This window comes from Castor canadensis, chromosome 1 (assembly GCF_047511655.1).
Source record: "Castor canadensis chromosome 1, mCasCan1.hap1v2, whole genome shotgun sequence".
Taxonomy (NCBI): domain Eukaryota; kingdom Metazoa; phylum Chordata; class Mammalia; order Rodentia; family Castoridae; genus Castor; species Castor canadensis.
In genome coordinates this window covers 147,856,580-147,969,380 of record NC_133386.1, presented here as the reverse complement: position 1 = coordinate 147,969,380, position 112,801 = coordinate 147,856,580, and the positions used below count along the sequence as shown (strand labels likewise).

Below are 112,801 nucleotides of genomic sequence, written 5' to 3'. Positions count from 1 at the left end.
AGTTCACAGAGGAGACTGAGGCATAGAGGGGAAAAGACCTGGCAAGGGTTACAAAGATTGTTACTTGATTGAAACAGGATGGCCATTTCTTGAGAGGATTAGGGAGATCAGGTGTGGAAACATAGAACACAGGTTACCCTTTCTACCATCAGCAGGAAAAAGCCCTTTCTTGAGAGAAAGGTTTACTTTTCAGGGGTGCAGGTAGGAGAGACTTATGAGATTCTAGGAACCAGCTCTCTTCATTTTTATTTTTCACCCAAGCTCTTTGACAGGAAGCTCTAGAAATACAGCATAACCAAGTACAGCCTTTCAAACCATCAGTGTTCTCTGTTATGCTTTGCAGGTTTCTCTCTGCCTGGAATGCCTTCCCCTCTCCCACTTTCTGTTTGTCACTCAAGGTTTACTTTTAGAATCATCCTGTATGAAGGCTTACTGAAGTCCCTGGGCAGTTAGTCATTTCTCATAGTCCTGGTGGTTTCTTAAATACTGACACTAATCTGGGTTACCATTGCCTGCTTCATGTTGGGTCCACTCCCTTGGCTGTGAGTTCCCACAGGACAAAGAGGAGCTCTTGTCCATCTCCATCCCATGCCTGGCAGGTGAGTGCCCAATGAAGACTTTTGGAAGAGATCAGGAAAGTATCCTGGAGAGCTGCAGTGCAGCATCCTGACAGAAGGGGGCACGTGCAGGCTGCAGTATAGTGGGGTTACCAAAGGCCACAGAGTCCCCAGTTCTTTTGGAGGTAAAGGGGGGAAGTAGGGAGTAGGGAAGAGAATGGCTCTGGAGCAGGGAGGATTTGTGGCCAAGCAAGAGGGCAGCATGGGAATCAGCTGTATGTGTGTATATTGTGGGCTTGGGCCTTAGCTTACCTTATGCCAGGAGATCTACAAACATATCTCTTCCTTTTCCTCATAACTGTGTAAGGCAAGTGTAAATTATCCTAGTTCTGGGAAGAAATAGAGGCTCACAAAAGTTTAGTTACTTGCCCAAGACCACACAACTTACATGTACTTTACAATTACCAGAAAAGTCTTACTCCAAACTTACAGCTTTTCCATTGAAAACTACTCCCTTATTTGATTCAGGTCTCTGCTCAGATGTCCTCAGAGAGACCTACCTTAACCCTTAAAAAGACCAACTGATCCCATCAGTCACTTTTGAAAAATTTAGTATGTATTAATTGTATAATTGGGTTTCACTGTGATATTTCAGTACATGCATGGAATGTACTTTGATCATACTCCTTCTGTTCTATCAGTCACTTTTTTTCCCCTTATTCTACTCTGTTTTACTTACAGAGTATTACTTAGAAGCATTACTCTTATTATTTGTTAATTCTAAATGTAAGTTTTATGAAGGTGAGACTTGGTCCACTTTGTTCACTAAATAGTTTGTGGCATGTGGTAGCTACCCAGTAAGTGTATGGGACAGTAAATGAATTCATTGGTAGTGGTTAAGATTACAGATTACAGGGCCAAGTGCCTTAAGTTGAATCCTTGTTTTGATACTGTGATCTAGGGCAGGTAACATTACTTTCCCAAACCCAGTGTACTCATCCATACAATGTACCTATCAGGAGTAGTGTCTACATCGGTAATAGTGACTACATCCTGGGGGTGTTGTGAGGATTAAATTATCTAGAACATGTCAGGTTGTGCAAGTGTTCTATAAGCATCAGTTATTGTTGTTAACCTGATGTGTCAAGCCCTGTCCTGGATCCTGGTATAGAAATGGCAGAGACCAAGACCCCTGTCCTCAAGGAGTACAGAGTATGTTACCAGAGAAGTATTAACCTTTACAAGATCTACTCAGGGTGGAGGATTGTCAGGGGAGTGGACCTTGCATGAGCAAAGGCCTGGCGGTGTGAACATGCCCACAGGTTGTGAAGCTTGGGGAAGTACAAAGTCCCATCTCAGTTGGGGAGGGATGCAGGTTTGTGGGCCCCCTATCCAAGGTGAAAGGTGAACAACAAAGAAAGGTTTCTCAGGAGATGTGGACTGACTAGATTAATAAACACATGCTGCAGGCACAAAACCCAGAGGCATATCACCAGTATGTGCCATTCCTAGTACACTTACACTCTGTGAGTGTTACTGTTGCTGTTGGTCCTCCTTGTCTGATTGATGTGAGAAATGGAGACTTACAACCTGAGCACAACTGCTAGGTAGGTAGTATGAAGGTAATAAGTGTATATCTCACATGTAGTGTGTTTCAGATCTGTGACCTTTGCTTATAACCAAAGAGTCTGGTTGACCACATTGAGCAGATCCCGCCCCACCAATAAGGGGCCATATGACTCAGGAGGAAATTTGTTTGGGGGTAAATCCTCTTTATTTATTTATTTTTTTAATTATTCATATGTGCATACAAGGCTTGGGTCATTTCTCCCCCTGCCCCCACTGCCTCCCTTACCACCCATTCTCTTTATTTTCTTTCAGCTTTTAGGAGCTGATTACCCGAGCCAGTGCTCAAGCTAATCAGTTAAATGATCCTTCCCATATATTGTGATGGGTCTAACTTGTACAACTGACAGTGGGTTACAGTTCTGTGTGGTGAATGTACAGCATTCAGCACTCAGTTTGTGCTTCACTGAGGGCCTTGGTGGCCTGGGTCAGCCAAGCAGCAGATGTTGCTGAGAAGGTAGGTGTGAACATCTTTTATAAATTAGGGCTTGCTGAGACCATGTATTTCTCTGCTCCTTCTAACAGCTGGTTCTGCTGTGAATGTCTCACTTTCTACTGTGTTTTGTTTTATAATCTGTGGCAAATCCTCTCTGGAATGATGTGTGACATAAGAGAACAGATACTTTCAGTAATTTAGCATTTCAAGAACACGAGTCAACTGTATCCTTCTGTGTGGGGCCCAGCCAAGACTCTCTAGCAGCTCCTGATAAGTCAAGTAAGTCACTCAGCAAGCAGCCCTGTCTGCCTTGGCTTCTGCACCTGCTCTAATTCTGTGCTTCCCATACTCTGAGATTTCAGGAACTGGTAAGTAAACAAGCAAAGCAGATGAAGTCAGTGAATTATTATAGAGTGAGCACCCTTACAGTCACCACCCGGGTCAAGAATAGAACCTTACCAGACCAACCCCACTATCCTCCATGTCCCCTCCCCATGCCAGTCCAACTTCTGGACTTTTATAGTGATTATTTCCTAGAGTCTCTTTATTGTTTGATCACCCAAGTGTGTGTCCCTATGCACAATAGTCTTAATGTCCTTAAAATTTTTTTTTTATAATATTTTAAGACTCAAAAATCTCAAGGGTCCCTTTCACCCTTTTCTTTTCCTTACAATCTGTTGGAGAATCTGGACTGTTTGATCTATAGTTTTCCTACAGCCTGCATTTTGCTAATTTCATGCTGCTGGTACAGCAGTGTGCTTCCTTTCCCTCTGCATTTCCTGTAGATCAGCAGCTAGACCCGGAGACATAATTGTCCTCAACTTTCATTCTCTTGATGAGACTTTGAGTGGCAGTGTTCTCGTTTATCAGGAGGCACATGTCTGGTCTTCACTTTTCTTGCTATTGACAGCCATTGGTGTTCAGTGCCTACATCCAACAAGTAATTGGCTGAAGGTTGACACACGGGGTATTCTAATCTATTACCTTATTTGCATGCATTAGATGGAATGTACTGTTTGATTTCCCAGGAGAGTTTATGTAGGGAAATCAGGTAAGTGCTTAATTCTTTCCTTTTATTTACCCAACTTTTAAGACAGTGAATTGGTTTCATCATCCTAGAAAGTGACTATTTAAACAAGGTTATTATGAACTCATGGACTTAAGTGTATTTGATGCACTCCGTTGCAATTACTATCTTTACTGCCCCATCTTTGGCCATTGGGACCCTTATCAAGTTGGCCTTTTAGTTGTTTTGACATGACCCTGATGGTCTTTGATATCTTCTCTACTTTCCAGTGTTTCCAGATTTTCTAGGCTCATCTTACACATTTTCTCTCCTAGACTTGGAATTAGCCATTTTTTCAAAAACTCCTGCTTTCCTTAAATAGGAAATGGCATCACAAGACCATAATTGAGCACTAGAGTTGTTCGTTGCTATTGGTAGTTCATTGTGTCTGGGTCTACTCAGTACACACCTTCTGTTTCATTTAAATAATATTTGTGTATGTTTTATATAAATAATTAGAAATAGAAATATAATAAATATTTTTAAAGATACATAGTAATCTAGGAATTTGTAAGCTAAATACATATATGTGTATATGTATGTGTGTTTGTGTGTGTATACTCATACACATGTACTCCATGATTTTATAGTGATATTTCTGATTCAAATTCAAGATTATAGGATTTTTACTTTTTTTTTTTTTTGGTGGTCTGGAGTTTTTTGAACTCAAGGCTTTACTCTTGCACAACAGGCATGAGCAAAGCAGGCATTCTACTGATTGAACCACATCTCCAGTTCGTTTTGCTCTGGATATTTATTTATTTACTTGGTTGTACTGGGCCTTGAACTCAGGGCCTCATGCTTGCTAGTCAGGTGCTAGTTGAACCACTCTGCAGCCCTTTTTTTTTGTGTGTGTGTTTGCGGAGTATTTTCAAGATAGGGTCTTGTGAACTGTTTGGCTGGTTTCGAACAGCAGTCCTCCTGGCTGTGCCTCCTAAGTAGCTAGGATTACAGGCATGAACCACTGGTACCTGGTTGCTCTGGTTATTTTGGAGATGGGTCTTGTAAACTCTTTAGCTGGGCTGGCCTTGAACCACAATCCTCCCAGTCTTAGCCTCTCAAGTAGCTAAAGTTACAGGAATGAGCCACTGGTGCCCAACCTCTTAACTTTTTACATATGGCATCTTTATTGCTCTTTTCCATAAATGAGAACATAGTTTTCTTGGGCAGAGGGATTGGTAGAATTAGAATATCCTTAACCAAGCATTTTAGCCCGGGTCTGTAATCCCAGCTAGGCTAGCACTCTGAGTTCAAAACCCCAATACCACAAAAACAAGAATATCCTTTAATCAGATGCTTTATCCCAAATTACAAATATAGTAGTTTCAGAGTAATGGTATTAATACTTCCACAACTAATTAGGATCATGGGAAATAATTAAGATTTTTTTGGTGTGTTACCCCTATTCCCCCACCAAGACTTCAATTTTAATGAATGTTCTTTGTCTTTGACAGATGATATTCTATTTTTGTGAACTTGAGTTTTTTGAGAAGCGGCTGTCAAGGCAGAGGAAACACCTGTGAGGGCTAACAGACAAGGGAACAAGAGTCTGCAGGGAGAGGCTTCAGATCGTGAGGCAAGTCTGAACCCTGTGAGAAGATGGGAGGAAAGATTGGATAGGAGGAGACTGAGACCACAGGTCAGCTCTGGGAAGAATCTAAGTCTCAGGGAGAGTCCCTGAACAAAAGCTGCCATGAGAGGAGTGCCTTTTGGGCAGGACTGGGCCCACCAGTAACCCGACTGTGCTCAGTCATTGTCTAGGAGCAGCCTAGAAGGAGTGTGGCTTCTGCATTCCAAAGAAGCCACTGGAGATTGCCATTAATTATGATGTTCCTCAAACCTACAACTCCAGCAGTTTCTCATGAAAAGGATTTGAGTGGTATAGCTGCACAGCCAGTACACTCCACCCTTGTACTGCACAGATCTACTTTCCGTGCATGTTTGGGGAGTGACGCTTACATGTTTCCACAGTTTTCTGAGGAGGAAACCAGTTATGGCCCCAAGATGACTTCATCAACAGTAATTGTAATTTGTTCCCCCAAAGCTCCCTCTTTAGCTGTTCCTTAAATCGCCCATTCCAGTAAATTGAATGACCAGTAGATTGGATTGTCCTGAACCCACTCCTTCACCTCCTCCACTGTGAAGAGGCCCCTGCTTATGCATGGATGCTATGTATATCCATGAGTAGATACCCCATGAGCTTCTGGACATTGGTGCTGGCTGAGGTTCCGCAGGCAGAAAAGGCAAATCTATTCTCAGAATAGGTCTCTATTCCTGTGAGAGTGAATTGCTAGCCCTCCCAGGACAGAAGAGTCAAAGTCATTGACTTGCCACCTGTGGCTGACTGGTCTCCTTCAAGAGTTGTGTCTGGGTGTCAGTGTTGGTCTCTGTTGCTGGCAGATTGGACATGCAGAGAGGTAGCAGTAGCTAGACCAGTTTTGGTATGTGGGAGTTATTGCTGTTAGACCCAAACATAGCCAACATGGGTCCATGTTGCCACTGTAACCAATTCTGTGCATGTCCCTACTGTGCCAGTTCCAAGATGGCCAATGATGAATTGACTGAGTCATTTGATCTACTCATTTGTTCAGTTCTTTGTGGTGGATGCTTTCTGGTGGGTGTTACTGTGTGAAACAAAAATCTTTGCATTTTGGGCCTAAACCTAAGTGTCCACCTGCATGACTGTACCCCAGATCTTCTCGTCCCCAGTCTTCCAGACCTTTTCCTTCCAGGCCCATGACTAACCAGAGATCATTGGCCACTGCTCAGGAATGCATATATAGTCTGTGTGTAGTTCCCTTTCCATAAGCAGGTATGCCACTAGCAGCCCTGCTCATTGGGAAGATTTTCCCTTGTCTGTCTTTCAGTGCAGCCCACGAAAGTCCCTGTCATATAGCCGCTGTCCATTTTTTGGCTTCCACTCATTTACGAAGCTGACTCATCAGGAAATCAGGCTGAATTACCATTTCCCTCATAGCAGGTCTGACAGAACCCAGTTCATAGTGGGCAGTTGTGTATATATTGTCACTTGATGGTCAGCATTTCATCTCATGTGCCAGGAGCTGTTTCTCAAAAGGCACATAATTCTCTGCTGCAGATGGCATGGCTTTGCCCCAGAATCCCAGGGGCCTGCTTTGTGATTCTTTCACTGGGGCTTACAGAGGGAGTCCATCTTTACCACCACTGATACTCCAGCACCGAGAGTCTGCTGGATCATATGACCCCAATGCCAGGCTATTTGCCTAGCTGCCTGGACCTCCTGTAGTGTCTTTTTCTGCTCAAAGCTTCACTTGAAGATGGCAACTTTCTTTGTCACCAGAGAAGTCCTAAGAGTGGAATATGTAACCTAAATCCAAAGAGGCCTACTAGATGTGCTTCCTTTGTGATAGAGAATGCAAGAAGCATTAATTTGTCTTTTACTTTTTTTTCTTCTTCCTCCCTTCCCCTGCCTTCCTTCCTCCCTCTCTCCCTTTCTTTTCCTTTCCTTCCCCTTTTTCTTTTCCTTTTCTCTTTCCCTTTCCATTCCTCTTCCCCTTCCCCTTTCTATTCTCCTTCCCTTTCCCCTTCTCCATCTCCTTTCCTTTTCCTTTTCCTTTTTGGGCTAGAGATTGAACCCAGGGCCTGGCACATTCTAACTGCACATTCTACTACCGACATACCCCCAGCCCTACCTTTTACTTTGAAGAGGATATTCTGGTACACTATGACTACTGGATGCCTAAAAACTTCATAGATGTCCTTTTCTATTCCAGTGGAACAAGAGGATCAGAAACATTTGGCATTCATGTGGAACAAATAATATTCATTTATAGTTTTCCCCAGAGTTGTGTTAACTCTCTTGCCTGCAATCATTGTCCAGAGAGACCTGGACCATCTGGGCAGCCCATAGAACATCACACAGATCCATCACATTTACATCATTCTGGTTGGGTGGGAAAAGCAAGAAGGGTCTAGTTTCTCAGAGTCCTGGCAAGACACATGTGCTCCAAGCAGTGGATAATAAACCCCGTAAAGACTCAGGTTCTGCTCTTTCTATGAAGCTTAGAGGTTCTGTGACTAGAACTCAACTGCACAGGACTATGAAGACTACCTGAGGGAGTTTTGTCTTTACTTTAGAGCTCCAAGAAACCCTGGAAGGGTTTTCTGGAGATGAGTGACATGTTCAGATTTAAATTTTGAGGAAGGAGGTGAACATTCCAGTTTGAGGTTGCTGGAAAAATGACTACAAGTGGCAGTGGAATGTGAGGGAAGGAAATGGATTCTGGAATTGCTTCAGAAGTGATGGACTGGATTCCAGGAGAGGAAAGAGAGCATGTCTCCTAGGTCTAGAGGTATACAGTCTACAGTGTAGTTCATCACACAGACTCATACTTTTAGTAAAGCTAAATTGCATGGGGTGGTCTGTGTGTATGTGCTCACAGGCTCACACTCATCAGTGGGTACACCCTCGAGCTGCTTTGAACTTCCTTTTCTCATACTAATATGGGGAAGGTGGGCTGGCACACTTACCAGAAACTCTGGAACTTGAGGTTGTTTCTTGTCTTTCACTGATGCTGAAAATAAAGCAGTTTCCTTCCGGGAGAAGCAGGCCCTGAAACTTCTCCCGTGGCCCTCAGATTGGGGTCACAGGACTCTCAACTTCCAAAAGGTTTATTATATGGTCTGACCTTTAGCTCAAATTGCACAGGCTGACAGTTACAGCAGCCTTGGAACTGCAGTATGAGTTCCCTGGAGCCTGGTTTCTATTGCTTCTCCTGACCCCACAGCTGGGCCAAGGCATCCCTTGACCAAACCATCGGGATTGGTTACTTTCCATCTCAGTTCAGGCTCTTGGTTCCTGATCTACTGCTCCATCCTTAGTAAGCAGGCCATACCTTCCCTACCCCTACAGATAGTCATGGCCAGGCAGCTCTTTGAATTCTTATGTTTCATTTTTCCAAAATGCTGCTGCTCTCACCTATGTTACCACTGAGAACCCAAACTGCAGAACACATTAAGGACAGGCCTCCCAGTAATCCCTTGTAAAACTAAAAATGACTCTTCTCAGTCTTTGTGTTTGTGCCTCTTAATTTCAGCTATGGGGTTTGGAGGTACCTCTGGTGAGAGCTGAACTTGAGTGAGCTCAGCAAACCACTGAGGCTCACCTGGTTGTGCATTCATTAATCTCTGGCATCTTGAGACTACATGAATTTGCACAATTTTTCTACTAAAAGCAATCCAAAGGTTGAATTAAAAGTGGTGCTTGGTTTTATTTGTAAAATTTCACTGTACTGAATTTGCAATGGTAAGTGATACTCTTTTAGAGAATTTTTCATTTACCGATGTTGGCGTTAATTTGGAACACTGAGACAGCTAAGTTTTTGTCTTAGCCTGCTGTGGGACCCACACACCCAGGTAGTATGCCTTCCTGCCTCTCCATTTCCTTTTCTATATAAAGTAAAATAAATATATTAGCCATGTGCTATTGGTGTGTGCTGAAAACAAAATAATCTGGCAAATAAAGGATTTTGAGAAATAACTCAAAGCAAATTAGTAAAGAAAATAAAGGCATGTAGATTGGAAAAGGAGTGAAGCTATCTCTTTGCATATGATATGATCTTGTATATAGAAGATCACAAGCAATCTACTAAAAACTACAAGAACTAATGAGCTCAGCAAGGCTTCAGGATACAGAATCAATACAGAAAAATAAATTGTATTTTTTATGTAGTAGTAATAAACTGAAAGTTAAGAAAATTCCATTTGCTAAAATATTTAGCAAAAAAATTGAAGAATGTATACTCTGAAAACCACAAAACATCTCTGAAATATGTAGAAGATGATCCTGGTAAACAGGTACCCCATGTTCATGCGTCAGAAAACTTAATATTGGTAAGATGGCAGTATTTCCCAAACTGATATATAGATTCAATGCAATCTCTGTCAAAATCCCATCTGGGGCTGGGGGTGTGGCTCAAGTGGTAGAGTGTCTGATATTAGCAAGTGTAAGCCTCTGAGTTCAAACTCCAGTACCACCACCAAAAAAAAAAAAAAGAAAAAGAAAAAAATCCCTTCTGACTTCTGTGCAGAAATCAATAAGCTGATTCTAAAATTCATATGAAAATCCAAGAGACCCAGACTAGACAAAGCAAGCTTGAAGAAGAACAAAGTTGGAGTAGGGATGTAACTCAGTGGTAGGGTGCCTGCCTCGCATGCACAAGGCCCTAGGTTCAATCCTAGCACAGCAGACAAAAAAAGTTGGGAGAGTTGTAGTTCCCTATCTCAAAACTTACAGAAGTAGTCAGGGTTGTACATTGTTGGCATAAGGATAGACATGCAGATCAACAGAATAGAATTGAGTCCAGAAATACTCACATTTATGGTCAATTGATTTTTGGCAAGGGTGTCAAAACAATTCAGTGGGGGAAATAAAAGTCTTTTCAACAAAGGATAGGGGAACAATTGAATATCCACATGCAAAAAAGTGAAATTAAGGGGCTGTTTATGTAGCCTAGTGTGGTAGGCTACACTAGCAAAAGAGTAGAGTTGGTCCCTCGCTCACATCATATATAAAAATTAACTCAAATTGAAGACCTAGATGTAACAACTAATGCTATAAAACTCTTAGAAGAAAACATAAGCATAAATCTTTGTGACCTAAGATTAGGCAATAGTTTCTCAGCTGTGACATCTGAAGCACAAAGAATTTAGACTTCAAATTTAAACCTTTATGCTTCAAAGGATACTTGCTCAATAAAGTGAAAAGACAACCCACAGAATAAAACAAAGTATTTGTAACTCATATATTTGACAAGGAACCAGTATCCAGAATATATAAAGAACTCCCACAACTCAGTAATAAAAAGACAACTCAGTTTAAAAACAGGCAAGGAATCTGAGTAGACATATCTTGACAGAATCTGAACATATGGTTGGGCAATAAGCTCAAGCAAAATTGCTCAACATTACTATTCATAAGAAAATGGAAATCAAAACTATAATAAGATGCAGGTTAAATATACTTTATTCAAAATTCTTGGGACCAGAAGAGTTTCAGGTTTCAGAGTTTTCAGAATTTGGGAATATTTACATAGGATTTACTGGTTGAGAATCCCTCATCCAAAAATCAAAAATATGGAATGCAAAAACAAATAATCCGAAATACAAAAATCCAAGAAGTGCAAGGTCCTGAGTTCAAACCTCAATACTGCCAAAAAAAAAAATCTGAAATGCTCCAATATCCTAGACTTTTGAGTGTAATGGGCATTTAAGAAGTTTTGGATTTTGGATCAGTGATGCTCAAGCTGTACCACTTTAGACATGAGAATGGCTATAATCTGAATGGCAATGGTCAGACATGGGGCCCCATATCTGTGGTCCCAGTTATTGGAAAGACAGAGGCAAGAGGAGCCCTTGACAACAGTGGTGCTGGAGAGAGAGAAGAGAGGAAAGGAGAGGAAAGGCGCGGGGAGAGGAGGAGAGGAGAAGAGAAGAGAAAAGAGGAGGAGAAGAGAGAAAATTCTTAGAGCTGGGGTGTAACTCAGTGTAGAATGTGCGAGGCTGTGGGTTTGATCCCCAGCATTGAAAAAGAAAAATGGGAAGGAAGGGAGGGAGGGAGGGAGGAAGGGAGGGAGGAAGGTGTAAGTGCTGGCAAGGATGTGGAGAAATGGGAAGCCTCATACATTGCTGGTAGAAATACATACAATTCAGACAATTTTGCCAAGTAGTCTGGCGACTTCTCAAAAGGCTAAATATAAGAATTAGTAAATGATCCAGCAATTCTACTTCTAGGTATCTATCCAAGAGAAATGAACATATATGCTAACACAAAAGGCTGTATGTGAAAGTTCACAGCAACATTCTTTATAATAATCAGAAGGTGGGAACCTCCTTCTGAGGAATGGTTAAGCTTATTGGCCAGTCATATGTTCAGATTCTATATCCATGCAATGGACTGCTATATAAAGAGTTAGGGTGCAGATACATTCTGCCACATAGAGGACCTTGAAAAGACCATGTATGATATGAGTCCATTTGTATCAAATGCCCAGAATAGGCAAGTCTATAGGGCAGAAAGTAGATTAGGAGTTACGTAGGGCTGGAAGGAATGAGGAATAATGATAGTGGACGTGGGGTTTCTTTTTGGGGTGGTTAAAATGTTCTAAAGTCAGTTGTGAAAGTTTACATACAACTCTGTGAATATACTAAGGCTATTGAACTGCACACTTTAAATTGGTGAATTCTGTGGTATGTGAATTATATCCCAATAAAGACATTATCTCAAAAGTTAGAGGCTAGAAATGGAACTCAGTGATAGAGCATGTGCTTAGCATGTGTGAGGCTCTGGCTTTAGTCCCCAGCACTGCAAAAAAAAAAAAAAAAAAGCAATTGGCAAATCCAAATTGTTACACTTCTAAATTTCTTGGGTCTAGTTCAAACCCCTTTAACTAGGATATCCCTCTGAGACTAAGAGGTCCCCCAGGATGTAGGACAGTCTGTGCCAAGATCGAGAGAGTCCTAAACAAATCAGAATGAGTTGCCATCCTACCTCTAGGGGACATTCCTTAGGGATGGGATCTAGGGTCTGCCTGACCTTAGCGAAGGAAATTGCAGGGATTGTCCTGTTCTCAGCCCTGTTCTTGAGGAGGTTCAGGGTAGTGGAAAGAAACATTCTCCTTCAGGCAATAAACATGTCTTATGATTAAAGGGACAAAAACAAAACAAAACTTGAAAGAAAACCTTTGAGTGAATCATTGAAGCAGCCGTTCAGTTTTCTCCTCAGTTACGTTGTCACGGAACAGTGACTACATTCTTTCATGGCACAGGCACCATGCTCACTGAATGAGCATACATTCACCACACTCTTGCAGTTAGGCTAGGCTGTGAGACAGTCCTGGTCAGGCAGAAACAGGTGCAATTTCTGGTGGTCCTTGAAGGTCCAGGTGATCCCCTCTCTTCCCTACTTCAGCCCAGCGTTCTTTCCAGCTGCTGGGCCTGTTGAGCTACAGGCTCCAGGGTGCCCACCACGTAAGAGACTGCTTCACCAGCGCTGAGATCATGGTACTCTAACCCTTATACCAAAGCCCCTTTGCTAAACTGCTCACTGTGGTTCTGCTGCCCTCTCAGCCTCTAACTGATGCAGAGAGCCAGGGGCTGGCCAACTTGTCCTGGTGCCTGGGATGATGGTGTCTCTTGCCGGTACCCAGGAGACATGGACTGAGAACTGCCATTTTACCAGCCCTCCAGCTTTGACTCAGGGTGCCCAGAGGGAGGGGATCCCCAAGCTGAAGTCAGAGGACTGTTGTCAGTGCCAGGACTGGAAACCACTTACTGTCCTGGGCAAACACCTGGGTGCCTGTGCACTATAGCTGTTCCCAGGTAGGAAACACGGGTCTGAGTGTTTTCCTCTAATTTAAACACAAAACTCAAAAGTCCTGGGGAGAGAGATGGGTATCTGGTTCCAAGGCTGCCAAACTGGGTAGTTTAAACAACAAGCCTTTATTTACTACAGTTTGGGAGACTGAGAAGTTCAGGATGAAAGTGCCAGCTGATTTGGTATCTGGTAAGGGCTTCCTGTTCAAAGATAGGAATCTTCTTGCCATGTCCGCACAAAGAAGAGAGGAAGCAAGCTCTCTTGGGACTTGTATGAGGACACTAATCACATTAATGAAGGCTCCACCCTCATGACCCCCTCCCCCCCACCTCATCCATCACATTAGGGGATAGGGTTTCAACAAATGAATGAGGGGGAACATGACACAGTATTCAGCTCATAAGAGACCCTCTGGTGGGGGGGTCCCTCCCTTGCTTCTGCAATGACCCAGGTCAGGTGGGGTTCCTTTACCTAGCTGTGAAGAAAGCACCCAAAGAATAGAGAGACTCCAAAGTGCTAACCCCTGGAGAGGAGGAGTCCAGCCTCAGGGGACCACTTAGAAGGGAATAGACTTCATTTAAATATATAGTTCTGGCCTCTTTTTTTTTTTTGAGCCACACCCCCAGCTCGTTTATTTATTTTCTTCTTCTTTTCTTTTTAAATAGCAATTCCTTTTGTAACATGGAGTGCTTTGGGTCCAGAAATTTCTACTTTCATTTGTTTTCTTACATTTGTCTGAGGGGTAGGTCATTTGAAAAGCTAGTTAGAAAAGATGATCAAAGCTAGGGAAATAAAACAATTTTCTAAGAAGGGGCTGTTCCTCTGTTCTTTGGGCAGTGTCTGAACTTGGAGTGCTGCTCCAGCCTCAGGGGAAAGGAGATTGAACAGGAAAAGGAAAGTACAGTGGAAAGAGACTTGTGAAAAGATAGAAGTTACTAGAAGCAGCATACTCCAGGGGACAAAAGTGAGACAGGGAGTTTGGAGAAAGCCCGACTGCCTAAGCGTGACAGTATACCTCCAGGAGTGAGGCAGGACGTTCAGGCACAAACCAACTAAATCAAAGTTGTCATGGGGTTTTATCATCCAGTAGGATGGGGTTGCTAGGTGGCTGGAAATTGAAGCCCAGATGGTTTGACGACTGTGCAGAGGCTGCCTGGGTATGGGAAGTCATAATACCTATGTTTTTGAGAAGGTGAGGACCAGTGCCTGAATATTTGATCATTTTTGTCCTTCCTGGTTTAGCACCAACAGTTGAAGGTCATACAGTGATCATTACACCTCCAAAGCACATATGTGACCTTGATATGGGGCGCATGCTCCACAAGGAGGATACAGAGCTGTTATCTTACTCATCAGTACAGGGCGTGGACCATATGGAGTTTTGTGGAGTCTTATAACTAGAGCTTTGCCTCACTCCTGCTCTTTCTGCCTACACTAAGAGGATGTCATGGAACTGACTAGGGAGTCAGGATAAGCATGCTTCTATGGTTCCATCCTTTGTGCCTTCCTCTCTCCCTCCCTCCCTTTCTTCCTTCTCCATGCCCCTGGCCCTTAATTTTGCTTGTTATTTTTTTGGTTGGTTCTTCCATTTTTTTCCTGGGGCAGGCATTGGACATCAATCCTCCTACCTACACCTGCCAGTAGTTGGGATTAAATATGTATATCACCACACCTAGCTTGATTGTGGACATGATTTCTCACTAACATTTTTCCTCCCAGGCTGTTCTCAAACCAAAATCGTTCTGATCTCTGCTTCCTGAGTAGCTGGGATTACAGGCATGAACCACTGCACGCACCCCTACTCCTGTGGTTTCATAGCAGGCCTGTTTCTTCTCTCCAAAGTTTTAATTAGTCAAGTAGGTATTGAGCACAGGTTCCAAGCTGACACTTAGGCTGGTGGAAATGAAAACAGAAATAGGTGATGCAAGGTCCCCTCCTAGGCAGCCTCCCACACAAGGCCATGTGATATGTTGGTCAAGGGAGAGTCCACGTACACAGTGACAATGGTAATGATGATAATGGTGATCCCTAACAGCATGGAGTTCTGAGCCAAGTGCCTTTCCAACACTTCACACAAATTACTGATTTGATTCTTACAAATCTTAATATCTCCACTCATAGGTGGGAAAACTGAGTTGGTTAGCCATAGTGAACTGGCTTGCCACACAGCTGATAAACAGTAGAGCTGGTGAGGAAGGGGCCTCTCAGGGAAGGCTTCGAGAGAAAGCAGCTACACCTGCACCATGCCTGGGCAGGTGACACCAATAGGGAGGAAAAGGGAGGCGTCATGGTCAACTGAGGCATGATCCTTTCTTGTTTGCACTGGCCACATGTCTCTTTGGAGTCTTTTCCTGACATAGGTTCAGCAGCCAGTGGAATTCTGGGCCTGGCCTGACCTGCACACCCACACTGTCCCAGTGAGTGTTCTCTCAGGCCGGCCCAGCAGGAAGCAGGAGCTTGTGGGGTCATGGAACTTGACATTTATACCTGTTCACCAGCTAATGCTCTTGAAACAATCAATTCCTACTTTCCTCTCTCTCTCTCTCTCTCTTTCTCTCTCTCTGTGCGTGTGTGTGTGTGTGTGTGTGTGTGTGTGTGTAGATGGAACCCAGGGCCTTGTGCACACTACGCAAGTGCTCTACCACTGTGTTCCAGTCTCAGCCCACTGATTACAAAAGCAATGCACAGTCATTAGAGAAAATGCACCATTGTTACATATGCAATGGTTGGAGGAGATGACTTTTAAAATGTTTCTTAATAATCTTTAGATATAACAGGTCAAGATTTTCCTGCCAGACAAAGCAGGTTCCATGAAGGAGGCCTCATACTATGCAGAAGAAAATGAAGAATGTGAAAAATGTGTTGGTTTGGTGGCAGGCAGGTGAGGTCTCAGAGCAGGTCCTGGGAGCAGAAGTGAGGACATCCATCTCTCCTGGTGAGAAGAGGGTTGAGAGAAGATTATCCAGTGAGAATCTTCCAGAAGCAGGGAGTGCCAGGACACGTGGGAACAGGGATATGCCCTGTGGAACTGAGAACCTCTCAGCAGCACCTCAGGTAAGATAGTCTTTGGGAAAAATCAAGGCAAAGGGACAGGGATCCATGTTTGGGTTAGCTGGGGACAGAGAGAAGGGAACAGCTGCAGAGAACAGGATGCCAAGGAAAGCGAGAGCATCAGAAAGAGGAAATAGGACTGAACATGAGAACTGGCCAGGAAATTGGTAGCAATGTGGGGAGAGGGATGTGTACATTACAGAGGAAGAAGACATCAGCCATTTTTATTAACTGTCAGAGAAAGGATGATTCTAGAAGAGTAGGGGATTCAAGGCTGGCCAATAAGAGCTATGAACGTACACAAATGGGGGCAACAAAAATCCTTCCATGAAGTTTCTCCATCATGAAGACAGAGCAACTCCAAACACTGCGCCACTTATCTTTCAGACTTTTTTCTGTGCATACGTGTACTTCTGTATCTAATTTTAGAGTGGGATTTAGTATGCACATCATTTTGCAGTCTGCTTTTCCCATTTTAAGTGATATTACAAGCATCCTTCCTGGTTTTTTTGTTTGTTTTTTGTGGTACTGGGGTGTAAACTCAGAGCCTACACCTTAAGCCACTCCACTATCCCTTTTTTGTGATGGGTTTTTGAAATAGGGTATCACAAACTATTTGCCCAGGCTGGCTTCAAGCTGTAATCCTCCGGATCACAGTAGCTAGGATTCCAGGTGTGAGCCATGGCACTCCGTACATCCTTCCATTTTAATAAATATTCATCTTTGCCATCATCTCGAGGTTCTGTGCAGCATTCTGTGTGGATATACCATAATTAATGAGAGAGCAAGATGCAAAATAAATAAATAAATAAATAAAATTAAAGAAAGGACAAAACCTCCTTTTCTGCTTCCTGAATGGGGAGGAGAAGCAGAGGTATGGTTTCTCACAGATTTGTAAAGTGGGACTCTCCCACCAAGCAGGGAGAAAGGTATTCCCTATTGTCTCCGGGTCAAGAGGAGCTAAAAAGTCCAATTTGATTTCACATTTGTGAAGCAGGCAGTGTGAACTTAGGAGGAAGGTGCTTTCTCCATTCATCCCTGACCTGTCATTGTTATCTATATCTCAGCAAAGGGCGTCTCCTGACTTTAGCTTAGACTGTAGCCTAAGAAAATGATCTGGATAATTTCAATTCTTTGTATCCTTCAATTATTCTACTTCCTGCTTCTGTGAGCCTGGAAATTTTATTCCTTTATTCTTATAGTGGTTATTCATGAAATTCTAGTATGATTGACTTGTGAATACCTAATATAAATTATTATTCTAACCTCTTTCCAGACAGTGTAAAGGATCCCTAGAATAATGACTTCATTTATATGAGTTTACAAGCTGTTATTGTCTTATATTTTAATTTTCTCTCTAAATATACATATATACACATATATATGTATTGTGTACAATGAATCTATGTAATTAGATATTAAGCATCAAATTTGTATAATTAAACCCCACTAGATATCATTATTAGTGTTGGTATCATTATTCCTTTATAATACAGAGTCATCTACCTTTCTCTTTTGAATAACATTTTCCCCCCTCTGAAACTCATGTTGAAATTTAATCCCATTACGAGCTATTAAAACGTGGGATCTTGGCCAGGCGCCAGTGGCTCACGCTGTAATCGTAGCTACTCAGGAGGCAGAGATCAGGAAGACTGTGGTTCAAAGCCAGCCCAGGCAAATAGTTCATAAGATCCTATCTTGAAAAAACCCATCACAAAAAAGGGCTGGTGGAGTGCCCTGAGTTCAAACCCCAGTACCACAAAAAAAAAAAAAAAAGTGGGACCTTTAAGAGATGATTAGGGCTTGTCCTCATGAATGGATTAATCCACTCATGCAACTAATGGATGGGTTAATGAGTTATCTTGAGAGTAAATAGAGTCACTTTGGCGAGGTCTCTAATATGCTCCCTGTCTCTCACTGTGCTTCAGGATTCTCCCCCACTGTTTTAGGATTCTAAGAGCCAGAAGGCCATAATCAAGTGTACCTTAGACCAGAATGTGAGCCAGAAATAAGCTTTTCCTTTTTATAACTTAGTCTGTGGATTTGTAGCAACAGAAAAGGGACTGACTCTAGGATCATTTTCCTTCTTCTTGAAGAATACTCTTTCGAATTTCCCATTAACATACATTTGCTGGAGTTTAAACTATTTCATCTTTCTGTAAGGATATACTGAGTATAGGGCTCTGGGTTATACTTACTTTCTTTCAGAACTTTGAGGTATTCCTTTGTCTCTGATTTCCCTTTCAGCTCAATTATCCAGCTGCCTTATTATTGTCCCATTCAAGGCCATCTGGTTTTATTCTTTATCACATTTAAGATTGTTTCCATGTCATTGTATTTCACCAGTTTACTATGCTTTTTTCCAAATGTGGTGTTTGTTATACTTAGGCTTGAATCTGGGGCTTCCATTATCTCTTCAGACACTGCTTTTTCACATTTTTTTCTCCTTTCTTTCCAGGATTCCACTTACACATCTATTAGACCTTCTAATTGTTTCTTGTATGTCTTTTATGTTTATTTCTGTGTTTTCAATTCTTTATCTATGTGTCTGGATATTCATTGTGAATATTTTTTCCTGACCTGTTTTCTAATGTACTTCAGCTACAGCTACTGTTAAACCCATTCATGGATTTCTTTCCATCGTGTTTTTCAAATGTACCCTAGAATCAGGTATGCTTTGATCATGGTCTGATTCTGTCTCTCTGAGATACTCCAAGCTCCCCACTCCTCTATGTATGGCCTTTATCCTCAGGTTGGCTTCACTCATGGCAACAAGATGGAATCAGGGACAGCTTGTTCCCGGGATCACATAAAGCAGGAGTGAGAGTGCTTCACATCAGCGTTGAAGTAAGATTCCTGAGATTCATCATGAGACTTCTGGCTTTGTTAACATGCCTGCCCCCCCCCGACCAATGTCTGTGGTGGGGAAGATCGACTGTGCTAATTTATCTAATTAAGGTCCACTCCCAGAGCTGGAATTGGGGTCAGGTTTTCATGGCACATGTGTTGTTTAGAGAAGTGAATGAAATGAGTAAGTGAAAATCTATGCATTGATAGGATGAGAGGAGTAATGTATACTTGCAAGGTAGCCAAAAACCGTCTGCTACATCTTCCAGTGGGCTGGAAGCTTTGAGCCGTTACTGGTCTTGGAGTTTGTCATGAGCTAGCTATGTCAAAGACATAGATGGACAGGCTTGTGTCATTGCACAATATCAGAATTTACTGAATATCAATAAATCCACAAGCTATATCAACTTCATTGGCTTTGTTTGTCAGATACTACTGAGTTCTCTTGTTAGCCATTGGCAACAGAGGCTCTTTTATTCCAATGTTAGTTATTAATAACTTTCAGACTACACAAGGCACTTCACACAATAACAATGTGTAGGTCACAGAACGGCTGAGAAAGGGCTAAAGAGTTTGTAGAATCCAGAGAGGGTATATGGAAGGCACAGACAGAGAGCTGATACAAATGCCAGGGAAAAGTCCCTGTTGGGGACCAGATAAGAAGTTCTATGAACCTAACCAAGCAGATCCGTTCAGGTGGAGAGTTGTCAAATACAGATTCAGGTGGCAGGCCATTTCTACTGTCAGTTTGAAGTAGGCTGTGTGTCACTGGCAGGAGAAACTGTGCTCGACCTGGAGCCTTGGGACAGAGGCAGAGGTCATTTGCTATGGCGATTTTCCTGGATGAGGCTCGTGATGGATGACTGGGTGATGTGTCAGTGTGCTTGCCACGTCTCTTTAATAGTCCCAAGTGAGGGGGCTACATCAGATGTGATTGATAAGGTCACTTGCATGGTGTTTCTGATGTGATTTGATGTATGTATCAAATGATATTATGTATTATATATACAGTTTATATATGGTATATCTAATAGGTTATTGGCAGTTTTTGCCTCATGGTATGCTGACAGACTGTGGTTGTTTACTTGAATAAAGATGTAGAACCATTATATCTTGGCACGTATACTCCAAATGGAGTAGCTTAGGTCAAAGCTGTTGCTTTACACAGCCTTAAAGCTGCTGTCCTATACCACATGGAATAACCCGGGCAGGCCCAGCCTGGTCTCCTCAGAGCCCTTACAGCACAAACAGGCACTGGCCGAGGTTGTCAATGGTGTTCAGTGATGGCTTAGTTTGGTTGGCACTTACCACTAACCTCCACGTCCTTTCGATATGCCTTTCTGCACTGCAGAGCCTGACGAGCTCACACACAGCCTTTCTAGTCTCCTTGAAAAGTAAGAGCAAGGCATAGGCTATGCCACCGCTTCTGGCTTTGTTTTTGCTAGTTTATAAGAAAGGTTGTGGTGACGATTCTATTAACTGGCTAACAGGTGTAGAGAAGCAGTTGCTGTGGTGACAACTTCCATTTCTTGATGCCCAAGAGGTTGTTACATGACCAGATTACATAGATAACAAGTGAGAGTTCAAGTCCAGTGTCTGAATTCACAAATTCACAGCTACTCAATGAGTTCTTGAGGTCCTGGCTGCTGCCAAAGAAGTGGTTTCCCTGGTGGGTCCAGTTTGGTATCTTCTGGGAATCCTTTCTGAAGGTGCAGCCTAGCGCTCACCCCACCAGCTCCTCCAGTCACTATTCCGGCCCTCAGTTCTATTGTATGCCTGTCGGTTTCCTCACTGAGACCTTCTCACAAACCTAATACAGCAGACGCCTTTCTGGATCTGGACACAGCTAGTTTATTGGCAAAAGTTCCAGGTCTCCTAATTACAATTGAGCCATGGTTATGGATTAATAAACAGGCTCCTCCCAACAAGCAGACGCAAGTGTCCATTCTTTGGCACAGTCATAGAACAGCTGGATGGAGAAACTGAGGACAGAGCTGAGGCTGGGCTGGGCTTGCATGGTCTCCGCCTCCTCTGGGTGGGTGCATGGGGGTGGAAATTCCTTTTACCGTGTGCTTACCCTGTGCCAGAGTCTGAACTCAGCCACTCACAAACATCTTCTCAGTCACAGCTCACTGCCACACTGCAAAGCAGGTATGATTAGCCTGTGTACAAATGGGGAAACTGAGACTCAGAGAGGTTAAGGCCACCTGCTCAAGATGCCCCAGAAAGTACATGGCAGAATGAGAATTAACATCCAGTTCTGTCTGCATGCTCAGTCTCTATTTGTTCACATTTTAAAATCACTTCTCTTTTCCTAATTATCAAGGTAATGCATATTCATTGCAGAAACTTTGCCAGCCACTGGTGGTTTATACCTGTAATCCTAGCTACTTGGGAGGCTGAGATTGGGAGGATTGTGTTTGAGGCCAGCCAGGGCAAATAGTTCAGGTGACCCCCATTTCCAAAATAACCAGAGTAAAATAGACTGGAGGTGTGACTCAAGCAGTAAGGTGCCTACTTTGCAAACTCAAAGCCCTGAGTAAATCCTAGTCTCACCAAAACAAAAAACAAACAAGCAAACAAAAAACCCCAAAACTCTGATGTCCCTCTTTGATGTAACAGGGACCTCTTTTTCTACAAATGTTTTATGTAATTGTAAAGTCCCTGCTTCAGATATGCTGCCCAGGTTTTGATAAAAGATGTATGAACTCTATTTTTTTTCCTTTGAACACTGGCATGAAGTATTTAAGGGAGAAATAATTGACAGACTGGCTCTGTCTTGACCTATTAATAAATGAAAGGGTATCGCCAAGTTACTTGTAATAAAATGGGAATCAGGTCACATCTTACCTTGTTATCTTATTAATTGGCTCTCTGAGCCAATTTGAAAGGATTACAGCATTTCTATTTATCAGTAATCTTAAATAATGATTTTTATCACACAAAATCACACTGGCCAAAGTGTGTGTGTGTGTGTGTGTGTGTGTGTGTGTGTGTGTGTGTGTGTGTATTTTGATTGCTTGGATTTCTTATTATCTTCCCACAGGCTGCAGGCAATAGCTACCAATGTTTTCACAAGAATTTCAAAGATGTTATCTGTTGCCTGTTTGGCCCAAGTTGGTCCAGGATGCTAATTCATCATGATTGTGTCATCAAGTCTAAGGCAGCAGGAGAAAGTCAATGTTGCGCTCTGTGGTTGGTAATGAACTACAAGCAAATCTGACATTGAAAAGTCCCATGTGATGAGCGCACGATTCTCAAAACTGGCTGGGTGGGGTCTGGACTTCGTTCAATTTAAATTACTTGGTGGTCATAACAATGTAAACTATCCCCACTCCTTTCCTCCTCCTCCTCCTCCTCCTAGTTCTTTTATGACAGCAGAGTGACATTGTCAACAACTAGAAAGTTTAGAGAGAAAACCATCCCTGACCTTAATTTGCCCAGTTCTCATTCTTGCCACTGGTAGCCACTTTTTCATTTCTTATGTGTCTTTCTAGACAGTCTTTACCTATATACAAGCAAACACAAATATAGATTCTTGTTTTTCTTCCTTCTTTACACAAAAGGTAGCAAAATGTACACATTTTTCTGTATTTTTGCATTTAAAGGTGTATCCTGAAGATCTTTCCATATTTGAACACATACAGCTGCAGAATGTTCTAGTTTATGGGTGTAATGTAATTTTCATTTCTTATCAATGGCTATGTGAGCTGCTTCTAATCCTTTGCTATTGCAAACAGTGCTGGGATGGATAGATTTGTACACATCATTTTGTATGTGAAAGTCTATCTGAAGAATAAACTGTCAGTTTTTGGAAAGATGGAATTGTGGGTGAAATGCTACATACATTTTATAATTTAATTAGATCCTGCAAAGATCTCTCTTTGTAGCACTGATATCAATATACTCCCACCACCAATGTTTTATAATGTCTCTTTTCCCAGTTTTGCCATGACAATGGAATCTCAAACTTTGGGTTTTTGCTGATATATTAAACATTTCTAGCTCAGTGTTTTAGTTTGCATTTTTCATTATAAATTCAGTATAAAATATTTTCATATGTTTAAACTTATTATAGTGCTTATCTATTCATGTCACTTGCATACTTTCTGTTATGTTACTTGTCTATTGACTTCTAGAGGTTCTTTTTATATGAGGAAGATTGCTCCTTTGAGTGTGGTCAGATACAAAAATATTTTCTCCAGTTTGCTATTTATTCTTTTCCTTTATGTATGGTGTTTTTTAAACACACAGTATTTTCTCATTTTTGTATAGTTGAATTTATTGGTTTTTAATGGCTTTTGGATTTTTAGGTGATAGGAAATATTCTCACTACAAAATGAAAGGTATTCCCTCTTTTATTTATTCTTAGTATTTTGAGGATTTTTTTCAAGTTAAGTCTTTGATCTATTTGCAGTTAACAAAGTGAAGCATGAGGAATGGATTCAAGTTCATTTTGTCTTGGTGACTCCATGTTTCCTCCAGGGATTTGAGACACCAGTCTTATTATATTGTATCCATGTATGATTCTGAATATTTCTGGGATGATGTTCTACTCCATTAGTGGATCTGTCTGTCATATGCCAGCAGCACACTGATCTGATTACCAAGGCTTCACATCATCTTTCAATACTTAGGAGTGCTGATCCATCCATCCATCTCCCCCAACATTGATCTTCTGTTTTGCATTTTTATTGTTATTGTTCTTTTTTTTGGCGTGGGGTGCTTGGGCTTGAACTCAGAGCCTTCACCTATGTTGAACCACTCCAATAGCCCTTTTTTGTGATGGCTTTTTGAGATAGGGTCTCTCGAACTATTTGTCTGGACTGGCTGACCTATGATCCTCCTGATCTCTGCCTTCTGAGTAGCTAGGATTACAGGTGTGAGCCACTGGCACTTGGCTTCTTTCTTTTTTTATGTGAGCTTTAGAGTCAATATTTCTAGTAAGCAAAAAATCTTGGTTGTATGTTTATCTGGTCACACTAATGTTTTTGGTGGTGCTGGCATTTGAACTCAGGGCTTCACACTTGCTAGGCAGGTGCTCTACCACTTGAGCCACTCCCCAAACCCAACATCTTTCCAATTGTTGACTATTCCCATCCAAGAGCATGCTGTGTTTTCACTGTTCCAGTTTTCTTTCAGGGTTGTGTTTATTAGTATTTCAGAAAATTTCTTCACATAGATTTTGAATATTACTTGATAAGTTTAGTGCCGTGCATTTAAGATTTTGTTGCTATTATAAATAGTCCTTTCTTTAAAAAAAAAAACAAAAAACCTTGATTTTTGTATACTGATTTTGCTTTCTACTACTTTATTGTGTTTTCTTCTTGCTTGTAGTTTTTTAGTAGATTTTTATTGAGTTTTCAAAAAACTCGTCTACGATATTTCCTCTCTTCCAATTTTATACCTCTAATTTATTTTTATCTAGTTGACTTTACTAATACACCCATTAAAGTGTTAAATAATATTGAAGTGATAATCTTTGTCTTGTTTCAGAGTTTAATGCAAATGCTTTTGGTGTTTTCCCATTATGTTTAGTGTTAGGTAGAGATAGATTTTTTCCCTATGTTGTTGAATTTTTTTAAAAAATGTTATTTTAAATGTTTGTTAGTATCTGTGGAGATGATCCTATGATTTTTCATCCTCAAGTCTCTTTATGGTGATTATGTTGTAGATTACATTATATTCAACCATCCTATACCCTGAAATCTATTCCACTTAATCATAATGCTGAATTCTAATTGCTAATTTTTATTGAGGGTTTTTAACTGATAGTCAAAATGGATACTGATACACCTTCCTTTTTTGTGTTGAGTATTACCAAGTTTTGTTTTTAATGGTATACTTGCTTCACAGAAAGAATTTAAAGGTTTTGTTCCCATGTTCTGGAATAATTAAAAAACACTGAAATTATTCTCTTCCTCTCCCTCCCTTTTCCCTCCCCACCTGCCCCCTCTCTTTCTGTGGTATTGGGGTTTGAACTCAGGGCCTTGCACTTAGCAAGGTCTGTACCACTTCAGCTACACCCACAGCCCTTTTTGCTTTTGTTTACTTTTCAGATAGGATCTGGTAATTTTTGCCCAGTGCTGACCTTAGAGATTCTCCTAGCTCTTATTTCTGGCTCCTGTATAACTGGAACTACAGGCCTGAGCCACCACACCTGGCTTGATTTTGACCCTTCAGCTAACTTTTCCAGGCTGGCCTCAAATCTCTATGTTCCCATCTTTGCCTCTTGTGTAACTGGATTATAGGTGTGTCTCACCACATTCTGCCCTATTTCTCTTCTAAAACCAGTTTTGTGTGCATGGTTCTTCTGCTATTTAGAAATCTTGGATTTTTCTTTTTGAGGTTTCCTTTATAATTAAAACCGCCTATGATTTCCTTCACTCTACATTTCATTAGATAGTATCTATGAGTTCCCTATTATGAGAATAATAAAACTAACTCATACCCTACTACTTTATTCTTATTTTTTTAATTTATTTATTTGGTGGGACTGGGGTTTAAATCTAGGGCTTTGTATTTGCAAAGCATGTGCTGTACTCTTTGAGCCATGCCTCCAGTCCATTTTGCTCTGGTTATTTTGAAGACAGGGTCTTGCAAACTATTTGCCTGGGCTGCCCTCAACCCACGATCCTTCTGATCTCAACCTCCTAAGTAGCTAGGATTACAGGCATGAGCCACCAGCACCCAGTTTACTTTATTCTTGAGAACCTTTTCATAAACCTTTGCTGAATGTTCACTATGTTCCTCACCTGGCTGAGTTGGGGCTGCAGAGACGAATCAGACACCACCAGCCCTTATGGAGCTCAAAGTCAACTGGGAACATGGCCTTGGACTCTTACAGATATAACTGTAAGATCTATCTGTATATTAGATATACAGATATAACTTATATAACCTACAGTTGTATCTTATGTAAGTTATATCTTATCTTACTCTAAGTTATATGTTATCTGTAAGATAGGTTAAGATTGGTGCATAGGTGGTGGGGATGCAGAAGAGAAGTACCTAAGTCAGCCTGGGAGGGGGTTCATTAAGAAGGATTCTGGGACGATGATACTGGAGCAGGCCTCAGCGATGAGCTATAGCCAACCAGAGCGTTCAAGGTGGAGGTCAAAGGCGTTGGTATGGTGGTGCATTCAGAGACTGAGCAGTTTGAGAAGACTGGTACTAGGTGTTAATAGGTGTACCTGTAAGAGAAATGGGGCATCATGAGGCTCAAATAAAAGAGAAGTCAGATTATAAAGGCCCTTGACCACACTCACGTGTATGAGTAGATTTAAAGGCATGCATGCTGTAGAGTGAGACAGGTAAGGTCCCGTTCTTAAGAGAGGCCCATGTTTGGTGTTATGTCCTCTTGTTGCCATCTTGATAATTCTGTGTTCAAACTTGTGGGGGTATTTTGTTTTGGTATTTTTGAGACAGAATCATACTATGTAGCCCAGGCTGGCCTTGAACTCATGGTCCTCCTGCCTCGGCTTGCAGAGTGCTGGAATGATAGGTCTGTGCCACCACTACTGGTCCAAGCTGTGTTTTGTAAGTGAAGTCTGGTGGGACAATAGTGCACGTAAGTTGAGGATATACCGGGTGACAGTGCAGTCCCACGTGGGCTCAGGCCTGGCTGTCTGGGCATACGTGCAGACCTTGGGATGAAGGCCTAGCACCGCAGGGCCCCAGGAAGCTGTGCTGGGCCATGCCCTGTATGTCAGCTGAGACTGTGGCAGCTGCAGTAGCCACAGAGGAAAGGGAGTCTGCATGGGGATGGTGAGGAGACAGTGGGGCACTGGCTTGTCTGCCCTGCCCGTGATGTCTGCACAAATGTGACTTCTCTGGCCTGAGCACTGAGACAGGAGCTGCTGGCACTCAGGCAGCAAACTTGGTCAGTAAATTATTACATAATAAAGCAAACGCATAGACGTCGCCTTGAAGCAAAGCTTGAAGTATTAGAATTCCTTGAAGATTTCAGAATCTCTGGTGCTTAAAATTGCCATAACAATGCCAAGCAAATAGCTGCAGACTTAGAAATAGAAACCAAGAATAAAAATTGTTGCTTTAGATGGGAAAAACTACTATTTTCCTATGAGGCCTCAAATTAACCAATATTAACAAAGAAGTTATGGTGATGCACTCAGGAGCTGAGGCAGAAGGATGAGGAGTTTACAGTCCAGCCTGGTCTATGGGACCATGTCTCAAAACAGACCAGCCTGAACTACATGAGACCCTGTCTCAAAATAAAATAAAGTAAAATAAAATACATAAACAGGCATTTTGAGTTATATACAAATCATGAAACCACTTTCAGATCCTTATTTGAGCTTCACAGATTACAGGAAATACCAAAGAGAACACTGAAATAATATTGTATTTAAATGACATCCATTTAAAATAAATTCAGATTTACACAAAATTGATTTTTATGAAGAGTTAAATCTTTCTAGAAAAATTTGTTCTGCAATAATTATCAGTTGCTGGGCACTGGAGGCTCATGCCTGTCATCCTAGCCACAGGGGGCAGAGATCAGGAGGATCATGGTTTCAGGCCACCCCAGTGAAATAGTTCAAGAGACTCTATCTTGAAAAAAGACTTTACAAAAAGACTGGTGGAGTGGCTCAAGTGGGAGAGTGCCAGACTAGAAAGGGTGAGGCTGTCCTGAGTTCAAACCCCAGTACTGCTGAAAAAAGAATCATCAGCTCTAGATGTACAAAAATTTGTATTTCAATATGTTATCAATAATTTATCCCAGTGTGATACTACCTATAAAATACTCCTAACAGATTCCATACCAGTTGCACTAGTAGAAAAGTCCTGAAAATTAAAAATTATCTGTGACGTTTCATATGCCAAGAATGACTGATATCCCTTTGATTAAAAATAAAGATCCTAAAACTATAAATTTTGATGACCTAAAAATGAATTTATGGAAAATGATAAATCTTATGATTAAAGATATGTTACTACAGTATTCTTTTTTTTTTTTTTTGCTGTACTGGAGCTTGAACTCAGGGCCTTCACCTTGAGCCACTCCACCAGCCCTATTTTTGTGAAGCGTTTTTCGAGACAGAGTCTCTAGAACTATTTGTCTGGGCTGGCTTCGAATGCAATCCTCCTGATCTCTTCCTCCAGAGTAGCTAGGATTACAGGCATGAGCCACTGGAACCTGGCAAATCTTTTTTTGTTTTTGGCTTCACTGGGGTTTGAACTCTGGGCCTCACATTTGTTAGGCAGGTGCTCTTACCACTTGAGCCACTCCTCCAGCCAGTATTCTTACTTATTGTATTATATAAAATTATGACACCAAAATATTATCTTTTCCAGTTTTTAAGTTTATGTTTTTACTGTTACTTTATCAGGTTTTACAAGTAATAAAATATTTTTAAAGGAAAGATACCTATTTTCCATACCTTCAACAGCACTTTCCCTGTTTTTTGATGAAGGGGCCTTGCATTTTAGTTTTGCCCTGGGTCCTGTAAATCGGGAAGCTTGTCTTACTCATGAGGTTGATTTGTGGTACAGAGATAAAGCAGGGAGCCCCACAGGTTTTAAACAGGAATTGTCATATTCAGACTTTTGAAGAGGTGCTGAGCATGAAAACCCTTTTGTGCTGGAATGTAAACTCAAGGCCAGGGCTGGCCTCTCATTCATCTTTGTGTCTCCCATAGTGCCTGGTACAATGGCTGGCACACATGTCAGCTCTACAGAGCAGTGGTTAAGGGGAATCTGAAGCCAGACATCTGGCATCAAGTCCTGGTCTGCCACCTCCCAGCAAAGCCAGTTACCCTCTCTTCATTTCAGTGTCTACGTCTGTAAAGTTTTTATGAGGATTGCATGAGCTGATGCATGTGAAGTGCTTAGAATAAATAGTGCATGACATTTAATATTCACTCCATCCATGGAGGGAAATTAGGGGGCACAGAAGAGCAGATGGTTTTCCTGTCTGCATTAATTCTCAGGACCTGCTAACCTGAAATCGCAAATATCTTCACGCATATTTTTGTGCTTTTGGTGGGACATCCCAGTAAATATCTTTTTCCTTGGGGTCTAGTGATACTTATTAATCAAAATGTGGAATTTCGTTTTTCAAATACTTGTTGAGACTCACTTCTTGGTGTCTTTCAGGTAAAGTGAACAGTGTGAATAAAAGAAGAGATGTATGTGAAGAATGTGGCAAGCTGTGAGCAGAAGGACATGGTTTGATGTCACTGGAGCATAGTCTGGGTGAGAGAGTGGCAGCAGAAAAGGCTGGAAAGAGAGAATGGGATCAGATTATCAATCTTCAGCTAGGCGGTTCTTGTTTCAACTTACTGAGGGAAAACGTATTACAGTAAAGTGCATTAAACATTCCAACAAAACTTTGCATATGTATATACCCAAATGACTACCATGAAGATCAAGACCCAGATCATTTCTAGCACTCCAGAAGATTCCTTCCACGCTCCTTCCTTCCTAGAATATCCATCCCCAGAGGGCTCTCACCTTCTAGCCTCTATCATTATTAATTAGTTCTGTCTGCTCTTAGACTTCATGGAAGTAGACTTATACAATATGTCCCCTTTTGTATCCTACATAATGTTCACAAGATGCCTCTGTCTCGTTGCATGTATCAGAGATTGTAAGTTTTATTGCTTCCTAATATCTATTGAATAAATATCCCATGATTTGTTCATTCTCTACTTGGTGGGTATTTGGCTTATTTCCAGTTTTGTGCTGGTGTGAACAGAGCTGTTAGGAACTTTCCCATATACTTCTTTGCATTCTTTTTTCTTGGGCATGTATATACCTGGAAATGGGCAGGCACCGTCTGCTTTAGTACGCTGCCCAACCAGAGTGGTTGTACCAAAGGAAGCTCGAGGCAAATGGGAGTAATGTGATGAAACTGCATTTCACTCTGGAGGTCCCTGGGTTAGATGAGTTTTAGGTAGGGAGACCAGTGGAGCGCCATGGAGGAGGAGCAACAGACCAGGTGAGGGGTGAGGAGGCCCTGAGCTCAGGCAGTGCACATGGAGGAAGAGGACGGCTTTGGGAGATGGTAAGAAGCTGGGAATGACATGATTGTTCAGGTGTGGTAGATGGGAAGGGATGGAGTCCAGGATGACTGCCAGGCCTTGAACTTGGTGTCAGCAGAATGGGGTGCTCCTCCCTAAAAGGGAGACACTTGAAGAAGAAAATGAACTCTGTTCTGAACATACTGCATTGGAGGGACCTACATGAAATTGGGTAGAGAATTGGAAGCACAAGACTGAAGCTGAGGGACACTCCAGAATGAAGACTTCTGTTATAGAGTCAAGGGAATGAGTGAGCCATCAAGGGAGAGGATATAGAAAGAGGACCCCAGGATGATGGAGAAGTCATTTCCTAAGAGGTGGGAGGAAAACCAGGAGCCCCTGTGCTGTGATGGAAACCAAGGAGGGGGAGTTTCTGCAAGGAGCAAGTACTCAACCCTCAGAGGCTGCTCATGAGTCCGGAAAGATGGACATGGAGAGGCACCCAGTGAATGCCAAGTTTAACCTAGTCATAGGACACTTCCTGTCTTTCTTCAGTCTTGCCAGAAGCCCACACAGTGAGCTGGGCTGCCTGCCCCTTCAGGCCTGGTTCACAGCCTCACAGCCTGGGGGCGGGGAACAGAGTAAGAGGGAGAGGGAGACTCAGCCTGAGTTCAGATACAGTGTCTGTGGCCTGAAAAATTTGTGGGGACCTCATCTGGACAATAGAGGGCAGACAGCAGCTATCCCAGGGCCAACCAAGTCCCTCCCGACTGAAGAGAGTAACATTTGAACACAATTTACCCCTGGAACCTTTCTCCTATGGAAATTCCCAATTGTAAACCATATTGACTTTTAATCTCAAGTGTCAAAAAAGTTGTCCAGTTGTCTGGGAGCCAACAGGCTAAAAGCACGTTTGTATGGAAGTCAGGGCAAACAAAATAGAATTCAGAACATATTTTGAGATCTGAGCCAGTGGTGAACTTTTTCGGGAAACAGGACAAAAATCGGCCCTCTTTAGGCAGAAAAAGCACTAGGCCTTATCATTATTAATTTGTATTCCTACTGATACACAAACTGGGACACACAACGAGGGGAAAGAACAGCGCACGTCTTCTTTCTTTACCAGGCACAAGAGGGCTGCAGGAGGCTCCCTAGAGTTTAATGGGCAGCTTTACGTATTTATATGCTTTGACTGGAGCTAAAGAGCTCTGTGCCACACAATGGGCAGTTTCTAGTTGGATTTTAAAAGAAATAACTTTGATCATTTCAAAAGCAATGAAGCCTGATGCAGCAGAGAGAAAAGAAGGCAGTAATTTATGGCTACCATTAAGGATACAAAGACAAAGGCGGAGTGAACGTTTCACTAAGTGAAGATTTACAAATGTGTAAAAAAAGCATCCTTATGACTAGAAATAGCTGAGTGTCTCTCTCAGCACCAAACACAAAAGGGGTGGGAGGGAGAAGTCAAAGACAGAAAAAACGATGCAACCTGCCTGCCTTCACTGGAGCTGAAAAGGTCAAAGGAAAAACAACCACAGAAAAGTGATCTCCTCAGATTATTTGTCAAGGAGAAGTGCCAGCGACACCCCCGTCAGGCTCAGCCTGGGCCCTGGGTAGGGCCAGGGGCCAGGGCTAGGGACAGAGGAGCTGAGGGTGTAGGGGGTGGGAACTGTGAGTGGTGAGCAGGCCCAAGATGATGTTTTTGTGCCTGAGCTGGGGGAGTGGGGGGGAGGTTGTGACATTTTTTTTCTGATCACCAAAAGATCGCACACATATGCATTACACAATACATATGAATGTATGTATGTATTTACAAGAGAAAATGTAAAAAATACTGTACAAAGAAGCTCAGTGGAAAACATCATCTCCCTTAGGATGGCCTTCGTTACACCTCGGGGTTATTACTGCATCTGTTCTTAGGGTAATGGGCTCCAGTGATCTGTGCCTAAGGTGAGGTGGGAAGACCCAGCATGGCACCTTGTAGGAACTGTATGTAGTTTGGAGGGCCAGGTGGCAGGCACTGCCTCTATTTGCTGTTGGCCAGACCTGATGTTCAGGAGTTGCAGTGGTCATCGATGTCACCTGTGCCTCAGGCAAAGCTGTCTTTTGCCCCTGGTGACCCACCCTTGACTGTAAACCCTTTTTCTTTCATAGTTTAGGCTGCTCTGAAAATGCATTTAACTGGATGCGCATTTTCTGCAGTGATTCTGAGCCCAGCAGTGCGCAGGAGAGAGAGACAGCGCCAGCATGCCCCTCAGTGACCCAAGTGCCCTCAGAGGGCTTTGGGTTGGGATGGAGGGGGACCAGGAAAGACCTGGGCTGGGCACTATGGAGAAGGGTGCAGAGTATGCTGGGGAGAGCAGAGAAGCTGCTGACTCAGCCGTTTTCTTGACAGGCTCGGAAGTATGTGAAAATCGCCCCAAGACGGCGTTGAAGTTTGGGGACTACGCAGGACACTCTCTGGGTGTCCCTGACCGAATATTTCAGGCTAGCAGGGCTGTTGGTCCTCCCAAGAGGGACTGGGTCAAGTTGTCGGACACGGCAAACAGGCGCAGCGGGAGGCTGCGGGAGCGCGGTGCGGGGCGCGGGGCGGGAGCGGCGGTCGGTGCGGAGCTGCGCGGGGCGCGAGGCGCGGGGCGCGGGGGGCAGCACCAGCCCCGCCCCGCAGGCTGACAGCGCCCCGGGGCTGCCGCGGCCGCGCCCCCTCCGCCCGGGCCGGGGAGGAGCGGCGGGCGGGCGGGGCGGCACTGCCCCCCGCGCCGCGCCGGGAGGACCGTGTGAAAATGAGGCCGGGGCTCGGGGGGCGGGCGGGGCCCGGCCGGGGGTGTCAGAGCGCGGCGGGCAGGGCTCCCGCACACACCTCCCCGCGCCGCCGCGCTAGCAGCCCGCGCTCCGCCGCCTCTGCCCGCAGCCGCCGCGCCTTCCATGGGGGTCGCGGGCCGCGTCCGTCCCGGGGCGGCCCGGGCGCTGCTGCTGCTGCTGCCGCTGTTGCTGGCGGCCGCCGTCCCGCCGCGCCGGGGCCGCGCCACCGGGCCCCTGGAGGGTGAGTGTCCCGCTGCGGGGGCGCACCTGGCACGGTGCGGCGCGAGGGCCGGCGCAGGGAAGGGCGTGCGGGGTCCCCTCGCGGGGTCCCCCGGGCCGGGGCGGGACCAGGGACTTGGCGGCTGGAGCTCGCGTGGCCCCCGCTCCCTGGGGGCCTCGCCCGCCCGCCAGGCCAAGGCGCCACCACCGCTTGGGCCTGAGTCCCGCGGCTCGGCCTCCGACCCGGAGCTGTTGACAGTTCCCGTCCCGGTCCCTGTGGTCCGGGGTCCCCTGAGAGTGCCTGCTGGTCAGATTGTCGCTGGTTGAACCGGGACATGGGTACTGGGGCCTCGGAGTCCAGCTCCCCATTGTGGAGATGGGGAAACTGAGGGTCCGGCCCGGGGACATCTGTGAGGCCATGGCAACTTGGCCCCTTCTTTTCCTTTGGGCCGGGAAGTTCTGCTGCCGGCCTCATGGGCTCCCGGGACTTCTGTCTGCTGTTTGAAGACCCGGGATGTCCTCAGGCAGCAACCAGCCCAGGATTTCGGCAGCCAGACTTAAGATCTCTGCGCTAACTGGGCTTGCGACACTTTTCAAAACTTTTGTTTTAAACAAACATCCTGAACTGTGTCAACCCAGGAAATTCTTTTGCCAAGGCCAGTTTCCAGGTTGAGAGATGGGCAGGGATGGGGTTGGGGGACAGGGGAACACCATTCCCACTTTGCACCATCTGAGCGCTCACAATGGTGCTTGCTCAGAGCCCAGGGCAAAGTTTTACCCCCCCTCCCCCCATTCCCCAATCCCTGACAAAGCTGAAAGACAGTTGCTTGGCTTTCTGAGCTCTTGCCAACCTGATTCTTTCTTCTTTAGCAGTCATTTACTACATTCTCCTGTACCAGGCTCTGTGCTGGCTTGGCATTAAAGGACATGACTCAGTCTGTTGTCAAGACATTGTCTAGTGGAAAGTAGACAGTGACAGCCATGCATGATATGTGCTGTGGAAGGAGATAAATATTTGGGAGCAATAATGGGGGATGCCTCCCTTATGCTGGGGGTCATGGAAGGCTTCCAGGAGGAGGCTGATCTGAACTGAGTCCTGAAGGCCAGTAGGCGATGGTGGAGTAATTCCAGTTATGGGTAAAGGTTGTCCCTGCAAATGGGGTTTAGATATGATACAGTGCATCCCACTGGACCAAGGAGTTTGGGTTTATGAAGTGATATGGGTGATGGGAGATGACACTAGAGAGGGCCAAGGCCAGGTCACCCATGACTTGGGCACCATGCCAGGTGCTTGCTGTTGTGCTCTTTCACAGATGTGGACGAGTGTGTCCAAGGTTTAGATGACTGCCATGCTGATGCCTTGTGTCAGAACACACCCACCTCCTACAAGTGCTCCTGCAAGCCTGGCTACCAAGGGGAGGGCAGGAAGTGTGAAGGTAAGTGACTTGGGGACCATGGTTGGTGAGCCAGCAGGGAAGCTCCCAACCCTCTTAGCTTTTCCTTCCTTCCTTCCTTCCTTTCTTTCCTTTCTCTCTTCTTCCTTCCTTCCTTCCTTCTTTCCTTCTTTCCTTCCTTCCTTCCTTCTTTCTTTCTTCCTTTCTTCCCTCTCTCTCTCCTTTCCTCCCTCCCTCCCTCCCTTCCTTCTTTCCTTCTTTTCTTTTCCTTCTCTCAAAGAGCCCAAAGTCTGGACTCTGCCCATTACAGATTACCACATTGTTTGAACCCTGAAGTTCAAAACTGGCTGGAGACTGGGGGAAAGCTATTCTTGAGGATGGAAATCATGACACATTGGAGTTTACAAGGCTGTTCAGGGAGCTCTGGGCCAATTCCATCACTCATTTTATAGATGGGGACACTGAGGCTTAGGGACTTGTAGCCACAAGTGTACAAGTAGCCTGTAGGTAAAAGAAAGGTCTCTGTCCTGGCTCTGCTCCAGCTCCACAGCTGTCATAGTCACCTAACCTGCAGCTGTCCCTCTTCAGTTGGTGGGAAATTCTGCTGTTTATAGTCATTCTGTGCAGGAAGAAGTTTACAATTGATGAGGTGTATTGAACTCATCTCTGAACCCCTCCTGCCTAAGGACCCAAGCTTGACAAGCATGTTGGTGGCCCCTTGTCCTGCCAGAGGTTTTAAACTCTTTATTACTTTGTCTTAACTCAGGTGGGAATTGACCTGAATACTCGCAAGATCAATATCTACATACTGAGTAAGAAAGTCTCTTCCAAAACACATTAACTTCTTTAGACAGGAGGGAAAATTTTAATAAATGCCAGCATGGGTACCATGTAATGACCTAATGCTCATACCCCGCTGTTTCAAACTGATCTGAGTAATGCCCAGTGGCACCTGGTATGTGGTAGATACTTGTTCTTGGTTTTAAAGAAAGGACTATGTGAGGATGGGCTTAACCTGTAAGTGAACTATCTGGATACACAATGGGTAGACGACTGAATAAGTGGGTAGCTGTGTGGGTTTCATAGTGTTGGAGCAATGACCCAGCCTCCCCAGTCCTGTCTCTTTTTCTTCTTAGCATAGCTGACACAAACTGGGGTTTTTATTTATTTATTTATTTATTTATTTATTTATTTATTTATGTATTATTGGTAGACTGAAGTTTGAACTCAGGGCTTCATGCTTGCAAAGCAAGATGCTCTTCTGCTTGAGCCACACGTCCAGTCCATTTTGCTCTGGTTATTTTGGAGATGGAGTCACATGAACTATTTGCCCAGCTTGGCCTCAAACTGCAGTCCCCACCATTTCAGCCTCCTAAATAGCTGAGATTACAGGCATGAGCCACTGGTGCCTGACTTTAGTTTGGTTTTGAAATGGAGTTCTCATTATGTTTCCAGGCTGGTCTTGAGCTCCTGAACTCAGGTGATCCTCCCACCTTGGCCTCCTGAGTGCTGGGACAATGGGTGGGTGCCATTGTGCCTGGCTTAAAAGGCATTTTTTCCCCAGTGCTGGGGCTCAAACCTAGGGCCTCATACATGCTAGGTAAGTGTTCTGTTGCTGAGCTAGGATTTTTTAAAAAATGAACTTTGTTAAAAAAAAGAAAAAGAAGGGAGGACCAAATGAAAAAATAGAGAGCACATATCAGTAACAGATGGGGTTGTAATTGCAAGTTTGCATCTGGGTATAGGTAAGACTCCTCAGGAAACCATTTGGGAAGCTGTCCTTTGTGTTACAGGAGTGCAGGTACTGCCTGTCTCATCAGAGAAGGGGTGCTCTGGTCAGGTTCGCAGCCAATGGGGTTGGTGGTCCTTCCTGAAACCTTTGTGTTTCTGAAGCCAAGTTCAGGTTTACCAGACAGGCTGTTTCTCTCTTGCTCTCTGTCTCTCTCTCTCTCTCTCTCTCTCTCTGTGTTTCTGTCTCTCTCTGCCCTGTGTCATTGGAGGCCAAAAGGCTGTCTCCCAGAAACACTTCTATGCCAGTTCCTCTATACCACATTTTCTCTGTATTACCCATTCTATTTGCCATCTAGAATTCACATATGTTGATACTCTGGTTAAGAAAATAAAACTTGGTTTTTTTTTTTTTCAGACAGGGTCTCCCTATATAGCCCAGGCTGGCCTTGAACTCACAATCCCCTTGCCTCAGCCTTCCAAGTGTTGGATTTATAGCCGTATGTCACCCTGCCTGGCCAGTTTGCTTTTTTACCATGTGGATATTCTGTATCTTCAGTTGCTGTTTACTCTCTGGGGGTTTCTTTTAGATAAAGTATGTTTTTAGTAAATGAAGTTGAGTAACAAGGGGCAAGAATTTTCTTACTCTGAGCTCTTGGGTTTGACATACTACAAATACAATTGAAGTACTACAAATTACAGTTGAAGAGTCTATGAATTACTTTCAAATAACTAATGATTGACAGGCATTGTTGCTCTTATATACTTATAGTTGTTTTAAATAATCTATGATTATTGTTATAAAAAGTCAAAATGCAAAAAATGTATAAGTTAGAAAATTAAAGAGCCTCCTGTCCTATTATCACAGATAATCAGTGTTAGCAGTAAACACTTACTGTTTGTACTGTCATTTTGAACTGAAACTCAGGAAGGATTTGATCTTTCGAATACTTGTAGTATTAACCTAGTGAGTAAGGAGATTCGTGTTTAGTTTGGAATTCTTGCTATAGAGTGCAGAAAAGGAAATTTTCTTCCAAGAAAGCAAAGGAGAAGAGATAAAGATTGTAAGGATTCAAATATGTTGATTTTCGGAGGTGTAACTCCTTTATCTGCACTTCTTGGCTTGCTAACTTTTAAGCCTCTGGGATCCAACCAGCGGTATCATTTGTGCTGTGATTATTGCCAGTGTCACTGCACATTTAGGTTGAAGAGTAGGAACTGGGTTTGTCCAGAGGGCAAAGTTTCTTCTACCAAAATGTTGGAGAATTAAAAGTATGGCCCTTGAATAAGTAGTTTTTTAAAATAATAAAGTCAGAAGTGACTTTAGATAAGTGGTATTTTATTCTGACCAATCTTTGCTTGCATCTCAGACTTCCCAGGGGTTGGGGATTCTTAGTGGTCAACATTCACAGAGGTCCTTACTTCCAGGTTTAAGTAACTGAATCAAGTTTAACAAAGATGAATCTAAACTTGGCCTTTGTGTAAAGAGCTGTATTTTTATTTTTTAAAATAATTTTTTATATTGGGATATTTTTAGACTTCAGAAAAAGTTATAAAAACAGTGCAGAGTTATATATTCCCTTTGCTCATTTTACCCTAATGTTATCAACTTACACAAGCACAGTACAGTTACTGAAACCAGGAAATTGACCTTGGCACAGTGTTATTAACTAAACTGTAAACATTATTCAAATTTCATCAGTTTTCCCCTGATGTTCTTTTTCTGTTGCAGAATCCAATTTGAGGTCCAAATTATGTTCAGCTGTCATGTGTCTTTTATCCCCCTCAGCCTGTGACAGTTCCTCAATCATTCATTGTCTTTCATGACATCGACACTTTCCATTTGTTGCCTTATACTTTCTCGTGATAAGAATTGACATGAGAATGTCTTGTGTTTTCTCATGATACCGTTGGGGTTATGAATTTTTGGTAAGGTTACCACAGAAGCTTCATTGGGTCCTTTTCAGTGCGTCAATCACATCAGGGATATATGATGTCACCATGTCCCATTCCTGGTGATGTTAACCTTGATCATCTGATTAAGATGGAGTCTGTTGGTTTCTCCACCACAAAGTTAATACTTCTCTCCTTTACACTTGAAATATATTTTAGGGAAGCTATCTGAGACCATGCCAATATTCTGTTTCCCCTCAACTCAGCACACTGACGGTAGCATCCAACTGTGGACTTTGCTTGCAACAGTCATTACTCTAATATGTGCCTACTGGTAATTTTTGTATTCTCCTCATTCCTTATACACCTGTTAATTAGAATTTCTCTGTAAGGAAGATCTGCCCTTTCTCCTTCATTTATCCAGTCACTCGTTTATTCCACTAAAGACTTATGGGTATTGATTTTATTATATCTGTCATTATTTTTGGCAGTACTGTGGTATCATTGTTAATATTATTATTTATTTATGTTTTTGGCAGTACTGCTATTTGAATTCAGGGCCTCACTCTTGCTAAGCAGGAACTCGACCACTTGAGACTCTCCACCAGCCTGGGGTATCATTATTTTTAAATTGCTCAACTTCAACCATTGGGAGCTTCTTCCCATTGAACCCTTTGTCATTTCCTAATTTTCTGCTACCACAAGATACTCTGGAAACATCTTAAATTTTCTGTTACCTGGCTCTGGAATCAACCACTTTTCCAATAAGCTCTGGCTCCCTTGATTGGATAATTGTATATAAAACTGGATCTGGGTGTTTGGCGTTTTCATTTCTACTGGGTGTCATTGTCCGTAGTCTTTCTCAGTGCACAGAACTAGGAAAAATATGTATGTATACACACACACATGCACATAAACCTAGATTTTCATTTCATCTGTCATTCTGTATAGATATCTATATAAATCTATCTGTGTAAAACAATTGGTTATACAGACACTTTGGATTCCATACAAGTGCCACAAGGTTTATCCTCATCTTCCCTTTTGCTTATTCATAAGTTCTTTCTCCAGCAGTGAGAAACCTGGCTGTCATTACTGCTATGTATTTACCTCTTTATTCAATCCTAGTATACACATAAAGTATTTACAGAATTACTGAGCTATAAATCCTGTGAATAAAACAGACTTGCTAACTACAGTACAGTGTTTATTAACTAGAGTATGACATACATTTATTTTTGGTTTTTGGTATGACTTCCAGTCAAAATGTCGCTTTTCAGTTCTTTAGGTTAGTACTTTTCTTTCCCATCTCTTTTAGTGTGGTGATGTTATTAATTTATAAGACATTTGATTCATTTGTTTCTTTTTGCATTTCATTTCTTATCCCCTCCCACCCTTGCCGCTTGGTTGGTGGTGTCCTTGTGTCTGTGTATATGAGCGTATGCAGGCCTGTAAAACATCCCTGTGGTTCTGAGATCTAAGCTATACAGAAAGGTGTCCTTCAAAGTACGGTTCCCTCATTCCTATAACTCCGTTCCCATGCCTCCTTTTAACTCTTGTCCCCACATCTTGGGAGCCACCAATCTGTAGTTTCTGGCTTATCCTTCCTTTATGTCTTTTGCACAAATAAGCACATGAATAAGCACTATGCACAATGCTTTTGAAGTTCATCCGTGTTGTAGCCTGTGTCAGCATCCATTCCTTTTTATTGTTGGATAGTGTTTTGTTGTATAGATCTGCCATATTTTGTTTATTCACTCACCACCTGGACATTTATTTATTTATTGTGTCAGTGGTACTGTGTTTGAATTTGGAGTCTCTCACTTGCTAGGCAGGTGCTTTACCACTTGAGCCATGCCCCCGGCCCTTTTTAATTTTAGTTATTTTTCAGATAGGGTCTCACATTTTTGCATGGTCTGGAGCAGCCTCAGACCATGGTCTTCTTACCTGTGCCTCCCTTGCAGTTATGTGTACAGGAGTGAGTGACCACATCCAGTCTAGGATATTTAGATTGTCTATACTCGAGGACTTTTGTGAATAATATTGCTAGGAACATTTATATATAAATCTTTTTGTGAATATAATTTTGATTTCTTTTGGATGTAAAGTATACCTACGGATGGAATTGTTGGTCACATAATAATTTCATGTTTAACCTTTTTTGAAATTGTCAAACTAATGATTTCTTGAATGTGCCATCAAAGGCACAGACAACAAGTAAAAATATAGAAAAACTGGATTTCATGGAAAAAATTTAGAATTTTGTATCAAAATACAATATTGACAGATATAAAGGTAACTCACAGAATGGAAGAAAATATTTTCAAATCATATATCTAATAAGGGATTAATATCCAGAGTATATAGAGAATTCCAAGTTCAAAAGTAGGCAAAGAATGTGTGTAGACATTTCTCAAAAGAGGAGATGCAATTGGCCCATAAATACATGAAAAGAGGGTGCACATCACTAATGATTAGGGAAATGCAAATCAAAACTGTGAGATACCACTTGCACTCATTAGGATAGCTGCCATCAAAGGAGAGAAAAGCCCAGAAAATAGATGTTGGGATGATGTCGAGAAATTAGAACCCTTGTGCACTGTTGGTGGGGAACGTGAGGTGGTGTAGATACCATGGAAGACTGTATGGTGGTTTCTCAAAAAGTTAGACAGAATTATCACATGATCCAGCAGTTCTGCTTCTTGATATATACTCCAAAGGATCAATAGGAGAGTTTTGGTGAGATATTTTTATGCCTTTGTTTGTAGCCAAACAAGAGCCTAAAGGAGGAAGTAACTGAAGTGTCCATCTGATGGATAGGCAAAACGTGGCAATGTGCAATGGGATAGTATTCATCCTTAAAAAAGAAGGAAATCTGGTCACGTGCTACAGTGTGGATGAACCTTGTAGTATGTTACGTGAAATAATCCAGTCGCAAAAAGACACAAAGTGTATGAGTCCACGTATTTGAGATATGAGAACATGAGTAGTGAAAACCAAAGGGTCAGAAAGGAGCATGGTGGTTGCCAGGAGCTGGAGTGAGGGAAAAATTAGGTAAAAAGGAGTTTCAGTTTTACAAGATGAAGTGTTATGGAGATGAATGGTACTGGTGATTGCACACATTTATGAATGATTTAATAATTCTGAACCATGCACTCCACCAGCGATTGCATTCCCATCAGCAATGTGTTAGGGTCCTCATTTATCCACATCCTTTTGGTATTGGAGCTGGAACTCAGGGTCACATGTTTGCGAGGCAGGCACTCTACCACTTGAGCCACTCCACCAGCCCTTTTTTTTTGATGGGTTTTTTCAAGATAGGATCTCTCTGTTTGCCTGGGCTGGCTTTAATCCTGATCTCTGCCTCCTGAACATCTAAGATACAGGTGTGAGCCACTGGCGCCTGGTTCATGTGCTTATTTTCAGTTGGATATCATCTTTGGTGAAATGTCTGTTTAAATCTCTTGCCCATTTTTAAATTGAGTTGCATCTTATTATTGAGTTGTAGGCCCTTTATAAGATATATAACTTGTAAATATTTTCTACCAATCTGTGGCTTGTCTTCATTTTCTTAATGATGTCTTTTGAGGTGAAAAAGTTTTAAATTTTGATAAAGCACATTAAATTTATGGATAGCATGTTTGGTATTGTATCAAAGAAATCTTTACCTCGCCCAAGATCTCAGAGACCTTTCTCATGTATTTCCTCTTACCACCTTTATAGTTTGCAGAGCACCTGTAATCCTAGCTACTCAGGAGGCAGCGATCAGGAGGATTGTGATTCAAAGCCAGCCCAGGCAAATAGTTCAAGAAACCCTATCTCAAAAAAAAAAAAAAAAAAACCCTCATAAAAAAAGGGCTGGTGGAATAACTCAAGGTGTAGGCCCTGAGTTCAAGCCCTAGTACAGCAAAAAGAAAAACAACCCCCCGACACAACTTTATAGTTTTAGCTCTTACATTTAGGTTTCTCATCAATTTTGAGTTGATTTTTGTGGGTATGGTGAAGTAAGGATCTGAAGTCATTATTTATTTTTTTATTTTTTGCGAAAGAGCAAAGACTTATTAAGCAGAGAGGAGGAAAAGAGAAAGTCCCTGTATGGGAGGACTCTCAGAAAGGCTGAGCCCTAAAGTCATCTTTTTTATATATGGATATTCAACTATCCTAGTACCATTTGTTGAAAAGACTTATTTATCTAATGAATTGCCTTATCAATTTTGTCTAAAATCAAGTGACCATAAATAAAAGGTTTAAGGGCTGGGGATATATCTCAGTGGTAGAGTGCCTAGCATGCTCAAGGCTCTAGGTTCCATCCCCAGCACGGCAAGAAAACAAAACAAAATGTTTATTTTTACACCCTAAGCTCTATTCCATTGATCTACATGTCTCTTTATCTCTGTATCCACTATCTTGGTAAGTATAGCCTTATAGTAAGTTAAATTCCTCTAAATGTGTCCTTCTTCAAAATTGTTTTGGCTCTTCTGAGTCTTTTGTATTTCCATATAAATTTTAGAATAATTTTATCAAGTTCTGGAAAAAGTATGCTGAAATTTTGTGTGTGTTTTTGCATCCTCTTATTTATTACTTGAATATAATGTACTACAGTTATTCTTTTACATTTTGGTATTTTCCATATAATAGCATATGCTACTTCACATTAATTCATAGATTTTCCTCATTCTTTTTTACAGCTGCATAGTATTCCAACAAGCATTGTTCATTAAATTGTTCTTCTGAATATGTACTTTTATGATTTCAAATAATGTAGCAGTAAATATCCTTGTGAATTTTTATTTTCTCATTTTGGGGTGGGTTTTGAGATATTGAATAACTGTCTAAAAGGCAGATGCAGACATCGCCTGAAGAAATAACATCTGTTTGGTTTACTTCTGCTTTATTCCTCAGACATTGATGAATGTGAAAATGAACTCAACGGAGGCTGTGTCCATGACTGTTTGAATATTCCAGGCAACTATCGCTGCACTTGCTTCGATGGCTTCATGTTGGCTCATGATGGTCATAATTGCCTTGGTAAGGGAACCATTTGGCAATTTTCCCCTCCCCACCCTCTACATCCCCACCCCTTTCTTTCCATTGGTGAAAACATACTTGTTAAGACAAAAGGGGGATCAAAGACTTGTGTGTTTTTTGATTGCTTGGAAATCAGAATACTATGGCTGGGAGTGGTGTTACACACTCGTAATCCCAGCACTAGGGAGGCTGAGGCAGGAGGATTAAGAGTGTGAGGCAGGTCTGGGCTATGTAGAGACCTTGTCTCAAAAAATCTTAAAAAAAGAGACTGCCTGATATAAACCAAGTAAGCACATTTTAGTTTTTATGTGACAATTTTTAACATAAATCCTTCATTAATCCAAGGAGATGGGTGGACATTGTCATCATTTTCTCTTGATTTTCTGACATTGGCTTTCCACCATTTAGATCTTAAGTCTTGTGTTGAAAGGATCTTGGTGTATAACCATTTCTTTAATGCTGTTAAGTGACTTTATTCTGAAATTAGGTAGAACTTCTTGTCCTAAAGACTTCAAATGTGTGCTTGGGTCATAGCCAGATAGATTCCCCCTTTTTTCTTGAAAGACAGAGAAAAGCAAGCAGAAACTTTCCATGAATAGCCTCCTAGTATTCCATGAAAACAGACACATCTGTTGGCGTTTCAGTCCCTGAGTTAGCAACCTTGAAGAGTATTATTTTTATTGGTTCCTTATGTGAAGAATAAAATCAAGCTTAGAAATAGCAAGCAGTTGGCTAGGGTTGAGTGCAGGCTGGTCTTTGCAGATGCAAGTACACCTGGCAGGTAGGTATTTGTAGTTTGCTTTTGTTGTTGTTCTTGCAGTAATGGGGATTGAACCCAGAACTTCGAGCATGCTAGGCAATGGCTTGAGCTACACCCAAGCCTCTGCACCACCATCACCACCACCACTTATACTGCCTTTCCCTGGGCTGGCATTGAACTGGAGACCCTCCTGTCTCCGCCTCCCAAATAGCTGGGATTATAGACATGAACCATCACACGTGGTTTGCTTTTTAAAGCTAATATTATGGAAGACACATGTTATGAGGGTCTTTGACGCTGATGACCCTGCATGTGGTTGACCTGATGGTGTCTATTTGGCCAACTAAGGACAACTTGAACCAGGCTATGGCTCAGTGGGGACAGCTATTCAAATACGCCTTTATGGTGTGATAGGAATGGTCACTTGATCAAATGCCTTGAGATCAGCATGAGGGGCCCTAGAAAAGTCCGGGTAGAACTTGTGTTTTGAGTGGTGGGGCTCTGGATTGGGGGAGGGGAGTATTTGCCCTTGAGACTCAACTCCAATGTGACCTTTGTCCCACCTCTTTATCACCTGGTGCTATCCTTTCCTGTCTGGGCCCTATAGCAGAGTTCAGGCTGTGGGTGATTTGTTGGGAAGTACACTGGATGGGTTTTTTGTTTGTTTTGTTTTGTTTTCCACTTCAGGGAGGAACTTCCCTTGGGTTTGCCAACAGTGACATTTTGAGGATTTTTATCTGACGGTCATTATGGTTGTGCTGTGAGCCTCAGGGCTCACATTCAAGTGTGTGTGTGTGTGTGTGTGTGTGTGTGAGAGAGAGAGAGAGAGAGAGAGAGAGAGAGAGAGAGAGACAGAGACAGAGATTTCAGGCCTGCTCAGAAATCCCACATCTACAGACTTGCCTGGCTTAGGGGATGGCACAGATGTTTCAGTGTAGTATCTGTTTCCCCTCTCTGGGGTCTTGTTGTGGACTCGGTGGCAAGAGTCTGCCTTGCACAGATCCTGAGCATCCCCTGACCAGGGATCGAGCATAGGCTAAGAATTCCTTCAAAGGGTGACAGGAAAAGGTGAAGGCCATTTGGAAGAGCAGGACCCTGTCACCCAGACTGGAAGGATCAACACACTGTGGTGAGAAAGAAGCTCTGTTCTCTGAGGTGAGAGACCCCTAACCACACATTAGCCACAAAAAAATTCGCCAGAATATGGAGTATAAGCACCCTGGGTTCTGGCGCTACATCCAGAGTGCCCTAACATCCTGTGAGCCAATGCAGCTCTTCCACATAGCCCACCCCGCTGGGTTCATTTCCTATTTATTGAGCGATTCAGATTCGTTGCAGTGATTCTCAACTGAATCACCTGAGAAGTTTAACAAACATCATTGCCCAGGTTGCTTCTAAATTTAGTTATGTCTGTGACTCTGGAGGAGGCATCCAGGCATCATGGTGCTAACATAGGCAGGGTGGAGAACCCTTGTTTTGTAGTCTGGAGAAAATCACCAGCCTACTGACCCTGTCAGTGAATGTGAACACACACTGTTGTATTCACCCCATCACAGTGTGTCAACCAGCCTAATGACACATTGTTGATTGCTTTGGAGAGAAGATACAAGTGGGTGGGGGTGTTGCAGCTCAGAGGGCTGTACTCATTTACAACCAATCAACCCGGGATGTGGTGCTCAGGAAAACAGACCTCTCCTGCACACCTTGAGTCTTCTGTGGAACACCTTGGCCAGGTGTGTCCCAGAGAGGCTCATCCTCTGGAATGTGCTTCCTTCGCCATTTGGCATAGACAAAGGCAAGTTTGTTAGGCTTTAGGGGATGGCTGGAGTCCCATCAGTTTAGTCACACATCTGCTCGGTAGTGTGGGAGGATCGATGCCTGTAAGATCTGAGGCTTGAAACCAGATAACAGATATTTAAATGTGAATTTTCTGGTTACAAATATGCCTAGGAGCCAGTGATAGGCACATGATAAACTAGGCTGGAAAAAATAAACTGTTTTTTTTTTTTTTTTTAAATAACCCTTCTCCTTGAGCCTTTGTGGTGTTTGAAACTCTTCTGGAAGTTTACTCTTTGGCTCTGGTGATCTGCATTCTCCTGCTTGTTTGTTCATGCATTAACTAGTTAATGAGCATCTGCATGTTCCAGAGGTGTACTAATTAAGACAAAAATCTCTGTCCACAAGGAGTTTACAGTCTAGTGGAGATGGATGGGTGAAGGGTTTTGAGAATGCAGTTGGGTAAGTGAATCAGTACAGCTTTGTACTAGGTACAAATGATACCCTTTGTACAGGGTATCATTATCATAGTGGAAGGCAGGTCCCCTAAGAAGCAGGTGAGGAAAACCTCCCTCCCTGCCTGTCTTTCTGACAGCTCCTTCCTCAGGGCTTCTGGGAGTCCTACTATCTGGGAGTTCTCTATCTCCTCCCTGCCCCTGGCACTGTCCAGAACTCTGGCTATCTCTTTTCCCCCCTTTCTCTACTTTCCTACACTCCTTCCTGACTTTGGCTCTCTCACAACTTCATACAGCATCTGCAAGCAAATGGTTTTCAAAGCTGTGCTCACAAAGCTGGATTCTCTATCCTCCTACCCCTCATTTTCCCCCTGCCTGCTGGACCTGCCCTGAACTTCAGCATGCCAGGCATATCCCCTCCATGCCTTGTGGGGAGGGGGCAATCATGTCTCCATTCCCAATTCTGTACCTACCCCTAGTCTTCCCCATGTTTGTTTTCTAGAATGCCTCACTGTCAACTTTCCATTGCTCTCTAAGGAGCAATGGAAAGGGGACACTAGCCCTGACACTAGCCTTGTCTGCCCACAGTCTTCTAAGTCTGCCTTCACAGCAAGCCCCATCAGCCACAGCTTTGTCCCCCACCAAGGGCTGTTTCAGGTGCACATGTGCAGCAGGACTCCCAGGCTTTCTATTCTTCCCCTTCCCTGTGTCTTACCCTCACTGCTGCCTTAACTTCCTCAAAGGGCTTGACTGTGTTGCTGCTGCTCCAATGCTTCCCAAATTAAGTACAGACTTCTTTGTCTGGTATTCAAGATACCGAAGTGTGACCTCAATCTATCTTCCCAGCTGTATCTCCTGTGACTTCCCTCCATGTCTCCTGTGCTCTAGCCAAATGGAATGACTCACTGCCATCAGTATGCTCTATGCTTCCCAGCCTCCCTTCTGCCTGCTCTCCCTTCTGTCCTGAAATATAAGTGAAGAAATCCCAGGGGCCCATCTTTTATCAGCTTTCACCATAAAACCCATGCTGATACCACACTATCAGATGTGACCTCTCTTTTCTCTGTCCCACCTTATCTCAGAATCAGTTGTGTATTGTTTCTTTCCGTTTCCTGAAAGAAGTTCAGGAAGGAACTTCCTGAAGGAAAGATTTATCTTCTCCATCTCCAGCTGTGCTTTGGAAAGTGAAGGTGCTTCATCAGTGTTTACTGACCTGATTATCTTGTGTTCATGCCAGGGGCCTGGCTAAGTGAGCCTCAGACTTACGAGGACTGGGTGAATCATCCATGCTCCCATCTGCTTTGTGATCCGTGGACCCAAAGAGGGATTTCACCTTTGTTTAGCAGGATTCCCTGAATTACAGAGTTGGATGGAGTGTTTGAAACAGTTGCAAAAGCAAAAGGTATTCCCCTCTCCCTCCAGATGTGGACGAGTGCTTGGAGAACAATGGTGGCTGCCAGCACACCTGTATCAATGTCATGGGGAGCTACGAGTGCCGCTGCAAGGGGGGCTTTTTCCTGAGTGACAATCAGCACACGTGCATCCACCGCTCAGAAGGTACCTTGCCCAGCTGGGGTGGGGGAGGCAGAACTGCATCTGAGGGCCCTACCTCCATTCCCACGATGACTTGAACAGGGAAGTGCAATGTACAGGAGGTCTACAAGCCAGCGGACATGTCCAGACTGCTGCTGGAGAGCCATACACAAGTTATTTTGCCTTCACCTTCCTCACTTGGCAACATCAGTGTACCCAACTTGGGATGCTCTGAAGTCCTTGAGAACACTAACATCCTCTGATTCTAATTCCTTAAATTCAGTGGATTTCAAACATGACTAGGAGTCTCTGGAGAGATAGACTGAATGATCTGCCAGGTTTTTCAAAATGGTGCTGAAAACCATAGTACAGTGTAAGCCTGTATTGCTCGGGTGGCTGGGGAGGGGGCTGGATCCTCCTGATGGAGACCAGTCATGAGTTGTTCTGTGTTCAGCCCCAAGTTAATGCTGGCCCTTCCTCATGATTTGCATTTTTGGACTCAAGGCCTCTCGGGCTCTGGGTGGGGGTGGGCTGCAATCAGAAGGACTTCTTGCCTCTACTGTGGCTCTCTATGCTAGGGATTCTTTACCCACGTTACCATGCACCATTCCTCTGTAAATGTGCGGGAAGATCTCCTCCCTTCTGATGGACTCCCTTTAATTTTCTATACCTTTAATTTTTTATACCTTTTTTTTTTTTTAAATTCCTGTTACATGGTTGGAGTCTTGGGAGGGAGAGGTATTGAGGACACGTGGCCAAACAGTTATTTTTAACTGAATGTCATCCTTTTAATTCTTCTCTGCTCTTTCTTAAGGCAAAGAGCCACGGTGTGGTGGCTGTATTTCTCTGGGGGGTTTAATCTGCCTGTTTTTAGGGTGAGCACCCTAAACACTAAGACTATTAACTTCTCTTAGCATGTGCTGCTTATTCATTCCCATAACTTAAGGGTGATGTCATTTTAAGTTCTTCTCCTATTTGATCACAAATTTGTAGATTTATTGTTTATCATGGTCTTAGTGACTTTTCCAGGGTTTCTTTTTGGAAGATGATTTTGTCTCATTTTCTGAGAATGAAGGCCCATACCTTATGCCTAATAAGAATACCTGTTTGTATACTAGGAAGAATAGTCAGAGAAACCACCAGGGACCAGTGGGCTTAATGGCTGTTATCACCCTCAGTCTGCTCATTCTCAGTGTTTGGGATTCAAGAGTCATGCACACTGGCTCTAATCACCTAGATTTCTTATCTCATATTAGGTGTGGCTCTTGATAGAGTAGTGGTTGAGTTTCATTTTCCTGCTGGGTTCTCTGGACTCTGGTGTGTGCTTAAGTCTTGTCCAAAGCTGGCAGAACTGAGGTGGGAATGAATCAAATTGCCAGTGTCAGAGTGATCTGAATCTCAGAGTGTCTCTCCTTTTGGTTGCTCCAAGCTGCTTCATGAAAAGTCACTTGGCTTTCTCTTCTGGTGGCTGGGGAGGGAGGAAGGGACCTGAAGGTAAAGTCATTGCTTGAATGCTACCAGTATAGTTACCACCCACTCACCGAAAGTTTGTAGGGATTCACATAATTTCTTAGCTTTGTACTCCAGAGCCCTGGCTCAGCCTTTCCTCTTTCTTTCTACAAGACCCTAGACTGATTAGAGACCCAGGCTCCTCAGATAGAGGTAAATATAAATGCAGTTCCTTCCAGCAACCTGTGTTTTCTAAATTTTCTGCAATTCAGACATTCTTGGATCCCCAAAAGGGTATTTCAAATGGACATATTTGTCTGTAATGAAAAACCAAACCCAAGAATTTAAACAGTGGCCTGGACGTGCTCTCTGTGATTTTTTTTATTGTGTTTCAACCTGATTGCTTGGTAAATTTGTGTCAGTGAGAACCACCATATTACAGCAATTTGTAAGGGAGACCTTCCATCCTAGGGTTTTAGTTCTTCAAACAGAACAACGCATAAATGGCTTTTCTTTAAGACTTCCTCCCTTTGTGCATTTTGAGCCCTTAGCAATTGTATCACTGTAGACTTTAACCCCCAGTTGATACTCTAAAAATGGGTAACAGAAGGTGAGGCTGTCGGCTGGTATTTTCTATTGCTGTTTTGGTTTTTTTTTAAGTAATTATTTACTAAGCAGTCTTCAGTAACAGGGATAATAATAGCTGATTCTGAGAATAGGCTTAATCTATTGATTAAAAAAAAAAATCCCTAGAGTTCCCAAACCTCTGATACAGAGATTGTGTGTTTTCACCCATGTAATGGGGGTAGGCTGGAGAGAAGCACATCGCCTTCAGCCTGCCTTTGTTCCTATTCATGGGTGCTCAGGCTCTCAAAATGAGCATTCCTCTTTTGTTTTGCCTGCTCTGAGAATATTCAGATGGTGTACTGTTGCCCTGTCCTTGTAGTTAAAAGGTGTCAGGGTAGTGAGGAAGGTGCTATTACTCTCCACAGAGCCTGTTTCCCATTTTACATAGTGTTTTTTGCCCCATTCTCGAGGCATATTCTTATTTTATATTCAATTTTCAGAAATATCTTTCAGTGGAACCCTGTGCTGGGGAGCACCAAAATGGGGCATCTGCAGTGTTTCTGAGATGTTTCCCTTCCGATGAGCCAACAGCTCTAGACATGACTGCCAGGCTAGGTCCCCAGGAAGCTGGGACCTTTTCTGGGCCTTTTATTTGGACCAGATTCTTCTGCCTCCCCTGGCAGTGGCTAACTTTTGAGTCAGGGTCCTATGAAAGGCTTTGGGATCACTCTTCAAAAGCCATCAGCATTTCTGCAGTTGTCTAAGCCTCTGTTACCTCCTGCTAACTTTGGGTCTAGCTTGATACCATAGAACGTCAGAGGCAGCTTCTCTGTGTGTCTGGAAGGCATCTTGCATGTGGTTGGTCATTCTTAGGAAATATTTCTTGTGTAAAGGGTCACTTTGCAAACATCTTCACAGACCTGTAAACAGAGTGAAAGAGATGATGAAGATGAAGTTGACCTGTTTAGGAGTATTCTTTCCAGGTGCTTCTGCCTCCAGTTCTTGGGCACTGTAATATTTACCCTGAGTGTTTCTGGCACAGTTATTTCAAATGCTCTGCTGACCCAAAGAGGAATACAATGCTTGAATGGTCTCCTTGGGAAGACAGGATGCACTTCTGGAGGCAGTTTTCACCTTCTGCACCATCTCAGTACTGGGGAATGAATGACATCTTCAGAAACTACCAGCCTGAGCAAAGAAAGAACTCTGCACCCATCCAGCATAAGTCCCTTTCTGTGCTACTTCACAGCAGCCTTCAGCAGGAGCCATTGAGTCCTAGCAATGTACAGTAGGTTGGGGGTGGGGACAGACAGCTCAGGACTGTCAGATGAAGAGCAAGCTGGTTTTAGGAAAGACCCAAGAGAGTAAGGGACATCTTTACTGCTGTGCTGTCTTTTGGAATAAGAATATCACCTGTTTGTGTTGAAGTAACTATTCCCATGACACACGGGTGGTGGGCTCTGTGGTAAGAGGTAGAGAGAAGAGACTTGTGGCTCCATTAGAGCCTATTGGCTAAAGTTTTAGGGGCACAAGACTAGGATCTAGTTGGATCCTAAAGAAGTTGAATAAAACTTTTTTATACTCATGTTTAAAACAGTGCTACTTCCAGTACTAGCAAGTGTTTTGTTAGTAGAGAGCCAATGAGAACCAGGCCCATACGCTCAGGGATGTTTTCAAGCTGTATTGTACAAATAAATACCAAGAAACATCATCTGAAAAGCCCTTGGTAACATAGTACCAACTGGTAGATGTCTAGAATACACTGGGTGTGATACACATCCCTTCAGAGTGCTGGCAGGCAGCAAGGTCCCAATGAATTGGTTTCATGGTGAGGCACTCCATCATTTAGATGCACATTTAACGGTTCAGGAACATAGCCATTTGTCTCCTTTCCCATCACCATTAGTACAGATTTGGCGTGATAGAAATTTATAGCATATCAAAAAAAATTATACAGTGGCTGAAGGAACCACATGCATAAGCACTGTCTCCCTCATTCCCTCTCCCTCCCCCCTTTCTCTCTGTGTCCTTGTTGTGTTATTGTATGATACTGTCTGTCAGAGGAACAGGCCAATGAACTATCTGAGAGTAGTCACATAAGAGAAGTCCCTGCAGGTGTCCACATGGTGATGCCAAAATGTGTCACCTCCAGGAAAGTGTGGATTAGGTGGGGTTGGAGAGGAGGGTTGACATTTTTTTGAAAAGTGTTTTCAAGGGAATGGGAAAAAATTGGGAGTCTTAACCTTTCTATTTGCAAATTTGCTTAGAGGGATTCTCCTTTTCTCTTTACATTCTTGATCAGTGAATGAGTAAAGATATGGCAGACATAAAAACTCTAGGTCCTTGTTCCTGGGCCCAACAGGCTCTGATCTCACAGCAAGCAGAGAGCTCCAGTTTATTGAGAAGACCCTCACCTCTTTAGGACAGTTAAGGCATCATATCTCTTGTGTATTATAAGAAATCTTTTGTGTCTCTATTAATTGACCCAGCTTGATTTTAATGACACATTCTTTTAAATTGTGGGGCTGATGAAGACCCAGGAAAGCACATCTGTGGCCCACCCCTTGCAGCTTCCCTGGGGCTCAGGATTCTGATCGCAGCCTGGTCACCCGCTGTATGCTGCTGTTTTGCAGAGGGCCTGAGCTGCATGAATAAGGATCATGGCTGCAGTCACATCTGCAAGGAGGCCCCAAGGGGCAGTGTCGCCTGCGAGTGTAGGCCTGGTTTTGAGCTGGCCAAGAACCAGAGAGACTGTGTCTGTAAGTATGGACTAGCACTCAGCTACTCACATGAAGTGCAGCAGCCTCAGGGAAGGCGGCTGGCCGGAGCACTGTCTTCCATGGAGTGCTCATTTTGCAGCTAAATGATGTCTCCTGAAGGGAAGAGAAATGATGTTTTAAAAGGAACTAATTAGGAGGGAGAGAGGGAGGGATAAAAGAGGGAAGTCAGGAGGGTGTGACACCATCAAAGCACAATATATACATACATATATGGAGCTGTCACAGTGAAGCCCATTAATTTTATAGTTAACATGCATTGATATTTATTTATTTGTTTGTTTATATATTTATTTGCAGTGTTGGGGATTAAACTCAGTGCTTTGAGCAATCAAGGCAAGGACTAATAATTATAATTTTTAAAATGAACTACTCAGAAAGAAATGCAATTCAATAGTAGAGTGTGACTATTGGGAGGACAGGGTTCCCTGTTTCCTCAGAATAAAATCAAATTTCTCCATTTGAAAATCACAGCTCTTTGTTACTTGGTCTCTGCTTCACTTGTATGTCCATCTGCCTCCTTTTTCCACATGCTCAACTCCTTGCCTTTTGGAGGTACCAAAAACATAGGGTATCTCCTTCCTCCCTTTTTTGCCTTCCTCCCTTCCTACCATAGTGAACTCTTTTATTCAGTCCTCAGCATTCCATCTAACGTCTAGTTAATAATGATAAGGATCACAGGTACATTTTTTGGGAACATTACAGGCAAAGGCTTGCCCAAGATGTACCATATTTTTCCCCTTTAATTCTTATAAGCACTAGCCTGTGAGCTAAGTAGTAGTATTCTCATTTTCAATTGAGAAAATTGTGGAAAAGGTAAAATAACAAGGTCACTCTGAGAGTGAGTGGCAAATTAATATTCAACTTCAGGTCATCTCAAATTCTAAAGCCATGCTCTTAATCACCAGGCTACACTACCTCGGAAACCTTTCTGTGGTCTTGGGGTGGGGCAGCCATTGTGTATTTTGGCTCCCTTGCACTTTGTTTATTCCTCAGTTGTAGTGCATGATGCTCTAGGTTGAATCATGTGTTTGAATGTCTCTCTCTCCAGCTATGAGCTGTTCCAAGACAAGAACTTTGTCTCATCTTTGCCTCTTAGCCTTCCCCTGGTGCCCACCACAGGATCTGCTCAATACAACACTTGTCTAATAAATGGTGAATGGAGGTGTACACAATGTGGACACAGCTGCCACACAATTGTGGTTAAAGAAAAAAAAAGAAAGAAAACCAATGGGTAACAAGAAACAATTGCCAATTAATGGTGCTCCCAAGCCACATGCCAGAGAAAACACTGAGGGTTTCCATTTAGGATCTCTTCCCAAAGCCATGGACAGAAACTTGTGCAGTGTGTTAAAACTCATCCTTTATAGTGAGGAGATGGTTTTGCTGGCAAGAGACATCTCTCTCCATGGTCTCCATCTTAAAGCAATGTGTAACCTCAAAGCCCTCCAAACCATGGCTGTCATTCTCGAACAACAGGTTCTGACAGGCTCTTCCATCCCTACTCCCAAGTGAGACTGTTCCTTTGGATTTCCAGGGGGCTGAGCAGAGCACAGACCACTTCCACATTCAGACCTTCAAAGGGGACCCATGCCCTCCAAAATTGACATGTGTAGCTAGATTCTCAGCCTTTCAGTTTTTTAGGGACCAATTGCTGGATGTAGGGCATTTAAAAGCTTATTTTTTTAGAAAATTAAATATTTTTAAGATGTCATTGTTTAAATATTGTTATAACAGTTGCAGAATTAAAAAAGAAAAAACTAGATCTTGAATCATGCCATATAACCAGCTTTTTTTATTTTTTCATATTCCTATTTTGTTTTTATTTATGGGCATATGCAAGTTTTATGTAGATATCACAGAACAATTTCTTTCTTACATTGCAAATATGTAATTAGTTCTTTTAAATTAGGAAAATTACAAAGGCCTATGTAAGAATTCAAACACGCATAAGTGTGTAAAGAAAACATGTACTCTCCCCTCCTACTTCCTTTGCCAGAGATAACTCTGTGGACAGTTTGATAAGTAGATAGTTTTATAATTGGTTTTTGAAATTTATATTTTTGGCCTGTCATCAATGCATTTGTGCATAGTTTATGTAATTATTGGTTAATGTTGCATTAGTTGTGTGCAAAGAGTCATCATTATATTACCTCTGATTAACTTCCCTTTTAATGAATCCAGATGGAATCTGATGAGAGAAATCCTAACATATATGTACAAATTAAATATTGTTAGTTTATTCTGGACATGAAGTGCTATAGCATCTCAAAGCCTCATTGCAGCTGTGCAAGTAGACAAACTTCTCCAGACAGAGCAGAGCCGTAGTCTAGAATCTTTTGGTATAATTTTCCCTAAATAGTGAGAATCCTCCCTAACCCTAACTTTCCTGTCTCCATCCTCCTGTATAACTTTGTTCAAACCTGTATTTTACCACTTCTACAGTTTATGTTGTGACTACCTACTTACACAGACATGGTCAGAATCTGACGAGATAGGGTGTGTTCAGGGTGATATGGCCATAGACCATGGTCAGGATCTGAAAGGTAGTTATCTCTTGTTTTTTTAGTTCTGGGGTTTGAACTCAGGGCCTTGTGCTTGCTAGGCAGGCACTACCACTTAAGCCACTCCGCCAGGCCAGGAAGTATCTCTTTTTTGTACAGTGCATGGCTTGTTCTAGGCGCTCAAATACCTGCAGAGTGAAAATCAGAATTCCTCTGGAGCAAACATCACCCTAATTGTGGAAAACCCAGTGCTTTATGTATTGATTCATTTTGTTCTCAGTGACCTGTAACCATGGAAATGGTGGGTGTCAGCACTCCTGTGAAGATACATCTGAAGGCCCCGAATGTAGCTGCCATCCACGGTATAAGTTGCACACAGATGGGAGGAGCTGCCTTGGTGAGTGCTAACCCTCACTCTGGGTGAGGGTCTTCCCCAGCCTGCTCACCCCTATCCCAAACCCTAACCTTAACCCTTCATTCTTAATGGTGTTCAGCACCTGATGCAGGGTGTTGCTGGTGGATCTGGCCCAAACACCCTGTGCTGCTTCACATGCTGCAGTGGGAATGGCCTGGTTTGAGAATGGAGGTCCCCCTCTCCCTGTACAACCTGCTGGTATTTTGGAGACTGGGACAACACATCCCAGAGGGCCAGGATGACAGGAAGTTAGATCTAGCTGTTTGTGATGACACAGGAACCTTTACAGTCAGCAGGAGACAGGGATGCATATTTCTATTGGGATGCCTACCGTTTCCTTCGTGGTATGTCCTTGCTATCTCTATTTAGAGGTTTTCAGGCCCAGGTCCTTTTTTGTCCTGAACTAAGGGACACTGGAGTGAATCTGAAGCTTGAATCTCACGTATCTCTTTGGTCAGTGCAATATACTTCCAAAACCTTTTCCATACTTAGTGTTTGTAGGGATCCACTGCCATGTAGTACACTGTTTCGTGCAGAGCCTCAATTTCACACGTTTTTATTGAGCGAACAGAGTCACACATCTTACATTGTTTTTGAGTGTGCAATTTCAGCAGAAGTGGTTGTGCAGGTGATAAATAACCTGACTAATCCCGCCTGAGAACTGTGGTCTTCTGCTTCTTCTGTAGAGCGAGAAGATGCGACCCTGGAGGTGACAGAGAGCAACACCACCTCAGCAGCTGATGGGGATAAGCGGGTGAAGCGGCGGCTGCTCATGGGTAGGCACTTCCTCTCCCCCCTCCCTGGGCACTGTCATTGTGCCTTTCCCTCTGTAGCTCACTGCATCAGGCCTGAGCTTGGGGACCATGTGCCCTCAGGCCAGCTGAACTGGGAAGAACAGCTTCTTAGAATCTGGGGAGTGTCTATTCTTTATCCACTGCTGTTGCTTAGTCACCATCCAAGACCCCTGGTACTGTGGCAAGAGGGCTGGCCAAGCTGTCAGAATAATAAGGTTGACATTCTGGTGTTGCCTGACTGACTATGAGATTTGGCAAACCGCTCTGAGAATATCTCAAGGTCTTTCTTTCAAATGAATGTAATGAAATCTGCCTCTTAGGCCTATCAGGAAGCTCAATTAAGATAAGAATATGCAAACATGCCCAGAGTCCAGTGCCTGGGACATAGTGGATGGCCAGGGAATGTCAGTTCCCTTTCTTCTGAGTAGCTGCAATGACAGAGGCACTTTGGGCAGTCTCTAGCTTAACATGGCGATTTGTCTGTTTTTATGCTTGCTGAGTCTTCCATTTCTGACTCAGCCAGTTATCAGTAGAGATGAATGGGGAAGAGTGGCACTTGGCTGGGAATTTGGGACGGTTGGCCAGCAGGCCTGACAGTTGAGGTAGAGATGAGAGAGCAGAGGACGAGGCTGTGGGGGTGGGGCCAGACAGAGGCTTTGACACATTATTCTGGAGAGAGTTTGGCTCATCTTGAATAGAACTGATCTTTTGACAGCTTCTGGATTTACTAGTCAGATAAGATATTGCGCAGCCATCGGTTACCAAGTGGGTAACCTTTCTGAGCCCTTTTCTGCTCTTTAAAAGTTGTATTTTTAATTACCTTAAACTAAAACAGCACATATAAATACCATAAAAACTTAATCACCATTGGACTTACAATGAAATATTATTTCTTTATCTCATAGTGTCTCATTTTCTTATCCCACCAGAGTCCACAATTCTCATCTCTCTCTCTCTTTCCAGTACTGGTGTTTGAATTCAGGGCCTTGTGCTTGCTAGGCAGGTGCTTCCTCTCTTGAGCCACGCCCATAGCTTACAGCTATTTCGTGATGTGTCAGTTTTAGATAGTAGCTTTTGACTTCCCACTTTGGAAGACTAGGTTTTAGCTTTTGTTGTTTCCTCTCTCTACCACATCCACATCCACCCTGCCTCCATACCCTTAATACAGTTCTATCACAATTTAATTCAATAGTATATGTTTATGTTATTGTGACTATGAGTCTACGTAGGACTCACCCAAGTCACATAATGTGCTGTGATTGTGTTTTCTTTCTTTAGTTAGTTTTCTAAGTACCACTTACCATTTCTTTTGCTAGTCTCTGGCAGAGCTCTCTAGAAGCCTTTCCAATGTGTTCAAATACTGCAGGACACTTCTCAACTCAATTTTCTCCTTTGACAGATCTCTTCTGAGGCTTCCCAGTGCTCTAGGAGGGCCTGACTCCTGGCCAGCAGCTCCTCTCTCAGCTGGGTCTTTCCCATGGGCCTAAGAATTCCCTTCACAGCTCTCATGTTTTGGCAGATCTCATGTCTTGTCCTTTGTCAGTTTACATTGTGAGATACAGGTTTCTAAAAGCTTTGCATGGTTGAAAATGCCTTCATATTCTATCCTCATTCCTTAATGAGAATTTGGCTCAGTTAGAATTCACAACTGGAAAGAATATTCCATCAAAGGTTTAACATTAGTGCTCCAATGTTTTCATTCTTACTCTCCATTCTTTGTGTAAAACCTGTGAAAACTCCTTTCTGGAAGTTTCCAGGATCTTCTCTTTGTCCCTGGTGATCTGACATGTCACAATAATATCCCCTACTGTGGAACTATTCCGATCTGCCATGCTGGTACTCAACAGGCCTTTTCAAGATGAGTATTCAAGTTCCTTGGTTCTTTGACAATTTTCTTTTCTCCATTTTCTCTTTTCTTTCTATCTGGAACTTCTATTAGTTGGCTTCTGTAACTCCTGAATCAGTCCTCTATTTTTCTCTTTTCTTTTTGTATTTTTGTTCTACTTTCTAGGAGACTCTTCATTCTATTCTTTCTACAAATTCTTTTTCAAATTTCTGCTGTCATGTATTTTGAAGAATTTTACTTTGATGTTTTAGATCCTCAAATGCTAATATCTATGTCTTTTTCACTTGGGCAGGTCATTTAGCTGGAGAGGAACCTTTCAGCCTCGGACTGGGGAGGAGATAGGCTTAGCTGCCAGCTTTCTGGGAGCTGAGGTGGTGGGGGGATGGTATAAGTTTGAGATCTCTCTTTCCAGGAACCAGACTTTCATCTGACTGAGCCTCTCTCTCCTCTACTATTGCTGACCTATCTTTGGTCCAACTTCTGGCTACAGCCAGAATAGGAAAGGGGTGGTAATATGGTGGTTGTGTGGAATTAAGAAAGAGCTCTAGAGGTTTCTTATATGGGCTCTCAATCACTCTACTTTAACTCCATCCTCATCTGTTTCTAGTGCAACTTGATACCTCCAATGCCTGGACCTTCCTGGGATTCTTTGGTTCATATGAGCTTTACCACTTACTGACAACCCCTCTGCAGACCCTTAGGATTTAGCTTTCTGCTACTCCAGTTACTGCTCCTCTTTTGACATGCTACTTCCAGAATATTTGACATTTAAAAAAATCTATTGTCTCCTCTTTGTCCTTAAGAATTTACATGTTTAAAAATCTACATACTCTCATTTTAGAGAGGTTTTGAGAGGGAACACAGATAAACATCCACATTATTGCTTTCATATTTGGTTAAAACTAAGCTTGTTTCCCCCAGGCTATAAAATGAGGCAGTTTGGGAAGCTTCTGGATGCGTAAGGGCTAACGGTTGAATGTCTGTTGAGGAGTACTTGCCCATTAAATGGAATAACTGCACAAAATGAAGAATTAGAAGGCCATTTAATTATTGTTCCTCATCTTCATAGTTGCAGTTTAACAACTGTGGCTTATTTTTCATGTTGTGGCCTTTGTAACTTCAGAGAAAGTTAAATTTCTTTGTAAATTGGCAGTTGCAAGGATAAAGTCACTAGCTGCAACAAGGGAATGGTTGGAGTAGGCAATGCTTACCCTTTTCTGCTGTACCCATTGCTCAGATTGAAAAAGAAGTTTCAGGATTAAGAAAAAACATCCCCCTTTGTCCTGTTCTGCATTCAACCTAGCCTCCCAGATGTGGTCAGACTTAGCAGGTTACTGCCTGTGAATCAGCATGGACCTTTAGTGGCTTTAAATCTGCCCAGAGTGGGGGAACAGCTCTACTCTGCAGGCTGAGGACATCTTTATCCCTTTGGTCACCTTGACCAACTTTCTCAGGAACTATAACCCATTTGATGAGTGGAAAGAGCTGCACCTGCTCTTCTCTCTATCTCACCTGCAGGTGGCAGAGACTTAGGGTGTGACCATGAGTACCCTGTCATGCTTCCTGACTTTCACAAACTTTGTCAAATATTAACAGTTGTATCAGCACCTCTTTAGGAAGCTAACTGCCGGTTTCCACCTCCTTGGTCAGAAACATGCGCTGTCAACAATGGAGGCTGTGATCGTACCTGTAAGGACACCTCAACAGGTGTTCACTGCAGTTGTCCTGTCGGCTTCACTCTCCAGTTGGATGGGAAGACATGTAAAGGTAGCCTTCCCCTATCCAGAAGCTGGGGGGCTGGAAGGAGGGAGCCCTATGCCGCTGATGTGGGGGTGGGGGCAGCTCTTCTCTTCCACACCCTCTGAGTGACTCTAGATTTGCTTATGATTCACATTGATGGGAGTTTTTCCTCCCTGGGCTGGTGGACGGTTATAATTGAGTAAGCTTAATTAGAACCAACTTAATTACACTAACTGCTGAGAAGGTCAGTCTCTACAAGCATCAAATGATCCATTTTAGGCAGTGGCCTTATTAGAAAAAGACGTTTCAAGGAAACATTCATTGGCAGGAGATAATATCAACCTATCATAAATAATAACCTCCAGATCATTATGTAAATAGCAGCCAAGATTATTATCCAGAGCATTTAATGAATAACTGTACATTAACTTTTACTGATGAAGACAGACCCCAATGACTTGCTAGTATTTCATGGGCAAAAGTACAAAGGATTAGCTCTTTAGCATGATAAAAAACAGATAACCAGTTATGAGATGAAACAGAAAAGATAAGATTGAGTAGAAAAAAATCTATCTGATCATTGTACGATTTGCCAAAACAAATGCTCTAGTCTCTTACAGCTTTAATCATTAAGCTACAATAGAAAGTATACTAATGAAAGCTATCTTATCTTGAGAGAAACTCCAGGATAAGAATATAACAGGATATCACTGATTCCCAGCATTTGTTTCCTTAATGTTTGTCAAGGGCATCAGAAGTCAGAGTCCTTACCTGGATGGGGCACTTGTCTTTCAAAATTGGTTTAGCCAGACAAGAAAACATGTGTAATATTAAAATCATCAGTGAACATTCTTACATGCTTTTATGGGTCTGCTCTTATTTCAGAGAATAATGAGCACACGCAATAGCACTTTAGGGATTTGTGGGAAGCAAAGCAAGTATTGCTCTTTGATTTGCTAGCCCTTGCCTATTACAGATATCGATGAGTGCCAGACCCGAAACGGAGGTTGTGATCATTTCTGCAAAAACACCGTGGGCAGTTTTGACTGCAGCTGCAAAAAAGGATTTAAGTTATTAACAGATGAGAAATCTTGCCAAGGTATGTACTGAACATGTGGCCCTCTGGTTGGAACAGAGAAGATAAAACCTCCAGCGTGGCACAGGCCGACTCACCCAGCTTCCTGACAAAGTCACTAATCCAACCTCCAACCTGGGCTTCACTTATTTCATCTGTTAGAGGAAAACCACTGATGTAGCTCACAGGTTTATTTTGGAAATTAAGCTGTTAATGATTAGAGAACACCTCAAAAAACCCATTAAATGGTGTGATTACAGTAAAGCTTGTTGCTAGAAATGGAACGGAATACAGAATGTAAGTAGGGTTGTACTGCTATGTTGAAATTATGAATAACTTTCCTTTTCTAAAATTTCCTAAAAGTTGGTGGCAATAAATCTGTAGATTTAGGTAACCATACCTTCTTAGCAAAAAGTTGGGCTCAACCATAATCAAGACCAGGAATCAGTTGGTCTCTTACTTATAGCTTTTGTTTTGAATAACCAGCTTCTGATGCTGAGAGAGGGAGAATGAAGAAGTAGGGTGGGGAGCTGTGGGGAGGAGATACTGTTGGCCCTTGGATAGGATTGCTTGTCCCTTTTCACATACATGATTTTCACATATGGAAGGCAGAAAAAGGACTTCCCTAGGCAGCAATTGTTGGCATTAACAACTGTTTTGGGTGATAAGGTCTTGGGGCACATCATCATTTATAGTTTTAGATGAGTACCTTTTATGTTCTATTGATATGCAGGAAGAAGTTCTCAGTAAAGATGTTCTGTTCTTTATCCACTTCTGGCAATAAGGACTACCTTACTTTGTTAGAAATCTCAGCATCAAATCAAAATCAGAATACGATGTACGATTTCATTTCACACAATAAAATGGAACATTATCTTTTGTTAACTTTATGGTGCAAATTAGGTTTTTCTTTCCTCTTGGTTCGTTCTTAATATAATTTGCTAGGTAATATGTTCTCCTTTACATCCAGTGAGTTCGTTCTAAGTGATCATTGTGTGGTTTTCTTCAGTTTGACTTGGAAAGCAAATTTGCTGTACCACATAATGTATAGAGCGAGCAATACCGTTTAAACTGTGTAAACACATTAAAAAGGAATTAGGAAAGTGATCTCATTATTTTTGGCAAAGTGAAAGCCCATAGTGAGCAGCCAAAGTCAGCTACTGAACGGGTCTGCTTTCTCAGCAACTGGCTGATATTAATAGCAGATTTCATAGAATGGCATCAATTAAGAGGAAAGAATCTGACTTTTTTCCATTTTTCAGTGATCAGTCTTGGTAGAACAAATATTTGCACAGAACAAATTTGCTGAAGAAATTGCCAGAATTTCTGGGAAAAGCTAGGGATAAAAAGGATTTGCAAGAATTTGCCCTTTTTTTATATTGCTTTTTCATCTTTCCTGATCCATCCAAATGTTTGTTTTTTATTAATGTAGTCTCCCATGGCACATTCACTGTTGAAAACGTGGTCTAGCAGCAGTCTGGTTGGCTTCCACTGAATGCTTCACTGGTCCTGGCTTATCCATTTGGAGTCACAAGTTGTAACTGTTAAAATCCTCCAAAGAGCTGAGGGAGTGACACACTGAAAATCTAGTCTGCAGGAAAGATGTGAGGACCAGACCAGGGAAGAAGACATGATCATTTAGGCAAATGCAGCCTCGTGGTGCTGCAGCTAAGAGTGTGTCCACTGAACCAGGAAGATGGTGGGCATATGGGAGCTGTACCACGGGGCAGGAACAAAACCAGGAGATTGACTGAGTGGATCCAGTTTATAGTATAACCACCTAATGTCAATGTCTGCCATAGAAAATTAGTATATTAGTGTTAATGGAGTTTTATTTTATTTTTTTTTTATTGTTGAAGGCATTAAAACCCAGGATTAACTGGCCTTTTGGGGCCAGAAGACTAACTTTGGAAAGCTCAGAAAGAAATGGGAACTAGGTTTACCTCTAACCCAAGTATTTTTTTCTTTTGTTTCACCATAGCTTCTAAAATTATGGTTATATTACTATTGTTTACCAATAATAATACAATAATAATAATGTATAGCTAGCATTATTTGTTATAATTTATAAAATCCTCACTTGTATAATTTATATAATTTGTATGATTTATATAATTTACATTATTCAGCCCTATCAATAAGCATGGGTGGGAGAGATATCAAATAAGCTTCAAGGCAAGTGCAGTTTGGAACAGAATTTGGAAATAAGGTCACTGGCCATGACTATACTTATTATGGGCTGCTCAACATTTTGTGTGACGCAAGTGAGGGAAGAAAATGAGTAGATAGTTTTTCCTTCTGTGTGTGTTGTTTTTGTTGTTGGTCAGTACCTGGTGTTTGTTACAAACCTCCCCACTTACCTGCCAGAGTTGGCTTCAGTTCCCCTCTCCCTTTGACAATTACAGATGTGGATGAGTGCTCTTTGGATCGGACCTGTGACCACAGCTGCATCAACTACCCTGGCACATTCACTTGTGATTGCAACCAAGGGTACACCCTCTATGGCTTCACCCACTGTGGAGGTGAGCGGCTGCCCCTCTCAAGTGAGGCTGGGCTTGGTGGGAGCAGGGCCCTCCCCTGAGGTTTATTGTCCTAATTGGGGTGAAAGATACATTTCTGTACAGTGGCAACAAGTCCATTGACTCAAGAGAAGCATGTGCTGAAGGGAATCTGCCCCATTTGTACCTTGAACACATCAAGTATGCAATGGAGCAGAGAGAGGAACTGAGCTCTTTCAGCTGTGAATTCTTGGTTCACTTTACTGACTTGCCATTCTGTACAGAGAATGAGAGGCTCTTGCAAGAGCTGAGACCCTGTCTGCTAGGCTTTCCCAGAAGACCTCAGAAAGACTTGGCAGAGCACTCTTTAATCCACAGCCCTTGGCAGAGCACCCTCAAATCCACAGTGCTGTGCTTGGGCCCTGGCTGCAAAGCCTGTCTTAGTTCAAGTCCCACAGTTAGGTTTTGGAGCTAGAAGTGGAAACAATTGAGTTTATCTCTCCACTCTGCACCCATTTAACAATATGTTCTCATGTCTCAAAACCTTGTGGTCAAGCAAGACTGTGGCATAAATCACATGTGGTACCAACTAACTCATGTGCAATTCCCTTGGCCATCATATTCACCCAACAATCATTGATCTTTTTTTTTTTTCAGCAGTACTGGAGTTTGAACTCAGGGCCTCACACTTGCTAGGCAGGCACTCTATCACTTGTGCCTTTCACCAGCTCACCCAGTAATCACTGGGAATACAGTTTTAGCCTCCAGTCCAGAATGCCTGAGGCCTCCAAAATAATTTTAAGGACCTGTGAGAGTTGGGATCCACTGACAGGAATACTTGGTGTCCAGCCCTCATGTGCTTAAGCAGAGTGGACAGTGGTAGTTTGCTATAGATACATTGACTCTCTTCTCCTTCTCAACATATTCCCAGTGACTAAAAACACTCTACCCAGTCCACCAAGAAACCCCAATGAAATGAACCCTGAATGCAAATATGAATCTGGGATTAGATGGAACCAGTTTCTGACCTGGACTCAGTCTTAGGCTAAAGAGGACTAGTATACATGGCTTCTCTTCTCTGTACCTCAACTTTGGAAATAGCCAAATAGGGGGATCTTAATTCTGTCTGTCTCTTTTGGTGCATACCCCAGAGGAGGGTGTGGTTTTCCTAGAAGCCTGCACAATCTGCAAGTGCAAGTGGTTGGTCCCTTCTGAGTGTGTGGGGGAGGGACAATGGCATGGTGAAGAATGGAACCTGAGATCTTTCCAGCAGGGCTCATGCCACTGGGGAGTGGTGTGTATCCAGCATGTGCCAAGTGCATATCCTGAAAATCACTGTCAGTCATGTGACTCTCGTGCTGCTCCTTCCTCAAGGGAGGGATAGTGTTAGCGATGACATGCTGTTGTGACAGGGGAGCATTTTGTTCCACAGACACCAACGAGTGCAGTATCAACAACGGAGGCTGTCAGCAGGTCTGTGCGAACACAGTGGGTGGCTACGAATGCCAGTGCCATCCCGGGTACAAGCTCCACTGGAATAAAAAAGACTGTGTGGGTAAGGGGTGCCAGCCCGCTGTGGTGCAGACTTGGCCATGGTGCTCACTGTGGGCCCAAAGTGAAAGGCTCTGTGCCTCCCATGTCCCAGGAGTGCACCTGACCTTCACTGAGTTCTCCCCTCTGTGGCAGCAGCCACCCTTTAAACAGTCTGAAAACAGGAGATACTTTGCAGGCTCTTTGGCATTTCCTTCTGTGCTTCTGCATAGGTTGAAACTTAACTTCTGTTTTCCGGTTGCTTTTCTGCATGAAAAAAAAAAAATTACGAGACAGGAGCTCCTTGATCTTGTTGGGAAATGAGGCCTGGTGTCTGTTCTGTCTGGATGTCAGCTCTGCCTTCTTTTCTTAGAGCCTTTGGTGTACAGGACTTTGCCATCCTTCTCATACTTGGAAATGTCCTTTTCTTTCCACAAGTGTCTGTGTTTTGTCCTGTCTAGAAGCAAAGGGGCTCCCGCCCACTAGTGTGCCATCCCGTGTGTCCCTGCACTGTGGTAAGAGCGGTGGCGGAGACAGGTGCTTCCTCAGGTGCTACTCTGGTATTCACCTCTCTTCAGGTGAGTGCCCGTCTCTGGACAGAACCTCATGCCAGGGTCAGGCCTTACCTGTAGGTGTTTGATAACCTCAAAGGCCTTTCAGGCCATTGACCAGATACTTCCTGACCACCAGAAGCCCATGCTTTGAAAGCCCTTGTCCTAGGCAGTCCTCTCCTTGCCCATGTGGAGTGGGGTGGGGGCGATTTCAGTTACTACCAGAATAACCTATAACTTTGCTTAAACATTTGACAATCCACATTCTGTCTGTCAGGACTGCAAGAGGCCTACTCTGTCACCTGCGGCTCTTCTTCTCCCAGAAACAAACAGCAAAAAACAAATGACTCTGCTTTTGGGGGTAATTACCAAATCTACATGTTCTCTCTGTGCTTATTGTGTTCAGTGGGTTTCATTAGTGAGGGGCATCAGCTTTGTTTTCTTTTTTCTTAATCTTGGTGCTGTGAGCATGTTACAGGGTGTTCTTGTTTGCAGCCATGGTGCCTGAAATCTGACTCACCCGCATAACAGGTGCCTGCTCAGTGTCCACTGTGTGCTTGTCCTGTTCAGCCCTGGTGGGTCATCATTGGACAGAGGCCCACAGAGCTCTAGAACTGGAGATTCAGGCCTCTCAAACTGCCTATACCCCACACACCTCAAAGGTCGAGCAGAAATGTGCCTATGACATTACTGGGCAAGGGAAGCAAGGATTCTGTCTCAGAAAAGGGGCCCAAACCCTTTGCAGTTTGTCAAAAGACCAAGACTGAAATCCAAAGTTTTGAGAAGGGCTAATTTTCCCAGATGTGGAGATATTACCATTATGTCATGAGAACATCCGAATGAGTGAATGAAGCCCACAATGCATCTTGAGACCCAAAGTAAGACATTAACTGAGCAGTTAAAATATGCCAGCCACCATATGATATGAATGATCTGATCTGATCCATACTGCAACCCTCTGAGTCAATCTTATTTTTATCCTCATTAACCACACAAAGAGACTGAGGATCAGAGAGGTAAAATAACTTACCCAAAGTGACTCAGATAAGAAACAGATGAGCCAGGAGTTGAATCCAGACAGTCTGGATTCAGAGTCTGAAGTACTCTCCTTTGCTGCCCTTTTCACTGGACATTTAGACCAAGCCCTAGGGGGCAACAAGGTCTGTTTCACCAAATCCCCCAGTGATGATTCCTTGGTGATTTGGAGTACCCCAGGGGTGGGCAAGTAAAATAGATAACAGTTTCTCAGTTTTTGCTATGTACCACACAGTAGGCTAAACATTTTTTTGGCATTGTCTCATTTAATTCTCATAACAGTCTGGTAATATAGGTGCTTACTTGTGTCTGTTTTACAAATGAGGAAACTGAAACTAAGGAGATTAAGGAACTTGCTCAAATTCTTACCACAAGCCAAACAGCTGGAATTCTAATCTAGGTCATGGGCTCCAGAGCCTAACACATGTGTTTAAGACAGATTCTGGAAGGAGAACAGAATTCTGCACATCAGCCCTTCAAAGTGGCACCCTGGCTTTCTCCCAGACCCTGGAAATCCTAACCACATCTGGAATGGCAGCCTCCTCAGCCCTGTCCTCCCAGGGCAGGCACACAAAGGAGAGTCTTCCCTTTCTGTTTACCTCAAAAACTCTAGCCACATTTGAGCTGGAGAGTACTGGCCTTCCTTTGTAGGAAGTCACAACAATGGCCTCCTCTTTTTATTTCACTGTAGAAGTTGTTTTGGGTCTTTTCTTTGTTATGTTGGAACACTGGATCTGTCTCTCCCATAAGGTATTAAGCTTAACTCTGAGAAGGCTCCAGGTGGTCACAGGGCAGGGTAATGGACAGTTCATGAGCCAAATCTTTCTTGGTCTTAGCTGAGAGAGGGGCAGGGTGTGGGACCCAGCCAATGGATAGCTCGCCAACACTTACCTGGGTGTTTCCATTCCTTTGCTTCTGAGGGTAACTTCTCTCACTTATTTCTTTCTGAAGATGTCACCACCATCAGGACAAGTATAACCTTTAAGGTAAATGAAGGCAAGTGTAGTTTGAAAAAGGCTGAGCTGTTTCCTGAGGGTCTGCGACCAGCACTACCAGGTACGGAATCGGACAGCTGGTGTAGGGAGCTTGCCTATATGTGGGGAAAGGGGCCTGTGACAAGCTGAGCTGCCGGGCCAGGGGCACACAGATAGAGGTGTAGCTGACTCAAACACACTTCAGTTGGGACTGAACATTCAGAATCCACAGGAACTTTCTTCACCAGAGGAAGCAGAGCCTGGCTTAGTGTGCCTCTGTATTTCTGGGGGTATACCTCGGCACTTTGTGAGGAGGTAGTTGGTGAAGCTCTGGCAAAATCTGGAGTTCGTATGAGTCAATAACGACTTCACACAAATTAGCAACTTGTAATTACATTGGGTTAAATATTCTAGATCTTAGAGTTTGCCTGGCATGTAAGCCAAAGCAATGAAAGAAAAATAGATGGCTCAGAAATGATAACTTTGATAAACAAAGATGTAATGTCCAGCATTCCTACTGGTTTAATTTTTGGAAGCTGTGACTCCATTGGCTTCAACAGAACAGATAGTATTCAAGTATAACTGGCCTTATTGAAGCAAGCAGAATCTAACACTCTTCTTTCTTCCTTATTTTACATTCCCAGTATTATTTCAGAGAATACTTCTGGAGATGAAAAAAATAGGATTTAGGTGTTGGAAGGTTTCTTTCCCCAAAATACCCTTAAATAATTCCTATGAACAGAATGCCTGCCTAGCAAGCACAAGTCCCTGAGCTAAATCCCCAGTTCCACAAAAAAAAGAAAAAAATCATATGAGCAAACAAACACAAAGCTCACTCTTGTCACTTTTAACTGCCTATTGATAACTAACCAAGATTAATTTTGGCACCTCCATTTGATGGAATAGTATGTAGCTATTTATTGTATGTATTCAGACTGTTTAATGACATCCGAAAATGTTCTTGTTATATTGTGAGAAGAAAAAAAGGAGACAGTAACATTTTTTGTATTTAATACAATCCAAATTGTATATGAAAAGTGAAGTAGAAGGAAAGAATGGAAAGCTCACTTATATCATTAGTAGTGGTAATATCTGGGTGGGAGGATGATGGGTGATTTTAATTTTTTTCTACATTTGCCATATTCTTGAATTTTATACTTTTAAGTTGGAGGAAAATATTATTTAAAATGAGTTTTGAGGGACTGGTGGTAAGAGCATTTGCCTAGCATGTATAAGGCCCTGGAATTTGATCCTTAGCATCATAAAAAGAACTTACTTAATGGGATTACAACAGTACTAATTTCTTAGTTTTGATAAATTTGATGTTAAATTAAGGTGTTAACATTAGGGGAAACTGTGTGATGGGTGTATGGGAACTCTATGCTGTCTTAGCAACTTTTCTATAAATGTAAACTTACCTCAAAATAAACCGTTTTAAAAATGGGAAAATTTAAAGGAACAAAGTTCAAAATGAATATCTGTTTAGTTTAAGATTTGAAGTTAGCTTCTTGAAAAGGCAAAATAAGATCTTTGGGAGAAAAACAGAGGAAATGAATTTGCCTCTTCCCTTTGGCCCCTGGATACCAGTTGCTTTGAATGTCCTTGTAATATTAAAGAAGAATGTGGTATAAATTGTTCTTCAGTAGAGTAAAGTAAGGTTCCAAAGCAGAGACAAATTAATCGTGTGATTTGGTTTGGTTTGGTTTGGTTTGTTGACAGTCTTTAGTCAACAGATTCACTGGAAGCCATGGGGACAGGGGATCCAGCCAGCCAGTGGGGAAACAGGGATGTGTAAAGCCCTGTCTTCCACAAACATCCCGCTGTCATCCTGGATGCCTTCATGATGCTGTTTGGTTTAGTTGACTCTTTGTGTCACTTGCTGTTCCTGGTTCTTTTTAAAACGATGTGCTTTCCAACTTGCCCTTTGGGTCGGAATTGCACCAAGGTCAGTTCTCCTGAAAGCAGGAGTTGGTTTCCTTTCTGCTGCTGTGCTCTTTCCCTATTTGAAGCCTCAGCCTCTACTCGGGCCATCAGCCTAGCTTCAAGAAAACCAACTGTGGGAACACGGGTGCCCCTTAGCGAACCGTTAGCAGGGAATGCAAAAGGACCCCTGGTCTGGTCTTCCACATATGTGGCTGGTCAGTCAGAAACACCCATGAAAAGAATTTTCAAGAGCTAGGTTGTAAAGTTATATAGGCGGCAATACTGGCTCTTCAAAATGAAAATGTTACCAGGCTCCAAACTGGGGGCTTGCAATGGCTCGGCATGTGGAGTTAATCATGTAATCCCTGGAGAGTTGTTTTAATGAAATGTTTACAGAGCACTAGCGAATGTTCAGCTGAGTGCTTTGCCAGGACTTGGCTTCCGATGGTTTTGTTTCTTCATACAGAGCAGCAGAGCTCAGTAAAAGAGAGCTTCCGCTACGCAAACCTTACATGCAGCTCCGGCAAGCGAGTCCCGGGAGCCCCTGGCCGACTGAGCGCCCCTAAGGAAATGTTTATCACTGTTGAGTTTGAGCGTGAAACTTACCAAAAGGAGGTGACAGGTTGGTCTAAAGCCATCTACCATGCCAGGCTTCTCACAGCTTGCTCCTTTTTCTTTGCCTTTCACTTTTCATCATTCCTGGGGGCGGGGGAGGCTAGCAAACACTGAAGTATCTCCTGTTTTATTCTCACCCCCAAACTACATTGAATTGGTTTAGGACCTGATGATTTTTGTTTGATTCATAAAAACTCAAAACTACCCTTTGGGTTGACAAATTTCTGTTTGAATCAAATGCTGTCCAGACTGCTAGGTGTCCACCTCCAGGTGTCTCCCTTTTCAGTCCACTGGGAACTCAGGGTGTTGGTGGGTCCTGCAGTTGATCTGGACGTCCTCCCACAGTGCAGCCTGACCTCTTCCCGGGCTGCTGCCTCTCTTGTTTTTGTAGCTTCTTGCGATCTGAGCTGCATGGTAAAGCGGACAGAGAAGCGGCTGCGGAAGGCCATTCGCACGCTGAGGAAGGCTGTCCACAGAGATCAGTTTCACCTCCAACTCTCAGGCATGGACCTGGATGTGGCTCAGAAGTCTCCCAGAACATCTGAACGACAGGCAGAGTCCTGTGGAGTGGGCCAGGGCCACGCAGAAAACCAATGTGGTGAGTAGTCAGGACATTCTTGTTAATGGATTTTCTTTGAGGGCTATACACACTAAGGGCACTAACAGCAAGTGTGAGCCGTTCTTCTTTCTCCAGGCTCACTCCAGAGAACATTCTGAATGCCCTTTCTCATCTGGTAGCTGTCATTGTAGTGGCCGTCATGCTTACTAGGCCAGGAGCTCTTTAGGAGCTGAGATTGAATGTCGCTCACTTTCCTTTCCCCAGCACCTGTCACAGTCCTGGCTTGGGGTGGGCACTGAAGTCAGAGACAGGGTTGGAGAGAAGAAGGATGCTGCCTGTGAGGGTTTGAGATATATTCAGAGCACTGTTCCCTGACTGCAGCAGGAGCCTTCTCCACACTCCATCCTCACTGTTCCTGTTGTCACCTCTCTTTGACTTGACCACTGGTGGCAATGAACAAACTCCTATTCATAGTTTTGTGCAGAGGCAAACCTGGGGGCCACTCAGGTGCCTTGTGAGATCCCTGAGGTTCAGCTTAAGGCTCCTGGTAGCATCAGTTCCATGGTACATTGGTGTGTGTGTGTGTATTTCATAGCAATATCAATTCTGTGCCTCTGATAAATCCAACAAGTGGTTCCAGGACAAGAAGTTCTAATTTTGAGATTTGTTTGTTTTGAGATTTGAGACTGTTCTGGGCAATTATGGGTGATGCTACCTCATAAGTCTTAGATTGGGACTGGGTCTCACTTTATAGAGATAATGATGAGTTCTTGACTTCTCATCTGTTAGAAGCACAATGCTGAGCTCTGTATATGTATTATGTTATTTAATCCTAATGGTAGCCTGACCAGATAGGGACAAATATGTCCTTGTAAGTAACAGATGAACAGACTGAAGCTCAGAGGGCTAAGTTCTCTAGCTCAAGATTTCACTGATGATCTAATTCCAAAGCCTGTTCTGCTTTGGTCTCAAGTAAGGTACACTTCTATATTGGGATCCCTTCAGAGGAAATAAATGTCTTTTCTGAAGTGTTAGTAAAATGATCAGGACAAAGTAATTAAACCAGGTAGGAGTAATAAGTTAGAGTTTCTGAATAAGCAAAGCAGAACCCAGCTTTTATTCTAGAGACTGGTCAGTGGTAACACCACAACTCTAATCTCTTGCTTTGTCAAAGCTTAGTGAAAATCAAATGTAACTGTCTATAACAGGCTGTTTCCCAAAGAGTTTTGACTTTTAGTCCAGTTGATTCTCTTAAGAAGAAGAAGAAGAAAAGAAGTAAGAAAAAGAGGAGGAGGAAGAGGAGGAGTGGGAGGAGAAAGGGGAAGACGAGGAGAAGGAGAAGTTGGTTTATTCTCATTTAAAATTCTAAGAGTTCCAGATTCCATACCCAAATAGTGGTGAGAGTTGGCTGTTGCTTCCTTGTCTTCTAGGGTAAGTTAAAGAAACTCCCAGAGCAGGCAGGCTGGTCCTCCTTCTGGTCCCCAGAACTAACTTGTACATACATCTCTCCCCCACACCTCCATTTACTGTCCTGTGGGGTGAGGCCTTGAGGCTCATCAAGGAGTTTTCATGACCAGTTAAGAGTTCGGGATAAAACTAGTGTCAGGGCTCATGGATCCACTCCTGAGGAGAATATTGCCAATACTATCATGGAGATGCTTCTGGGGAACAAAAGCCTATGGATAAGGAGCAGGAGAAGTTTCGTGACCTTGACAGTCTATGAAGGATGCTTAGGAGAGGGTTTATGTCGCTATTGTGGTATGTGAATGTGTCCCCAGGATGCTAAATTTCGTTGGATTTGTTTCTGAGGAAAGGCAGCATGTCTTCTCTCAAGAGCTCCCTCTAACACTGGATGAATTTTATAGCTCACATGGGACCCAATCAGATCTTCCCTGTCTGACAGCAGTGTTGAAGATTTTACTAGGCAGAGAAAATAGCACAAGGAATTGCTAGTGACATTCTGTATTTCTGCTGGAGGGAGAAAGTAGGTAGAAGGAGGCATTAGGAATGTTAATTAGAAAGGATTTTTACCTAGTAGGCACATGGCATGGCATAGTGTGTGTGTGTGTGTGTGTGTGTGTGTGTGTGTGTGTGTGTGAAATGCTTGGTTTCCTGGTGTTTTCCAAACTCCAGATAGTACATACAGTGTAGGGAAGCCTCGGATAGTTCTTAATTCTTTTTGGAAACGATTTTCAGTTATCTGTTGTCATTCTTGTTGCTATAATGTTACTCTTGGAGGTTGGGTAGCTTTATAAAGAAAAGAGATTTATGTTGGATTATGATTCTGAAAATTCAAGGTCAAGGAGCCACATCTGATGATAGCTTTCTTGCTGGAAGTCTTGATGAGGCACAGGACATGACAGGCGAGAGATGAGGGCTTGCTCATGAGTGTCTTCTTACCTCTTTCCTTTTTTTTCTCCTGTTGTGTTTTGTTTTGTTTTGTTTGAGATGGGGTCTTGCTTGCCCAGTCTGATCTTGAACATATGGGCTCAAGTGATCCTCCCAATTCAGCCTCTTGAGTAGCTGATACCACTCTCCCTCTTTTTCTAGAGCTCCCAGTTTTTAATCACAGGGTCTCTGCTCTGATGACCTTAGCTGATCCTAATCACCCCCCAAAAGCCCATCTCTAATCACTAACTTTCTACCTTCTTAATACCTCTCAATGGGGATTGCATCTCAACACATGAACCTTTGGGAAACATACTCGAATCACATCCAAACCATAGTAGAGCCCTAGAAAGTGTCTTAAATGACTTGGAAGGAAAAGAACCATTATATTTATTTTTAAAATATTTTAATTACAAAACCGTTGCATATTTCAAATGGCACAGATATGTTTATAATACAGGTGAAACTTCTCCCCACAAGCTCCTCATTCCCCCTCTTTAGCAGTAATCACTGTTATAATCACTAGTTGCTGTTTTTATGCACATATAAAAATAAATTTTTGGCGGGTAAGACTGGGGTTTGAACTCAGGGGGCTTCGTGCTTACAAAGCAGGCACCTACTTCTTGAGCCATACCTCCAGTCCATTTTGCTCTGGTTATTTTGGAGATGGGATATCAAGGATTATTTTCCAGGGCTGGTCTCAAACCTGGATCCTCCTGATCTCAGCCTCCCAAATAACTAAGATTTGGCACCTGGCTAAAAATGAAATTTTATTTATTCATTCAACAAATATTTATTAAGTTCCTATTGTGTGTCAGGTACTAGTCTAGGTTCCAGGAATCCAGCAGTGAAAAGATAAGCAAAAATCTCAGCTCTCATGGAGTATGTAATTCTAGAAGGAGGAGACAGGCAGCTACCCATTAATAAGGACATCTATCACATGGAAGATAATGGAAGACAGGATCAGCTGGGAAGTGGAATAGAAAGTACCCAGACAAGGTGAAGGGTGAGGAGTTGTGTATTCCCCAAAGTGGGGATTATGGTCAGGGAAGGGCTCAATGCAAAGTGCTACTGGGTAGAGGCACAAAGGAAAGGGGACAGAGATCCAGGCATGGGCAACAGCAAGTGAAGAACCCAGAGGTATTGGAAGGAAGCCCAGGATTATGAAAGCTGAGGGAAAGAAGGAGAGCAATAATGTCAGAGCAGTAGCAGGAGCCCAGAGTACACAGAGAAGGAGACATTGGTGAGGACTCTGTGAGAGAAAGCCAGTGGAGGGCTTTGCACAGAGGACTAAGGTTCTGACTCATGTTTGAAAAGAATAACTTTGACTGCTCTGTTGAAAATGGGTTTATGTCTGAATTCACATATTTTAAAAATATATCAAGCTGGGTGTGTAGTGGCTCATACCTGTAATCCCAGCTAGTCAGGAGGCACTGTGTTTCGAAGCAAGCCTGGGCATAAACTTAGTGAGACTCCTGAGTCAACCACTGCATGTGGTGGTATTTGGTGCCTGTCATCCCGAGATATTTGGGAGGCTGAGATTAGGAGGAGAGTGGTTCCAGGCCAGTCCAGGCAAAAAAGTTCATGGGACCCCATCTTAATGGAAAAACACAGCATGTGGCGTGTGCACATCTGTCATCCCAGCTACAGTAGGAAGCATAAAATAGGAGGATGGAGGTCCAGGCCAGTCTGGACAAAAAGTGAGACCCTGCCTGCAAAAGAAGCAGAGCAAAAAGGGCTGGAGCACGAAGCCCTGAGTTCAAAACTCAGTACCGCCAAAAAAAAAAAAACAAAAAAACCCAACCATATAGAAATACAATTTGAACGTTACTGGGTATTACTTTTTAACTACAGAGTATATCACAGACATCTTTCCCTACTAACAGGGGAGCTCCCTCATTTCTTTTAAAGCTTTCAAGGCTGTCTTTTTTTTAAATATGTGTGTATGTGGTACTAGGGATTTAATGCAGGGCCTTGCACATAGTAGGCAAGTGCTCTACCACTGAGCTGCATCCTCAGCCTGCATTTGTTTGTTTAAGGCATCAGTATTTGTTAGCTCTGCCCCTGTTAGTGGACATTGAGGTTATTCCTAATCCTCTGTTACAAACAGTAATGAATATCCTTTTTTTTGTGTACATGCTGGTATTTCTGAAGGGTAGACCTGTAGAAGTATAATTGCTGGGCCAAAGAACACGTATATGTAAAATATTAATAGATACTGCCAAGTTACCCTTCAGGAAACCCATACCAATGTGTATACCCTCCAACATTTTTTTTTGATAGTAGATAGGATCTCACTCTTTTTTTCGTTGTTGTTATTGGGGCCAGCTTCAGGCTGCACTCCTCCGACATATGCCTTCTGAATAGCAGGGATTACAGGAATGAGCCACCTTGTCTGGCCAACATTGTATCTTAGTGTTTATTGCCCTGCATCCTTGTTAACACAAATTATTTGTCATTGATCCTTTAAATTAAAAGGAAACCCAGTAAGTTGTTTTTCTTTGGTTAGTAGTAGGACTGAAGGGGCATGGTTCAAGTGGTAGAGTGCCTGCTTAGCAAGTGCATGGCCCTGAGTTCAAACTCCAGTACTACAATAAAGAAAGAAATAAGGAAGGAAGGAAGGGAGGGAGGGAGGGAAGGAGGAAGGGAAAGAAGATAAGAAGGAAGGAAGGAAGGAAGGAAGAAAGGAAGGAAAGAAGGAAGGAAGGAGAAAGAAAGAAACTTTCTTAGGAGAGAAAGAGGAACACTCTTAGGTCTGTAGTCATTTGGATTTCTTCTGAGAACATTCATATTCTCTGGCTATTTTTCCATTGAATTATTTGTCTTTCCAACATTTTTTAAAATAGAATTTAAAATCTCAAGGTACAAAAAGGAAAAAAAATCACTTCTAATCAAATTGAACTCTTCCTTACTGCCATTTGTACATAGTAAAGTATTAATTTGGCATTTGGGGACAGCCTGCTCTTCAAGTGACCTTTGTACCATCTGTGATCAATTTTAGCAAGATGGCAAAAAAAAAAAAAGAAAGAAAGAAAGAAAGCTATTCTATTTTACAAGGAACAACTTCCTTAAGCTCCATAGTACTTTATGAAGTCCTTTATGTCTAAAGAAAAATAAACAATGACACATTTCTAGCTATACTTCCATAATATCAGGGTAAGGGATAAATGATTTAAGAGGTATACTTGAGGCTGAGTATGGTGGCTCACACCTGTAATCCTAGATACTTTGAAGATAGAGGATTTTGATTTAAGGCCAGCCAGAGTAAAAAGCTCTGGAGACCCCATCTCAGTCAATTAGCTATCTGTGAGCCCAACATGTGGGAGGTGTAAGTAAGTTGGTCTTTGTGTGTGTGTGTGTGTGTGTGTGTGTGTGTGTGTGTGACTGGGATTTGAACTCAGGGCTTCATGCATGCAAAGCAGGCTCTCTACTGCTTGAGCCACTCCTGTAGTCCATTTTGCTCTGGTTATATTTTGGATTTATTTAAATACTCTCACCTCTCTTGGGTACACTCTGTGTCCTAAAACCATCTCCCTCATACTGAATTATTTGCTCAGCTGGCCTCAAAACATGGTCCTCCTGATCTCAGCCTCCCAAGTAGCCAAGATTATAGGCATGAGCCACTGACACCCAGCTGTAAATAGGTCCCAGCCCTGAACAAAAAACAAGAGACCCTATCTGAAAAATAATGAAAACAAAAAAAGACTGGGGGGCGTGGCTCAAGTGGTAGAGCACTTGCCTTGTAAGTGATTTCAAACCTCAGTACCAACAAAAAAATATATTAAAAAAGGGGGGAGGGAGGGAGAGAGGGAGGAAGGGAAGAAGAGCTGGGATGGCCTAGCACTCAGAAGCTGACACAAGAGGCCAGCCTGGACTACATAGTGAAACCCTGTCTTAACCCCGCCCCCCCAAAAAAAGCATGATATTTCTATTTTTATATTTGTTCTTAAAACTTGCTGAAGATGAATGCCTGTGGTTCATGCCTAGCTACTCAGGAAGCAAAGATCAGGAGGATCGAAGTTTGAAGCCAATCCCTTCACAGAAAAGGGCTGGTGGAGTAGCTCAAGATGTAGGCCCTGAGTTCAAACCCCAGTACCACACACATGCACACACAAAAACCAAACTGAAAAAAACTTACTGAGTTTTTTTGTTTGTTTGTTTTGTGGTACTGGGGTTTAAACTCAGGGCTTTGCATCTGCTAGGCAGGTGCTTTACTGCTCGAGCCATGCCTCTAGTCCTTGCTGAGATTTTTTTCTTTTTAAAAGGTATTTTCCACACCACTGGGAAATTAGAAGTACTTTTTGTGTCTGGGTTTTCTTGAGAGACTGGGAAGCTTAATTCAGTTGTCTTTTTTTTTTGTCTATGTGGTCCTGGGGTTTTTTTTTTTTTTTTGTGGAACTCAGGGCCTACACCTTGAGCCCTTTTTTTTTTTTTTGTGTTGGGTATTTTCGAGATAGGGGCTCATGATATTTGCCAGGGCTGGCTTCAAACCTTGATCCTCCTGATCTCTGCCTTCTAAGTAGCTGGGATTACAGGTGTGAGCCACCACACGGCTTACATTTTTTAACAGCAGTAACCTCCCTCTGTAGCAATTGGGAAAAGTTAGTTCAACCAGTATTTATCGAGGTGCCATTCTGCCCTCTGTATGTGCTTGAGATGAGGCTGTGGGAACATAACAAGCACTTATGAAGTTCACGTACTACAGAGAGAGACGGAAATGAGAAAATAAAGAGATAATTCCAGAGGTCTGTGTACTATGAGGACAATGAAACTGAGTGGGTTGGAGGGGTGGGAGGTTGGTGGGGATGAGTGAGGAGGAGCTGGCATGTAAACCCCTGATGGGATGGAGGACTCCCTAGTGGAAGGGGGACTAGCAAATGCAAAAGGTCCTAAAAAGCAATGAGCTGGGCATTATATTTTTAGTTCTTTCAAAACTGGCAAATTATTTAGAATCAAACAGATAAATTTTTCTGTATGGATCAAAACTAGCCCATAAGCCCTACTGTGTAATTTTTATCACACAGACTGAGTGATAAGCTCTAGGTGTAATATTTACCATGTAGACTGAATAGGAAATTCTTTTAATTAAAAAAATGTTTAAAAAATAATTTAAAGACTGGAGATGTAGCTCAGTGGTAGATCACTTGCTTATCACATATAAGAACCTGGGTTCAATCCCCAGGACCAAAATAAAACAAAGCAAAACAATGATTTAAATTTGGATATGGTTCTTCACACCTATAATCCCAGCACACCCCAGAAATTGAGGTGGAGGATTGCAAATTTGAAGCCTGCCTGAGCAGACCTCGTTTCAACAACAACAACACATAAGTTAGTAAAATGTTGACATTTGGGGCTGGAGATCTAGCTCAGTGGTTAAGTGTTTGTCTAGCATGCATGAGGACCTGGCTTTGATCGCAGTACCAAAACAATAAAATGACATATAAAATGTTGTCATTTATTAAATACGTACAGTGTGTTCAGCACTATTCTAAATGCTTTACATATATTACCTCATTTAGTCCTCTGAACAAGTCTATAATACATCATGCTCTTTGTACAGATAAGGAAACTCAGGCATGGGAAGATAAGCAAGCATTCGTCCCAATGTCACCAGCAAATAAGTGGCAGAGGCAAGATTTGAATCTAGATCTAACTCAAGAGCCTGTGTTCTTAAACTTCAGTTTGAATTCTCTCACCTCTCCTGGGTACACTCTGTGCTAAGATCATCTCCCTCATACCATTCACTCAGATGGAAAGCCCTCCATAATTGGCTCTGTGGTGGGTGCTGAGGAACCCTGGAGAAAAAAGGCATCGTCCCTCAAGTTGCTTATAGCTCTCTAGGGCAGGGTCGGAGCCACCTTCCCAAAAGAGAGAAGCCTAGCTGAGTTTGGAAGGATGTACCAATGATATGTGAGGAGGGGCATTTTAGGTAGTGGCACAGCCTTAGGAACTAGAAAGAGCAAGCTGAGCGCAAATGATTGCTGACTTACCAGCATTGCTAGACCTGGAGAGCCAAGTAGGATGCAGTGGGCAGTTAGGCTAGGGGGATGGCACGGCCAGGTCATGGGAAAAGACCTTGAATATGTTGGTAAGGAGCCTCAGCCTCATCTTTAGGTGACATGGTGCCATTAGAGGACTTAAGGAAGTGTCCAGGTCATAAGAATATTCTAGGAAGATCTTCCTAACTATATTGAAAGGGCAGAACTAAGGCAGAAAGACTAGTTGGGAGGCTTTTGAGTGTGTTATATAAGAGATGTTCAGACTTTTAAGGCACTAAATCAAGTAGGGAGAAAGCTGTGGGTCAGGGAAACATTAGGAGGAAGAGAAGCTGCCCTTGGTGTAACACCGATCAGGATCCACAACAACGAAAGCACTGGCTTGAGATCAGAGGTTTCTGACTTGACCTCTGATCCTGCCACTTGCTTCCCATATGTCCCCTCACCTCTGTCCATATGTCCGAACCCTGTTTCATATGCAAGGGATACTGAGAAAAAGCCAGTGGGTTGCTTGAATGGTTAGATGAATGTGACCACTGGGGAAGAAATAATTGGAAGAGATTTATAGAAGAAGCAGGAAAAAAAATAGGCTCTTGAAAAAGCACAAGAAAGCATGAAAACTCAGATGCAGAAAAGAAAGCTATTAAGTCAAAGAAACTGAGAGGACAGGGAGTCCAGCCAAGGAAGTGTTGGAGCCAGAGAGAGAAACAATCAGAGGAACACCTTAAAAAGGTGAATCGATGGGAGGGTGTGAAGGGCTGAGGCAGGAAAAGCTGGGGAACTGGGTGAAAGGTTCTTGCAGTAATGCAAATAAGAGAAGGTGTAGAGCTAAAGGACCCGAGTGCCACAGGGATGAGGATTGGGGTGGGAAAGGGACACAGGAGTAAGAGGCTGCAGCTGAGTGATGGAGCGGGGAGGAGAGAAGTCCATAAACTGACATGGAGCCTGGGTGACAGGGAGCAGAGGCAGGGGAAGAGAAGTGTTCCCCTTGGGCAAGTTAAATTTGAGTTGCAACAAGATTTCCAGGCAGAGGTGTCCACAGGCATCTGGGCTTATGAAAACAATTACATCTCGCTGTATCCAGACCACCCCTCCTGCCCAGCAGCTGCACACACTGTTCTGACCTGCCTCCTCCTGTACTGGATGGCCAGCTCTTCCACTCTTAACTCTTGAAGACTGTTGCCCTGCTGCTGTCCCACTCCCCCAATTTCAGAGTTCTCTTCCTCTATGTCATTGTTTCCAACAGCACACAAACTGACTTCTGCTCTCAAAACCCAAACGAACCCTCCACCCTCTGTTGCTTCATGCTTCTCACCAGATACTGCCTCGTTTCTTTGTCCTCCTGTAGAACGAAACTCTGAAAGATTTGTCCTATGCTTCCTTACTTCCCATTTTCTCCTCAATGTGGTTTTTACCCCAACTTCTCCACTGAAACTGCTTTTTCCACAATTTCTAACCACCATCATGTTGCCAAATGCAGTTATGAATTCTCCCTGCTTATTCCAGACACGCTTGGACACTGGAGATCGCTCCTCTCCTGGAAACAGTCTTCTCATAGATCTCAGATACCACGCACTTCTGGTTCTCCTTCTTCCTTGCTGGCTGCTCCCTTTCTGTTTTTGGTTCTGCCTCATCCCCTACTTTCTGATCTCTAAGCATCAGGTGTCCCGGGACAGAGCTCTCGGCTCTCTCCTCCTCCTCTATCTTCACACTCCTAGGTGACCTCAGCTTTAAATACCATCAGTTTGGTGAGCTCCAAACTGCCCTCTCCAGCTCTATTTACATCTCAATCTCTCTCTCTCTCTCTCTCTCTCTCTCTCATATATACACACACACACGCACACACACACACACTCATTCTTAAAGTAAGATGTATTTGAATTTATGTATATTTATTTATAAATTATATATTTGTGCTGTTGGCTAATATATTATATATAGTACATCATAAAAGATAAACACATATTCATAAGCACAATTGAAATATGACTAGCCAGCATCTTAAGATACACTCTTCACAGTTTGACAAGGTTTGTTGTTAATTGTAGTGATCACAAATCCACTTTTCGGACAGACTTTTTGTTCATTGCTAGTACTTTGGTGAACTCCTGTGAGATCTGACTGAATTATTACTATTTCTGTCCCGTGATGTGGTTTGTTAGTGCTAGGGGTAGAAGACATGTCCACGCTGGCATTTTCTTGTTGTACCCATGTGCTTGCAGTGTTGCTACAACCTACAGGGCAGTTGTTCTTTTCAGGATTGTCTGTTGCTGCTTTTGCTATCTTGTGATGGTTGAAACCAAACAATGTAATCAGTAAATCTTTTTAGCCCGGCACAGTTAAGCTGTAATTCCTCTCAATCCATTGTAAGAAGTGAATGGATCAGTTCCTCTGCACACTCACAGTTGTGGAATGCCTGAGCGTCCCTTTTCTTGGAGACCATATGTGTCCCATGATGGGCTAAGTGAGGGGCCAGTCTTACACCATATGCTTACCAGGAGCTTTATTTATTTGTTCTTCTTCTTTTTTTTGTGTTACTGGGGTTTGAACACAAGGCTTTGTGCTTGCTAGGCAAGTATTCTACACTTGAGTCACTCTGCCAGCCTACTTGCTTCTCATTTATTAAGTAAAAAGTAACAAACATTGGTCTGAGAATGCTTTGCCTGTACACAGTGGATCATTTAAACTCAAGGTGAGTATATTTATAGGCCACCAGATAGCCAGTGTCTCCTCTGTGTCAGCACTTGGATGACGTACAGGCATTTCATACTCGACATTCATGCCTCCCTCCCTCCCGATCAAACCCACTTCTCTTTTCAGTAAATGGCACTACCCCGTTGCTGAAGAAGTCAAAGACCTCTCTGGAAGAGTCTTCCAGACCTCTTCTCTGCCATGCACCATACCTCATTTACTGGCAAATCCTGTCAGCCCTTCACATTGTCTCCTAAACCAGCTAGTTTTCTCTTCCTCCATAATTACCACTCTGTTCCAAACCATCCTCCTCTCTTCCAGTCTGCTATGACAGGCTGAATGTCCTACTTCCCCTTGCCTGCCCTCAGTCTGTTCATACACAGCAGCCAGATCACTTAGAACATGAGTCAATCCCTCACTCAGAACCTCCAACACACTTCAAATATGCCCTTATTTCCTTACTGAGACCTGCAAGAACCTGCACAATCTGGTCCTTGCTTGCTTTTTAAAATTCATCTCCTGTCACCTTGTCGCTTTCACCATGTTCCTGTGACACAGGCCTTCTGACGTTAGGCTATTTCCCTCATTCCATTCTGGTCTCTGCCCAGAGAGGCCTTTCTTGGCCACCCTTCTGAACCAGCATACACATACACTCCACTCCCACCACTCTTGGCTCTGTTACCCTGTGTACTTTCATCACAACTCTGTTTGGCATTCTACTATATGTAAATGTTTCCCCATTTATTGTCCATATTCTCCATGAGAATGGGGGCTCCATTAGGGTAGGACCATGCCTGTTGCCCTTCCTGCTGTGTCTCCAGCTCCTAGAACATAGTTCATGCTTATTCACAGTCATTGAATGAATGCATGAATTAATTCACAGGAACAACAGATGAAATTCCATGAAGAGTGGACAAAACATGAAAAGAGGACAAAGTGTAAATCTTTGGGGAAATATTGAAACTGAGGGCAAAAAACAGCACTCTAAAGGAAGTGAAATTTCAGCTCCAGTTTACAAAGGATGGAGAGAACACAGCACACACCTGGGAACCCAATGAGAAAGGCATCAAGCTGTCCTCATTTCTCTGCCCCAACTATAAGAATGTTTTCTAATAGCAAACTTGAGCATGCATAAAACCCCCGGACAGATCATGATAAAGCAGTCTCCCAGTTCAAGGAGGCACTGTCCCCTGTGATCCTGAGGTACTCATTTAAAGGGGGTTCATGCCAGGACCCTGAGGCCACAGCACTCCTGGGGCTCCATCACCTCCATCACCTCTGAGCTGGGACAAAGCAACTGCCTCATAACACCCTGGGAATCTGCGTGGGCTGCTTGTGGCTCCTTCAGAAGTCAAGGCACAGTTCTTAAGAAAACAGTGAGATGCTTGGGAGTGACCCCTTTTATTAGTTAGGTTCACCATCTTAGCCATAGAGAGACCATAGTGTTTGTCCATAGCCTGAAATACTCAAAGGCCACAGTGCTGAAAAGAGGGCAAGCCTTTAGGCCTCTTTGTGGCCATTAATCCCTGATGATTTCTTCCTTTTGCATCAAAAAAGCTTTCTTGTATTTTTTTTAAAAGAGGGGGAGAAAACAGCTGTGCAGGATTTGAGAATGAGATTTTAATGGTCACTGAAAACGCACAAAAGCTCTGCTGTGATAGCGAAGTATTCTGGGGCCAATTGCCTCCTTTGTCTGGGACAGCAGCACAAACCTGCTGCTCAAGGAGAGAAGCAACTGGGAACTTATAATTGAGGCCAGATCTCCAGCACATTTGCAAAGGGCTGTTTCCCTTTGTGACACTCAAAGGCTGTGTTTAGCGTTTAGCTCATTTTTACCTTGTGAAAGAAACAAATGTATTTGGAAGGTGTTTGGCATGAATTATTTCCGTAGGTCTTTCTCTCTGAAAGGAAAATGGAGAGTGTGGCTGACAACATGAGGTTGTTTATGTGAAGCAGGCTTTTCATTGTGAGCAGGGCCCTCTTGTCCACGGGGCAGCCTGAGGGGCATTTCTCAGCCCTTTGATCATTTAAGAAATTGCAACAGATGTGGGATATTGTGAAGCCTCTCAAAATGGAACCTTGAAAAGGTTTGGGGGCTGGGGGTGGGGTGGGGAGGGCGGATAGCTAAATAGTTTCAAGGAGGAGTGACACCAAAGAGCCCTGGAAGCCCACTGATAGTCCTTCAGTGAGAACCAGGTCTGGGCTTGTCCACAGGGGGAGAGGAGGAGGCACGATGGAGCAGTCACAGTAATCTGCCTCTACAAATTAGGATTCATGGTCTGCTGGGATCATAGTCACCATGTGGGCACTTTCCCTGTAGGTAAATGGCTAGAGGGACTCTGGACAGCCTAGCTTTTGTTTGTTTTCTGCCAGTCTTCATGACAGCTTAGCTCATGAGAGCCATGAGGCGTTATTCGTTTATTTATTGGTCCACTGTAGACACTGTGATAGCCCGGTTAGACACATCGTGGTGTGTCATGAATTCTAGAAATAATTCAGCCCCACTTTTCATGGCACGTGGGCTGGAAGCAGAGTGGCTGTGGAAACCATTGTCTAGCAGGGCTGCAGTTAGAGAGTAAGTCTGGAATTACAGACTGTCTGCCATAGATTTATGAATACTATTCATCCCAATACCATTTTCCAAGAAGGCAAGATGGGTCCATTTTTAATTTTAAAAATCGTAAAATTCTGTAAAAATGATATATGAATATTTAAAAAGAAACACAATACAAAAAGCACTGGGATTTAGATATTAGCATAGACTTTATTGGTTGTGTGCACTCACTTGTAGTAATAGTACCTGAAATATGACATATTTTCATTATGATCCCAAAGCCTCATTTTTAAAGATTATGGAATAAATAATGAAGACACATTTTTATTACTGATGAGAGAGATAACTTTGCCATGTTTAACCCTAAGATTGCATAGACAAATTTTATTTGTAGGGTAGGATGAAGAGATTTCCACCTTACAGACAGACATGTGAGAGATATAACAGCTAACTTTATTGTGTGATTTTTTTTTTCTATTTCTTGGCAGCTTGTGTATAAAAGAGAACATGTTTGTTCCAGTCAAACTCTCCTAACCCCATAGAGAACCTTGACAGTCTTGAATAGTGCTTCAGTCTGCACTATTTTTTTTTTAGTATATAACAGTGTATAGGGAGTTTTGTAGTGACATTTCCATGTATGCATACAAGGTACCCCAGTTTGGTTCATTCACTCCATTATTCTCCCTCGTCCCCTTCTTACTTCTTAAAATGACTGGCAGGTTTCCATGTTTCATAGTCATACATGTGTAGAAAACACATCAACCATATTCACCCTCCTTTACCCTCTTCATTCACACTCCTCCTTGCTGTTACCCTCCCCCCTTAACATGACCCGTTTTACATTCCTGTCCCTCAGTGTTTTAGTGTCAGTTTATTGTTCAGTGGGGTCTTGCCTTATTATTTTACCTGTAAATACATTGTACTTTAATCCCTCTAACCCCACTATTACTCTCCCTACCCTTTCCCCCTACTCTGTGTTGTCAGCAGTTTTCAGTGTGTTTCGTTGTGTCTTATTCCTACACAGATGTGATATATTTTGATACTACTCACTATCATTCTCTTCTTTCTCTCTTCCCTTAGTCTCCTAACAGTCCCCCTATTGGAAACATGACCTATGTATCTATCTATCATCTATCTTTATATATGATAATGCTTATATTTGTATTTGGATCTATCTTCCACATATGAGAGAAAATTTGATCTTTATCTTTCTTGACCTGGCTTATGCTACTTAACATGTTTTCTAGTTCCATCCATTTACCTGCAAGTGACAAAGTTTCATTCTTATTTATGATCAAATAATATTCCATCGTATATAAATACCACATTTTCTTAATCCATTCATCAGTTGTGGGGCATCTGGGCTGTTTCCATAGATTGGCTATTGTGAATAATACTGCAATAAACATGGGTATTATTATATCTTGCCTGCAGATATGTGCCCAGAGGTGATGTTGCTGAATTATATGGCAGGTCTATTTTCAGTTTTTTGAGGAGCTTGCATACTGTTTTCCATAGTGGTTGTACTAATTTACATCTCCACTAACAGTGTATAAGAATTCCTTTTCCCCCACATCCTCACCAACATTTGTTGTTGTTTGTGCTATTGATGATAGCAGTTCTAACAGGAGTGAGGTAGAAGTGACATGGAATCTTAATGTGGTTTTGATTTTCATTTCTTTTATGGCTAGAGATGTTAAGTAGTTCTTCATGTGTTTTCTGGTCATTTGGACTTCTTCCTTTGAAAAATTTCTGTTCAGTTCATTTGCCCATTTCTTCATTGGGTCATTGATTCTTTGAGAGTTCAGTTTTTGAGCTTTCTGTAAATTTTGGTTATTAGTTCCTTGTCGGATGGCAAAGATTTTTTCCCATTCTGCCTCTTCAGTCTGATGACTGTTTCTTTTGCAGTGCAAGAAGCTTTTTAGCTTCATGCACTTTTGTTAAATAATCTTTTTCTCCCTTAAATTCAAAGTTCTTGATCTTACCATAGGTATATTTCACAAATTAGCTGTGCACACTTGATCAAATTATTGGAATCTCTGTTTCTGTAAAGGGGAGCTAATGATAGCACCTTGCTCCTTAGGGTTGCATTTAGGAACAAATGAGATGGTGCACATGAAGACTTTTGCGTGGTGTCTAGTATATCCAAAGTACCTAGCAAATGTTAGCTATTTTGATGGCTATAAGGATGATGTTTGACTGATATAATGCAGAGGCAAATTTAGTACACATACTTCTTATTCATACCCTAAAATAAGGTATGAATCCTTATTTAACTAACATCAGAGATAAAATCAGAAGCTCAATTTAGGGATTTCCTGATGGTTTATTCTTTTTATTTACTCTTTGGAATGCATTTTATGACAAACCTGAAGTGTGGTGTGTTTTGTAAGACCCTTGAGATCACTACCCATCCCAGCTACTGGAGGGAAAACTTTCCAAAACACAGCTTCTGGTCATGTTCCTATCCTTTTAGTAGCTCCTTTACCTGCAGAGTAAAATCCAAATGCTTGGCATTCAAGAACTTTTACAATCTATCCTCAAATTCCTTTCTTCCCTTTGCTTATATATATCATGCACAAATCTTTCTGACTTTCTCCTTTTTTATTTGGGGAGATTCTATGTGTCCTTCAAGGCCCAACACAAATGTGACCTTTGCTAGGAAGCCTTTAAGAATATTGCCAGCCAGAATTAACCAAACTGTCCTTTGTTTTTTCCAGCACTGAACCTGTGTTCAATGGGTGAATCTCACCTTTATAGTTGTCTGATAGTCCTCTAAAATCAGGTGATCTAGAGGGCTTTTTTAAAATATTACTTTAACCATCAAATAACTTCTGCTACAAAAATAATTAGGACCCCGACGATCACTGCCCCCAAAGAACTGATGATCTAGTGAGAAACAAACCTGTGAATGTCTAAACAGAGGTGATGAGGATCGGGAGCACAGAGGCAGTGCCCACGCTGTATATGAGGGGGTTCCCTGGGAAAGTGTGTGGTCCACGCCATCCATTTACCTTCATCTCTAGCACCCACGTCATCCTTCCTCTGCCTCTGTCCCTGCATTGACCAGACTGTCCCCTCTTTGGCTAGTCAGTTGCAGGGCTGGGACACATTACGACAGAGCACAAGAGCGCTGCATTTTGTGTCCAAATGGAGCCTTCCAAAATGAGGACGGACAAGTCACTTGTGAACCATGCCCAAGACCAGAAAATCTTGGGGCTCTGAAGATCTCAGAAGTCTGGAATGTGTCTGAATGTGGAGGTAAGGATGCTGTCGGTCTCCTGTACCCTTCCAATCTCTAATGTCATTGTTTACACTGAGGCACAGGGGCATCTCAAGGACATTGGATGACACACACTGGGCTTCCTACAAGTAGTGACCATGTTGGGCTCATCTTTGATTCTCCAGTGCCTGATCAGCACCTGACATTCTGGGCTGATGCTCACGTGAGCCAGAGAATCAAGATAGGATGGAATACATTAGGGGAAAAGAGTAAATGTTGCAATTGCATGCTTGCTTTGCTCTAAATATGTACACCTGAGATCAAGGTGATCTCCCAGATCTATAGGGACTTTTTGAAAGTGATCAGTGGGGACTTGGGGCATGACTCAAGTGGTATAGCACCTGCCTAGTAATCATGAGGCTCTAATTCAAACCCTAGTAGCAAAAGAAAAAAGAAAAGAAAGTATTCAAATGAAGAAAGTAAGTCTGATTTTTTGTCCAGCTCTGATCTCAAGTTCAGAGCTTTTTGATTTAAAAGAAATATGTTCACCTGGTTATTTTATTAAAACTAGGAGCTCCTTTGTGAAGAGTTTTTAATCATGTCATAAAATGTTAACTTCAGAGCCAACCTCAGTTAGGTTCTGTGGACTGCTTTCCTATTCGTGCTCTTATTGAATGGGAGAAGACGGGCTGTGTCGACCAATGTGGGCTTGGATGAAAGGTCTGATCTAAATGGTGGTTTCTGCTACCTCCCACAGTAGACCTTCTTCATGATGGACCACCTGCCACTTGACAATGAGTCTAGACAACAACTCCCAGAATCTTTCCCCAGAGATAATGACCAACCAGACCACACCTGTGACTGGGACTGTTTCGCTATGCCTACTTTTGTTTCCTACTCCCAGTTCTTTGTCTACTTAAACCTTTAACTCAGTCTGTACCCTGAAGATGGCAGAAGATGGGCCAAGTGCTTACTCTGCCTCTCCCCACTGTATGTCCCAAGCCGTGTAATAAACCATCTTCCTCTACCTTCAAAAAAAAAAATGGTGGTTTCTAGTTGGTGGACACAGTGGCGTGCTGGGCCCCTGTGCTGAGCCCACAGCAGGGTGGGATGGGGTTGCTGTCTGATGGCTCTCCTCTCAGTGCCTCCTGGCTCCATCTTCACTTCCTACCTAGATGACTCCAAACTCAACTGCAGGGCTATTTTTGCTTAAAAATTAGGTTCTCTGAACAATATCTTGGGCCTGTAATGAAACACCATAACTGTCTGCAAGGTTGATAAGGGTAGACTTTTGGGAATCTGTTCATCTGTGTATGTGACTTTACTAAGACATAACAATAAGAAAGTCAGTAATAATAATAAGAGCTAACCTTTTTGAATACTTACTTTTGCCAGACATCTTGCTAAGTGTATAATGTGAATTATTCATGAGGTGGTTAAATCACTACAACAACTTTGTGAGGCTAAAGTAACTCATTCCAGATCACACAGCCAAGAAGTAAAGGATTTGGAGTCAGAACCCAGGTCTGACTGGCTCCAGACTCCTCCCTTGAGTGTGTTCTTTCAATGTCATTATACCTACAACTAATGGATAAAAAGAAGGCATTAAAATTAATAGCGGGGACATGCTCAAGATTATAAGAGATTTTTATAGCATCTTTCCAATGCCATGCTAATTCCTAAGGAACATGTGCTTTTAGGAATATTTTTCCTAGCCTTGAAAAAAATAAATCATTGCTTCAAGTAAATGTCACTAGGTCCTTCTGTCAAAGTGCAGTGGGTTGGTTGGATTTAGTATACTAACTGAGGTAGGCCAGCACACACCTCAGGGCAAGGAGATGTAAGTTAGTAAATATAATTGGTAAAACAGACTCTTCAGGTCACTCTTTTTGTCACTAAGATGCAATCAGCGGTGTGAGGATATACTTCTGGATCCAATTACCAAATAGATTCCAGAGCAGAGAACTTTCTCTATAGGGTCTCCTGCATTACAGGGGTCCCTAGACAGGGTTTCAGCCTGAACCTGAGACATACCTAGGGCTTTCCTACACTTTGGAAGCAGGTGACATTTGACTCCTTGGTATCTGTCTTTACAGTGTGCTGTGTAGCCCTATGTGTAAAGTTTTGGTGCTCACTTACCTGCTCCATACTCAGGGTCAGCAGTAGAGCAGGGTTGGCTGTGTACTTCTCTCACTGAGGTGGCAGCTCAGGGAAACACAAAGTAAAGGCCTCATCAAAGGCTGATCTCATCTGCAGAGAGGTGAGGAAGGGTCTGCCCAGAAGCCTCAGTCACCTAGGGCCATTGGTTCCCCCAGGTCTGTGCCAACCTGGTGAATATTCTGCAGATGGCTTCACACCTTGCCAGCTCTGTGCCCTGGGCACATTCCAGCCTGAAGCCGGCCGTACTTCCTGCTTCCCCTGTGGAGGAGGCCTCTCCACCAAACATCTGGGAGCCACTTCCTTCCAGGACTGTGAAACTAGAGGTGAGCACTTGACAACTTGCCTGTTCCTAGAACTAAATTTCCCTTTTGAGTACCATGGGAGTCTGATGAAGTCTGATCCACCCAGCCCAGTTGTGCCACATGTGGTGCTGCAATGGTCAGGGGTTCAGGTCCCTTTGCAGGCGTGCTCCCCCAAGCTCCCAGCATATGGTCTCCCCCAGGTACCTTGGCCCCTTTGGATGGGGCTGAGTGGGACAATCAGGGAGACCTGAGCAGGTGTTGCATACAGGCTTATTCAGCTGCTTCTCTCCAGCCCTCTTTTGCCTCAGTGTCCTACCCTTTCTCTAGTACCCCGCTCCTGCTGCCTCTCTCAGGAAGCCCAAGTCTAAGCCCACCCTTGGTGTACACCCTCATTACTCAGACCACACTCACTCTGCTAAAGACTTCTAAAGACTTCAGTCTTTAGCACCGCTTGCCTCTGCATGAACCAAAAACTCTTCGAAAATATGCACATCTCTTGTTCCTTTATATCTTCTCAGTGTCATGAGTCCCTCCCACACTGGCTATTTAGGGAAATAAGTATTGATCAGCTCCAGATTGGTGGGAAAGCACTAATTTGTTTGGGTATACCAATTCGTTTCACAAACTTTGAAACCTTGTGTGTTGCATTTTATAAAAATAGTCTTCTTTTTTTCATTCTCATTGCCCTCCCTGGCTGCACAGTTCAGTGTTCACCTGGACATTTCTACAACACCACCACTCACCGATGTATTCGTTGCCCAGCTGGGACATACCAGCCCGAATTTGGAAAAAATAACTGTGTTTCCTGCCCAGGAAATACCACGACTGACTTTGATGGCTCCACAAACATAACGCAGTGTAAAAGTAGGTCTTTCCCAAAGGCTTTTCACAGTCTGGATTAGAGGGCAAGTGTCTGGGACCAGTGTGGGCAAGGTGAGGGGCAGGTGGCCAGGGTTCCTGGGTTTATTCAGAACCATGTGGATGTTGTTGACCCAGCTCACATCTACAAAGATCAGCACTGATAGCTTTGACCCAGAAGTGCCTGTGTGCATGTGTGTATGTGTTGTGTGTGTTGTTGGGGATTGAACCCAGGGCCTAACACATACTAAGTACATACTGGGCCACTAAGCTCTACTCCAGCCCCTAATCTCCTTCACTGGTCCTGGATACTTCCCCAGGCACACTCCTGCTCTACTTGCCTTACTTTCTCCCTTGGTGGCAAAATTTCATTTTAGCCCTGTCAGCATGCTTTGTTGGAGGACTAGTCCTATGCCAGGCACCCTACTAAGTCAGCCTGGCTGACCTTGCAGAGAACCAAGGCTGTGGGAATGGTCTGGAGAGAAAGAAGAGGTAGAGGGCATGGAAGGTTTGGATGGATAAGGTGGGGGCAGAGCAAGAGAGAACTCTGTGCCAGGAGGAGCGGCTGGGGAAAGCACAGAATCAAGAAAGCAAAAAAACTTCCCAGAGAGACCCCTTGGAATTGGCAAACTAATAAGGGAGGACTTGAATGTGTGCTAAGGAGTTTAATTTGATCTGTTGACAAGTCATTTAAGGACTTGATGTGTGGGGTTTTCCCTTCCTTACCTATTAACATGAAATTCTCCCCCTTACCTATTAACATGAAATTCTCCAGTAAAGTAAATCTCAGTTAATTGTGTATCTTTAAGACAGCAGTCCAGGGGAGCAAGAAGGCCTCCCCAAATTGGAGGAGTTTGGGATTAAAGGAGTAGTGAATCATTTGAATTTTATGGTTGGAAGGTTATCTGATTTTCTGTACCAACGAACTCCTTTGTAATGGCATCCTTGCAAGTAGCAATGGGCTTTCCTCTTGAATATCTGCTATGATGGGATGTTCACTACCTTTCATTACATCCTGGAATGTTGCTGGATAGACTTTGGGGAAGTTCACAGGACCAGGAAGTTCTTCCTCACACCAAGACGACTCTATTTCCCTTGTCTTCCTACTTCCTTGCTCTTGATTGGCCATTAGGAGCCACAAGGCCCCATTCCTCTGCAGCCCTCAGACCTAAAAGGGGTTCTCAGTTTTATGGCTTTTTTTCTCCCCCTTTCCTCCTCCTCCTCCTTTTTCTTCTTCTTCTTCTTCTTCTACTCCTTCTTCTTCTTCTTCTACTCTCACTTTTATTACTGTATATTAATTGAGCAAAGGGGTTTCACTGGGCTATTTCCATACATGCATGTAATGTACCTTGAACAAATTCCCTCCCTCTACCTCCCTCTCTTTTCTTCCAAGAAGAAAAGCCTGTTTATTTATTCCTCTACTAGTAATAACTTCCGGTCATCATCAGAGAAGACCCAGTAATCCTTTCACTGTCTCTTGCACGTTTACCCACAGTGTTAAAACAGTAAGCTCCTTGAGGGTGCAGTGTCTCTTGCCCGGAGCCTTGGGAGGTGCGGTGGGTGTGTGCGGACTCAGTGAATGAAGATAAGGCTGAGAGACTGTCGCCTGTACCTGCATTCTTTGCCTTTGGTGCCAGAGCTGAAGACCCAGCACATGCCCAGTACTGACTGATACCTAATTGGAACTTCACTTAAAAATAAAATCTAGTTTTAACCAGAGAAAAGTGGGGAAAAAAAAACAAAAACAAAAGCATGTTTGTCTTGTCTTCATCAAAGATCTCATGAAGTCTTCTCTACTGAGCAATGAGCTGTGTTCTCCATACTTTGACAGACCTAGAAGTTCTGTGTCACAGATTCCCCTGGCACCTGAATGACCGCAGCACTTTCAGCCTACCTGGGAGAGCTCATGCTGTTTGGCTCCCAAAGAGGCCTTGAGTGTCACAGGACACACTCCTGAGATGGAGTTATATCCATTTCCCCTCCTCGATGGTGATAGGAATGCTACAGTTATCAGCCCAGCTAGCAGTGGCCCTGGCAGAGAGATGACAGTGTTGTACCCTCATAATTCATGACATTTCCTTTCCAGACAGAAGATGCGGAGGAGAACTGGGAGACTTCACAGGATACATAGAGTCCCCAAACTACCCGGGCAACTACCCAGCCAACACTGAGTGCACTTGGACCATCAGCCCCCCGCCCAAGCGCCGCATCTTGATTGTGGTCCCCGAGATTTTCCTGCCCATAGAGGACGACTGTGGAGACTACCTGGTGATGCGGAAAACCTGTGCGTCTCACCCTCTGCTTCCCTCCCCTTCCAAGGCCATCTCGGAAATCTGACAACCTGCTCCCAGGCTTTAAATGTGAGGAGCAGGCCTAGGCTGACAGAGATGGAACCTGTGTTTATAGAGTTGTCAAGGAACAAAACTTAGACTGAAACCATGCGTTGAGGCCTTTGCTAAACCTCAGAGCCAGGACTCCTGCAGGGTAGTCTTCCCCTCTGTGCACACCGGGCTGATGCGGACCCTCTACAGCAGGATCCAGAGGGCCAATGAGGCTTAGGCAGCACTGGCTCCAGACATTGCCTCACTCTGGGTAGCAACTCATGGTTTGGGAACTGACTAAGGTCAAAGGCATGGTTCAGCCAGGAAGGGCCCCCCTCTCCTCCTATCCTGATTTATGGCCCAATGTCCATAAAGGGACACTGCCATCAATGCAGCTTAATGGCAGTGCCCTGAGTGGGCTCAATCCCAGCTCTACCTCTTACAGCCTCCATGATCTTGGGTGTACCTTCCAAACCTTCTGCACTGTAGTCTCCTTGGCAGTTAAAGTGGGGAAGTAACGGTTGCTCTCATGTAGAGTTTCTAGGACTAAAGGAGTTCCAATTTCTACGGCATTTAGAGTGACCATGGCACATGGAGCCACCATGTAAATGTTTTTTCTTATTATTAGTGGTTCAAATGCCTGAAGTCAGGTGAAGTTTGAATCCTGGACTTCCCACAGACTGGTGGTGTTGTGCAAGTGTTTAATCTGTGTAAAGGAGGCAACAATCAATCAACCATCGGTAGTTTTAGAGGATTGAGATAAAGTCTATAAAATGCTTAGCATGGCAGCTGTGGTAAATAGGAGTGAGCATGGTTAGGTAACAGTGTCCTGGTTCTTGAGTTCCAGGGCCCTTTCCCCAGCTGGGTCAGTCTGGATGACTGCTGTTTCCCTGGCCATGGGCACGCTAGGCTTAGTCTTCACTGGGGCACACAATCCCCAGCTGACTCTATTTGATTTCCAGGGCTCTCCACTGTTAGGATGGCTCAGCTGGGCTTGTAAAGCTCTCGAATGTATCTAGTGCATGGTTTGCGCATTAAGAAAGATGAGTATTTGCTGCTGGCCTGCTCAGCGACGTGTCTTGAACCCCAATTTCCCTTGGCAGCTTCATCCAATTCTGTGACAACATATGAAACCTGCCAGACCTACGAACGCCCCATCGCCTTCACCTCCAGGTCAAAGAAGCTGTGGATTCAGTTCAAGTCCAACGAAGGGAACAGCGCCAAAGGGTTCCAGGTCCCCTATGTGACATATGATGGTAAGCCCGCGAAGGTCAGGCAGTGACCCAGTAGAGGCGGCTCTGCTTTGATCAGAACCAGCTGGCAGATTGCTGACGCATGCACATGTTCAGCAAAGCAGGCAGGGTGAGGGGAAAGGATATCGCTGACTTCATGAACACCACATTTTATTTTTCCTTTTTTTTTTTCAGAGCTGGGGACCATGTTTTAAAGTGGCTCTTGGGGACACTGGGTACAGGAATGAAAAGACAGTTTAGAAAATACATGAAAAGCAAGCATAGATTGGTGGGTAAGAACATGGGCTCTTGAATCAGACAGCCCAGCTATTACCTCTTCTGTGACTTGTGTATTATCTGCCATCACTAAGCCTCATTTTCTCTTTTTCTTTCCTTCCTTTTTTTTTTTTTTTTTTTGTGATACTGGGGTTTGAACTGAGGTCCTTGCACTAGCTAGTAGACAGGTGCTCTCACTTGAGCCACTCTGCCATATCTTTTTGCTTTAGTTATCTTTCAGATAAGGTCTCATGTTTTTGCCTGGCGCTGACCTTGGACAGCAGTACTCTTACCTATGTGTCCAGCATAGCTGGGATTATAGTATGCCTTGCCACACTCAACTTATTTGTTGAGATAGGGGTCTCAATAACTTTTTGCCAGGGCTGGCCTCGAAGAGAGATCCTCCCATTCTTTGCCTTCTAAGTAGCAAGGATTACAGGTGTGAGCCACCATGCCCAGCCCTTCCCTTTATTTCCAGTGGGGATTAAATCCAGGGCTTTGCTCATGCTAAGCATGTGCTCTACCACTGAGCTGCACCCCATCTAAGCCTCATTTTCTTAATGTGTGATGAGGATAATCACTAGACTTACATGAGATTTTAGTGTGTGAGTTCCTAAAGGAGGTGGTGTAGTACCTGGCTACATAGTAACTGCTCAACAAATATCAACTTCTTATGAGAGTGACTTTTATTACATAGACTCCTACAGGAGGGAAAAAGACCTGAGTTCTGGTCCTGCCTGCCAATGACTTGCTGTGTGATCTTGAGCAAGCCAGATGATATCCTGCATTTCACTTTATTCATCTTTCAAGGTTTTTGTTCATTTTTTTTTTCCAGGGCTGCGGATTGAACCCAGGGCTTTGTGCATGCTAGGCAGGCTCTCTACCATGGAAATACATCCCCAGCCTCATGTGTTGTTTTTCTTCTTTTTAGTGGGACTGAGGTTTGAACTCAGGGCTGTTTGGACTTGCAAAGCAGGTGCTCTACTGCTTGAGCCACACCTCCAGTCTCCAGCCCCATTTTACTCATCTTAAATGAAGGGGATCCTTTTGATCCCTGGAGTCCTACTTATCTCTGAGAGTTGGTCAACAAGATTTATTAGGAGCATAAAGCAAACTGGACCTTGTCCTAGACGACCTCATAGTCTAGTGAGGGAAGAACCATCTGTTCATTCATTAACGTATCCACACATCACCTAACAAATATTTAATGGGCCTCCACTATGCCAGGCATTGAGCTAAGGGCTGAAGACAACCTGGTTAGTAGCAGAAACACAAGAACGTATATATTGCCACAGATGCTTTAATAGAGTGCACAGGGCACTGTGGACATAGAAGGGGCAGCAGTTATTCTGCATGGACTTTTGAAAGGAATAGAGCTCAGCACCCCAGAGAGGTTTGTGTCTTGAAAGAACATATAGGGGAGGAAGAGCCAGGCACTGGTGGCTCACATCTGTAATCCTAGCTACTTAGGAGGCTGAAATCAGGAGGATAGTCGTTCTAGGCTAGTGTGGGCAAAAAAGTTCATGAGATCGCATCTCAACAGAAAAAAGCTGGGCATGGTGGTGCATACTTGTTATCCCAGCTACTGCGGAAAGCATAAAATGGGAGAATTGGGTCCAGGCCAGCCTGGGCAAAAGCTGACACCCTATCTCACAAATAACCAGAAGAAAATAGAGCTGGAGGCTTGATTCAATAGTAGAGTGCCTGCCTAGCAAGCATGAAGTCTTGAGTTGAAACCCAGTACCACTAAAAAAATAAAGAAAAATAAATGGGGAGGAAGAACATTCCAGAAGAGGGAATGGCATAGGATGGAGTGCCTGGCATGAGTGGGGTCTGATTTGGCCAGTGGGTGGACAGCAGGAGGCTTAGCAGTGAGAGGAGACTAGGGTTGGACAGTGAAGGGCTTCCAAGGCCAAGCTCAGGAGGGTAGACTTAATTTTATAGGAAGCCATTGAAGGGTTGTAGGCAAAGTGACAAAATTAAATGTGTGGAAAGACAGCATTTCTAAAAACACTTCACATGGTTTATTTCTAACATGTAACAAGAGCTAGGATCATCATCCCTGTCCTGCAGTTGCCTGAAATAGTGTCAAATGCTCAAGACAAGGGCACTCAATGTCTGACTCCTGGGGTGGAGGCAAAATGCCTCCTCTCGCCCTGCTGAGGAAGACACAGGGCCTAGCCACCTGCCTCAAAGCAGCTACCCAGCAACTCTCCTGTCTGGAATTAGGAAGGAAGCAAAACAGAAACTTGCAGAATTAGCCTCAGCAAGGCTCACACATTTTAGGATGGCCGCTCTCATCTTTGTCTTTGTGACATACGAAAGTGTCTCAACTATTTAATTATTTTCATGTAAAAGAATTGTAGCTTGGATCTGAGGAAATTACACGATGCCTCTGCAGAAAATAGTTGAAAACTGCTACCGTGGTCATTCAGGGACTGTCAGGACTTCGCTCAGAGTCTGTTTTTTTAAACGTACATTTCAAGCAAGTTTGCTATCCGCTTTCCAAGCCTAGAAGACTACAAATGACACTGATGGTGCAGTGAGCTGCAGCACCCTGGCTGCTGGCAAGGGGGAGGCCCGGAGTCGCAGCCAGCAGGTGTTGAGCATTGCTGAGAACCAGTGTGCGCTCAAGTGCCCATTACACAGCACGGCCCTCCCAGCTACTCTCGGAGCAGACACACTTTTTCCCCATTTCCCAGATGAAGCACTCAGGCTTAAAGATTTAAGAAAATGGCCCCATGTCACAGCACAACACAGTTACAGAGCTGCAGTGACCTAGGTTGGAGACTCCTGAGCTGGGTGCTTACCTACAACACTGCACTGATTTTCTAAGGACTGGAGTAAGGGAAGAGACACCGGAGCTCTTAGAAGCAGAGGAATTTTTTTTTCAGTGCTGGAGTAGAGGAAATATTTTTTAAAAGACAGCAACCTGGAAACATTTAGGGTAGTGGTAAACGCTGTCCGGTTTTCTGTTACACCATAGCACACAGCAACCTACGTTCCTCGTGGTAAACTCCCATCATGCGAAGAAACCCATCCTCTGAGGTAGAGACACTGGCACATGGACTCAAGGTTAAAAATGAAAATAAATGAAATTTGCACTCTTATTTTTTTATTTTTTTACCTTTTTTTTTGTGTGTGTGATAGGGTCTTATTATGTAGTCCAGACGGGTCTTGAACTCACACTTCTCTTGCCTCAGCCTCAAAAGTGCTAGGATTACAGATGTGCACCACCATGTCTGGCTTAAAACTTGTACATGTATTCTTATTTTATATTTATTATAATAAAAAAATAAAGAGAGTGCTGGCTGAATGGCTCAAATATTAAGAGAACCTGCCTAGAAAGCTTGAGGCCCTGAGTTCAAGTCTCAGTACTGTCTAAAAAATAAAATACTTGACCAAAATGAATATATAAAAATATAATAAAATAAAATATTCTAAAACAAAAACAGTAAGGAGAAAAACACATTCGTAGAGTAGCAATGACATTGTATGTGTATCAAATTAGCAATTAGGAGTAGTATAATATTAATTTCTACTTACCATCTCTTGACTGAAGAAACTTCCAGAGCTCCTCCCACACACTTTCAATGATGTTCTCATAATTCATGTAGCTTTGTAGCACAAGATATGCATACAAAGAGGCGGGCTTTAATATGTCTGGGATTTGGAAACAATTGCCTTTGCATATGCTTGATTTGAATTGACTGTGGGAAAGTGGGGAGGGATCACATTTGGATCACATATGTATGTCAGGGCAAAGATTATTAACATGCCAGGTGTGGTGGTGTTCTCTTGTCATCCTAGCACTCAGGAAGCTGAGGCAGGAGGATGGTGTGTTCAAGGTCAGCACAGACTACATAAACAAGACCTTGTTTCAAAAAAGAAAAAAATTATCCAGCCAAATTCTTCACCCGCAGGTCCATTCAAAGACAGGAGATGAGCCTTGCTTGATGGTTGAGAAGCTTGATTGTCTTACAGGCAGAGAGAAGGGGAGAGATGGAGAAGGAAAGAAAAGCCTGGATAAGCTTACCAGGGAGTGAACTAGGGAAGAGCAGAGCACCAGGATAGAGCTGTAGGCCCCTCTGACAGTAAAAGGCCAGTAAGCAGAGGACAAGCAAAGACTCCTAAGAGGGAGCAGCCAGTGAGGAAGGAGGAAAACCAAAGGGCACAGAGTCTTGGAAGCTTGGAGATGAACCCGATGAAGGAGGAGGTGACCCACCAGGTCAAATGCTACTGATGCATCAAGGAGGATGAGGACCAAGAGCTGACCATTGGACGTAGCAAGATGAAGGCTGTTGCTGGCCTCTGTAGTTTTGGAAGAGTGGTGGGGGCCAAAGATGATTGGATTGGGTTTAGGGGAGAAAGAAAAAAAACTGGAGACAGAGACTATTGCTCCAAAAGGGAGCAAGAAGTTGGATGGAGACTGGCAGGACAGATGAAGTCAAGGGAGGGATTTTTAAGCAGAGCCATAACTGCACATTTGCATGCTAATGGGAAAGACCAACAGAGAGAGAAAAAAATTTTTGTGAGAAAAAGTGCAGAATTACTGGCACAAATGCCCTTGATTTGGAGAGGGAAGATGGATCTGGTGTGCTGAGTGAAGGGCTGATCCTTGACTGGATGCACAGAGGGCTCATCCGAGGGAAGAGGATACAGATGGGTGTCAATATGGGTGAGAGGAGGTGGTGGGAGTCTGTGCAAGTTCTCTGCTGCTGCCTTCTTGGTATCAATATCGGAGTGGAGAATGTTCTGAGAGCAGCCACTACTTAGCAAAAATGAGAGTGAGTTTGAAAATAATTCAACCATAAGAAGCAAAATGTGTCTTTATTCCAACAGAAGACTACCAGGAACTCATTGAAGACATAGTTCGAGATGGCAGGCTTTACGCATCTGAGAACCACCAGGAAATACTCAAGGTGGGTTCTGGCCTCAGGTGGACATGATTTCATCCACAGAGCTCTCCAAGCACCCTGGAAGCAGGTTCTCCTGCTCTGCACGGTCAACTTTCAGACACCAAGTCTGCCCCAAGCCAAAGTCAGCTTCATCCTTTCCCCAGACTTAACTTCTCTAAAACAAAACAAAACAAAACAAAACAGGCTTCTGTCTTTAGTGTTGTTAAGTGAAATTGTAGTTTCCAATTTGGGAATCTGTGGAGGGGCAAAGCTGGGGGGTGCTTATAAATCCAGCCAGAGGCATGTAGTGTTTTCATATTAATTCCAAAGAATAAAAGACATTTTAGCTCCTTTCTTATCCTTTAAATCCAAAGCCCACCAAATTTTAGATACCTATAAGTAATTAATGACAATGCTTACCATATCACTAACCCTATAAATATTCCCCACATCCTTGTGTTGCATCTCATCTAGCTGAGAAAAAAGTTTTTTATATATTAAATTTTCTTTTCATAAAAGTAATGCATACTTATTATAGATAATTAGGAAAGATGAAAACTGAAAGGAAGATAAAAATCAGAGGAAACAATTTCCACAAAGTGTTTTTCAGCTAGTCAACCTACAACCTAATACTGGGTCATTATGGTTCCACTGCCAAAATATCAAAATGTTTAAATCTTTTGGCCTGGTAACAAAAATTCTGTTCTCTTTAGGATAAGAAATTGATCAAGGCTCTGTTTGACGTCCTGGCCCACCCCCAAAACTATTTCAAGTACACAGCCCAGGAGTCTCGAGAGATGTTCCCAAGATCTTTCATCCGATTGCTACGTTCCAAAGTGTCCCGGTTTTTGAGGCCTTACAAATGACTGCCCACGCGCCATTCAGTGCAAATGCCCCGCTGTGGGCTTGGTGGGCGGAGCTGTCCGCCTTCTGCATGCCGGCTCACAGTCGGAAATCACCGCCTCCAGCATTAGTGACTCGTTAGAGTTCAATTTTTATCGATAATACAGATATTTTGGTAAACTGAACTTGTTTTTTCCTTCTCAGCATTGTGGATGTGGACTAGAAGGGCTTTGAGTGACACTGGCTTCTCAATGCTGTGAGCACATGTCTTGCATATAGTAAAGGCTGGCTGAGCTGGACTTCAGTCAGTATAGGGGAGACTCACCTGTCCTTCCTGGTTCTCACTCCCCCTGCAGTCTGCAGCGGAAAGGAGGTCACAGAAGGGATTGCTTTGTCTGATTCCCCTTTTCCTCCAGCCTCGTTCTCCCTGAGGGAGGTCATGCACTCATTTGCAGGCTCCCACCAGGCAGAACAGGAAAGTGAGCGCTCCAGGCACCATCGCCCACCCTGCAACTGGGAGGATTTGGTTTCCCCACAGCATTCTTCAGTTTCATCCTAGGAGCTTGAGTTCTAAGCAGTGATCATTAAAAAAATAATAATAATACTGAAAGCAGAAAAAATTTGAAATCAGAAAGATAAAAATGAAGTCTTTCCAGAGACATAATGTGTACACACTGTCCACCTAGGTGCCAGGTCACCACCAGCCCCAGCCTGCCAGAGCCCAGAGCTGGTTGTAGCACCCTCCGCTGTGCCCTCAGACATGCTGAGCACTGTGCTAGGGGTTGCAGAGCTCTGCCTGGATGTGATCTCCGTGGTGGATGGCAATCATCTACCATCACAGAAAGGAGATTTCACCAACCCTAAGTCACTACTGCAAGGCTCTGACTTCCACCAGGGGGCTCCCACCCAGCAGGGCTGAAGTCCTGGTGGAACTGGTGAGGCCACATGCCCTGTGTGCTTTCCTTTCCCAGCCTGCAAGGGCAGAGCTGACTGTGCTCCGAGGCATGGGCAACAGGCTCAGGGCAGCTCCACTTACCAAGAGCAGCTACAACCTGGCCTCTAAGGGCCACAAAGTCATGTCCTGCTGGTCAGCACAGTGGGACCTCACTAGCATTCCCTCCCACGTGAACTTGAATTTTCAATATTACTGCATTTTTAAACATTTAAATCCCTGGCAAAAATCTCATTATCAAGAATCCCATCAAATTATCTGCTATTTCCCTAATGGTTGGACTGACAGCACTCAGCCATAGCGTTTTGTTATTTCTGTGACAGTTCTACACACAATTTTGTATACCAAAGTACTAAAAAAATGTTTAACAGGTATTTTTGAAGAAAGCAAAGATGATTTCATCATGACTGTATTTGCCTTTCACCTCAGTGTTGCTGTTTTTAACCTTTAATAACACTGATTTCTAAAAAGCCTTTATGAAATGTTTTTTCTGTATTTGGATGGGTCCTTAGTGCCGATTTACAGGTTCTCTTCAAAAGTGTCATCATCTTCATTTTCAAAAAATCATTAAAATAAGCACTTGGAATTTGTTATTCTGGAACCTGGCCTGTATTTCTGGGTCTGACTGTAAAATGAAAATTCAAATGTAACATAACCTGAGGTGGTAAGCAGACTGATGCGGAGGTGGGGGTTGCACTGTGCCACCCTGTACAAGCACGTCAGTAACTTTGTGCGATAAAAGTGTGGTTTTCTACTGCCAATTCCATAAAAGGCTGGGGATAGGTTGGAAGGAATCTGCATAGACCTGTGGAAGCTCCCTCCAAGAGCTTGCCCCAGAGCTGTGCTTCTGGTGCAAACACGAGCCCCTGAGGCCCTCCTGAAGCTTTCTCTCTAGACCTGTCAATCACCTTAAGAGACGCTCTGGCCCTGTTGGACCACTGGCTGACTGGGGCTGCTGCTGCTGTTTGCTAAGTCAATAAATATTTATTGAACAGCTGCTCTGAGCCAGACATGGTTCTAGGCCCTCAGGGTGCACAGTGATAAAACAGATGGGGTGGCTGCCCTTGTGGAGCTTACATCTTAGAGGGAAAAGACAGACAATAAACAACTACATCAACACAAAAAGGATTGGCTAGTGGTAAGGGCTATGTTGAAAATTAATGTAACAGATGCCACCAGGGTGCTTTAGACTTTGGGACTGTAGATGGCCTCTATGAGGAAGTGACTAGAAGGAAGCTGCCTGGAGAAAAATCAGGGAAGAACATTCTAGAGAGAGGGAACCCAAGTATGGAGGCTGTGGGCAGCGCTGTCTTGGAAAAGATACCCCAAGGATAAGGGGGGATCATTGTGTGTAGATCGAGGAAGGCCAGGGGGCTCTGGATTCTGGGATCCCCTGTGCTGTACAGGGACTGTAGGAGGAAATAGGAGGAGGTCCACTGAGTTTCCACCTTCCCTCAAGAGAGCTGGTTCTGGGGGTGGTGGGGTTTCCACGTGGGGGTGGGAGCCCTGCAAGTCCTTCCTTGCAGCTGTGTCTATTGTTCTCTAGCCCTCACTGAGTGCTGCATCTGTGGATTTAGCAACATTTCCCTTGAGCTCCCAATACTAATGAAAGAGTTTGCCTTTTCACACTAACAAACAATTATCCTCACTTCGAAAAACTGCTTCCTCTGAATCATCCTCTGAGCTGTTAAGTGCGTCTGTAGGCACTCACAGGATTTAGGTTTGCAGGTGATTTTCAGATGTCATGTGGTAACTTGGGAAAAGCTGTGGCTGCACAGCACAAAGCAAAGACTCACTTGCCCTCTGGCAGATCTTTGCAAGAAGAAGGACCAGGGCTGTTGCCTGCTGCAGACTGCCAAAGCTGATGGGCCTGTGCATGGTGAAACTTGGGGTCCCCTGCCGGGCCAAGCTGCAATCTTTTGCACCCAGAAGAAATGTGTCTGCATCAGCCTTACTAGGTTTGTCCATGTCTCTGCTTCCTGCCTCACAGCAGGACAGGTCCTAAAAGCCTTGCCCATGTCTACACACTCCTAGTCAGCATTTGGGAGGCTAATGGATCAGCAGAAGCCAAGTGGCCATCAGCAGCCTCCAAATCCAGGTCCTGGGAGAAGCCGATTGGGGCACATCCTCAGGAAATTAGAGACCTTAGTGAGGCTTCCTTTCTGTAACCATCTCCCACTCTAAGGGCTTGTAAGCCCAGTTCAGGGGTGTCCTAATATTTGTGGTACCCTGCCTCCTCCTCCCTTCAGGCAGTCCTGAGCAGTCTGGAGGAGACCACCCTTGGGGTTTGTTGGCCCAGCAAGGCTGCTCCTGTGATCAAAGACTGTGATATAGCCACAAAGACATAACTACTCGGCAGGGAACTCTTCTCAGAGAATACAGTAGGTTCAAGATAGATTTAGAAAATAAACCACTCTAATTCACAGACAGCTTCTAGTTAAATTTTTAAAAATGGATATAAATTAGGCCTACCTACTGCAAACAATGATAGTAACTCAGTTTCGCTTGGTTTTCAGATTATCTCATAAGGGAAATAAAACTATTGTCCTTAGATACTAACAATTTTGTTATGTGTTTACTCATTTATTCATTTGCACAATATATATTTCTTGAGGGCCTACTCAGTGCTAGGCATTATAGGAGCCGGGGATACAACAGTGAACAAAATACAGTCCTTGCCCTTGTGGAGTTTAGATTCCGTTGGGGAGGCACAGATAATAGACAAATGAACATATGATATGAAGTAAGTAGTGATGTGTTATAAAGAACGTAGAGTCTAAGGATGGACCATGAGGAGGTGGTGGGAATGGCTATTTTAGATAGAGTGATCTGACCCTTAGAGCCATGAATCCAGTCCCATCACTGGCTCCTCAATGCAAGCCTGGCAGCAGTGGCCCTGGGAAACTCCTCTATTCACCTAGCAAGAACTTGGCATTCATTGCATGACACAGCCATGCTGACCAAAGCACCAAGCCATGAACAAGCAATTCTTGGGGCAAGCGCCACCTAGTGGTTGTAAAGTGGAGTAGACCTGTGTTTCAATTCTCTCATTCATTCATTGCCTGGGAGCTTAAATGCCCATAATTCAAAACAAAATGTTAGCAAAATGCAGGGCTGAAGAACAAGGCTCTCATTTGAAAACTGATCAATTACATGTTGTTTTAAACAGCGCTGGAGAGTACCTGTTTGGATCTTTTCTTTTCTCTGCCCGACCTAAAAACTAATGACTAAAGGCGGGGGGTGGGGGGGGGGTTTGTTATTGATTTAGGTCAAACGATCAACAACGCTGTGAGCACACACACACACACAGAGTACATTTCTTTTTACAGTCTAGGCACTAGGGAAGTTCTGGATATATATTCTCAAGACCAGGGGATAAAGAAATTGAAAGAATGATAAGGATAAAAAAATTACTCCCCAAATTGTCATTTTAATGTTTTAGCAGTTTTAGGAGCTACCATACCCCCTGACTTGAATTGTTCTCTGATCCTACATTTTTTTCCTTTTTTGGTGGTACTGGGGTTTGAACTCAGGGTCTTGTGCTCACTAGGCAGGTGCTCTGCCACTTGAGCCACACCTCCATTTCTTTTTTGCTTTCAGTAATTTTTTTAGATAGGATCTTGCATTTTTTCCTCAAAATTTTAGACCAGCTTTATTTTATAATAAATAATATTATGAGATAACAATATGTCACTATCAGCTTCACGGAAGGGTCTTGCATTTTTGCCTGGGGTCAGCTTCAGACCTTGATCCTCCTACCTATGCCTCCCATGTAACTGTGATTATCAGTGTGTATCACCACAACCAACTTATTTGTTGAGATGGGGATCTCACTAACTTTTTTGCCCAGGCTAGCCTCAAACTGCCAATCTCTGCCTCCTGAGCAGCTGGAATTACAGGTGAGAGTCACTGCACCTAACTTGACCCTACATTCTTTTCTAGTTCTGAAGGATAACTTTAAGGCATAATTTTGAGTTCTGTCTTTTCCCTGCAAGATGCCAAAAGTAAAAATACAAACCTAGCTCAGATCTGAGTGCTGTGCTGGGCTTTGCCTCATTACATGCTTTGAGGTTGAAAAAATGAATAGCTGTGAAGTAGGAACTGGAACTGATGCCACAGAGAGGACAGAGACCAGTCATGTGTGACAACCACACACAGCAGGAGAGCATGAGGCAAAGAGAAGAGCTGGTGGTGACCGTGGCCAGGCCTTCTTGCACAGCCTCCACAGCCTTGGGGTACCCACTGAGTGTGACCACAAGTTCATCGTTGTCATAGGATGGGATTGAGGCAGCTCATGCGTGTCGTGCCTGGTCATGGTGAGGGCAGTGTAGCAAGATGGTGAAGGAAGCAAAGCAGGAATAATGTCCCGGGAACCCTGATGTTGGTTCCAGGTTACCTGGCTTGAGGAAGGCAGCTGTGTCACAAACCTCAGTTGGAGTTTTGAGTAATGTGGGTATGCGTGTAAGAGGCTGATCAACCTTCTCGGCACCCAAGAGAAGCTGGGGTAACTCAAGCAGCATCACTCGCCCAATTTGCCCCTCCCAGCATTCCTTGCATGAGTTCTGAACGTGCCTTCTCTCTGCTGAGCACAGTGAAATGCTCTTTCTCTAAGGTTCAGTTTCCATCATGCATTCTCCCCAAGACTCCCATTATCTCTTCTGCAGTACCCCAATTCTGCCACTCATGCGCTATGTGACCTTGTGCAAATTACTTAACCTCTCTGTGCCTCAGCTTCCTCTTTTGGTAAGTAAAGATAATGACAGTACCTATCAGCAAGGGCTATTGTGAAAATTTATCTTTTTTGGCAGCACTGGGGTTTGAACTCAGGGCCTCATGCTTGCTAGGCAGGTGCTTTTACCACTTGAGCCACTTTGCCAGCCCATTGTGAGAATAAATGAATTTATATACACAGAAAATTCTTGAAGCACTTCCTGGCATGTGGCAAGGGCTCAGTAAACGTGAACTAGTGTCACTGCTACTGTGATTATTGCATTCCACTTCTTGAGACTTGGGAGGTTCGACCCATGGTACAGTCTTTGTTTTTGGTGGTACTGGGGTTTGAACACAGGGCCTCATATTTGTTGGGCGGGCACTCTACCACTTGAGCCACTCCACCAGTCCCATGGTACATTCTTAAAAGGGTCCATACTCTGCTTGTTTCTCCCATTCCACCAAAACAGAGCATTCCTTGGCTGCAGGTGTTCTGGTGGGATGTGATCTAGCACCAGAGGAGTGACAGCCACCACAGGAATGAAGGCCTGACTTGGGGTCTCACCCAAGGCCTTCTTAAAACCTCTGTCCTCCTGAGCTGGGAAGGTGAGGTGAGCAACTTTAGTCTCCTGAGACAGCTCCTCTCAGGCCAGGAACAGCACACACACAGGTGCACAGTCCAGAGGTCGGCCAGTCCTTCACCTTGCCTAACATCCTATCCTCAGTGCCTGGGGAATGGGGTGGCAATCCATTTCCTTGCTGAGCCCAGAGCCACTCATTTCCCAGAACTACCTGTTTCAAATTGGATGTTTCCACACCATGTTCAACTTTTGGTTCTAGAAACGCCATGCTCTGGACAATAGGCAAATAAAGTCATGAAGACATTCACTTTAGAAGATGGAAGTAATTTCCCTGTTGTGAGTAGGACAAAGCCCCCCCTTCCTAAACTTTTTTGGGTGAGGCAGTATGGGATTTGAACTCAGGACTTCCTGCTTGCTAGGCAGGCACTCTATCACTTGCACAATGCTTCCAGCCATTAGATTGAAAAAAATTTTTTTGAAACAGGGTCTCACTACATAGCCAAGTTTCTTTTATTTCTTTTATTCATATGTGCATACAATATTTGAGTCACTTCTCCCTCCTTCCCCCCACCCCCTCCCTTACCCGCCCTCCCACTCCCTCCCTCTCTCCCCCACCCCCTCGATACTTGGCAGAAAGTATTTTGCCCTCATCTCTAATTTTGTTGTAGAGAGAGTATAAGCAATAATAGGAAGGAACAAGGGTTTTTGCTGGTTGAGATAAGGATAGCTATACAGGGAGTTGATTCACATTAATTTCCTGTGCATGTGTGTTACCTTCTAGGTTAATTCTTCTTGAACTAACCTTTTCTCTAGTTCCTGGTCCCCTTCTCCTATTGGCCTCTGTCACTTTAAAGTTTCTTCATTAGTTCCTTTGCATTGAGGACATCAAATGCTATCTTGTTTTTTTTTTTTTTTTTTTTTTTTTGGTTTCTTGCCTATCTTCTTGCCTTGTGTGCTCTCGCTTTATCATGTGATCAAAGTCCAATCCCCTTGTTGTGTTTGCCCTTGATCTAATGTCCGCATATGAGGGAGAACATACAATTTTTGGTCTTCTGGGCCTGGCTAACCTCGCTCAGGATGATGTTCTCCAGTTCCATCCATTTCCCTGCAAATGATAAGATTTCATTCTTCTTCATGGCCAAATAGTATTCCATTGTGTATAGATACCACATTTTCTTAATCCATTCATCGATAGTGGCTGCCTCAGTCTCTTGAGTGCGTGTACTACCATGCCCAGTTCAAAGCCCCTTTTTGAGACACAAGGATGCAGGCCTGGCCATGGTAGATCTGACCTCTGGTTAGAATGTGCCTGGGAGAGCAAAGAACTCAAGGTGCAATGTGCTGATGGAATGTTGACAACCTGAAAATTTCATCTTTGTAAAAATCACGAATTGGAGGGGGAAAGACATGACTACACAGTGGAGAAATCAGGCAATACCTTGACCAGATGATTGAAATCAACATTGTTAGTAAAGAACAGATGGTGACCAGGTGCCACAGATGTGATGTCTGAGAAGAACAAAACGCCACTCAGGCCAGGAATCCATAACCACAATCTAGATATAAGAACACACCAGCAAGCACAAAATGAGGAAGTGAGGTCCTGGGGGTGCAGCTCAGTGGCAGAACATCTACCTAGTATGTGCAAGGCCCTGGAATTGATTCCAGGAATTTTGGAGAAAAAGATAAAGGGACAAAATTAAATGAAAAAAAAGAAGAGGGGGACTGGAGGCGTGGCTCAAGCAGTAGAGTGCCTGCTTTGCAAACACAAAGTCCTGACTGAGTTCAAATCCTGGTCCTGCAAATAAAAAAGAGGGGGAAGCCAGGCATGGTGATGCACGTGTGTAATCACAGCACTCAGGCGGCTGAGATAGGAGGAGCACAAGTTTGAGGCCAACCTGGCTACAGGTGACTTCAAGGCCAGTCTGGGCCACAAGATCCTATTTCAAAAAACAGAAAAAGATGAAGGGGTGAAAAGCAACTTATACATCAACAAAATATAATTTTTTGTGCTTCAAAAGACACAATCAAGAAAGTAAAAAAAAGCAATCAACAAAATGGGGAAATTTTTTGTAAATCATATATCTGACACGGGAATTACTGCTAGAATACAGAAAGAAGCTATATGATTAATTCATAAGATAAATAACTCAATTTAAAAATAAGCAAAAGATCTAAACAGATATTCCTCTAAAGAAGGTAAATAAATGGCCAATATGCACCTAAAAAGATGCAAATTACAATGAGATACCACTTCACCACTACTGGAATGGCTACAATTAAAAAAGACTGATAATAACAACTGCTTGCTAGGATATGGAGGAACCGGAACCCTCATTCACATATATGGAGAGACAGAATGGTGCAACCACTTTGGAGAGCAGTCTGTTAGTTCCTCAAAGGGTTAAACATGGAGCTACCATATAGCCCAGCAATTCTACTCCCAGAGAAATGAATGGATGAGCACAAAAAGGCTTATACAAGAAAGCTCAGAGTAGCACTACTTATCATAGCTAACAGGTGGGAGCAAGCTGGTGTGGTAGCACATATCTGTAATCTCAGCATTGGGGAAGCTGAGGCAAGAGGACTGTGAGTTTGAAGCCAGCCTGGACTCCATAGTGAGACCCTGTCTCAGAACAACAACAAAAATTAAAAACAAAAGTGGAAACAACTTAGATGTCCATCAACTGATGAATAGCTAAATAAAATATGGCACAACCATAAAATGGAATATTATTTGATCATAATGAAAAATACTGATACAAGCTTACAACATGGATGAACTTTGAAAACACTGTGCTAAGTAAAAGAAGCCAGTCACAAAAGATCATATATTATATGAATCCAGTAATATAAAATTCCAGAATAGACAAATCCACAGAGGGAGAAAGTAGACTGTAAATTGTCTAGGGCTGGAAATTTTGGGAAAAAAATGGGGAATGACTGATAATGTTAATGAGTATGGAGTTTTGCAGTGATGAAAAAAATTTAAGTGATTATGTTGATTGTTGTACAGCTCTGTATAAAAAAGCCATTGAGTTGCACACTATAGAATGGGAACATTCTATAGAACATCCGAGATTCTAACTAGATGGTTTTGTTAGCAGTTACATGTTTCTCTTAAATTCAGCAGCATGGGCCTTTTTTCCAAAAAATGAATATTTCTCCCAGTTGAAAATGGTGATAGACAGGAAGTCATTCTTTGACAAAAACTCAGTACTCAAAGGGGAACATTGTACAGAACACTCAAGATTCTAATTGAGGTGGTTTTGTTACAAGAGTTACACATTTCGCTTTGATTCAGCATTATAGGCCTTTTTCCCCAAAATTAATGTTTCTCCCAATTCAAAACGGTGATAAGTAGGAAGTAATCCTGTGACATGCATACTCAGTAAACAGAACAGTGAACAGAACAGTTACCTAACGCAGGGATTGTATTCTTCAAAAGTGTCAGTGTCATAAAGTACAAAGAAAGATATGGAAATGTTCCAGATTAAAGAGAACAAATGTAATACCTGACCCTAGCCTGATCCTGTACTGGAAGAATGTTATAAAAAAAAAACTAAACACTTTTTTTGCATCAACTGACAAAATTGGCACATGACTAGCAATTTAGATAAAAATACTCTATCAATGTAAATTTATGAAGTTTATATTTGTGCTGTGGTTATATAAGAGAAAAATCCCTCTCTGTAGGCAGCACACAGTGAAGTATTAGTGGCAAAGGGCCATAATATATGTAATTTATCCTGAAATAATTTATCCTTCTGAAAAAAAGTTGTGTGTGCGTGCATGCTAGAATAAACAGATGATATAGCAAATGGAGTAAAAACAGGTAATGGGGGAAAGAATGTACCAGTACTTTTTTTTTTTTTTGGTGGGACTGGAGTTTGAACTCAGGGCTTTGCTCTTGCAAAGCAGGCGCACCTCCAGTCCACTTTGTTCTGGTTATTTTGGAGATGGAGTCTTGTGAACTATTTGCCTGGGCTGGCTTCAAACTGTGATTTTCCTGATCTCAACCTCTTAAGTAGCTAGGATTACAGGCATGAGCCATAGGCACTCAGCTGTACAGGTATTCTTTGCAGTATTTTTATATTTGCAAGTTGTAAATTTGAAATTGTTTCCAAACAGGAAGCTTTAAAATAGCCAAGAATGACTTTTCTTTCTGGACAGCATGGAGCTGTGTGAAAATAGGTCAGAGACTAGGTCAGAGAGTGTGTGTGTGTGTGTGTGTGTGTGTGTGTGTGTCTACATGCCTGGGAGTCTACACATGTTCTAGAGTGCTTCCTCTTTGCTACAATGCCCTCAGGCCCTATGGCCCAGCAAGCACCACTGACCTTCCATGGCTCCACCTTTAGCAGTATTCTAGGTTCAAGGGGAGGAGGTAGGGCCCTCAGTGATACCAGGATGACAGTGGTTATAGTGCGAGCTGCCCTGCTGGCTGTTCCTGCTCTGGTTGAGGCCGGTGAGGCCATATGAAGCAGGCAGGGTAGGCCTAGGCAGAGTAGACCTAAGCATCCCTGGATTCTGAGAGGCTTGTCAACTTCAAGGGTCTCATTTCTATACCAACGGTTCTCCCTGCTTTAAGAGGGCCACTCTATTTCTGAGTTCTAGACATGTGTTGGAGGGGGGAGGAAAAGGAACAGGACTCAGATTTATTGAGGGCCCACTCTGTGCCAGGCCTCTGTGCTCTATTATCTTACTAATCCATACAGAACCATGTGAGATGAGTAAACTGAGACTCAGAGAGCTTCCTTAACTTGGCCAAGGTCCCATAACAAGCAAGGGTCAGAGCCAGACTTAAAGCCAAGCCTAGACAAATCCATTCTCAGTCCCCAACAAGACTCTCAGATTTTTTTCCCTCTTTCTCTCCTCTCTTGCTGTCTGATTTGAGGTCAAAATCTGTCCTCATCACAAACCACTGCCAACAGGAATGGATCCAAAAGACTCAGCCAACTTTGGAAAATACCGACAGGGTTGCCATTAGCCCTGTTTTTTTAGGTTGTGGTGATGTTCAGAATCCCTGTGAGGAAAGAAGACAGAGAAATCTCCAATCTTTGCTTTAACCCGCCAGAATAGACACAGTCGTCAGGGCTGGGTGCCAAGTCATGGGCCCTGTGCAGCAGGAGATTCTGGTCCACATCTGGTACCTGCCGGGGACAATTGTTCAAAGAATCTTCTTGCCAAGAAAGCTGTGAAGGTGGTGAGGACACCAGAGAAGGAAGAGGATTCTGTTCCTAGCTATAAGGATGGGGATAGTGAACAAAGAGAGCTCTGAGGACAGGCCCTTCTAACTTCCAGGGTAAGGCCAAGGGCAATATGCATGGGGGGGAGGTAGGGAAAGGGGATGGAAATTCCTTGGTGGTCTCCCCTTTATCCTTTGCTCTTCTCCATCTACTTTCCCACTCTCAAAGGCCTCTCTGTTAGCTGAAGATACAAAAGAGGGTTTCTAGGAGAAGAGGTTGTAAGCCAGGAGCTGCTGACACCTTTCAGATAGGAAGAGTCTGCCTATTGGGACATCATTAAGCAGGACTGAAACACAATGATAACGCCAGTTGAGCCCCTGTACTTTTTAATGAAGGGAACAAAAAATCTGCATTTGTACTTTAGAAATTTGCAATTGGGTTTTTGTCACTTATGAGAAGACAGTCCTAACTGGAACAGCATTAGCTTGTTTCATATGATTTTTCAAGTATAGATCCTCTACAGTAGCCAGGGTAGGTTGCAAGGAACTTTAGAACAGAGCTACCCAACAGAGTAAATCCAGAAACTGGAGACATTAGGAGAAGAAGAGGGATGGCTGGCCCCTACTTACGAAGGCTTCAGCCTCAGGGAGTGGGGAGGGGAGATCTGTAGGAAGCATAGGCCAGGCCCACTCTGAGAGTGCAGCTAGCTATGGGTTTTCCTGAGGCTGCCCCAAGTAATATGGCAGCTGCCTTGTACCTAGCCCATGCTACATGCAAATATGCTTCATTTAATCCTCACAGCAGCCCTGAGAGGTACCACCATTTTCTAGATGAGGATGGATGGTCATAGTGGTGGAGTCACATAGCTAGTAAGTGGCAGAGCAAGGGTTTGAGCCTAATATGATGGACTCCAAAACCTATACTTTTAATCTATAAGCCTCCACTGCGGTGGCTCAATTCTGTAGGGAAGTTCAGCTAAATGAAGAATTAATAGCTTCTCTATTTGTATACCCTTGAGAATTTACAAAGAGCAATTGAATATGCAATCTCACTACATCTCTTTTACATATATGGAAACTGAAATTCACAGGCAGGAAGCAGCTTGTTCAGTCATTTGGGCAAGCTGAATATATTACCCAGAGGTGACCCTCCTTAAACAGCCAGCCAATGGTGTGCAGAAACTCACTGTGTGTGTGCACAGGCAGGGGCAGGGGAGCAGTCCTCACCACTCTGACCCACACATAAGGGCAGTGATGGTATCAGTCTG

General features: G+C 43.2%; 1 protein-coding gene across 3 annotated transcripts; it reads left to right on the top strand.

Annotated features, from left to right (window-relative positions):
* The first annotated feature begins 32,845 nt into the window (after positions 1-32,845).
* Positions 32,846-101,658, top strand: Scube2 (signal peptide, CUB domain and EGF like domain containing 2). Of its 3 annotated transcripts, none has more exons than XM_074041099.1 (23): positions 32,846-32,963; positions 34,255-34,377; positions 42,859-42,984; positions 47,398-47,532; positions 52,158-52,283; positions 55,086-55,202; positions 55,907-55,996; positions 59,511-59,627; positions 60,577-60,699; positions 63,081-63,197; positions 64,606-64,728; positions 65,165-65,281; positions 65,532-65,615; positions 67,241-67,345; positions 69,653-69,808; positions 70,193-70,399; positions 87,083-87,253; positions 89,561-89,698; positions 90,380-90,541; positions 92,622-92,819; positions 93,960-94,112; positions 99,207-99,286; positions 99,976-101,658. In XM_074041099.1, exons 1-23 carry the CDS (start codon positions 32,846-32,848, stop codon positions 100,126-100,128), a joined length of 3,039 nt encoding a protein of 1,012 aa, XP_073897200.1. In that variant the 3' UTR covers positions 100,129-101,658. The 3 variants fall into 3 exon arrangements, with proteins under 3 accessions (XP_073897200.1, XP_073897198.1, XP_073897202.1); XM_074041097.1 differs by having other exon boundaries at positions 89,531-89,698; XM_074041101.1 differs by lacking the exons at positions 65,165-65,281; positions 65,532-65,615; positions 67,241-67,345; positions 69,653-69,808 and having other exon boundaries at positions 89,531-89,698.
* Positions 101,659-112,801: the final 11,143 nt, after the last annotated feature.

What these genes read in the sequence shown, in the direction of transcription:
- Scube2 (XM_074041097.1), top strand. Translation starts at nt 32,846, where the DNA reads ATGGGGGTCGCGGGCCGCGTCCGTCCCGGGGCGGCCCGGGCGCTGCTG. An exon ending in TGATGGTCATAATTGCCTTG is followed by an intron (nt 42,985 to 47,397) that starts GTAAGGGAACCA and finishes CTCTCCCTCCAG; the next exon opens with ATGTGGACGAGTGCTTGGAG. An exon ending in TCTGCGACCAGCACTACCAG is followed by an intron (nt 67,346 to 69,652) that starts GTACGGAATCGG and finishes TTCTTCATACAG; the next exon opens with AGCAGCAGAGCTCAGTAAAA.